This window comes from Panthera pardus, unplaced genomic scaffold (genome assembly GCF_024362965.1).
Source record: "Panthera pardus isolate Hobbes unplaced genomic scaffold, ASM2436296v1 HiC_scaffold_22, whole genome shotgun sequence".
NCBI lineage: Eukaryota > Metazoa > Chordata > Mammalia > Carnivora > Felidae > Panthera > Panthera pardus.
The window spans coordinates 11,061,045-11,172,356 of NW_026526788.1; the positions used below are offsets into that span (position 1 = coordinate 11,061,045).

At 46.9% G+C, this 111,312-nt stretch overlaps 2 protein-coding genes and 1 long non-coding RNA gene across 4 annotated transcripts; 1 reads left to right on the forward strand and 2 right to left on the reverse strand.

Moving 5' to 3' along the window:
- Positions 1-28,442: 28,442 nt before the first annotated feature.
- On the reverse strand, positions 28,443-30,246 carry LOC109255404 (uncharacterized). Its single transcript, XR_002075223.2, has 2 exons — positions 29,976-30,246; positions 28,443-28,981 (listed from the first exon to the last, which is right to left on the reverse strand). It is a non-coding gene; the product is annotated as an uncharacterized LOC109255404 (long non-coding RNA).
- A 126-nt stretch (positions 30,247-30,372) lies between these two features.
- Positions 30,373-48,484, forward strand: ACTA2 (actin alpha 2, smooth muscle). Its single transcript, XM_053910233.1, has 9 exons — positions 30,373-30,476; positions 34,255-34,409; positions 36,106-36,234; positions 38,999-39,109; positions 41,146-41,230; positions 42,032-42,193; positions 43,639-43,830; positions 45,177-45,358; positions 48,190-48,484. Exons 2-9 carry the CDS (start codon positions 34,281-34,283, stop codon positions 48,331-48,333), a joined length of 1,134 nt encoding a protein of 377 aa, XP_053766208.1. The 5' UTR covers positions 30,373-30,476; positions 34,255-34,280; the 3' UTR covers positions 48,334-48,484.
- A 9,121-nt stretch (positions 48,485-57,605) lies between these two features.
- Positions 57,606-104,776, reverse strand: STAMBPL1 (STAM binding protein like 1). 2 transcript variants are annotated; one of them, XM_019430053.2, is made up of 11 exons: positions 104,499-104,776; positions 81,346-81,428; positions 77,478-77,695; positions 74,199-74,274; positions 72,329-72,424; positions 69,454-69,811; positions 67,287-67,411; positions 64,929-65,066; positions 60,076-60,188; positions 59,086-59,185; positions 57,606-57,929 (listed from the first exon to the last, which is right to left on the reverse strand). In XM_019430053.2, the coding sequence occupies exons 2-11, from the start codon at positions 81,373-81,375 to the stop codon at positions 57,873-57,875; spliced, it is 1,311 nt and encodes a 436-aa protein (XP_019285598.1). In that variant the 5' UTR covers positions 81,376-81,428; positions 104,499-104,776; the 3' UTR covers positions 57,606-57,872. The 2 variants fall into 2 exon arrangements, with proteins under 2 accessions (XP_019285598.1, XP_019285601.1); XM_019430056.2 differs by lacking the exon at positions 104,499-104,776 and adding an exon at positions 86,321-86,432.
- Positions 104,777-111,312: the final 6,536 nt, after the last annotated feature.

Consider the following 111,312-nt stretch of genomic DNA (forward strand, 5'->3'; position numbering starts at 1 on the left):
ATGCATTGTGACTGTCTACAGGGGGTATGATATACACTGTGGCCCACGCTTGTGTGTCTTCTTTATGGGATCCTTTCAAGACCACGTATGGAGTGAACACCTCATGAATACGTTGGCGTCCTAAGGAAAACAGTTTGGACGTTTCTACAAGTTATTTTTGTTTTTAACAACACGTTCCTAAGGGCCTCCAAGCCTTCAAGGGAAAATAACAATCTCAATAATAGAAATTCAGGCACTCTACCAGATAAACCTTGTGTCGAAGGTCATAAACCTTGTGACCTTTGCTGGAAACAGTAGGACACACTTTCTCTTTTCCACTGGATTTGAAGTGGGAAGACGTGAAATGCAGAACAGATGTGGCTGTTAAGAGAGCTTGTGGACCCGCCAGGGCTGAAGGAACAGTCAGCTCCTGCTGAGCAGAAACCACGCTGAGAGGCAGAGACTGGTAGTGTCGCTGAATCCTGGATTGATTTGGTCCCGATCCGGAACCTTGCACCACCCAGTTACCAAACTCGGTACATTCTCAGTGTTTGCTTAAGCCAGATTCTTGCAACCAAAAGAATCCTGAATGATAGCTCGTCAGGGCTTCTCATCAGCCTCAAAAGTCCTCTGGTACCAAAATTAATTGTTACAAATTAACTGTTACATTTTCAGCTTCACGCAAGGGATGTTTGCCTGAGCAAGCCTGTCGAGATGGCTCAAGATCGGGAGACATTACGTAAGACGGAAGCGTTTCCTACCACTAGAGGGCGCCAAATACCACACCAGTCAAGTGATGAAGTTGAATGTTGTTTCTATCAATTAACGGAAATATATTTCGGTTCTTGGGAGAGGGAAGAGGGAGGAGAGAGAGCTTCGGTTTAGATAGGCAGTCTGCGAGCCTCATCACCTAGACATTTCATCTCCCTGACAACGTATTAGGTCTTACAGGGTTAAAGAAAAGACAATCGCCGAGCACCAGGCGCATTCCAAGAATACCAGTGAATGCTTTCTCACTGCTCCCTTGCTCTTCGTGAATGTGGGGCTTTCCGGAGGCGGGTTGCTGATTTGGGGTCAAAGTTCAGATGGGAAGCCAGACAAGTTACAGGGCTTGCAGCTCCTTTCCTCCACCACTTCCTGTATGAACGCGTTCACGTGCCTGAAGGTGCTGCCCAGGGCAAGGCGCTAGGAGCCCGGCAGCCCGGAGCTGGAAAGCTCGGCCACGGAGACGTGGAGCTCGTTATTCAAGCTCCCAGGTTCCCCCAGTGTGAAAAGTGCTTTACTAGCCTACTTCCTGGGCAAGAACCTGAAGACAGTGGATTAAGGAACATTAAGAGTGTGCTGGCCAGATTGCAGGGAACACGTGGGCAACCAGTGATGGGAGAAACAGGTCCTCCATAGGCCTGGGATCATGATGCCATCGAGTGGCCCTTCCCTGCTGCGTCCGGCCGCCTGTGGTGCGCCCTCCAAGCACGCATGAGAAGTGTGATCACCTCCTGCTGTCCCAAACTGGCCCATGGGAAAATAGGGGCTGCTTCCCAAGAGGTGTCCATTGGGGGTGGGGGCGGGGGCGGGGGTGGGGGGATGGGGGGTGGGGAGGTGGGGGTGGGGGGAGGAGATCTAAGGCTTAGATTAAGACAAAGCTCCTCCAGCCTCAGTCCCCCTTTTGCCATTTGTGTGGCTCACTTGTACTTTTATTTAACTTTCTATATTTTTAAATCAACTTACTTGGTTCTTAAGATGACTTTATTTTTAAAACAAAAAATTATATTGTCATATAGCCATAAATGGAAAATCAACATTCCTTACCAAACACAGAGGGCATCCATAAAAATAAATATACAACTATTGAAACAAAATATTCGCCTGCATACCACTAGGGATTGTTTCCCAGCCCGCGGGTGGAAAGGCCAACAGGCTTCTGGAGAAGCTGACTTACTGTGCAGAGGTGACTTCTGTCCAATTTGGCCTTCCTGCCAGCCCTCAGGTGACTGCCGGAGAAAGACCAGTCTTTCTGGTCTGACGCCCAGACGCTCCCCAGGAGACCGGAAGGGGTGCTGTCTTTACGGGGGGGGGGGGGGGGGGGGGGGGGGACCCTCTGCCAGGCACCTGCCTTTCCCTGTTAGAACAGGCTGAGGCAGGGGCACCTGGGTGGCTCAGTGGGTTAAGCGTCCGACTTCGGCTCAGGTCGTGATCTCACAGTTGGTGAGTTCGAGCCCCACATCTGGCTCTATGCTGACAGCTCCGAGCCTGGAGCCTCCTTCGGATTCTGTCTCCGTCTGTCTCCGTCTGTCTCTGCCCCTCCCCCTGTCTCTCTCTGTCCGTCTGTCTCTCTCAAATACAAAGAAACATTAAAAAATAATAATGATAAAAAAGAACAGGCTGAGTCAGCTTAAGGGAGAAAATGGTTGGGGGAGGAGGAAAGTGAGTCCCACAGAGCCAAAGTTGGGGGGGGGGGGTTGGAGGCGGGTCCAGAGCACAGGTCTCTTCCACAGAAGGGATAAGTGGAAGGTTTTCCGCAGAAGGCAGCCCTAGTTCACTAATAGACTCGTGACAAGGTTGGGCCCGTGGATTTAAATCCTCATTACCTCGCTAGCTACAAGAAGCTTTGCATAATATTTAACCCCTCTCTCTCTCCGTCTCACTTTAAACATAAGCCCTTTGAATCGTGATGATTTGCCTGGGAGTTGGACTCGCATTGTATAATTTAATTTAATTTAATTTTTGCAATTTGCAAATGGTCCACTTCAGACCCTACGGGGTCACCAACGTGTTTTATAGGTGACAACACATGGGGTCCCCACCCACGGTGCCCAGCACCGGTGCCTTTCATTTCCTGAACTGCCTGCCTTCTCACGAGGTGAGAGAACACAGCATCGCCCGCAGCCTGTCAGCTCAGCCTCTCCACAGGGAAAATAGCTCGGTTGCATTTTTCTGGAAAAGAACTAAAATGGAATCATGGGATCAGACTCTTAGTTCCCATGACCGTCCGTTGTTGTCTCTGGTCAGGTGTGGCCTGAAGGAGAGGAGGTGCCGATCTTTCTCTGCCTCTCTTCATACAAATGTGATCGTTCAGACACACCCAGGGTTTTCTCCAGAGGCTCCACTGCAAGCCACATGCCCCCAGTCTGTGCTCTCTGGGTTGTTTACTGGCTCGAGTCCACCAGATAGGTACTGGTGAAGAAAAGAACGAATATCTTTGTGACGTGCCTAGATGATCATTATAAAATAGTTCAAAATGGTAAGGAGAAACACCCCAAAAAGGGGGTGAGGCATGGCTATATGATTTAAAATAGTTTTAAATTTCTCAGCATCTCCTTCCCCCCTATACACAGCGCCCTCTAGGAAGGATGGTTCTCTGGGAGACTTGGGACTTTGTGTGAGTCTGCTGGTTTGGGGGGCTGGCCTTGCACAAGAGAGGGGTGGGAGATTGCCAGGGAAGGTGAGGATCTTTGGGGGAAGTAGAGGTGGGTCAAGGCAGCAGTCAGGGAGGTAATGTCAACACGGGATCAGGAGGACTGACTTGGGGAAAGACCTGTCTGGTGAGGTTTCTTTTTTCCCCCAAAAAATGTTCTGTGTTGGGCCCTGTTTGATGGGTCCTCTCTTTGTGGACCATCACAGTATATTTGGTTGGATTGGATTTCTTATTAAAGGCTGTAGGGCCAAGCAGAAGTGCGGATCGAGGGGACAATGGACCCCAGAGACTTAATGTCCACTTAGAAAAAGACCTATCGGGGCGCCTGGGTGGCTCAGCTGGTTAGGCGTCTGACTTCAGCTCAGGTCTCGATCTCACAGTCTGTGAGTTCGAGCCCTGCATCGGGGTCTGTGCTGACAGCCCTGAGCCTGGAGCCTGCTTTGGATTCTGTGCTCTGTCTCTTTCTCTCAAAAAATAAACATTAAAAAAAATTAAAAAAAAAAGGGGGGGGGGGAACAACACCTGTCAGAGTTCAGGAGAGGTCCGGCTCATAGAAGTTGGGCCACATCTGCACTTCCTTTGGAAGTTCTCCTGGTGCATTCAAGCTGGGAGAAAATCAGCACAAATATCAACGTGGGTTGGCAAAAACTGTGCAGTCTCTTAAGTGCTTCCATTCAGCAGACTGATACTTTTAACACTTAAAACTGCAATGTAGAGTCTCATGTGGGGCTAGTGTCAAGAATCTAAACTTGAGGCCCTCGGCGGGGCATTCCTGATAGCTTCTGACCTGCGGTCACAGAGTCTCAAAGCGGGAGAGATCTTTGGGACCCCAGCTTGGCCCTTCCCGCTTGAATCCCACTAGGACAGCCTGGGGAGTGAAACCCCGGCCTGGGCTGCAGTCCTTCCCGCCCTGCCTCTCACTGCCTCCCGAGGTGGCTCATTCCAGTTCAGAACTTTCCAGCGGTCAGAAATGCTCCCTGATGCCCCATGAAACACAGGTGATAGTAACCGTCCTTGAACTCGAGGTTAGAAGAGGTGTTTTTACCACCCAAACCCTCCTCACCAGCCCTTCACAGACCCACGTCTTGAGACGCTTCTTTCCAGATGCTTCCAGCCAGTCAGCCCGGCTCCCTGATCGCAGCACATGGAGCGAGACGGATTTTTCTAGCGTCCACGCTGAGGAAGGATATGAAACAGATATTCCCCACCGCGCTGGCTTTGAAATCCCCTTGGAGTCTCCAGTTCATTCCAGGAGGTTACCAAAATTCTTTACGATCTTTCTTCAAAGCTATTTTTACTTAAGCCAGGAAAATGTAAGGGGAGGAATTATTTAAGGAGCTAGGAATTGTGCAATCAAACAAAAATAAGGAATCGCGACTAGCAGCATCTAATACTTATATAGTGCTAGGGACCTTGGCGTGTTTCTTGCGTACCTGTTAACTCATCCAAACCTCCCAGCTGCCGCCACGAACAGGGTCCTGTTACCGTCCCATTTCAGGTGAGCAACTTGTAGCAACTTGCCCAGACTCGCGTGGCTCTAGGTGGCAGAGAACTAACTTCTGAAGTCCCTGCTGAATCTACTTCCTTTTCAAAACAGATACATCAATGGCCTTATGACTGAGACATAAACTCCCTAAGGAAGTACGAAACCTGATCGTGTTGCTGTTCTGTCGAACGCGTGGTTTCCTGTTGATTCATGCCACACACATAGCGTTTTATTTTCTTCAATTGCAGGTTTTATTCACTCGGGCCGTAATGCCGTGAGCTAACAATTCTATCCAGCAAGACGGTTTGCTGGGCTTGTATCCGTTTTCCCTTCTAAAAATTATAGCTCTTGGCTTCTGCAGATCGGGTTGAAATAAAGGACAGCACGACTAAGCCTGTGTGGACGTAACTCCACGCTCTAACTCGGAGCCTTTCCAAACGTGCGTATGGATGTGACTCACCTGCTGATACGATTGAATTTGGACTCTGATTCAGTAGGGCTGAAGAGGCGTGTGAAATTCTGTATTTCTCCCGAGCTCCCGTGTGAGGTCAACGGCACCATTCGGAAGGGGCGAAGGACCAGCCAGCTCAGAGCACCATCCATCAGTCCGGGGGTTTGATCTCATACAGATAAAAACTAGCTGAGTCTAGCATTTTGGCCAGTTGCATTATTATTCAGGTGCCCCTTTTACGGAATTAGGTGGGGAATCTAGGAAGATCAACAAACTAACTCATGTCATAAAAAATTAATGCATGCATTTCTACCCAGTTTCCATTTACCTTAATGTTATACAGCTGAGGCCCAATTTTTACTTAGCAGAGACAAGTCTGCCTTGACTATATAAATAAGCTCTTCCTATCAAGAAAAAGAACAAACAAACTTGGTTCATTTTCAAACAGGCTGAGCTTTTATTTCCGTGAACAGTAAGAACCCTGGCCAGAAGCCTGCTGATTCGCTCAGCCAATCAGAATAATGTGACCATAAATGTCCATAAATTCCCCCCTCAGTGAATCTCTGCCTTCCTTATTTCTGTCGTGGGGACATGTGTCTTACAGCTCTGTGCTGCATAGTCTGCCTTTTATGTCTTTCCTCTCCTGTCCTAAAAAAAGAAAGAAAGAGAGAAGGAAAGAAAGAAAGAAAGAAAGAAAGAAAGAAAGAAAGAAAGAAGAAAGAAAAACCCCAAACAAAAAACTAAGCTCTGAAGAATCTCTCATCTAAAAGCCCATTGTCTTTTATGTTAAAAGGTATTAATACACACACAGCTCTTGATTACCTTTTAACAATATCTGACACATTTAGGGCACTTAAAAAGTGTTATTCTAAGGGCTTTATAAACATGTTTTCGCTTAATGCTCGTCCAAAGGCCGGAGGCAAGTCTTCTTACACCTGTTACAGAAGGGTAGTGAGTGAGGCCTTGAGCAGCTAAGGATCTGGTCACACAGCAAGTAAGTTGCAGAGCTGGGGTTCGACCCAGGACAAGGAATCGTTTCTTGCCCTTACCAATGGGCCCCCTTGTTCCTGAGCCAGCACGTGCCAACTAATTGAGCATTCACTGTGTCCCAAACCCTTTTCCATGTATGACCTCATTGAACCCTTGGATCCACACCTATGAGAGAAGGATCGCTTTATCTTATTCACGTGGACAGGTACCTGGATCAAGTTCCCGGGGCAAGTGGGGACTCAGGTCTGTCCGTCTCTGACCCTGTGTTCTTTGAACAATGTTTTGGTGTCTTCCACTTTCTTAGTGATTGAGAGTTGGCCTCGTGCTTTTTTTTTTTTTTTAATTTATTAAAAAAAATTTTTTTTTAATGTTTACTTAATTTTGAAAGAGAGAGACAGAGTGCGAGCGGGGGAGGCACAGAGAGAGAGAGGGAGACGCAGAATCCGAAGCAGGCTTCAGGCTCCGAGCTGTCAGCACAGAGCCTGATGTGGGGCTCGAACCCACGAACCGCGGGATCATGACCTGAGCCGAAGTCAGACGCCCAACCGACCGAGCCACCCAGGTGCCCCCCCCACCCTTTTTTTTAATAGAGGGCCAATCTGAAACCTTTGCATACACCAAAGCACAACCTAGAATATTGCATATCCTATTGTCACTGGGACACTGTCTGGAAGCATCTAAAATGCCTTGCCTAGGGGCGCCTGGGTGGCGCAGTCGGTTAAGCGTCCGACTTCAGCCAGGTCACGATCTCGCGGTCCGTGAGTTCGAGCCCCGCGTCAGGCTCTGGGCTGACAGCTCGGAGCCTGGAGCCTCTTTCCGATTCTGTGTCTCCTTCTCTCTCTGCCCCTCCCCTGTTCATGCTCTGTCTCTCTCTGTCCCAAAAATAAATAAAAAAACGTTGAAAAAAAAATTAAAAAAAAAAAAATGCCTTGCCTAACCGATTCTCCACTCTTTTCCCCAGCTTGCTTCCCTCGCCTGCCCCCAGTTCCCTCTTCCTATGACATCATGTCTCCCACCTGGGCCCATCTACCTCTTTGTGGTGCTATTTACAAAGCAGACATTGAATCAAATTGGAAAATGTCCCTTTCTTGCCTTCCCGTGGTGCTGTATCATGCCCTAGGATCTCATCCCTTGATTTTGCCTTTTCCCCCCGCTTAGATCCCAGTCTAGACCTCACCTCAGAATAGAATGTACTATCTTCTTTTCCTGTTGTGAATATAGCATAGGTTCATAAGACGCGATGATGAAGGATAAAGCATTGGCCAATTCCTTAAAAAAAAAAAAAAAGCCATCTTGCAACCCAGTGATGAACCCATTGCTACCATTTGCCAGGGGGTCACTTGCACTAGAAAATGCTTCATGCACATACAATCGTACTGGATCCGCACATTATCTTAATATTCACTGTTATCCTCACTTTACAGATTAAGGATCTTGAGTAACTTGCCTGAGACTATGTGCCAGGACATGGTAAAGCTGGGCTTGGAACACAGGTCTCCCGGCTCCTAATTTGCCCCTCTGTCAACAGAGTCCCCTTCCTCTTTGATGGTGTCTCGTCTTACCCTTTGCTTCAGCTGACTTCCTTATATTCTACCTCCCCGCACCCTGTTCCCGTGCTGTCATCCAAACTGCCCCTCTGGAAGGACCTGCTTCCTCCACTTTGACCATCCAACCCCCACTTTTCATATGAAGCAAAATGAAACACTTGGAGCCTTCCCTGACTTGCTACCCCTCCCTCCCCCCCCCGCCCCCACCATTGCAACCCTTCCAGACTTAGAACTTTCTCTGCACTTTTGAGGAGTGAGGAGACCAATTTTCATATTTTGAGTCTCCAAAAGGTATCTCTCTTTTTAAAAACGGACACTTCAGATAAATCCATATGGGCTTGGAAATGAACTACCCCGGTCTGACCGAGGTAGTTCACTGCTCCACAACTATACGTGACTTTAGATGGCGCGAGACACATTACTGATCAGGAAGCAAGTCGCTTGAAAAGAAGGCATTATTTGCCACAGTCTTTGAATGGAGGCTTTGAGCTTAAGTCTGGATCTCAACAGTTTTCCTGAATTAAGTAAAACATTATGAGTCCCTACTTCATGGCACGGACTCAGCCAGGCTCTAGGAACAGTAGTGAGCAAGACGGGGATGGCCCCTGCCTTCAGGGCTTTACAGACCAGTGCAGACAACACAGCAGAGGGTTAACAATAGTCAGCCCTGGCCTCTCCCCACCTTGAGGAATGTTTCTCTTCTTTGGTTCCCCAGACACTAGCTTTGAGTTCTCTCCTCCCCTGCGCCTTCCCTCCACACCCTTAACTCTTCCTGATTGAATGAGGTTGGAGTTTTGTCCTGATTTCTGATAGAAAGATCAAAACAGTTCTATCCACCCAGGCCGTCCTTCCCCACCTCTCAGGGATTGTAGACGTGTTCAGAAAAGCGATGGTGTCATCGTCAATAATAGAAAGGCAGAGAGAGAGGGAGAGAGAGACGCAGAGACACAGAGACAGGGAGAGATTAGCTTCAGCTTGAGACCATCATATTCTCTTTCTCATGTTTTTATTAGGGTTACTGCCACCTACACTAATCAGAGTTTTTTAGTATCATCCTAACATGAGTAGCCTACGTTGTAAGGGTTCTTGACAATTATTTAGCTAGCCTGTCAACCTTTCGGAGCGCTGGAATGTTGTAGTGAATTTCTGTCTTTGAAGTCCGCAGGCATCTGGTCCGCGATGAATCACAAGGCCTGGCTTCCTTAGGAGATGGGGCTGCCAGAGTCCTCTGCTCTGTGGAGCCTGGAAACTCGCTGACCCCATTTTTCCTCCCCTTCATCACAGCTCTTGCCTCCCTCCCTCCCTCCCTCCTCCACACCAGCGTAGCTCAGTAGAAGCGACTTAGTAGCAGCTAAAGACGCTAGAGTTTGGCCGGTGCTTGGCTTTTCAGTGTTTTGGACAGTGGACCACGTTCCTAAGCATAGAACGACATGGTGTTGATGCTTCTCACCAATGCCCATGTTTTGACAACCATCAGTTCTGAACTTGTTCTTTCTCTCTGCCTCTTGTCATCCTCCTTATTCCTTCAGTAAACAGAGGTCGCAGGGGACAGTGTCCTTAGTGTGGGCCTAGATCAGGACAGGGAAGCACAGTGTGCTCACGTCTGCTCGCGGAGATCGTCAGCTGCCAGATCCTCACGGGACTGGACCTTCTGTCCGTGGGAGCCACGTTTCCCCCCACCGACCGCTTTCAAGGGTCCCTTCTGTTAAAGTCTTTGTCCACTGTTACCTTAGGATTCTGGGTGTAGACAGTGGGCTGGCCAGGTGAACGCTCAGTTGGCTTATTAAACAGGGTAAAGGAGAAGGGTTTTCCAGGTCACCCTGAAAATCAACCACAGTTGGATTCTCACTTGGTTTATAACTCTGAAGGTGTATGGTATATGGAGACAGCTTTTTCAATTTTAATTCTGTCCCCAAGTGGTTCACCCTGCCACATTCATATTCCTCAGTGAGGGAGCCAGGATAAGCCAGTCTGTCCCGGTCCAGGCCTGGTTCAACCTGAAGACCGATTCACTTCTGCACTTTCATTCCAACAAGATTTATTGACTTTTTGAAAAAATTGTTTATTTATTTTTGAGAGAGCGATTATGGGGGAAGGGGCAGAGAAAGAGGGAGGCACAGAATCCGAAGCTGGCTCCAGGCTCCGAGCCGTCAGCACAGAGCCCGACGCAGGGCTGGAACTCATGGGCTGCAAGATGGTGACCTGAGCCAGAAGTCAGATGCTTAACCGGCTGAGCCACCCAGGCGCCCCACTGTATTTACTGACTTTTGGACAAGGCGCTATCTCTGCAGTGGCAGGAGAGAAGAAAGATTTAGGCCACAGAGATGAAGGGGATATGAGTCTCGTCGCCTAGAAGAGTGCAGGCAGGCCAGTAGGAGCTAGAGGCTCACGGCTTGGACTCTGGAATCAACTTCTGGCCCCACACGCGTTAGGTGAGCACGGGGCCGTTATTTAGTTTTTCTGAGCTTTGGCTTTCTGTCTGGAAAAAGGTGGTAACAACAGGATGTACTTTATATTCTTGTGTGAGTGGACAGGTAATTCATGAAGAAGATGTCCCGTAGTGTCAGATGCATGGTTCCTACTCTGAGAGGCGGTATTGCTATTTAAGATTTTTACAGACATGTTAGTCGTTTCCAAGTCATTGAAGAAGTGAATTTTCTCTATAGAATTACAGAAGTTGAGAGCCAAAAAGCTTGAATTAAAGCCAGCACAACGGAACAGATATTTAAATGTGAATAATATACTATGTTTCTCCATTTTGCATGACTCTCAATAAATGAACCAATACGTTGACCTCAACCCCATCAACCCCTTTAAGACTCAATATTGCCTTCCTGTCTTTACTCTAGCATACTAATAATATCACGAAGTAATATATTAATTATCTATTACCTATAATAAGTATATGATTAGCATCGTTAATGTATAATGATACCTAATAATAATCCGTGATAGAGTGTTAATGTAGAAAGGACGTAAGATTCTGTGGCTGGGCCATTTGGCCCTGGCCTCAAGCTTGAGAGAGATCTCAGGTCTCAGCCACAGTTAATTTGAGAAGCTAATGAACAGGAGCCAGATGAAGCTTCTGTCATCAATACCGACTCCAAACTAAAGTCACTGAATTATGCTTGTTTCTCCTGTGGAGTAGTACCCAGTGTTGGTATTCTCGTGTTAGTACTGTGTGTTAATACCACAATAAACACTCCCCAAATCAAAGGGGAGAAGACACATCCAAGGACAGTGAGCCTCAACAGCTGTCGGTTGCCAAACTTACCGAGGCTCCGACTACCTTAACATTTTAGTACCTCTTAGTGTGTGGCCTTGCTTTTATTCTAGAATATTTCCTGAGAGCCCACCAGGTGCCAGGCACTGTTTTAGGTCCTGGAGTGATGAAGAAAATTGGAGGCGGGGGGGGGGAAGGCCTACTCTCACGCAGTTTACAATCCAAGGGACAAGCAGAACTGGCCCCCGGTTCGCGGAGCCTGGAACCCCCAGGCTGGGTCCCCGAAGGCTGCCTTCACTCTCTCCACGTCCTTTCACAGTCTCCTCCCTCTTTATGAACTTTAGCGACCTTCTTCACAGACCTTCCATACCCAGTGTTCAAAGATTTAGGAAATGTAGAGGCATGGTTTTTTGCTGTTGCTTGATAGCTGTCTCTTTTTTTAAACTGATGACTCAAAACATGGTTTTACTTTCACTTCAGTCGGTAATTTAATGTGATACTAACACAGTCCATAATAATAGTTAAATGCACTGAATACTAATCGCGTGCTACACATTGCACCAAGCAATTCGCATTATCTCATTTAATTGCAAAATAACCTTATTTTCCCCATTTTAAAGATGCAATTTTGAGAGGTGAATTGCCCAGGTTAACAAAGCCAGCAGATCACCGATCTGCTTTTTTTTTTTTTTTAATTTAATTTCTTTAATGTTTGATTTATTTTTGAAACAGAGAGAGAGTGCGAGCAGGGGAGAAGCAGAGAGACAGGGAGATACAGAGTCCGAAGCAGGCTCCTGGCTCTGAGCTGTCAGCACAGAGCCCGACGCGGGGCTTGAACCTGTGAAGTGAGCCAAAGTCAGATGCTTAACTGACTGAGCCACCCAGGCGTTCTGCCGATCTGGGGTTTGAAATGAGCTCGGCTAACTCCAGAGACTGAGCCCTAGACAACTCTAACCCTTTGCTGTCTGTCCCAGAAAGTTACCCTGTTCATGACACTGACTGAGAACATCATTTCAAAGGGGAGCAACATTCCTCATATTTTTTGACCCGACAACATTAGAGCATTGGTCAGCTTCCCCCACATGCTTCCTAATTAGAAGGAGAGAGATTCATTTTAGCAAACAGAGTCTTAAGTGAGCTGTGAATGCCAAGGTCAATGGTCAGGTGGAATTCACAAAAACATTTTTATTACTTAATTACCTTTAGCTGATGTATCTGGCCTACTAGAGGAATTCATTTTGAAAATAGACCACCAACATCTAATAAGTTGCAGGCTATGTATTGGTTGCATAGTTTTCAGTTCACTTTTAACACATAAAGCATAAAGCAAGCGTCAGGTTCAAAGGGCAAATTCTTGGGGCTTCTATTTTGGGGGAAATGCCAGGAACATCTTTCTATTTGCAGAGGGTTTCCTAAATAGGGGCCTTGAGAATCTATTTCTTCAGCAAAGATTCGAGTCAAATGAAATATCACTTTAGTCAGGCTGTATTTCCAGTTCATCTTGAGGCCTGGTTTAGTCCCCCTTGTAAAGTTTAACGAAAATCTGTAGCTCAGAAGGTCCCAGTTTATGGTAATATGCAAAACATACCGGTGATTACGCATGTACGTGCAAATGTAATTGCTTACGTGCAGCCTGACAAAATCTAGGCTGTCAGATGACTTTGGTTCAGTTGCAAAAATGAATACAGGTTTTATTGAAATGTCTACAAATCAATAGGGGCCATTTCAGGTTCTTTCAGGCGAAGCGCTTTGTACCCGGAGAGAGAGTAGCCCCTGTTAGGGAGGCTTTTGGGGGGCAGAGGGAGTGGAGGTTAAGCCCAGCAAGGTGCCCAGATCTGGCTTACAGAGCTTACAGAGTACTTGGTAATTTGATGAGCCAGGATGAAACCATCGATTTTTCTTTAATTTTTTAAATTTTTATTTATTAAATTTTTTAAAAAACATTTATTTATTTTTTGAGAGACAGAGAGAGACAGAGCATGAGTAGGGGAGGGGCAGAAAGAGGGAGACACAAGAATCCGAAGCAGGCTCCAGGCTCCGAGATGTCAGCACAGAGCCCAATGTGGGGCTTGAACCCATGAACTGTGGGATCGTGACCTGAGCTGAAGTCGGACACTTAACTGACTGAGCTACCCAGGTGCCCCCATCGATTTTTCTTTAGAAAGCAGGAAGAAGACACAATTTCTAATAAGAAAGTGTTCTTTTTCTTGTGAACTCTGAAAGGATTTCACAATTCCCCCCTCCTCCCCACTCCTCTCTGGGGCTGCCTTGTCTCTCCCCATTAAGACATTTCACTTCCTGTTTCCCTTGAACCTGCTCAGAGGGTGACCGCCTGGAGGTTCCCCGGGAGTGAGAATCTGGTAGATCCAGGCGGGAATCTCAAGGGTCACTCTTCACGGACTCTGTCTCCAAAGCAGTGCCAGGAATTATCCAGATAAGGAAATTCTGACTCAATGGGTCACGGGGAGCAAAGGGGGTGGGGGTGCGGAGAATGGAGGGGAAGGTCCCAGCAAGATGCAAGTGGAAAAAAGAAACTTAGAAGTTAAAATTGATTTTTGGAAAAACTAAGGACTTACATATTTAGCTATTAGAATAAAGCAACCAGAAGGGGCACCTGGGTCGTTCAGTCGGTTAAGTGCCCAGCTCTTGGTTTCCACTCAGGTCGTGATGTCAGGGTCATGGAATGGAGCCCCACATCCCATCGGACTCTGTGCTGACAGAGCAAAGCCTGCTTGGGACTCTCTCTCTCCCTCTCTCTTTGCCCTGCCCCTGCTCATGCTCTCTGTCTCTCTCAAAAGAAGTAAACGTTAAAAAATAAAATAAAATAAACAACCACAAAGTCCGTACGGGTTCAATCTGCTTTAGTAGTCTGCAGTGGCACTTTTTAATAGCTCAGCCCTCACGCACACGCACCAAAACACTTGTACACACATGCACATACACACGCACACCACAAACACACTCACACACACACACGTACACACACATACGTACCACAAACACATACGCACTCACACACACACAATCTTTGTACCTGCCACCTGCAATACCTAGAATGCTACAAAATTGCCTCTGAGGCTCTCGGTTAAAATGGATTTGGGGCCGATAGATCAGAAATAGATCAAAAAAAAAAAAAAAGAAATAGATCGAAAGATACATAGGATGTTCACTTTGACAGCACATATGCTAACATAGAAATAATGCAGAGACTATAAAAGCAGAGATTATACCCCTGTGTGTATCGTATGTGCATTGTAACAGGCTGCGGAGGTAAATGTGCTTAGACACTTGTAAGGTTTCAACATTTCCCATGAAGTGGGACAGGATTAACTCTAAGTGGCTTGTGAGTGTTTAGGGATGTACATTTTAAACCCTGAAGCAACTGCTTCAACATAATGCAAAAAGATATGGTTCAAGCAAAATAGATAAATTAAACTGACATTTAGAAAAAAAATCAAATGATACGAAAGAAGGCAGGAGAGAAGAAATAGAACAACAACAACAACAAAAAAAAACAGAGGAAAGAAACAGAAAGAAGTCATAAAATAGTAGATCGAAACCCACCCATATCAAATATGGCATTAAATGTTAATGGCCTAAGGGCCCTGGGTGGCTCAGTCGGTTGGGCGTCCCACTTTGGCTCAGGTCATGATCTCGCGGTTCGTGAGTTCGAGCCCCGCGTCAGGCTCTGGGCTGATGGCTCAGAGCCTGGAGCCTGTTTCAGATTCTGTGTCTCCCTCTCTCTCTGCCCCTCCCCTGCTCACACTCTGTCTCTCTCTCTCTCAAAAATACATAAACATTAAACAAAATGTTAATGGCCTAAAAAAATAAATGGGGATTGATTGTTTTCCTAAGTGTTCTGTTCCTCAAACTCCTTTTGTGACATCAGTCACCGTTAAAAATAATAGTAGTCAATCTCCTGTTTTACTGCTGCCTGAAAATTGGCTGAATTTAAAGTCTTCCCCACTTAGTTATTAGCAATTGATGACTGTGTTTCATTTCATTAGAAATGGATAATTATCAGGTGGTTGCACTGGGCACCAGACACTTCATTTCTCCAGAAACTATAAATCTGGCTGAAATACGCTATTGGAAAAGCTCCAGATCTCTATGTCAGCTCCACATCAGGGAGCCCCTGCCCCGCCCCCCCCGAACACCCATTCTTGGCTGTTTTCAATTAAAAAAATTTTTTTAATGTTTACTTTTGAGAGAAAGAAAGACAGAGCACGAGTGGCAAGCTCCATGCCTTGAGCTGTCAGCACAGAGCCTGACACGGGGCTCGAACCCACAAACCGCGAGATCATGACCTGAGCCTAAGCCGGACGCTTCACTGACTGAGCCACCCAGGTGCCCCACTGGCCGTTTTCTAAGGTAAAATGCAGCAAGAGCAAGAAGAAAGATACTTCACAAATGGCCAAAGCCGGGACATGCTGTGGCTCCCGTTTGCAATTATGGTCCTAATTTTAAAACGTCAAAAACAAAATCAAAATGAACCACAAACAACTCTTCAAGCGGTTAGCATTGCTGCTTCCTTCTGCATCTGGCAAACCCATCAGGAAAAAAAAAAAAAAAAAAATCAAATCCAAATGGTCTAGAGAGGAAGGAGTTAGTCAGATAATGAGATTTGGAACTAAAACCTTTAGCAGATGGAACATAAGGAAATACGTCTCCCACTCGTTCTGCGTTTATTCTGTTTACCCAAACACTCGGATCCTAACTTAAATTTTAATGCGCTGCCTTGACAAAATTGAAACAAAATCGTATGGTGCCGTCCCACCGACGCCCTCTACAAAACACTCCACGTAAAGTTTGCTCATTTTGTGTTTGTATTTTTGTCCTTAGCTGGACTTGTTTCCTCCAGTGAGCAAGATGAAAAACAAATACGCCGTCCGTTATTCTGCACACTTGGAGGGACACCCACCCATTCAGACAGCTGACATTTTAAACTGTAGGACAAGTAAGGGTAGGAAAAATGTCTGCCCTCCCCAGCTACATAAGAGTGAAGAGTTTTCTTAAACATCCTAGCTGACGTCTGAACACTGAACTTGAGGGATTTGTGGATCGCCTGAATATTAGCAACAATGATCTGTCTCTGAAAACTCACCCACGTTACCGTTCTTTCCAGTTGTCAGCTCAGTGGCAGCTCGGGTCTGTCATCAGCTTACTTTTCAAAATACGTGTATTTTCTGAAGGATCGGAAGCATTCGTTCATCGTAAAAGCCCAGGTGGAGTTTATAATTTACCAACACCCACACGAGAAGCGTTTACTGAGCACCTGCTTGAGGCCAGGCGTGGTAATCGACGCTGAAGACATGATGGTGAACAGTCAGAGTCCCTGCCCTGGCCCCGTGAGAAAGATGGATAGGAATGAAACAATCGTACACAATCGTCACGGCTATAAACACCGAGAAGTACTACCAGGGGAAGGCCGGGTGCTATTACAGTATCCAACAAGATCTAGTTAGGAGGGTGTGAGGTGTTCAGGGAAGGCTTCCTGGAGAAATCCATCATCCCCGAGCCCTGAAAAATCTGAGTAGGAGTAATCCCTCCCCCCACAGACGAAGCCCAAACCTCTGAAAGTCTCTTGCCCAAGAGACGATGTGCCATCCTGGGTATGTTTTCTTCCTTCCAAAAGCACGCTGGGGCAGAGTGACTCCTTAGTTTACAACATAGGTTTAGGCCCCGCCGATGCCCCAAACATACTAGAATGTAGAAATATTCATTTCTTCCACAGCGGAGTGTGTGTGTGTGTGTGTGTGTGTGTGCGCGCATGTGCGTGTTTGAGATGGAGTATTAACACTTCAGTCAGTGAAGTTTTGTGGGAGATGAGAGAAAAGGAAGGCCAACAGAGCATCAAAAAAAATCTATTTTAATCTTACGGAAACAACACTGTATTCTGACTTCGCCCACTCCTACCACTTAGGATTATACTTTTTGATTCAACAATCAAAATCCTACTTATCGAGTTGCCTTGAGTACTCTTCGGTGTGGGGGAACAAAAACCTAACTAAATAAATAAAGTCCTACTACGATACAGAGAATAGCTTCCCAAAACCTTAATGCTTTCTTTTACGGGGATGTTTGTTTCTCCTCGTCCAGAAGTATCCTTTACCCAGACACATTTTCCATCTGTGTGCCGTCTGGGAAAAAATAAAATACTGCAATGCTTTGCCCATGCCACACCCGTACAGAGGTCTGACGGACGGAAAGATTTCCTTCTCAAAGTCTGAGAAGTCTCCCTTCCATATGCCCCTCTCCCAGAAGAAGGCTTTCAAAGGCATGAGCAAGGTACAGGGACCTGCAGAACTTTGTACCGTGTACACATTCTGTTACTAGAAAAGAGGACAGGAATTCCCAAATCAACAGTTGCCCGAAACATTTTTAGCAGAGCCTCACTCCGGGCCAGCCCGTGAGAAGGAAGCAGGAAGAGACTTTCTGTGACTCAGAAGCTGCCTTCCCTTATAAAGTCAAGGTTCTCTGGAGTGGTATTTTGACTACTTTGGGAGGAGGAGTTCTCCGAAGAAGCCAGAGGTTTCTGTCCCTCTCTACCAAAAAAGCACTCCATCGACAAATATGCGTGTGAAACGCCTACAATTCCTTCAGGTCAGTGGAGTGCCCGCGTTACTAATATCCACGGCGGGTTTTTGGATAAAGTTCTCACCATGGATTCAGGAAGACAAACATGTTTTCAATTGTTCTATTGGCAATTTTAAAACTAAGGTGAGCAATTGTAAAACTAAGGTGAGACGGTGCCTACGGATTTGGCGGGTTCCTTCCCCGAAAGAAGTCACCTAAATCATATATTCTTGCTGCGAAATAAGAAAATCCAGCAAGTGCACGGATCCGACCACACCAATATATAATTAGATACTGGGCTTGTCCGATATTCTGCATAAATGAGAGTTGCCAACTCTCATGGATGCGAATTAACCGTATTCAAAGACTTAAAATACAAGCTTTGCATACAATACGCAAGTTAAATACAAATAATTATATCTACAAAACGATTGAAGTGGCCATTTGACTTCGGAGACGCTGTCGGACCGTGCTATGCCTTAATTAAGGTCACAAGCGGAAAATCCCACTTATTGTTATATATACAGCAAAAAAGCAGATGTTATCTGACATTATGGTTGTGCGAATTCTGGGAAAAATGTAAGCTTGCAGCGGGGAGAGGCGCCTGGGTGGCTCCGTGGGTTAAGCGTCGGACTCTTGATTTCGGCTCAGGTCATGATCTCACAGTTTGTGGGTTCGAGCCCCACATCGGGCTCTTTGCTGACAGAGCGGAGCCTGCTTGGGATTCTCTCTCTCTCTCTCTCTCTCTCTCCCTCTCTCTCCGCCCCTCCCCTGCCCATGCACTCTCTTTCTGAAAATAAACAAACTTAAAAAATAAAAAAACAAACCCAAACTCCAATTTATGTATATTGCAAGTAGTGTCCCAAAGAAGGGGATGGGGGGAGAAGAGAACCTTATCAACCATCTTCTGTTTTGTGACACCGAAAACGTGCTCAGCTGTGTGAACCTTCATTACTTCTGGGCTGAAGAGATTCACAGAGATTCAGCCCGCTTCCTTTTCTTGGCCTTTGACCCGGCGTGGCTTCAAGTAAGAAAATCATGAAATAAAATGGGCTACTCGACATGTTCCTCCCCCAGCTCTGAAGGCTGACGAGACAAGGGCTCTTATGCTTGCTTTTGCTTGTGTTCGACACCGCCAGGATGTGCCGCGTTTAGGCAGCGTGGGCTGCGGGAAGAGGCAGGGGGGGACAGAGCGAGGCCGAGGGCCAGAAGACCGAAAGTCGCCAGAGTCTGCCGTTCCTCACGACAACCCCGATGGAGTGATGGCATGTCATCCCTGTTTTTCAGATGAGGAAACTGGGCTGCTAGATGGTTTGCCCAAAGACTTGAGATGAGTTACACAGCTGGTCTTTGAAGCCAACCGCGTTTCAAAGCCCGGGGGCTGGCCCCTATTTCATGATGCCTTTCATCATAGAGAACAAGAGTCCCGGCCTGTTCCGACAATCTCAAATTCCAGCCAGCCTTTAAAGAAGAAGTGGGAGCTCGGCGGCATGAGATTACCCTATAGGGTCTCAATTTTGTTAGAAGAGGAAGTGGATGCCTCGAATTCCAAGTTGCAACTCTTGGAATTCTTGAAGCATCCAAAGATATCTCACAGGGTCCTTCCGGTTGGCTTTCTTTTCTAGGAGCTAAAGTATGTCTGATGCTAAAAACGGTGTTGGGTACGCTCCGGGGCCACCTTGGCACAGAGCCTGCCCTCCCTCAGCACTACCCGGGGCCACTGTCCTCCTGCTAGGTCTTCTCACATCAAGCCTCAGGATCTTCTAGTGGACACCCGAGTTCCCAGTGCTCAATGGACAGTGACCCTTTGAGCACTTCCTGTCGCCTGATACTCACCTGAATCAATCCTAATTTAGGTGACAGCGGACGCTGTGCCCCTTGATTGCTACTTTATAGTTTTCGAAATACCGGAGGAGTGTATTTCTTTCTAGAAGAGCTCTCAGCTCAGGAGCCCCGTGAGATGGCTGAGCCGGAGTCACTGTCATTTTGCAAATGAGGAAACAGAGGTACAAGTCACGTGGACCGCCCACTGATGATAAGCCTCTGGCTCCTGGGGCAGAATTTCACCCGCTGTCTCTGAGTCACATTGTCCTTTTGCGAAAACGGTCGACCTCTCTGGCCTATTACCCCATGGGTGCCATCAGGAGAGTTTATATTTCTGTTTTAGAATTGAAGAAGGCTAGTTGAGGTAGAAACGGTCGTTAAAATATATAGGTCCACATCCTTATGGTTATGGGGGGACGAAGCCAAGGCTAGAAGCCACACGGACAATCAGTGGCAGCACCTAAAATAGAACACAGGTCTCCAGTCCTGCCCAGAGCTTACCTTCTCCAGTCTGTGCGCCTACCGTCCACGCTTCTGTCTGAGGACATATGTCTGGGACCTGTAATCCAAGGAGAGGTGATAGCGATGGTGACGACAAACGGATCCTCATTATTTTCCTGCACTTTTGAGAGTTCAGTTCCAATTATCTCCTCCCACCCCTTCCCCCCCTCCCCCCCAGCCTCTGTGCCAGGGCTTCTGGGTGGCTCTCGACTCAATGCACATTTCAGGCCCCACACCAGGAAATCTGAGTCGGGGAAGCCCCGGGAGTGTACATTCTGACAAATTGCCCAAGTGATTCTGATGATAGTAGCTCTAGAAGATCAGGCCATGCTTTAAGAAAGTCTGTTCTGGGGGAATCTGGGTGGCTCAGTCAGTTGAGCATCTGACTTTGGCTCGGGTCATGATCTCATGGTTCGTTGGTTTGAGCCCCGAGTCGGGCTCACTGCTCTCAGCACAGAGCCTACTTTGGATCCTCTGTCTCCCTCTCTCTCTGCCCCTCCTCTGCTCATGCTCACTCACTTTCTCTCTCTCTCTCTCTCTCTCTCTCTAACTTCCCGGGGCGGGAAAGTCACTGGTCAGCCACGCTGAAGGAACGATGTACTTTTTACAGGGCTCACTCAGAGACCAACCACAATGGTGATGGATAAGTGGTTAGCTGCAAATCAGCCCAACCAGTGGCATATCATAAAACAGAGACTAATTCAAGGAGTCTGCTGCTCCCTTCCTAAGGGGTTCCTCCACCCAGCTGTCCCCAGGAAACACTGCCCTCTGTGCAAACACAAAGAGAAGCCTGACGGCTTCTTGCCTGTTTGACTAATGACCCGAGCTCCCAAACTGGTCCAGTTTGCTTGGCCAAGGGCTCTGTTCTGTGCCTTGTTAGGCAGTTGATGTACATGGATTTGCCCAATGTGTTTGTTCTCCTAAGGTCGGGATCCTAGGCAGCCACCCTCTGTTTAAGGAAAAGAAGGCAAAGCTGTCATATGGCAATGACCCTGAAATGTGCTAAAGAAAACCTGGGGCCAGAGAACTGCCCTATCTGATGCGTCTTATCGCTTCTTTTCTTCAACTAAATTAGGAAAACTTTCTGAAAATAACAATGTCTGAGATGATCGTTGTGACTCTTTTAAGGTTTGGAGGAAACAGGCTGTTGCTTAACCGCATTCCTGAGATCCCACTCCGTGGGAAGGGCAGCGTGCCCTAAGGGAGTAACAGTAAGGGAGGCGGGCTGCCCCCAAACTCTAGCAGCCCAATGGTGAGGGCGCCCGTGAGAAAATACAAGAGCCGACAACAAGGAAGTACGATGACGGGATCCCTGGAACGACAGAGCGTCCCCCACGTGGAAACATTTAATCTAAGAAAGCTTTTGAAAAAAGGCAGGACCATGACTTGGCAGGATAAGAAGTGAGAAGGTATCTCAGGCTCTGGAAATGGAAGGCCATGAAGGCTCCAAGGCTGGACTCTGAATCTGGGTGCTGTGGGGAAAGGGGAGAGTCAGGACATTCAGAGTGGCTTCCACTGGTGACAGATGAGTTTCTGAAGTAGGTCTGACACCACAAACTCAGCAGTTCGCGTGCCCACACTCTGGCTGATGGTTTCCGCCTTGGGCCCGCCTCTCCTATATTGTGTCTCTGAAGTCAGTGACGCGAATAAGGGGACTTCCTTCTTCCGCCTTAAGTGGGAACGTGGCTGCTTCCCTCCTTCCTTTACCTCCTCCGCATACCTTTGGGAATGTCCTGTGCCTCTAAGAATGCAGAGTCCTTCGCTTCCACAGACCCGAGTTTGAATCCTAAACCCATCGCTCAGTAAAGGTTACCCAAGTGAGCTTGGGTAAGTTACTGAAACTCAACTCCAGTGCCTTAAAGAATGGATAGGCTATTAGCACAATTGATGCCTAGAACGTTCTAATGGCTGTAGGCACCTTTGTTATTGTTGCTCCTCACGCTACAGTAGCTCTGAAGTGCTTGAGATCACTCGTGTGCCACGGGACCCTCTTCCCACAGCCTCCTATATCCCAGGATCCTTTGCTCCTCCACAGCACCGATTGTCCAGTTGAGTCCGATACTTTTTCTTTAGCTCCGCAATGTGTTTGACTCCGGCCCCAAGCGCCGTATGTATATCCTCCCCGGTATGGCTTTCTTTCTCCTCCCAGCATGCTGGGTTCCAATTCCAAAACACTCCGTGGTGGTAATATCAACAACTCTATATTTATTCACTGTTTTGTGTCTAGAGGATCTGCGACTTGGTTTCTAGACTAAATAAGTGACTATCAGTCTCCCCTGGAGTCCAGCAAATCTACCCATTTGCATGCCATCCACGCTCAGAGAATCCAAGAGTTACCAAGTTGGACGGAACCCCGGGACGTCATATGATTCCGCCCCTTTGGCCCAGTGATTCCCAATCACTGGATTGGAATGAGAATCACTGAGAATCACTAGGAATCACTCACATGGATCCTCATCCATCACTATGGATGAGAATCACTGAGATCCCTATCAAAAATACATTCCATCCTGGAAGATTCATGTAGATCCTCAGCTCTCAAGGAGGCGGAGTGTGGGTCCCCCATTAAGTGTGGGCTGTGCTTAGCGACTTCCTTCCAGAAGGTGTAGCACGGGAGGGGTTGGGAGGAGAGTGACTTGACAGCAGAGAAACCTGACAAACTCAGCCCCGTGATTATGACTAACAGCAGGGGGACCCGGGTGGTCCAGTCAGTGAAGCGTCGGACTCTTGATTTCGGCTCAGGTCACGATCTCATGGTTTGGGAGTTTGAGCCCCACGTTGGGCTCTGTGCTGACAGTGTGGAGGCTGCTTGGGAATCTCTCTCTCCACCTCTCTCTCTCCCCCTTCCCTCCACCCCACCCCCTGCAAATAAATAAATAAACTTTTTTTTAAAAAGTAAGGGAAATCTAAGAAACAGCCAAGTGGTCTCCTGGCGTGGAAAGAGGGCATTAGATGAAAACTAAGGAAATCTGAATAAAGCATTGACTTTAGTTAATAACAAGGGGTCCCTAATGGTTCATTAACTGTGACAAATGTTCCATACTCCTGTAAGATGTGAATAATAGGGGAAACTGGGTGTGGGCTATATGGGAACTCTCTGTACTACCCTCACAACTTTTCTGTAAACCTAAATGTACTCTAATGTGGAAAGCTTTTTTTTTTTTTTTTTTTTAAGTTTTATTCTGGGATCTTCCCTAGGGATTTTGACTTAGAAGATGTGTGTGAGCAGGAGGGGTGTCAGGTCTCTGTATTATTAACACACTGCCTGGATGATTTGGATGCAAGCAAATCATCCATCATTTGGATGCTCTGAGAACCCTGGGCTCTTCTGAAGGTTCTCATGTTGGTGGCACCCTGGATGCCGGTGTCCCTTCCCAGATACTCTGATTTCGTCGATCTGGGGTGTGGCCTGGGCATTTGAGATTTTTGAAAGCCCCTTAGGTGATTTTAGTTAAAAGTCAAGTTTAAAAATCACCTCCTAGGAGACACCTGGGTGGCTTGGTTCGTTCAGCATCTGACTCTTGATTTCGGGTCAGGTCATGATCCTAGGGTCACGGGATGGAGCCCCTCATGGGGCCCTGTCCTGAGCATAGAGCCTGCTTGGGAGTCTGTCTCTCTCCTCTAAATAAATAAATAAATAAATAAATAAATAAATAAATAAATAAGATTTACTATCCGTGTGCTGTCTACTATGGTAGCCACATGTGGTTATTTAAAGTTAATTAAAATTTTTTTTTACACTTATTTATTTTTGAGAGACAGAGTGAGACGAAGCGCGAGTGGGGGGTGGGGCAGAGAGAAGGAGACACAGAATCCGAAGCAGGCTCCAGGCTCTGAGCAAGAGGTCAGCACGGAGCCCGAGGCAGGGCTCGAACCCGTGAACTGCGAGGTCATGACCTGAGCCAAAGTCGGACGCTCAACCGACTGAGCCACCCGGGTGCCCCTAATTTAATGAAAAGAAAAGAAAAGAAGTTGAGATCTTCTCCAAGAGCCTCTGAGAGGAGGAAAGAGTCCCTCAAGACTTCCTGAGTCATACATGGGAAAGGCCACACTTATCGTTAGTGAGGATCAGAATACCCGAGCTGTCCCGCTTCGCTCAGGACTTTCACAAGCACTGATAAAGTCCCACTTCCATGGCAAACCACGACAGTCACCTTAGCGATCCAAGCCTTCTGCGAAGAAAAGCTTCAGCCGGGAGGACGCTGGGGAGTTCGAGCCTGGTGAGGACAGGAGGCACGAGCTGGTGTCGAGACGTTGTCTCTCACTCGAGCCAGCTGGTCCCCGCTTTGTCCCCCGTGTGCCCGGGGTTTCGCGAGGCAGGGATAGTGACGGGTGCAGTCGCCTGGTCGCCTGCCTTCGCATGATAATTCCACCTCTCGGTCCCCGCTGCCGTCTAGATGCTGACCCCAGGCCACCACCCACACCTCTGTGTATGTGCTTGAACTCCAGCTCTGGTCAGACTCAGGTGTGTCCCTGGTCCAGCACTCGCTAGCAATGAAGGCTTTTGCAAGACATTTAGCTTCCCTGAGCCTCTGTGTCCCACCTACAAAGGGGGACGATGGCATCCCTATGGCTGCTATGTGCTTAGATGAACTCCGGTATGTAGAGAAAATAGCTCTTAGTTCTATCTGATAACAGCGCCATTCACCCTCTCAGAATACTCTTGACGCTTATTGTTTGATTTTTTTTTTTTTTAATTTTTAATTTTTTTTTTTTCAACGTTTTTTATTTATTTTTGGGACAGAGAGAGACAGAGCATGAACGGGGGAGGGGCAGAGAGAGAGGGAGACACAGAATCGGAAACAGGCTCCAGGCTCCGAGCCATCAGCCCAGAGCCTGACGCGGGGCTCGAACTCACGGACCGCGAGATCGTGACCTGGCTGAAGTCGGACGCTTAACCGACTGCGCCACCCAGGCGCCCCGACGCTTATTGTTTGAAAGTCAGTCGTTAAGCATTTTCTGTGCCTGATTCAGTTCCATGCCAGAAACACTGAGTGTTTCAGGCTCTAGGAATGCAAAGACGAGATCGGTTTAGTCTTTGCCCTCAGACACGTTACATCTAGCCCGGAAATGAAGTGTGTTATTATAGAACAGTGTGATGAGTCCGGCAAGGGAGGTGAGCAGAGTGTGGTATAGGCAGCCAGAGGAGGGACCCCTACCCCAAATGGGGGGGTGGAGGTGGCCAGGGGAGGCCTACAGGGCCGGGACACCTACCTGAGCTGGGGAGGGTGCGTAGAACGGCAGAAGAAGATCCGCAGTTGGAGGCAGAGGTAGAGAGGTGAACGGGTAAAGGTTGCTGCAGGCAGAGAGCAGCATGTGCAAAGGTCCTGAGCTGTGAGCTGGCCTGCTTTCTTACTGGAAAAGTCTTCTGTTCAGCATTACTGGGGCAATGTTGGAGTGCACTACTTCTAAAGGGATAGATAAGGTGGAAGAAGCAGGAAAAATGTAAGGGCAGCTGACAAAGAAACAATGGAGAGTGTCTTTCTCTGCCAGGGATTTAACTCAGCTTTCAATGCTCTCTGTTCTTCACGGTGAAGCCTCATCTCCCAAGCCATCTTTTGGTGACAACGGGAACGTTAAAGTTGTTCTGTGTCCAAAATCCAAAAGGGTGCCATTCTACAACCCAACCTGCATTTTGTTCTTTAACAAATGCGAAGCCATGAAATGAAATAAAATAAAATAAAGCGCTTGAGGGTGGTCTCTCAATCTTGAAACACATCCCATATTCTAGACACTCTGAAAAGCTCATGGGCATATACAGGCTTCCTCTGCTTTCGTTGTTGGCCTTTATGGGATCATGGAGACACAGCTTTACAGTGTTCCGGTCCTCTCCTCAGGCAGGACTTGTGCACCGTCTCTTAAGTGTCTATTAAGTGTTCGTAAGTGTATTTAATGTCAACACCGTTGGTAGAAATCTCCTCTTTTAAACTGAGAAACTGTTCCAAATGCCTTGACATGCGACAGGAAATATGTCGTGTGTGTGTGTGTGTGTGTGTGTGTGTGATGGGATGGGCCCCACCCTACTTGTTCCCATCCGGATCCCCAAAGCCTACAGACATGTTACCTGAGAAGGACAAAAAAAAAGTGAATGATCTTAAAATGGGGAGACGATCCGGTGCCAACCAGCAGGGCCCAAGGTAATCGTAGGAGTCCTTCGAGGAAGGAGGCAGGTGGTTAGAGTTAGAAAACGAGATCTGAAGATGCTTTATTGCCAGCTTTGAAGACGGAGGGGCCACGGGCCGAGGAATGCAGGCTGCCTCTAGAAACTAGGAAAGGCAAGGAAACAGATTCTGCCCCAGAGCTTCCAGAAGATGCACAGCCACCCTGACGTTAGCCCGCCGAAACCTCGTTTGGACTTCTGACCTCACGAACCGTAAGGTAATAAATTCTGTTGTTGGAAGTCAGTTTGTTGTAGATCCTTGAGCAGCAACAGGAAACAAACACAGGGCGTCACATTCTTCCGATTAGGTTTTCCTCTCTGCCTTGGTTGTCTGAGAAAGTGCCTTTTACACCTCTACATCCAAGTTCCTCTTTTTTTTTCTTTAATTTTTATTTTTTAATGTTTATTTATTTTTGAGACAGAGAGAGACAGAGCACGAGCAGGGGAAGAGCAGAGAGAGAGGGACACGGAATCCGAAGCGGGCTCCAGGCTCTGAGCTGTCAGCACAGAGCCCGCCAGGGGGCTCGAACCCACAAACCGTGAGATCATGACCTGAGCCGAAGCCAGACATTCAACCGACTGAGCCACCCCAGCGCCCCCCAAGTTCCTCTTACAGAGCGTCCAAGGGTGAGGTCGTGTCCCAGGCTCTGCTTTTTTATTAACTCTTCACATCTCATTACCACCTTGTAATAATGTTTTATTCACCAAATTTTTCATATAAGAAAGCTAAGGCAGGGGCGCCCAGGTGGCTCAGTCAGTTAAGTGTCTGACTCTTGGTTGCAGCTCAGGTCATGTCTCACGGATCATGGGTTTGAGGCCCGCGTGGGGCTCTGTGCTGACAGCCTGGAGCCTGCTTGAGGTTCTCTGTCTAATCTCTCTCCCTCTGCCCCTCTCCCACTCACTCTCTGCCTCTCTCAAAAAAAATAAATAAACTTAAAAAAAAACCCAGGGGCCCCTGGGCGGCTCAGTCGGTTTAACGTCCGACTTCGTCTCAGGTCATGATCTCATGGTTCGTGGGTTCCAGCCTCGAGTCGGGCTCTGTGCTGACAGCTTGGAGCCTGGAGCCTGCTTCGGATTCTGTGTCTCCCTCTCTCTCTGCCCCTCCCCTGCTTGTGCTCTGTCTCTCAAAAAACAAAGTAAAAACATTAAACAAACAAAACAAAACCAAAGCTAACTAAGGCAGAGAGAGGACACAGGACTGCTAGGCAGTAGGTCCAGAACTCGAACCCCGAGCCAAAATCCCTAGTGCTCCAAAAATGTTTGCCTTTGCACAAAGACAAGGTCACTGAATTCCTTCCTGATGTTGCATGTTATTTCTCTCACGTGCTAAGCGTCTTCTCTCATGGGAGAGTCGTTGGGTTTCTCAGATTTCGAATTAATGGGAAGACTATGAACATTAAAACCATCTGCTGAGCATCAGCCTAGCCCCCAAATACCAGCCCTTACACCTCGAGAGGATGCGTCACGTCAAATTTGCCACGAAGGGCCTGGAAATGTTGAGGGACAGAGCAGAGCAGAACCAGGCCAAGCCCTGCCGGTGTGGTTAGAGGGGCGTGTGCAGTGGGGGCTGGGGGAGTTTGTCCACTTGGGCCGTCTTAGGACAACTCAGCCTTTGGATCTGAGAATTCCAGGACCCGGAGAATTTCAAGAACGGGAGAGGAGGGGTGCCTTGCTCTCACTGTGTCTTCTCAGACAAAATGAATTTTATGAGCTGAATAAAATAGCTAATGAGTGCGATCCGTCCAGAGGAAATAATTCATATGGCCTAAAGTTTTGACAGTGGCCAAAAAGTCACTTTCCTACCAGAATCCAGATTGTATGGATGGTCGCCAGCATTGACGTGGCCCAATTTAAACCTACCAGGTGATGGGGACAGAGAATAAGCAAGACATTGGTAGGCAATTATTGAATACTCACTGCTGACTCAGCTCTGGACTGGGCCCCAGAGAGCATTACACTTGTCCCAGATCTTAAGGGATTTACACTAAATCATCACTGGATAAGGTTACCAAGATGGTGTGTGTGATGTTTGTAGAACAGCACGTCTGAAGAGGATTCTTGACTATGTGCTTATAGTTTGGAATTTATTTTATAGTTTTCCTGAATTGCAATCAAGTCATCAGGCACTTCTGTTTTCCTAATTGGCCCGTAACTCCTTGGATACGGAAGGTATCTGGCCGCTTGGCTGGAGATTTCTTCGTGCACACACGCACTCATCCGATGCTGTTTTCTCTCAGTGGGGAGACTTGGATGGGGCACAACAGTATAAATCTCAAACCCAGACAGCGAGACCATTTAATCACTTGCTCGGAAGTTTATTTTAAGTTATAGGTCCTCCCTGGTTAGTATCATAGATGAAGAAAAGAGAGAAAGAGACGGGGGAGGGAGAGAGGGAAGGAGGGAAGGAGAAAGAAAAAAAGGGGGGAAAAACATGGAGGAAAGACCAAATCTTGAGTCTCCTTGCGTATCTGTTTATATCACAGTCTGGTTATTGCCAGAGCGGTGGATGTCCACGAGGAAGAAAATGACGTACGAATCATAAAGGTGAATACCCAGGCTCTTGTCCTTGGCGTTTAGAGGACCATTCACTTTACAAAGTTACCGAGCATGACACAGATTGTGTTTGAGACAGGAACATGACCTCTATACTCAGATTGGCCTCCTAACCAGGACAATAAGGAGTTTTTGCTTCACATGATCTCTGTGATTAAAAACCATTGGCTTCGTCTCCCAAGCCCAATTTTACATTATATTGTGTAGTCTTCATAGTTGAACGTTCAGACGGTTGTGTTTTCTGGTTGTTAAAAACTAGACACAGTTGAGAAAGTCCTGAAAAACAGAGAGAAATCTATTACTATTTAGTCTTTAGCCGTTTGAACTTTTCTCTTAAAAAATTTTTTTTAAGTTTATTTATTTTCAGAGAGAGAGAGAGAGAGAGAGAGCAGGGAGAGAGAGAATCCCAAGCAGGCTCCACACTGTCAGCGCAGAGCCCGATGAGGGGCTCAAACGCGCAAACCGTGGGATCACGACTTGAGTCGAAACCAAGGGTCGGAAGCTTAACGGACTGAGCCACTCAGGTGCCCCTGCCATTTGAAATCTTCTAACATTCAACAGTGCAATTTCTCAGAGATGAATATATGTGTATGCGTGTGCGTCCCACACGTCTAACATGCTAGACACAGTCACTGCACAGCTGGCCACAGCTGTAAAATAAAGCCATTGGTTCTGGGATTTTTCTCATGTATCGGCGGTCCAGAAATACCCGTGATATCCATCACAAATATTTCTATTATGGATTTAGTTAGAACCCTGGCTTGGAGGAGGGGAGCGGACAAACGAAAAGCCATGGAAGCTTATCCACTGACACTTGGGAACGAGAGCTTAAAGCCAGATTCCTGCCTCAACGACACTACCTGTCTTTGAGAAATGAGTGGGCCACCTGATCTCTCTCTCTCTCACCTGTCAAACGGGTCAGCAGGTAGAGAGCAGGGTCAGACAGACCCCTCAACTTGAACACGCCCCTTTCTCTCCCAAACTGCATCTACTGTTACTGCATGTTACTGTCCCTGAGTAACGTAGCCGAATGATTACGGCTGTTCCTTTGCTGCAGCGCCACGTCGATAGGCCTAGCTGATGTCCCCAAGTGGTGGAGGCCATGCAGACCCCCAAGGTCCTCTGTGAAGAACGTGGGCCCGTCAACCCTGCCTGCGTGTCAATTCCTGCTCCCACGAATACCATGCTTGGGCTCCATTTATCAACATAGCGTGACTACCATTAAATCATGGCACGCTCTCTCTCTATTTATGAACAGTTGAAACAATACCTTTCTTCATTGCAGGCCTCCTTTGTGGGAGAATGTTTTAAAAGTCCCTACTTCTCGAGGCCGCTCCTCTCTGTGCTCGGCTCTATTAGGAAATGCCCTGGAATGCCAGTGAGACCGTGGGCTGGCTTCTTCTGCGGAATGTGTAGACGGGGCGTGCACCTGCCCCACTGCTCGAGCCCAGGGCGTCCGGGCATCTCAGCAGTTGCTCTGAAGGCCCCGGGTGTTTATCTCCCCTCAGGCAGCTGACCTGCCTCCCTTTTCTTGAGCAGAGCAGTGGAATTTGGTGGAAGAGACCCAGACCTCCGGCCACCCAGATTAGAGAGTTTTGTGCTGAGGTCCCTATATGGTTGTGTTAGCCTGAACGCCAGGCCCAAGTCTATCTTTGTTCCTTGTTTGGGAAGCAAAGGGGAGGGAAGCAGGCCAAGGGGCTATATAACCCTTCAGCGTTCAGCTTCCCTGAACACCACCCAGAGCGGAGAAGCCCAGCTGAGCGCTGTCAGGGTAAGTGGCTCGGACCCAGGGCTGTGACTTCCCCATCCCGGCGCCTTGACATTACTCAGTGCACTCAGACGTCATCTGCAGAGATTTACTTGGGCTTGTGCCCTCTGCAATTTCTGAATGAACATTGTAGTACTAAGATGATTGTAGCTTTTAGCTTCCCATTATATCTAATATTAAGAACAAAGTTAAGATGCGGTTTGGCGTGGGGGGAGGAGGAAAGGAAGACAGAACAGAATCTGTGTGTCCCCTGCACCATCTGTTTATACTACATCCACAGCCCAGGTCTGGCTGTGCTCTTTCAGAGATGCAACCTAGCAATTTCCAGTAAGTTACGCATTTATTTCTACTTAGGCACCAGGGATCCTAGTACTTTTTGTGGTTCCCTTTGGCGTGGGGATTTTTCATCGGATGGTATTTTCAGGGCCGCTGGAGGCGCCTGGAAATGCATTTGAGAAGTGAACAGAGTCTAGTGGCCTCGTGTTTGGTATTGGCTGTTTACGTGCTCGCATCAGGGTTCCTGTGGCTGCAGTTGGTAGTGTCTTCTGTAGCAAAGGCATGTCTGTGAACTTACACTCCAGGCTGTGGCTCGCACGCTCCACTGGTCATTTGCAGCAGGAAACAGGCTGTATCTTTCTCTGTGAATAAAGAGGGAGGGAGCGGCTGACAACTGCTTGTGTGTCAGCCTAAGGGACGTCTGGTTTGCATTTCTCTCTCCCCGCAGCGAGGCGGCAGTCCCCGGGCTGAACCTGGAAATCGGGGCTTGGCTGCTTCAGCCCGGACTAGAGTTTCCACACTGAGATATGCCTTCATTCTGTGATCCATGACTAAATATGGTTTGCATTTCAAGACGGATGAGCTGGGAACTGTAGTGTCCTTCCTCCCCCACTACCCCCCCCCCCCCGCCTTCCCCACACTAACTACTCATTTTTGGCACAAGATGCAGGCAAAAGCAGTTGGAACAACCCCCCGACCAGGGTGCAGTTCCAAACGCAGACGCTCGTGTGTGTTTTACCTAATTAGGAAATGCTTTGCTCCAAACCCGGCTGCTCATTCAGGTCAGATAAGGCTTGGACATCACTGAGTCGGCTTCTTTCCGGGGACACAGAGACTTCTCCAATGACAGTGCTCATCCGAGAGATTAGAAAATCCCTCCTGGGCTTTTTTGTCTGTTTGTTTTGTTTTATACCAAATAAGAACACGTTTACCGACTTTTGAGATTTTTTAAATTTTCCGCATGTTTGCTGATGCTCTGGGGCAGCCTGCTTTTTCTGCAGTATATTCAAGCCCCAAGCCCTCCCGGCCAACAAAAGAGTTAGGGAAGGGGACGTGCGCTCCTGGTGACCGTCCTGTCACATTCTCAGAGCGTCCTATATCCAAGTATGTCGTCCTGTTTTCAGCTCTTTGGGTTTGGAAAGTCTGCTTAGTGCATCCACAGAGAGCCCGCCGCTGGTGCTGGCCGCCTCTGACACACGCCTCCGACTCTCACTTCTTGCCCTGTCTTGTCTCCTCTACGTATCTCACTTCTCCACTCCCCTCGTCCTTCTGTAGGACGGAAGCCAATCACAGGAATGCCGAGCGGTATCCAGCATCTGGAAAGGGCAGGGAGGGGTGGGGAAGGAAAGAGCAAGCCATTGGCAAGTCTTGTTTTCCATTCTTAGGAGTGGAATCCACAGGTCAAGGATCCCCATGCTACACCTGGAGGCAGTGTGGAAAGAAAGCAAAAACTAGAAATAAAGAGGACGGGATAATGATCATAGTGCTATCATGCTATCAATGATCATCCCTTTAAAACTAACATTTATGGGCATCCGTAATGTGTTTGCCACTACAAAGCATTTCAAATGCTTTTTAAAAATCTAACCCCCCATTGTAAGAGCTCTGTATAGCACATACTGATATTATTGCTGTTTTACAGGGAAGGAATCTGTGATTTAGAGATGTTAAATACCTTACTAGGTCGCAGCCTATAATCATCATACTCTGCCATCTCCGTGGTCCTAACTTTACCAGCTTTGGGATCTTGCATAAGTCACTTCAATGCCTTGAGTCTTGATTTCCTTGTTTGTCAATGGGAGAGAATAGTACCCGTCCTGGATTTTAAAATGCATCGCCTCAGTTGAGATTCATGCTTTTGCGAAGGGTTACACAGCATTCCGAAAGAAACAGCACTGATTTCATGGGAATGATCTGGCAGAGCTCCAGAACAAAAGCAAAAGTTGTTTGTTTTTTTTTTCTTCTTCTCCTACATCCCAGAAATTTCCTTTAAAGAATTGCATTTCATATCTGGGTCAGGGTGTGCAATGGGTTCACCAACTTAGAAGAATCTTCCTCAGCTTGAAATCCTAAGCTCTCAAAGTCGGGCAGACAACGGTGGGTGTCCCTCTTTTTATGGGATAATTCTGCTTGGAAAGATGGAAGGGAATCTGAATTGAAAGTCCAGGGGGTAGCCAAGGACATTTGGTCTCTGGTTCAACTCTGCCTCCAGTGCCCTGTGTGCCCTTGAGCAAAACACTTCCTCTGGGTTTTCTCATTAGTAGAAATGAGGGCATTGCATGCAAATGGTCTCTCTAATGGACCTGTTCTCCAAAGCTGCTGCTTTGTTCCCACTTTTCAGATTTTGTTATAGGCTTGGAGCTTAAGAGTTGGATATTCAAAATATTGAATACAAGCCCAATTTAGAAAATATTACAAAACCCAGGGTAGATCATTAAAAACACCTACAAAACCCACTGTCTCAAAATAATACTCATCAACATCTTGGCAAATACAATTGACCTGTTTTCAATGCATAAATGTACATTTTTAAATAGGATCATACAATGTTACTTTCTCTAATCTATTATTCTTACATAGAATATACCTTTTCCCTATCTCTTAATTTATCTTTCCTAATGACAGCAAAATATTATACTATGGTATGTGTAACTTATTAGACTCTCCCTCGCTTGGATTTTAGGTTAGCTGTTATTTTTATTAATGGAGAATAACTATGGCCCCTAAAATTTCAAGCACCTTGTTAGAAAGTTTCAATTGTTTTTAATGTTTCTCCAAAGGTAAAATAAAAGTTCTCAGGACCAAAAGAGATTTTTCTTTTTTTTTAATGTTTATTTATTTTTGAGTGAGAGACAGAGTGTAAGTAGGGGAGGGGCAGAGATAGAGGGGGACACAGAATCCGAAGCAGGCTCCAGGTTCTGAGCTGTCAGCACAGAGCCTGATGTGGGGCTCAAACCCACAAACCATGAGATCATGACTTGAGCCGAAGTCAGACACTTAACCAACCCAGACGCCCGGAGATTTTTCTTTTAAACACCTTCCATTCAACATTTCCAAATATTCACATGCAGCCTGGCCCTCAAAACCTACCTTTTAAAGAAAATAGTTAAAAGTTATAACATATCTAGAAAAATGTGTTCGGGCCAATGCAGACAGCATATTCCAGAAACTTCTCTCCCACATGACACGTTAATCGGATCTTCCTGTCTGCGCTCTGCGGTTGTTCATTTATTCACCTGCTTGGTTATTCTTTAAAGTGCCCACGAGCACCTGTGATGTGCTGGCCACCGTGCTAGAGGTCAGTTGTATGAATGTGGAAGTCTGAGTTCTGGCGTCAGTCTGATTACGGTACGTTGAGATAAATGCTGTGTCGTATAAGGGTCAGTGGAGTGCGCTCCGGGAGTACAGAGAAGGACCCCACATCCCTTCTGGAAGGTGGGAGTGGTCAGTGAAATGACATGGCTGCTGGATGACAGCGGGGGCGGCTTCCTTCCTGTTCCCCTAGGACCCTGTGAAGCAGCTCCAGCCGAGATGTGCGAAGAAGAGGACAGCACTGCCCTCGTGTGTGACAACGGTTCTGGGCTCTGTAAGGCCGGCTTTGCTGGGGACGATGCTCCCCGTGCCGTTTTCCCATCCATTGTGGGGCGCCCCAGGCATCAGGTGAGCAATATTGTACTGCAATTATGTAACGTGATGAATATCGCCACATCGACCATCGCGTGACAAGACACAAATGCATCCAGAGAACAACCGTATACCTTAAAACCACACGATGTCGCACACCAGATTTATTCAAGAAAAGGAAGGTTGGATTGCAGTAGAGCGAAACAGGGCCACACATCAGGCCCCTCTGTGACGGGGTGCCCATGAGTACCCACAGTCTGTCTATTGCTTTCTGCCCAGAAATTATGTGACCTTGTTAAAAATACACCTCTGGTGATGGATGTGTAGGAGTAAGTGTGAATTTCACATATGATATAGACAGATTGTCTGGTGGGTGCCTATCAGATGTAAAGTTCACCTATCAGATATAAGTTCACCTTTTTGTCTCATGATCATTATCATCATCATCAGAAATACTATGAGGTACCTAATAATGTGTACCTCAGCTACTCTTTGGAAAGAAACTAAATTAAAGGCCGAGGGCACTCACTCTCAAAGGTCTTGATATTAGATGAAAGTGAGCGTTGTTACTGAAGGTAATTTTACATACTTTAGGTGTCAATGAAATATATGTAGACAGCCACATGTTAATTTTATAGAACATTACATATAAACAAAATATTGGGGGCAACCATATGGTAAAAAACTGAGCCATATGGTAAAAAAAAAACCTCTCAGTTTTAGAAATTCTTCATGTCAGAAATATAGCTGCTCGTTGACCCTATCTGACTGATATTCGTGGCTCTCAGTTTGGCATACGGTCGCAAGAATGAATAATAGCCCCTTCCACTGAATGAAACCTGAGATGTTTCTTTGTTGAACTGTATGCATGGAGATATTTTGCACAAGCCACTATTTATGGATCTCTAGCAGCCATGCTGTTCTGCAATTCTAAAACAATCACCCCAGTGCAATTTAAAATCCCAGTAATGAGAATTCCCTTTCTTTTGTTTTTGTTTTTGGGGAGTTTTTTGTTTGTTTTTTAAGCTTCTCTTTATTGCGTTAAAGGGCACTTGTTGGTAGGAGCACTGGGTGTTATATGTAAGTGATGAATCATGGGACTCTATCCCCAAAACTAAGAGCACACCGTCCACACTGTATGTTAGCCAACTTGGCAATAAATTATATTAAAAAAAAAAAAAAAAACTTCTGCCTAGTTTAGGCAAATGTCTTACTGTTGACTGGTATGGATTTATCCATTAGAAACGAAGCACTGAGTGGTCATTTGTAGATATGATGCTTGTTCACATACTCTTGGGTGGGTGACAATTTTAATAGCTTAAGGGATTTATAAGAGCACAGTGCCATTTAACTAATATGTAAAATTTCATACATTCATTTAGCAAGTAATTGTTGAGTGACACATAAGTCCCTGGCAATTTGTTGTCGTGGTGAACAAGCCAACACAGCTTCTGTCCTAATAGAGCTTGCTAAGAAATACGGCAGACAAAAAAAACGCAACGTAAAGTTGCTTCCCCCGCAGGGCCCTCTGCTATTTGGAGACTGCTTCAGGCCTGTTGCCAATCAACTGAGGGATGTTGCTTCAGAGCATAGTGACCCTAAGACAGAATGTCATGTTCCTGATACCAAAAGGGGAACTTTCTACCGCAATGACTTAACCCTTTGTGACTGGATTGTCATCAGTCCACGAGTCCTGGGGGAGGCTGACTTGTGCTGTGTTGAATCTTTGCAGGGAGTAATGGTGGGCATGGGACAAAAGGACAGCTACGTGGGGGACGAAGCACAGAGCAAAAGAGGAATCCTGACCTTGAAGTACCCGATAGAACATGGCATCATCACCAACTGGGACGATATGGAAAAGGTACTGGAGGTTCTCTGTGTGCGGAGCCCTCAGGATGCCTGGTTTCTGTGGCTCCTGGCTCAAAGCATCTTGTTACTGTTGAAAAAAAAAATCCTGAAATACGTCTTTAAAAACACGCACACACAAATCTCTTGCCTAACAGGGTTTCTACACTAATCAGAGGGATACTGTTCTGTGGATTCGAACAGTAGCCATTTGCCAGTGGTGGGAATTAAGAGCCTGTTGCACTGGATTACCTTCCTAAGGCCAGCAGGTGGGGGGGTGGGCAGGGAGGGGGGAACAACACTCCCACTCCCGCCCCCTCACCGCCTACTGGAGGCAGGGAGGCAAGGACTCCCAGTGGAGGAGAGCTGGGTGAAGCCCCGCCCGGCCCATGCTCTTTTGGAAGCTTTCCATTAACTCACCCTGAACGTTTTTTTGAAGTATTTTAGTTTTCACTCTAGAAGGGAGAGCCGTGGCATTGTGGATTTGGGACATTCCTGAAAGTTCCCCAGTGCACTGAAGCGCAAGGAGCGGACAAACATTTTTCAATAAGTATTTGAGAAAGTGCCTCTCTGTGTTCTATGAAGAGGGTGCTTTAAAACCTCCCAGATTCATATAAAAGAGCTTCCGAGAAGAGTTAAATCCTAGGATTTTGATGTTTGGTATTAGGCATCATAGACACGCAAGCGATCGGAGAAAAAACAGAAAGACCAATGAGAACAAGACACTAGTTCTCTTAAGGTAGCAAAATATATTAGAACCACAATATCTGGACTTTTGTAAGCTCCCTACACACAGGCGCACACACAACTCACACATGCTCACACACATGCACATACAGGCACGCACACGCATACCCACGTGCACGCTCATTCACACACACGCACGCACGCTCACACAGACACACAGACTCACACACACACACAGGCACACGCATGTACACACGCTCTCAGAAAGTGGTATTGCCAGAATTGATCAGCAATAATGCCGAAGCCTCTAGCTGTCTGTAAAAATTGCGTTTCCTTAGGTTTGCTTAGTCTGAGAGGCTGGGTTTGGTTAAGGCTGCAGTTGGTGCTGAGAGACGCTATTAACGGCAGCAGGAAATGCTCTTAAGAGCTTCCCCGTGCGGGGGCGCCTGGGTGGCTCAGTCGGTTAAGCGTCCGACTTCAGCTCAGGTCACGATCTCGTGGTCCGTGAGTTCGAGCCCCGCGTCGGGCTCTGGGCTGATGGCTCAGAGCCTGGAGCCTGCTTCCGATTCTGTGTCTCCCTCTCTCTCTGCCCCTCCCCCGTTCATGCTCTGTCTCTCTCTGTCCCCAAAATAAATAAACGTTAAAAAAAAAAAAAATTAAAAAAAAAAAAAGAGCTTCCCCGTGGAGCTGGCAGCATCTCAGACCGCAGGCAGAACACTGGGATGAATAAAGTCATCATTTCTAAAATCTGAATTTAAAGCGTCTTCGGGAGAGAGAGAGAGAGAGGCGAGGGGGGTGGGCAGAGAGGTTTGTGGACGGGGCCGGGGGGGATAAGCTGTATCGTCAGTGCTGTTCCAGAATAACCACAGTATATAATATGACTGGCGGGATTTCTTGAGCTCTCTGCCATTTCTGCTCCCCCAGAGGGGTATAACTTTCAAGCTCCCTAGTTCTTTTCTAGAAACCGCAAATTCAACACCGGAGAGACTGGGACAAGATCAATCTAGCTTTCGTCAATTTGTCAATTTTCACAAGCTGTTCCTGTTTTGTTTTCATTCTGGATGAATCTAATACTCCTGGTGCCAGGGGAGAATTTCCAGGCCTTTAGAAATCATTAATTTAGACTTCTTTGCAATGGTTTGTTCTCTTTGGCATCTGATGATTAAAGAGGATGCTCAACCATGAAGCAAACTCACGACCAGAGTACATCACACAAACACGCTATGAATAGGAGCAGGCTTTTTGGGAAGCACCTGAAGGTCAAGCACCTGACCACCAATGGGAGGTCCTGAGGGCACCACGGAAGGCAGTCTTCAGCCAGCCCTGGAGAGCAAGGAGGGGAGAGAGGAGGCGGGGAGACCTGTCCTCTTAGCATATATCGCAGAGGGAAATTTCCTGAAGTGTATTAAAAAGGGCAACTAGATTTTTTTAGGTCAGCTTCATTCTCCCATTCCCACATTCACTCATTTGTCCTCTTGCTTGCTAAACTAAACCATTTTGCTGTGAATATTCACTAAAGTGGAAGGAGGAGGAAAGACACGGTTTGCGCCTGGCTGGCTCAGTCGGTAGAGCATGAGACACCTGATCTCAGGGTTGTGAGTTCCAACTCCACATTGGGCACAGAGATTACTTTAAAAAAAGATATAGTTGAATAATAAGAATATTCATTCTGGGTCAGACCCTGGACTCAATAGTAACTGTAGGGCTCTTGCAAAGACATACTAGTTATTTTGATATTACCCATGGTGAGGTGAGCCGAGAAGGGTTAAAATTTGCCTAAGCTCACACAACCAAGAAATGGGGGATTAGAACCCGTTTTGACTTCAGATTCTGTGCTGTGAGCCACCATGCCATCCTGGCCCATAGTCCTGGGTTTGGGATTTTGCTCAGTCGCTTACGAGCTGTGAACCCTTGGGTAAGTTACGCACAATCTCTGGGCTGCGGTGCCCACGTCAGTAAAGTTGTAGACATCTGATGAGTGCTTGTAACATTCTGCTTGATCCTGGTTTCATTTAGCTCATTCCGGCCCCTCTCTGGGGTCTGCAGCCTTCCGTGACGTTGCATCATTGTGTTTCTCCTCCGTCCCCCGCTAGATATGGCACCACTCTTTCTACAATGAGCTTCGTGTCGCCCCCGAAGAGCATCCAACTCTGCTCACCGAGGCGCCCCTGAACCCCAAGGCCAACCGGGAGAAAATGACCCAGGTGAGCATCCACTCCAGGATCCAGCATTTGGGGTTAGGGGACAGTCCTGTTGGAAAGGGGCGGGGCAGGACAGCAGAGAGATAGTGCGCCCAGCGGCCCCCTCACAGACCAACAGCTTTCCAGGGACTCCGGGGAGGCCAGAGACAGTAGCGTGGCCGTGGTAACTCACATCCTTACTGCAGAAACTGCCCCGTGACTCCAAAAGCAATAGGAAATGAAAATATTTCATTGTCAAAGGTGTTACGTTAGCTTAAAAACTTCCAAGGAGAAATCGTTTCAAAGTACGGCAGGAAGTTGGTTCTTAGGTCAGAGAGAGGTTTGCAAACTGGATCTGTCACTCATCAGCTACGTGAGTTTAATGAAGCCACTTCATTTCTTTGAGTTTTAGTTTCCTTGTCCATCTATACATGGGGAATAATATTAGTGCTATCACTTTTCAGAGGGCTGACGTGAAGATCAACGAGGCAAAATGTTAAATGTGTTTCATGGTGCCTCATATAGTAAACATTCAACAAAGGATAGTTCATTTATTTATTTTTTTTAATTTGTTTTTGAGAGAGAAAGAGACAGAGTGTGAGCAGGGGAGGGGCAAAGAGAGGGAGACACAGAATCCAAAGCAGGCTCCAGGCTCTGAGCTGTCAGCACAGAGCCGGATGCGGGGCTTGAACTTGTGAGCCACGAGATCATGACCTGAGCCGAAGTCGGATGCTTCACCGAATGGTTTTTATTGGCACTCTTGTGACTAGGCTGAAACTCAAAGACCTTATAGCAGGAGACCATCCATTCCACCAGCCAGACAAGGTTTCCAGTTTGGATGAGCTATCGAATAAAAAATCTGATGTCAATTTAACACTTGTTATAGTTAAGCTCTGGGTTAAGAATTTTACATGCATGGTCTCTTTAAATCTTAGCAATGCGAAGCATGTTATATTATATAAATGACTATATAATTATATATCTGATTATATAAATGAATCATTCAAGGATCCAATACATAAGACTGTCCCAAGGTCACACAGCTAGACGTGCCAGAGCCTGGAACTGACCTAGGATCTTTTGGCCTTGGAGAACAATCCATAGACATCATAGAAATACTGTATGGCTTCTTCCCCAGAAGAGCTCTTGCTGATTACCCCAACACATGCATGGTCATTCTCTCCAGGGGACATCTGTGTGCCTGGGAGTCACTCCGTGAGGCAAGCGATGTCATTTCTGATGGGCGTGATCGTCCTTGTGAATGGTGCGGAGGCAGAAAAATATTTGGGAAGCATGGCTCTCTAGCAAACAATGTCAGACATTCTGGGGGATGGCCCAGGGGGGGCTTCGCCGATGGAGAAATGGAGGCCCGTGCCCACGTTTGTGGGCACACACTTCTCATGAGTGACCTGGAGGGGCTCCCATTCTGATCTTGTCCCCACACCACATGAGTTGAGGCCCTGCCATTCACACGTGGTCCTCTGCTATCAGTGGGCAGATCTTGTCTTCCAGGAATCAAGGTCTCGACCACAGCAGCCAAAGTGGCCTCAGAGTCTAGGGCTGGCATTGACTCAGCAGCTCCCTGGAAAGTGGAAGAGGTTAAAAGGAACTTCAGACAAATCACAGAACCGGGCTAATCCAAACCCATCTGAGCTTCTGGTTTAAAAGGTCTTCTCCTGTAGACTAGAGACGTCAAAACCGGAATGCTGTCTTTCCTTGGTCTTTTGGCTTTGATATCATGCGTGCGTCCTCGACTGTCCACACTCAAGCTCCCCTAGACCAAACTCCTCCGTTCACAGTTGAGACACCAGAAAGGAAGGCCACAGAAGTCAGCTGTTAGTCTGGCGAGCCCTCCTGGGTCACACTGGAGCCAGGGCCAAGGCCAGAGCCCGCACAGCCCCTGCCAGTCACATGTGCACCTCCCCCTTGCCCCAGTCTCCTCTGCCCAGAGCCAGGTGGGCCCATCTGTATTCTGAGCCCACCCGCAAGAGGTGCTCCCCTGAACATTCTTGCTGAGACTGGAGACATCACTAACTTAAGCTCTTTCGGTTGCTTTGCAGATTATGTTTGAGACGTTCAATGTCCCGGCCATGTATGTGGCTATTCAGGCGGTGCTGTCCCTCTACGCCTCTGGACGTACGACCGGTAGGTGGACGCGGTATTGGGAGCCCCGACTGGAAGCACCATCCGTTGTGGGCTTTGATGGTTATCAACATGGGGTTTGGATGGCCTGGGGTGGGGGGTAGTTAGAACTGACAGGGCCAATCCCAGCCCTGAAAGGTCTTCTTTCCACCTTTAAAAACAAGCCCTGGAGGGGTGCCTGGGTGGCTCAGTTGGTTGAGTGGCTGGCTCTCGATTTCGGCTCAGGTCATGATCTCACGGTTGGTGAGATCGAGCCCCAAGTCAGGTTCTGTGCGGAAAGCGTGGAGCCTGCTTGGGATTCTCTCTCTGTCTTCTCTCTCTGCCTCTGCTCGTGCTCTCTCTCAAAATAAATAGGGGTGCCCGGCTGGCTAAGTCGGGAAGTGCCCCACTTCGACTCAGGTCATGATCTCATGGTCCGTGGGTTTGAGCCTCACGTCGGACTCTGTGCTGACAGCTCAGACCCTGGAGCCTGCTTCGGATTCTGTGTCTCTCTCTCTGCCCCTCCCCTGCTTGTGCTCTATCTCTGTCTCTCAAAACTGAATAAATGTTCAATAAACAAACAAATAAGTAAATAAGCTTAAAAGAAATAATGAAAATAAGCCCTCAAGCTCCTATTTCCAGCAGGACTTTTTCTCTCTTCCTGTTCTTTCTTTATGTTCCCCAAGCCTGTCCTGCCTCGCCTATCCTACCACATGCTTTCTCTCTTTTTCAAGTCAGAGGCTCAGAAACTCCCCTTCTCCTGGGCCAGCCAGGGACCACGCACCAGGGGCCGTGGTGACTTTTGTCGTGCGATTTGTCCCCCAGGCATTGTGCTGGACTCGGGAGACGGGGTCACCCACAACGTGCCCATCTACGAGGGCTACGCCCTGCCCCACGCCATCATGCGTCTGGACCTGGCCGGCCGCGACCTCACCGACTACCTCATGAAGATCCTGACCGAGCGCGGCTACTCCTTCGTGACCACCGGTGAGTGAGGCCCGTGGGAGTGAGGGGCGGGGGTGCAGGGGCCGCGTCTTCTTCACGGGAACCTCGAGGACCCTGGCCACCATCCAGGGACATGACGCGAGGGGACCGTGCAGCTGGCAAGGCCTGCCTCGGACGCTCAGAGCAAAGCACGGCCTTCTTTCTTGAGAAGAATGGTGAGAACCTCCAGCGTAAGCTCGTCAGGGGCCTGTTACTTGGACACTTTTTAACCTCCTCTGTTCACAAATGGGAAGCTGAGAGTGCAGAGATGGAACGCAATGAATGTGGCACACTGGTTGGCGGGCTTGGTGACATCTAGGTAGGGCGTGGGTCCCAGTTCTGCCACGCACTAGTGGGGGTGACCCAACTCACCAGCCTGCGGCCTCCTCATCCGTGAATAAGGTTTCACCCCCGACGTGATTGCCGGATTAAGTGATACCGACACTAATTCAGTGTTTGTAAGTCAGTAATTCAGTGATTGTTCGCTGGCATGAAGGCCAACCTGGCAGGAAGCTATCCATGTGTCTTTGGCCTCTGTGTTGGTGGCCCCCAGTGCGAACTTACAAGGCAGAGTCCCACGGTGCTAGACATGTTGGGATGTCCTCCACTAACCGCCTTCCCTCCACTCGTCAGCCCTAACCGCCTTCCCTCCACTCACCGGTCAGGTGCTGTCCAAATATCTCAGTTTCTGGACATGCCTCAGGTTTATTATAGACTCTGAGCTTGAGCCCTGTGGATGTTCAGGCTTCCTTCTGGGGTAGGGAGGTGAATTAATTCCTACATTCCTCTTCTCCCCGCAAAGAACCCCAGAATATCTCCCAAAGGTTCCAGGGGCCTGGATGGAACCCATAGCTTAGAAGTTCCAAGTGTAGGAATCTGGAAGGGACTGGCCGCCCGCTTCCTCCACACCTCCTTCAATATGCATCACTGAGCCTTCTGGTCTAGGACTGGTCCTGAGCCAGGGCCTGCCTCCTTCTGGAAGGTAATGGATACACCAGTGGTATAGCTACTGGGCCAAGCACTGTGGATCTGTGGAGCTTTTTGAAAACCGTGGGGCCCCAAAGCATAAGATTTCAGCATAAGACTTCCTGGTCAACCAAAAATCCAATATGACAAACTAGTATAAAACAGTTATAACAGAGAGTGAACCGTTGCTCCCGAAAAAAAGAAAACATAAGGTACAGAAGGCTGCCCTCCTCTGCGCCTTTCCCTGGCTCGCTCCTTTCACTCCTGCCCTGCATTTCCCAGACAATCTTTTCCACGAGTCCACCATTCTGCCAGGGACAGAGTGGTTCCCTCAGGGACTCTCTATAGTTTCATTACCATTGCGGATGTGGGGCTCTAGAAGGGTGAACTTACACCCCGTGAACCCACACCGTGGGAGAGACTGATGTGAGGCAGGTGGGTTTTTAGCACAGGTACAAACCCTCGTGTCTGTATCTTGACAGCCGAGCGTGAGATTGTCCGGGACATCAAGGAGAAGCTGTGCTATGTAGCTCTAGACTTTGAAAATGAGATGGCCACAGCCGCGTCCTCCTCCTCCCTTGAGAAGAGCTACGAGCTGCCCGACGGGCAGGTGATCACCATCGGGAACGAGCGCTTCCGCTGCCCGGAGACCCTGTTCCAGCCGTCCTTCATCGGTGGGTCCCAGCGTCCCGTCCCTGGGAAGGGGAAGGCACCCTAGCCCCTTGCATCCCCCTAGCCCCTGGCCATCAGCATCCTTCTACACGGGGGGGGGACATGTGACAGGGGCCACAGGACCAAATGCATTTCTAAACCAGGGCAAGGGAAAGAGTGTCCCAGTTTTAGAGAGAGAAGGAGGCCAGGAAAGGAGTGTTTTTTCCTTATTTATTTTGAGAGAGAGACAGGAAGAGAAAGTGCAAGCAGGGGAGGGGCAGAGAGAGGGAGAGAGAGAATCCCAAGCAGGCTGTGCTGTCAGTGCAGAGCCCAACGCAGGGCTTGAACTCATGCACCGTGAGATCATGACCTGAGCTGAAACCAAAAGTCAGACACTCAACTGACTGAGCCACGCAGGTGCCCCAGGAATTTTCTTTCTAAGCAAACACTGTCCGTGTGTCTGGAGAATGGTGAACAAATCAGATCTTGCCTGTGCCGAGGACACAGTGGAGCCATGGACAGATGGGGAGGATAACATTGAATGCTGGGACTGGGGGAGGAGTGGGGCGGGAGAGAGAAAAATGGAAGAGCCTGTTCCCACATGAGCACTGACCTCGGACAAAGGTTAGCGCTGTTGTTTACAGAGGGTGGGCTCTGGGACGGGGGAGCCCGGGCTCAGTCTCAGTTCTACTTTCATGATCTTGGGAAGGAAGGCCACTTAACGTCCCCAAGCCTCTGTGTCTTCATGTGTAGAATGAGGATTGTGGGGCCCCTGGGTGGCTCAGTCAATTAAACATAGGACTCTTGATTTCCGCTCGGGTCATGATCTCACGGTTCTTGGGTTTAAGCCCCGCGTCCGGCTCTGTGCCGACAGCTCGAAGCCTGCTTCAGATCCTCTGTCCCCCTCTCTCTGGCCCTCCCCCCTCTCAAAAATGAAGAAACATAAAAAAAGAAGAGAAAGGAGCCTTGTCCAAATCGGATGAAGCACCTCCCCGGGGAGTCAGTGCCCTGAGCTATGGCAGGGGCGCTGGCTCTGCACGGGACCCTCTGTGGGGGGCCTGAAGGCTCTGCCCTTCCTTGCACCCCACCTAGAAGTGAGTCTGTTAAAGATCAGCGATGTGATGTTGTAACCCTCCGCCCCTACGGTGCCCCATCAGGGCCTCCTCGCTAGATCAGACATGGGAGCACAGGGAGCATTACCAGAGCCTTCTGGTCGCTCGGATGGGCGGTTCTTACACTGTGGTTCCTGCCGAGCTTCAGCCCACTGTGAGACCCCCCCCCCCCCGCCCCAGAGGCTCATACGGGTCTTCTGCGTCCGACCTGGGTGTCGCCCACCACCCGAGGGTCATGGCTTGTGTCTCCTTTGCAGGGATGGAGTCTGCCGGCATCCATGAAACCACCTACAACAGCATCATGAAGTGCGACATTGACATCAGGAAGGACCTGTATGCCAACAACGTCCTCTCCGGGGGCACCACCATGTACCCGGGCATCGCCGACCGCATGCAGAAGGAGATCACCGCCCTGGCGCCCAGCACCATGAAGATCAAGGTACGGTTCGGGGTCAGATGCTACGGTTCTGCTGCTGGAGGTACCGACCCCGTCACCAGACGTGACGGGCTCTTCAGAGCAACACGTGTTACTTACGTGTGCTCATGGGTTCCAGGACTAGGTGGTGGGTCCACGTCCACACGTTCCACTCTTTATTTTTATTATTATTGATGTTTATTTTACTTTGAGAGACACAGAGAGAGAGCATGAGCAAGGGAGAGGCAGAGAGAGAGAGAGAGAGAGAGAGGAGAGAGAGCGCGCATCCCAAGCAGGCTTTGTGCTGTCACTGCAGAGCCTGACGTGCAGAGCCATCTCACAAACCATGAGATCAGGACCTGAGCAGAAATCAAGGGTTGGACACTTAGCCAATGGAGCCACCCAGCCGCCCCCACAAATTCCACTCTTTATTGGCTATAAGTCAGTCCAGTTCATAAGAGAAGCTAAGTTATTCCATACAAAATTTAATCTACAATTATCTTGTCTATCAACTACTTTCAGGTAAAGGTCACCAAAGCTCCCGTGCGTGCGTATCCCTTTATTTGTTTTATGGAGATATAACTCACGTATAACATTGGATTCGTTTCAGGTGTACAACCTAATTCAGTATTTGTATATATTGTGAAGCGATCACCATAAGTCTAGACGATTTCCGTCATTGCTCTTAGAAATACACGCGTGTCGTTTCTCCCCATCACAAAAATAGTGCATCCACGTCTCACCGAGACATTTAAAAAAAGTCAGAGGAGCCACACATATTTCTGAAGAGGCTGAAAAGCCGTGGGTTCAATAGCATCCGCTCCTCCTTCCACTACTAAAAGTGATCACCTGTCGGTGGCCGGGATTAGCGTTGGGTCGTCATCTCTGTCTGGGGCGCCTTTTGATCCGGGCGCTCAGAAGCGCAGAATCACTCCAGAATGAGCCAGCTCAGTCCCCGAGCCACCAAAGACCCTTCTATTGTGTTCCGAGTCCCAGCGAAGCGAACTCAGAGATTAAACAGACACCGTTCTTTGGAGGCGAACTTACATGTGCCCGGTGATTCCCGAAAGCTGTTATCACTCTCTGAAATCAGAAGGCCCTGCTGGGACTCTCTGACCCCTGTCACAGGGAGCGGGGGAAAGGGCATTCCACGTGCAGATCACACACACGAGAAGTGTTCGGGCACCTTCTCTGTGATTTGCACTCCCTTCTCTTTCTCGGGAAGAGGGTCTGCAGATCACGTACAGAGTTCCAGACCAGAGCTCTCGGCCTGCGTCCCGGGCTCTGAAAGACTGCATGGTGACAGGAGAGACAGGTTCCTGAGGCTGGTGTTTCTTGGATGCTCCTCTGATCGGCTGTCTCCCCCCCCAACCCCACCCCACCCTGGAGGGAGAGACAGGAAACCAGCTCCTGGCTCACGGACAAAGCCAGCCTAGGTGGGGGTGCGTTACAGCAGCTGCAGCCAGAACTGGCTGGCTCCTGCTCCTCCAGACTCAGCTTCTGGAATAAAATGAATATGGAACTTTGGGCTCCGGTGCGGTGAGAGAACACCGTTAAAAACCTGGGGCAGTAAAGGTTACGACATTAGGCGAAACTGAAACTGGAAGGGGGCTATAGAAACCCTGCACTGGCTTTAACCACTTTTCCGTAAATCTAAAATTACCCCCAACTGGAAAAGTTACTTCTAAAATGAAACGAAATGAAACAAACAAACAGACAGACAAAAAACCACCTGGGAGAGGTCCGGGTTTGAATACTGGGTCTGACAGGCATACAGCCAGTGGGACCTACGCCTGTGCTCCAACGTCTCTCGGGGCCACCTGGCTGGCTTAGTCGGTAGAGCACGTGACTCTTGATCTTGGGGTTGTGAGTTTGAGCTCCCCATCGGGCGTGGAGTCTGCTTAAAGACGACAACAACAACAGCAGCAACAACTCTCTCAGCCTCAGTTTCCCCACGTGTGGCAGGGCACTACTCAATACTCTTTAAAGTGGTTATGAGAATAATTCATGTAAAACGTTGAGCATAGTAGGCACGTGGTAAGCACGCAGTGAAAAGCAGCTACTTGTATTCAAAAATAAATGTTCAAACGGAGCTTGGGGGGTAAACAGAAATGAAACCTTTCCGCCAGGGTTTCAGAAATACCTTGTCTTTTTTGCCCAAATGTCCACCTTTGTTTCTACCCAAGAATCTAAGTCTGGAGTGGATTTGGGACTGGCTTAACTGTAGCTATCTGTGTTTTGGGCGATGGCAGGTGGAGGGGGCCCCTGGACCCCGATTCACTGCTCTCTGCGTCCAAACCATTCATTTAAGAAACGTGAGCATGGCCTGCGTGTCAGGCCTGTGCAGCGGGAAAGCCAGTCAGGGCAGCTCAACTGGGAGCCACCCCCAGGGAAGTGGTCATCCATCCGGGGGACCCCACGGTCTCAGTAGACATAATCAGGTGGAGCAAGACTTGTCTCGTAAGTTCTGGCACAATCAAAGCTTCTCGTTGAGGATGCTGGTGTCGTGCTGAGTTCTGAGACACAGCGTCTGAGACGTCATCAGTGTTCTTGAGCAGAGGCCGTGCAGGATTTGGGGCCCACATTTAGTTTCTCATTTCATAGACCAACCCCCTTAGAGTTGTTACAGGTGCTTTGGAATAGATTGTGTAAAAGAAACCAGAGGAACAAATGCGCACATTGGAGAGTCTCTAACTTCACAGCCTAGTCACATCCCTTGGGTTGGGGTTGGGGTTGGGGTTGGGGTTGGGCATCTGACAGCCAAGACTGTCCCTGGAACCTGAGCTGTGTGGACCATGGTGGCATGGTCCTACCCTAATTCGCTAACAGTCCTTCTTTCTCCTCCCGGCCAACAGATCATTGCCCCTCCGGAGCGCAAATACTCTGTCTGGATCGGGGGCTCCATCCTGGCCTCTCTGTCCACCTTCCAGCAGATGTGGATCAGCAAACAGGAATACGACGAGGCCGGGCCATCCATTGTCCACCGCAAATGCTTCTAAAACACTTCCTTGCTCTCTTGTCTGTCTCTGGCACACAACTGTGAATGTTTTGTGGAGTAACGCCTTCGATTCTTTTCCAAATCATTCCTAGCCAAAGCTCTGACTTGTTACCTACGTGTTTTTTAATAAATCTGAAATATGTTACTGGTAACCTGCGGCCTTGGCCTCTGCCCCTCTCAGGTTTCTGTAGGGGGACCTTACCCGTTACATCGTGGCTCCCTCTGGTGGCACATCCCGGGACATGACAGGGCTGTGGACGTGCTTCCCAGGAAAAGGTACACTCACACTAACCTGGGAAGTTCCAACTAAATGCTCGAAGTGGAAAGAATTTGAAAATACACAGGTACATGGAAACATGGATGAAAGTATATCAATAGGATAACCCACAGTGACTTCACAACCTGCCGGGCCATTATATCACTTTGCTGTCTTATGACCTCAGTACCGGTAGCCTTATATGCGAATACAGAATAGTAACTTCGTGTATTACACACGCACAGATGTCTGATTATAATATATATTAAACACATACGAAACATAATAAATATACAGATTTTCCTTGACCTACAACAAGGTTACAGCCCAACAAATTCAACCCGAGTTGAAAACATCGTAAGTTGAAATGCTTTTTCCGTACTTAAACCTACCGAACGTTGGAAATTACCCCAGGCGACCTTAAACTTACACTTACAGTAACCTCCAGTTGGGCAGGATCATCTACCACAAAGCCTATTTCATATATTAAAAAGGTGTTGGGTGTCTCATATAATTTATGAAGTACTGTAAAGTGAAAGACAGGATATGGGTACAGAGTGGCGGGAAGGGGTCTGTCGTTGACCCCACGAGCTGTATTCTCTGCTCCCGCCCAGCCTCGGGAGAGAGGGAACCACACAGAGCACTAGCCCCGGGGAAAGATCGAAATTCAAAGTACAGTTTCTACTGAATGCCTTTTGCTTTCACACCATCCTCAAGTCGAACCATTGTGAGCTGGGACCATCCGTATATTAGAAGAAAGTGTGACTTTTAAGTCTTTCAGAGGAAACAGATTTTTTTTTCAAAAACAAGAAACAGCGCTCTAAACTCTCATTACACAACTGGATCATCGGTTCCCCTCCCCTCGGTCAATATCTGTGCCTGAAAAGGAGGCTCTGGATCTATTCACACGAGAAGGGAGGGGGCGTTAGCAATACCAGCCGAGGACCACTGTGTCCGTCATCATACAGGGGATTTTATAAACATCCTCCCTCGTGTGTTCTTCAGAACGATGTGGGCACAATCTTGTGATCGCGTCCATTTCACAGATGAAGAAACAGACGTTCCCTTAACATCATCATTAGGAAGAGCTGCCAACTTCCACTTCTCTTTTACCGATTTGGCCTGGGAGGTGCCAAGGTGCACAGAGACATCTTCCCTACCCGTAAGGCCCTTCCTCTCAAGTGCTTTTCTGCCCAGGCTGCTTGGCGTCCTCGGCGGATAATCCAGCTGGGGGCCGCTCATCCTGTGTGTGAAAGTCCGAGTGGGATCAGTCACCACTGGTGGTCCTTCGAGTGAGGGGTCTCTGTCCATCGCGGCATCTTACCGCAGAGATTTACGCACGATTTGCTATCTGTTTGGCCCAGAAAGTCCACGCTTCTCTGGCCCTGTCGCTTGAACTAATGAAGACGAATAGCACAAATAAAAAGAGCTGACGTGTGCTGGGAACTGTCCTGAGCAGATTCTATACCAAACCTTTACACTAGGACCTCATTTTATCCCACAAGAGCCCTGTGCACTTGGTATTCCTCCTGCCCTTTAACAGATGAAGCAACTGAAGCTGTGAGTGGTCCTGCCCCTGGCAGAGGGGCAACTTGACCTTGGTTCCAAGCCCGGTTCTTAGCTACTAGGCTGCTGTGTCTCAAGGAGTAAGCCATACAGGTCAACGTCATCGGGGGCTCCTTTTAAACGGGCACATTCTTGGGTCATAACCAAAGCGTACTGAGCTAGAATCTCTGGAACCACGGCTAGGGGCTTGAGTTTTTGTCCGATTTCTCTGGTGAGAGGCCCCCGGGGGGCTCACTCAGTTGAGCATCTAAATCTTGATTTCATCTCAGGTCATGATCTCACCGTCGTGGGTTTGAGCCCCACATCAAGCTCTGCGCTGACAGTGTGGAGCCTGCTTGGGATTCCCTCTCTCTCTTTCTCTGCCTTTCCCAGTTTCTCTCTCTCTCTTTCTCTCTCAAAATATTTAAAAAAGATTTCTCTGATGCCTCTTTTGCACAGCAAAATTTGAGAAGCACTGTAACATGCTGTGACGGAAGGAAATTTCCCAGTTGCAGGATTACACTTACCAGGCAAGGGCGCTCCCCTACGTCCTACACTTGAACTTAGGCATTAGTGCAGACACCCTGCAGCCAGATCGCTTTGGTAACTGAGGCAGAAATCACCAACCGTTCCCGTCATCACTGCAGAGTTTACATAAAGTAAAACAAATCCCCCCACTGTCCTACTCGTATCCACCACCAGAGGACGCGGGCTCTCTGGTCAGCGAATGAGGGCTTGGAATAGTCCCAGGATCTGAAGGAGCCATGGCCAGAGGGCGCGACCAGGAGAGCCAGAACCACTCACTAAATGAGCCTAAGTGAGTCGCCCCTTCCTTGTGAGCACCCAGCTTCAGTGTCTCCGCACCGTGCACAGTCCTAGAGCAACACCTCCTCCCCTTGATTCCATAAGATGCCCCGTGATTCGAAGGGCTGGACAGAGTCTCGTGGATGAGCCCGAGATGAATCTCGAGGAGATAAAACCAGCAACATAAGTCTTTGTCGTCAGCGTGGCATCATTCCTGCAGCCAGGCTGAGCTCGAGGCTCTCCAGTAGGATTTCGGACACAGAACGGCCTGGAGAAGAGTTCCTGAGTGCGGTGAGGGAGGAGGCTGTCTGAGCCAATGCACACAGCTCCACCAGGAGCCATGGCTACGACTAAGCCTATTCAAAAAGATTTGGAGGGAAAAAAAGAGATGGAGAAGAGGAGGCGGGGGAGGAGGAGGAGGAGGAGGGCAGCCCTAGGTGTGGCTGTTCCTCATCAGCTCACGAAAACCAGAGTGCAAGCACTGTTCATCCCTGGGAGACCCAGGTTAACTCAGGTACCGTCTCCAGAGCACCTGCTGTCAGCGAGGACTGGGGCAGGTGCGAGCGCCATGAAGACAAGAGGCAAGGTTCTGCCCACATGGAACTTTCGGTCTACGAGGAAGATGGACGTTGAACAGGTGGCTGGGTGCTCTGTGAGGATTACAAAAGTGGACACGTGCATGTGGGGTATCTTACAGCCAGGGGCTCAGGGGAGGCCTCCCTGGGGAGGTAATGCTTGAGAGAAGGCATAAAGAATAAGTGTTAACTGGGAAAAAAGGGTGGGGGAGGGAGGGGTATTGAGGCTCGGGAAGGGGAAGTGGGGTGTCCGTGGCGTGGGTCCCCGGCAGAGGCCCAGAGAAGGGACAGTGTGCACCTGTGTGGAACAGAAAAGAGATCTCCTAAGAACTGAACCACGCACACACTCTAGAAGTTTGACTACGACCTGATTGTAATTTTCCAAAGCAGAGTTCACCACATTTTGCCCGTGAAATGTCTGGCCCGAAGTCAGACAGCAATTGTAAGAAATGAAGACCATTTTGAGTGAGAAAGTTGGTATCTGATTCATTTGCCATTCACAACCACCTCATCTGGAGGGGTAAATTCTTCTTCTCCTTTCCAGAAATGCACCTCGGAAATGAAGACCCCAGCACTGCCACCTCTCTAATTTGTTTCCGATGGTGACAGCCATTCTAGAATGTTCTTGTGATAACTTCATGGCCCCTTTGAAGACCGAAGGGAATACGAATGATTACAGCTTGCCTGGTTGCCTTTGTGACATAGGCTACCTTTAAGCAAAACTGATGACGACAGAGGCTCTTACGTAGCGTAGGTAAGGGCAGTTTTTCGGAAGCCTGAAGTTCAGAAATCCTCAAGCAGATTTCCCATCCTTGGAGAAAAATATAGGGCACTGTAGACACACCAGTCAAAAGATGGTATTTTCATATTCTTCTTAGGTCACGTCTCTTTCTTTGCCTCCACATTTCGTTTTGAAGTTTATTCCTCTGTCTTGTCATTGGATTGATTCTTGCCTCCCCTTTTAGATCTCTCTGCATATGCCACAACCTGAAACACCTTAAGAAATGCCCTAAAATTGTTTAACATCAGACCTTCCTCTACAAAATGGCATCACCTGCCCTGGGGCGCCCGGGTGGCTCGGTCAGTTGAGCGTCCGACTTTGGTCATGATCAAAGGGTTCATGAGTTCGAGCCCCGCATCGGGCTCTGTGCTGACAGCTCGGAGCCTGGAGCCTGCTTCAGATTCTGTGTCTCCCTCTCTCTGCTCCTCCCCTGCTCACGTTCTTTCTCTCTCTCTCTCACAGAATAAACATTAATTTTTTTTTTTTTTAAAAGGAAAAGTTTGTGATTTCAGACGGACGTCCCCAGGGAGCCCTCTTCCATGCAAAGGCATAAACCACTGACTCACGCAAAGCCAAAGCAGGATTTAGATGCCATTAGTATGGCTGTTGTTGGTTGATCTCTCTTCTGTATTTCTAATCCTACCCACCCCAGAAGAGTTGACCATCTTTGATAAGATAAAATTCTTCTTCTGAACATGTTCTAGTGAACTTGACGAATGCCTGGGCCTGGGTGCCCCACAATAATAAGCATGTGATGACAGAAGGTTCTGGGAGCCTCAGGCATCTTCATCATTGGCTCTGATTTTATTATTAAAATTTGACTTTAACAGAATAAGTCAATAATGTACCGCTCTGTCAAAACCACTATGGGATACCACAAAACACACCTACCAGGATAGCGATCATAAGACAAAGTGTTGGCAAAGATGTGGAGAAATTGGAACCCTTGTACATTGCCGGTGGGCACGTAAAATAGTTCGGCTTCTGTTTTCTGTGGAATACAGTTTGGTGGTCCCTCAAAAAGGTAAACATAGAATTACCATATGACCCTGCAATTCTACTGCTATGTATAGACCCTCCAAAATGCAAACAGATACTCAAAAAGTACATGTTCATGGGAGCACTATTCACAATAGTCAAAAGGTGAAAACATGCCAATCATCCACCATTGGATGAATGGACAGTTGAACTGTGGCATACCCATACGATGGAATATCAGCCATAAAAAGGGAGAAAGCGCTGATACATGGTATGATGTGGACAGACCTTCAAAACTCATGTAAGGTGAAAGAAACCAGACGCAAAAGTTCACGTATTGTATGATTCCAAGGATATGAAACACCCAGAGTAGATAAATTTATAGAGACCGCGGGCATCAACGGTTGCCAGAAGCTAGAGGGAAGGAAGTAGGAGGAACAGCTTAATGGGTCAGGGGTTTTACTTGGAGTGATGGGAATGTTTTGGAACTAGACAGAGGTAGGGTTGCACTATATACTGCACACGTTCTAAATGTCCCTGAATTAGTCACTTTAAAATGATTAATATGGGGGTGGCTGGGTGGCTCTTGATTTCAGCTCCGGTCATGATCCCGGAGTTGTGGGATTGACCCCCGTCGGGGAGTCTGCTTGGGATTCTCTCTCCCTCCCTCTCCCACTTGTGCTCTCTCTCTCTCAGAAATAAATAACAATACATAAGTAAATTTAAAAATGATTAATTTTATGTTGCATGAATTTTACCGCCACAAATAGTTTTTCACAAAGAAAAAAATAAAAATAACGTGTGGCCCTGCAAAAAAACTTCAGTAAGTGTAAAATTTTATTGCTGAAAGGAACCTGCTAAATCAGTAATTCATACACTTCATTTCCAGACCAAACTGAACCAAACATATACTTTATTTCTGTAGGTAAGAAAACCTGGCTTGAAGACAGGAATACAGCAATGTCTTCTACTTGTTTTGTTATGTTTTCCTGGTGCATCAGCCTCTTATTGAGAGAAAACGTTATGAAACTTTTTTTTTCCGAACATCTGTCAACGCTTTTCTCTCTTGGAATAACTGCACAGGAGAATTTTAAACATCCTCTTCAGATTCGAGAGTATAGTGTCATCACTCAATCCCCTGGTACATCCAGGACCCACGAGGACCGTGAGAACTGGAATAAACCATTTTTCATTTTCACAGTCACTGCAGGGGTATAGGTAATCTCCCTTGATGGAGGAGAAAAAGTATCTCCATGGTTTTAGACAGTCTTTTGGTCTAGATAATGCCCACGGTATTTGCTTCAAACAATTCAGCACAGCCAGTCTACAACACTCAGCCCGTCCCCATTCCCCTTCCCCAGGCCCTTCTCTGTTATTCTGTTTTCTGTCCCTCATCGTCTGTACTGTCCCAAACAACTTCACCCTGAATTCTGGCTCGTTTCCTTTCTCAATAATGTTCTCTCCCCTAGATTTTTATCCCTTCCATTTCTCTAGCTCCCCTTTGATTATTCAAACTTGTACACGCATATGGATTTTATTAAATTCTTTTAAATATAAAAATATTATAAAATTATGGGGTGGCTCAGTTGTTAAGCATCTGACTTCAGCTTGGGTCATGATCAGGTTGGTGAGTCTGAGCCCCGTGTCGGGCTCTGTGCTGACAGCTCAGAGCCTGGAGCCTGCTTTGGATTCTCTGTCTCCCTCTCTCTCTGTCCCTCCCCAGCTCATGCTCTGTATCTCTCTCTCTCTCTCTCCTTCAAAAATAAGTAAACATTAAAATTTTTTTTAATTGTTACAAAATTAAAAGCATAATTATAAATCATTATTAGTATAAAATATATTGCTTTAATTTAAAAAAACCCCTTTCTTTCAAGAAGTCTGTTCTTGAAATCTGAGACCTAGTATGACTTAATCACCTGGCCATTCTTTTTGAAAACTATCTTCATAATGAGTAATTCTGTAAAACTATTCGAAGGCATTTTAACACCAGATCACAGGGAATAGAATAACAGCGATTCATACTCGTGAATGCTGCTATTTAATGTAATTATGGGATTTCGGGAGGTGGACAGGACAGCTTCCATAACACATGGCAAATGGATAAACTATCAGCTATTTGGCACTTTCCTTGCTACAGACTGAAGGTTTGTACTCCCCTCCCCCCAAATCCATACGTCTAATCCCTGGGGGGATGGTGTCTGGAGGTGGAGCCTTTGGGACGTGATTAAATCATGAGGGTAGAACCCTCATGATGAGCCCTTATAAGAAGAGGCTCTAGAGGAGAGAGATGAGGTCTCTCCACCATGTGAGGACATGGCAAGAAGGCAGCGGTCTGTAAACCTGCAAGAGAGCCCTCACTGAGAACCCAACTGCGCTGGCTTTCTCTCAGACTTCCGGCCGCCAGGGCTGTGAGAAATAAACGTTGGTTAAGCCACCCACTTATGGTATTTCCACGAGAGCAACCCAGACGAAGACATGCCTTTCGATAATTAAAAAAAACGAGTCTTCTCGGACATCCGTATGATGAATCTCTAAAAGCCACTAACCAATGTTTTTGTCAGCTGTCCCCAAGGAAAACACCTTCTTGCCTCATGAAGAGCCAAGACTTCAAGACTCAAAAAGGAAACACGTCGCTTACAGGAACAGAGAAGAGTGTTTCGTCTATTTGTTCTCTCAACAAATAACCAGCTAAATTCTTCTAAGAAGAACAAGGAGCTGAATGCCTGCCTCTCTTCCTTGATCTGTGCCAAACCCATCACATGTCTCAAGCATCTTCTTCACAGAAGACATTCGCTTGCTACCTAATTCTGTAAGATGTGTCGGGTGAGAAACACCTGTTTCACCATGTTTTGAGGCCATGGTGGCTGGTTTCCCAATGAAAACCTCAGTCCCGGTCCAAGTGGTTGTGACAATGTATCCTCCAGTGTGACCTGTGTGGCGGCAGCATGGAATGGAGTGGGGAGAGACACGGACCACCCCTATGATACAACCTTAACTGACACCGCACCTCAAATAGCATGCCAGTCGCTCCTCAAACAAAATACTTCTCGAGAGAATCCAGGAGCAATCTCAGGAGCGGAGAATAACCCACAGACATCCTGCCTTGCTTGTCTATAATTGACAAGGTCTAGGGACAAGAGTCATTTCTGCATGACAACAAAGAAAGTCATTTTCAATTCCGTCTGTGAGGAAAAAAAAACCAAACAACTTCAGTAAACATTTATCGAGTGCTGTATTAGTTTGCTTGACTGCCATAATAAAATACGACAGGTTGAGTAGTGTAAGGGACAGAAATTCATTTTCTCACAGCTCTGGAGGCTGGAAGTTTAAGATCAGGGCATTGGCACTTTCGGTTTCTTCGGAAGCATCCTTCCCTGTGGGGGGCTGTCTGGTCCCTGTGTCCTCCCCTGGTCTTCCCTCTGGGTCCCTGCCCTAATCTCTTCTTCACATCAGGACACCAGCCATATCGGATTAGGACCCTCTAGTGGCCTCAACTCACCTTAATTACCTCTTCAAATGTTCTACCTCTCAATAAGGTTACACTCTGTCTCCACAATTGTTTCCATTCTTAGGTTTTTCCCACTAATTCAATTTGCCTACATAGCACACAAGCCTCCTATTCCTTGTATTTCATCCCTATCTTTTGATCCAGGTAAATGTTTTTATTATCTAGGTACCAGTCACAAATCCCAATCCAAGCCTGATTACACCATAACATCGTAGTTATTACCTTATTCAGTTTAAAGAGATTTTTCTTCCAATTTCCCATGCCTTGATTTATATACAGATACTTTTCATTGCAAGCGTGCTTTCCAAATTATTCTCTTATTTATTCTTTTCGGCTGAAAATTATCAGGTATTTCCTACACTTCATTTCTCCTCCCCATCACCCCCGTTGACTTTCACGGTAACAAGCCGTCCACTTTAATCTGATTCTTTTTTTCTATTCTTCTCTCAAGCGTTTCTGCGTTCAGTCACCTAAATCAAGTTAATGAATCGTCTGCTACCTCAAGCCCTCGGACACCTGCTCCCTGAGCTCACCGTTCTGGTCTCGTCCGTTAGGACCCCCGCAGACGGATCTCTGAGCCGGACTTGCTGACATTGAACGAAAGACGGCTCTACCGCCTGCGGGCATGTTTCTTCTCGCACGTGAAAACTGCTCATCTTTTTCCGCCGGGGGGAATGACTGCAGAACCAGATGGCCTGCCTTCGGACCGCCTGGCACTCAGAATTTCTTGTTTGGAACCACATGTTTCAGGAGCGAGTTAAAGAATACAGCGAAACAGCTAAAGATCTGAAAACATGCGCAGAGACCTCTACAAATACTGGACATGTTGTTGTTTGCAGCACGATTTATTATCTGGTCATGGTATTTGAGTACATTCACAGGTACCGACGTAAAAGCACTGTGACCTCTCCGGAGACAGGGCAACTCAAAAAGAGAACTTCAAAATGTGCAGGAGCAATAAATATCAAACTTTCTGATCTAAAACGTATAAATATAAAATATCAGTCACTTCAGGAAACATCTTAAGAAAATTCGGCAACCACACGTCCACGGGTAGATGTCTGGTGTTGACGGTACTAATCTTCAGAACACGTCACCTTAGATCCAGCATGGTTATTTTTATGTCTTTTACCAACACATGTTTGCATATCTAGGTAAGAAGAAATTGGTTTTACGTCATAAGGTTTAATTAACACGGTTCTCGTCAGAGAGGGGATAGGAGTTCCCTGATATAAAAATGTTCCCAACTTTGAAAACGTTCCCGATCAGAACGGACAGAATCGTGTTCATTCATTTCTGGCACGAACAGATTTACAGAGGTTGCCAAGTAGTTTTCATTTTAAGTAGATTCTAACTTCAAAATAATGTTTCTCTGACGTTCCAGCCAGGGAACCAGCCCGCAAGCAGTTAGGAGGAAAGATGGAGTCAAATAATATTTCTTTTGGGCTAAATCCAAGCCAATCAGCAGGTATGATTACGGGGGCCCCTGGGTGGCACGGTCGGTTAAGCGTCTGACTTGGGTTCCGGTCATGATCTCACAGTTCGTAGGTTCGAGCCCCGCACTGGGCTCTGTGCTGACAGCTGAAAGACTGGAGCCTGCTTCAGAATCTGTCTCCCTCTCTCTCTGCCCCTCCCCTGCTCGTGCTCTCTCTCTCTCTCTCTCTCAAAAGTAAACCAACATTAAAAAATTTTTTTAAAAAGAATTACGATTACAGTTTTCATCGAACCATTATGGAAAAATTAATGTGGCCACATCGAGCAGAAATAATTCATAAGACATTTAGCATCATTTTCTTTAATTGTAAGGAGTCTGAGGAAAACTCTATTTCCATGCACAAATGGAAAAGTAACTTTAGGCATATCAACTCTGCTATAGAAATACTGGCATTCTCTCGTAAATAAATTAATAGTGCAAAGAAACCAGAAGTACCTACAAAGATTAATTTTCGGGATAAGAAAACAACAAACTAAGCAGTACGGTGTTTTATCCATATCATACTCCTACTGTTTCTCTCCTTAAAAAAAGAAAGGAAAAGGTGAAAAACAAGTATCTGTAAAAAATAGTCAACACAGGGGCGCCCGAGTGGCTCAGTTGGTTGAGCGTCTGACTTTGGCACAGGTCATGATCACACGGTTCGTGAATTTGAGCCCCACGTCGGGCTCTGTGCTGACAGCTCGGAGCCTGGAGCCTGCTTCAGATTCTGTGTCTCCTTCCCTCTCTGCCCCTCCCCTGCTCACAGTTTCTCTCCCTCCCTCCCTCTCTCAAAAATAAAACATGAAAAAAATAGTCAACACAGCCTACTCACACTGAACAGCCTGGGGTCCTTGGTGTGTGGATGAAAGCCCTTCTTTTTACAGGCGGAAACCTCGAGCATGCCGGCGTTGGTCAGCCTGAAGATGCCCGTGCTGTTCCAGGGTGGGAACAAATGTACAAAAGTTAAGGATCATTTGGCTTTCCGGGGGCTTTGTTTGAATGGCCCAAGGATACATTTTCCTCAAAACGGGACGGAGACAGAAACCACAAAACCAGGAAGTCCACAGAGATAGTTTGAGCCGATTTTGCAATAACTGGCCCAGAGAGAAACCCCCAGGGGGCCAACGCCAACTCCATGCACCTGCTGGGCTAGAATGGGGAACAGGCAGCTGAACTGTCGTGTGAGACCAGAGTGGAAAACTGACACCCCATGGGAGGAAATTACAGGTGGCGGATATTTCTACTTTTTCTAATAACGTGAATACTGTTTATAGAAAACAGCAAATATTTGTCGAGCGCTAGCTACGGTGCCAGTCACTGTGCCAAGCCCTTTACGCCGACTGCCACGTAGCCACTTCTTCACGTCAGTCCCGCTGGGCAGGTGTCAAGGATAAACAGACCAAGGCTCAGAGCGGTCACGTATCCGGCGAGACACACACCACATGAGTGTGGAGCCGGGATTCCACTCGAAGTCTGTCTGACTCCTCTGCTCATAATCATTCGACAATAACCACTGTCTCCCAAACCTAGAAAGGCTTTGAAGGTAATTCAGCTAAGGCTGGAAATTGTTCTTCAACAGGAGACGATACAGTGGAAGTAAGATCTCACAAGGCGACCCGGAATAATGTCGTCACTAAATAGAGCCAGTGATTCTACTACGGAAAGGACCTTAGAAAGGAAGAGACAGCAGAGCTACAGGTATAAAGGGAGCTGGCTGGCACCAATCTCTTCTTCCCAAAGGCACGGTGCGTCTGCCTATCTAAGCGCCACCAACAGCCCCAGGCAAAAGCCTTACTTGGACCCCATGGATCGGCGCACTTACTCTTTATGCTTCGGTGAGCAAACAATGGCGATGGCCTCTGGCAACATGAGCTGATAGGAACAGTGAGTGTGAAGGTCAACACTGGACAAGAACGCAGTTTGGGTCGGATGTGTCTATAAAAAGAAAAGAGGACAATCACACTGGAGGAGTGGAGTCTTAGCCAAGACCATAGCCCGTGCTCAGAGAAAACTCCAGTGAGTAATCCATCATTAATTAAATAAGGATTTTAGAAAATGGGTCACTGACATCACCCTTCCTTTTGTGCATCTTTGGGATGACCAAGACTTGCAGAAGAGGCTTTTGGAAGTGTTCATGTACTTTCTGCTTATTGGAAAAGACAGAACCGGAAATTAACGCGTATAATATATACACACACACAACTCCACGCACCTGCTGGGCTAGAATGAGGAACAGGCAGCTGAACTGTCGTGTCAGACCAGGGTGGAAAACGGAGGCCCCATGGGAGGAAATTACAGGTGGCAGATATTTCTACTTTTATGGAAGTATATATATATATATAGTATATATAATACATATATATACTATATATATATAGTAGTCTCTCTCTATATATGGTATATACACCCACTCAGACACACACACACACACACACACACACACACACACACACACACACAATGGAATACTACTCGGTGATGAAAAAGAATGAAGTCTTGCCATTTGCAACAACATGGAAGGAACTAGAATGTATTATGCTAAGTGAAATAAGACAGAAAGATAAATATCACATGACTTCACTCATATGTGGAATTTGAGAAACACGACAGATGAACAAAAGGTAAGGGAAGGAAAAATAAGATAAAAACAGAGAGGGAGGCAAACCATAAGAGACTCACATGGAACAAACTGAGGGTTGATGGTTGATGGGGGATGGGGGTTGGGGAGGGGGGGAAAGTGGGTGATGGGCATTGAGGAGGGCACTTGTTGGGATGAGCACTGGGAGTTTTATGTAAGTGATGAATCACGGGAATCTACTCCTGAAGCCAAGACTACAGTGTATGTTAGCTAATACAGTATGTATAAAAACTAAAAAAGAGAGAGAGAGAGAGAGATTCTCATTAAATCATGACAATGAAGCTAGGGATAGTTTTATTATTATCTCAATTTTACACACAGGGATCCCAAGTCTCCTTTAAGTAACTTGCCCGTGGTCACACAGCTGGTCAGGAACAGAGCTGTGATTGGAAACTCACAGATACTTTATGCAAAACTATGGACACAAAAGCAATGTTTCAATGAATTTCCCACATTTTGCTGTGTATCTTTCCGTGGATGCATCATTCCCTACAAATGGGAGAATGGAACTCTGCAAGTTGTTGAAGGGGTTTGGAACTAATCTTTCACAGCAAGTAAATACCCCATATGATAAGAAGGAAGGGGAGGTTATAAACCCAAAGAAGTATCTTGCAGGTTTGGGGCTCTATACAAACGTGTGTTTAGGAGAGACAAATCAGAGGTTCACACTTGAGTATGAAAATACATGCACCTGTATTGATGTGGGCTCAGGCCATGGCTGATGCACAGTCAACCCCAATTCCCCTTGAGAAAGGAAAGTGACCATTTTAATCAGGAAACCGAGGTCCCTGGCATGGACCGCCTGGGTCCTGGTCCCAACCCTCACTGCCTATATGACACTGAGAAGATTACTTAACCCCCCGTGCCCACTTCGCCAGCTGTAAAATGAGAACAATAATCATTTTCTTCATGGGGTTGCTACATTAAAATTAAATGGGACAATCCATGTGAAGTTCTTAGAACAGTGCCTACCGCATGGAAAGGAATCAAAATCATTAGCTGTTTTTGTTGCCGTATTATTGCTGTTGTTGTTTCTTTTAATATTGTCATTGTTAACTGAAGGCCATGGGCCGATAAAAATCGCTTCATGGCCTTTCCACGTAACTACGGTCCGCTAAAGAAATGCAAAATTTTACAACTCATTTCCACTTCACTTTATAGAATTAATAGAATGAAGGTAGAATCCATCGAAATCTATTTACAGAAGATATGTGTTCTGCGAGGAAAAAGTTACCCTTGGTTTTAGTCTATAAAGACGTAGGTCAACAGAAGACTGGCAATTATCCTGGTTTTTAAAACCCAAATCTTTAGAGAGGGTCTGAGTAGAGGGGGTCTAACTGCCTGTTAATCTGATTCAGTGCAAACCTCCTGTCACTACGCAGAACCGTCCATGCCTTGGCGAGGAAGCAAGAGTCACTCAGAGGGACTCTAGTGCTGCAGAGAAGCAAACAGACTGTCAAACAGACAAATCACGCAGCCTGTCCATTTATTTGCACACTCAACGCACACCACGAGTGTCCTGAGCCCCTCATTTCTGCCAAGAGAATCACTTCTACTCTGATAATAGCAGCTCTCCCACGGGAGAATGGTGCTCCCACCCTACCCCCTCTATGGAAATCAAAATGACCATGACCATGACCATGACCGTGACCATAAACCATGACCGTGACAATGGCTGCCGATGCCATTCACTGCAACTCGACAACGTGCCAGGCACTGAACGAGCCACTTCCCACATATTATCTCCTTCGACTCTTACAACAACATGGGACAAGTGCTGTTATTATCCCCATTTTACAGATGAGGAGACTTAGCTAAGAAGAAGAGTAAATAACGTGCAGAAGTTCACAGAGCCAGTCAAGGTGGGAAGGCTACATCTGAATCCAGCCCTATCTGATTCTGATTCAGGCCTTCTTTCCCATGACTAGCTCTGGAACCTGTTGCCACCATTAGGTCAATAAAAATCACAAAACGTCATTTCCAGCCACTACAATTTAGGAATAGGTTTTAAACACGTTTTCATGGAACTTCAATGACTTGACATGGAGAAATAAATAAACAAAAAGCAAAATCCTGGATTTCTAAAATTTGGCCAAATCCATAATCTAAATGATGTAACTTCCTTATTGCCTACACTATATACACAGGTCATACGGGGAAAACCGGTTTTTTAATTTGGCAAATGTTTTGTAAGAGTAACTAACATTGACTCTTCAATGTAAGTATAATATAATGGACTGTCATTCCTTCTCAGTTTATGTTAGAATTTCTTTGCTACAATTTATTTTGCTTTAAAATGCATTCCTGTCGCAGAAAATCACATTAAACTGAACAGCGCCTTGAAAATTCAGCAATTTCTAGGGGCACCTGGAAGACTCAGTCAATTAAGTGTCTGACTTTGGCTCAGGTCATGGTCTCATGGTTAGTGAGTTTGAGCCCCCCCCCCCCCATCGGGCTCTGTGCTGACAGTGGGGACCCCGCTTCGGATCCTTTGTCCCCCTCTCTCTCTGCCCCTTCTCCCCTCTCAAAGATAAATAAACATTTTTTTAAAATTCAGCAATTTCTAAGCACACAGGAAGGCACACTACTTACTGTTAAATCAATCAAATAGACATATTTGGGATAGTTTTGCAAACTCTTCATTAGAAATAATTTCTTTCATTTGGGAGGCGGTTGTATTTTTCAAAGGGCTCTCACACTTGGTGTCTTACTTATGGCTCACACGAATCCAGTGAGGGAGACAGGGCACTCACTAGCCCTGCCTGGTCATTGAGGGTCCCTAGAAACAAGGAGGAGACTAAGAGAACGTAGTAACCTCTAGGCAGAGCTGGGACTAAAGTCTCCTGCACCCTCTGAAATTACATAGCACCAAGTGCTTGGTGATTTTGTGTGTGTGTGTGTGGTGAGGGATCTAAGTATGTGTCCTGCCCCTACTCAGTGCATCCTTGAAAGTCAAGTAAAATAAAAAATGGTCACTAATTGGGGCGCCTGGGTGGCTCACTCGGTTAAGCGTCCGACTTCAGTTCGGGTCATGATCTCATGGTTGGTGGGTTCGAGCCCCGAGTTGGGCTCTGAGCCTGTTTCAGATTCTGCGTCTCCCTCTCTCTGCCCCTCCCCCCTCCTCTCTCTCTCTCTCTCTCTCTCTCTCTCTCTCTGCCTCTTAAAAATAAATAAAAATGTTAAAAAATCTGTACAAAGAGGTCATTAATATCTCTTTCAGGGCTCTTGGATGTGCCCTGAAAATCTTGGCCATATCTCATTCCCACTATCACGGGATGAGTTGTCCTTACCCCAGGTCCAAATGTATAAGACTGAAGAGAAAAGTGTCCCCCCAGACAGATTAAACCATGGAGAGGAAAAGTAGAGCACTGTCACCAAAACCAACGGCTACAATTATCTGAGTTCCTAGAAACATGTGCTTCAAAATTCACTGACGTTATCTCATTCTAACACAGACAATTATCATGGAGTCAATTATTATGACATCTGTTCTATGGATGATAAAAGCTGATGTCCAGATTGCTTCATTTGCCAACATTTCTGTAAAGAATTCTTAGCAGAGCCGAGATTTACACTCAAATCTTTTCATTCGTAAGCCCTTTCTTGATTCTATGATGGCCTGGTGGAGGTTCGAACCCAATATATTCGGCCCCACCATGGCTGTTTATGCAGCGATAAATTCATCCTTGGCCTGTAAGGGAGATGCGGAAGAATGTACGGTCCCTATCGGACGTTTACGAACATCTGTTTGAAAGAACTATTTTTGAGGAATCTTCTTAAAATCATCTACTTTTGACCCATGGCACAGGCAGAGAGAACAGTAACGGCATAGTCAAGATTAATGAAAACTCTGACTAGGTCTCCATTAGGCCATACAAAAGTCATCAAAGCAAGTCATTTATTACAGGACATTTGTTACACTTGAAAAAAATTACAAATAAGAAGCTATTTGAAGGAAGCTACATGTCCTCAAGGAGGCAAGCAGCACCCCACAGAAAACTAAGCAGAAACTGCAGCTGAAAAAAGGTCGCACGTACGTGGATCCATCCGAGCGTGAGGAGGCCGTGCTGGTCCTGAACGCTGAATAACTCTTCCACATTTTCCACGTCACAGTAGTCCGGCCCCGCAGACTGCTTTGGCACAATCACATGGGTGATAGTAAATTCATTATGCGTCTAGAAAACAATTGGCAAAAAGGATATCGAGCATCTGAAAGGGAAAAAACCGAAAAAACAAAAAACAAAAACCCACAACCTGAAATGGAAATACAGTGATTTGCTGTAAGACTAGAGAGCGTCCGGGCCACCCGGTTGGCTCAGTCGGTTAAGCGTCCGACTTTGGCTCAGGTCATGATCTCACGGCTCATGACTTCAAGCCCCATGTCGGCCTGTGTGCTGACAGCTCAGAGCCTGGAGCCTGCTTTGGATTCTGTGTCTCCCTCTCTCTCTGCCCCTCTCCCGTTCACACTCGGTCTCTCTCAAAAATAAATAAAAATATTTAAAAAAAAAGAAAAAGACTAGAGAGCATCCGTCCCACCACCTGCAACCTCCCAACCCATCGACACTCAAAATCAAAGCCTCCCTCTTAAAAATGGGTTCTTTGCCAAAAACTTGAGAATCAGCTCTCTGGAATTCAAAACCTATGTTCACAATGGAAGATGTATAATAAATAGGAGTTCTTAGCATCCCAGGCTGGTCCACGATGGCTTAGTTAATAAATAATGCCTTGATGTATTACATTTGCCGTGGAAAAAATGCAGAACAAAACAGCAGCAGGTTGATGCGGGAGACTAAGTGCTTTTGTGGTTTTACCGAAGGACGTTTCTAAGGCGTGTGGAGGTTGATGGTCTTGTTTTTATTTTATTAATTATGTTTAATTTCACTTCCAGACCTAATTTTCTTCTGCTACTGGGGCTACTCACGGGGATTGCCCATAATTAAGGTACTGTTCTGGATTTGCATTCAGAAAAAGAAAAAGGCAAAACAAACCACTCCCTTCAGGTAAAAGGTAAGAGTCGAAGGAAAAAGGCTGAGAAGAGCGGGTACGATCCTCAGGCGGGAGATGTCATGCTGACAGTGGGTGCCCACTCCTCCCTGAGGACCCCTTTCTCTCTGCTCTGACGGGGCTCTGTTCCTTCGGCCTGGATCGTAACTCCTCCCTCCATCCCCCCTCCCGCCTTTCATGGCTAACTTTATGTATTATCTTCAGGCCTGGCGTAAACGTCACTTCTCAGGGAAACCCTTCTTGACCTTCCCAGACAAGGTCAGTTTCCCAGTCACACACGGCCATGATGCCCTGAACTTCCAGGGAGAGCACCGGCCCCACCGATAACTAGTCACCTGTCTGATTCTTCATAGACACCATGTGAGAGTCACAGGCAAAGACTGTGGCTGCTCTAGGCTGCAAATGCCAACACCAAGCCCAGCGTCTGCCAAACGCAGGTACTCAGCACATGTCTCCCGATGAAGAATGAATGAAAAATCAGTCAATCCATCAAACTAGGTACAGCATATGGTCTTGAAGAGGAAGCGTCCACAGTCCCCGCCCCCCACCCCAAGGGCAAACAAGGTGGCTGTGGGGAGACCGCGGCAGGCCGTGCTCTTGTGCTTGTTGTCTGTGCTTCGTCTCTCCCGGAGGAAAAGTGAAGATGTAGAACTGGAATATGGTAGGAGAACGCGTGTCGACTAAAGCGTATTATTCAAGTAAGCAGCAGTTCCCAAGCTGAATGCGCAGGACAGAAAATGTGCCTGGACCCAGAATTGAAAACTGGTATCCAAATGACTCTACGAAGGGCACTTTCAACGAAACATTATTCAGCCTTCTTGCAAGTAGGCAAGTGAGGCTTATGCACATTCTCTCTTCTGTCCTCCTTGTTTTGACATTGTCGTTTCATCGCATATTTCGGATGAAATCTTCCGTATGTAAATGGGACCTGTGCTGTAACATTTCAGCTTCCTGAGACTACCGTCTGAAACCCTCATTTTATTCCACATGTGTCTGAAAAGGGTGGCAAGATGTCACCCACCAAACCCGCTAGAGTTAATTACATAAATACATGTGAAACTAACCGTTGCAATGGAACTCTGGTTTAGAAAACTAGATGGTTTTGGAAATTGTAAGACCTGTAATCCATCATTTTTCTAAACAAAGGTTTAATATGTGGTTTCATTCATTCTTCACGACCAGCTTGTACGGTATCCCTGAAATTTTGCAATCCATTTCCCAGGATTCATTGCATTCATAATGACAGTAGTCTTGTGTCATTAATCCAGGTAAAGATAATTTCATAATTTTTGCAGCTCTTAGGATGCTTTTATTCTGTTCTGCTTATCGCAAGAAAGCCATTACTACTGAACGTGTATCTTGGGCAGAAAGATATGAAACAAAGACCATACCAGTTTTCCACAGAGTATTCCACACGTTTCTACTCCTCTCACTGTATTAGATTCTGCCAGCAGCAGAAATTTGTGGCAGAGGTCTCTGGATAAAACTACACAGCGCAGTCCTTCAACCACTAAATCTAAGAAACAGAAAAGGCAGAAAAAGCTAAAAAAAACCAGATCTTCCATCCCATCCATCAGAGCTATTTTTGGCAAGCAACTACCGGGCGATATAAATATAAAAAATGAGGGGTGCCTTGAGAGGCTCAGTCAGTTAAGCATTCGACTCTTGATTTCGGCTCGGGTCGTGAGCTCACGGTTCACGAGTTCGAGCCCCGCATGGGGCTCTGCGCTGACAGTACAGAGCCTGATTGGGATTCTCTCTCTCCCTCTCCCCAACTCACTCTGTCTCTCTCAAAATAAACTATATATATATATATATATATATATATGTATATATACATATATATATATATATATATAATTGCACCATATATATAAAGCGTGTGTGTATGTATATATATAGTGAAATTATCAGGTGTTCCACTTCCTATATTTTATTTTTAAACTCTTAAAAGTACACATTGACCAGAAGGAAGGTAAAATTCCACTTTGCATATAAATTATTTTGTGAACAAGTGGGAAGGTGCAAGCATTTTTCCATCTTTGTGCCCCAGATCAACTGTCTGCATAGATGTGTGAGGCTTTTGGAGGTACCAAGCAAATATACCTTCACCTGCACAGGCTGCAGCGAATGGATCTCACGGACCATCAGGCATAGGATAGATACTCTTTCCTGTGTCTTCCGTATGTTTCTGAGAGCTTCGTGAAAGTTGGTGATCGTTAAGTAAAAGCACTGTTTTCAGAATTAGTGATAGGGTAACTTATTAAATAGTTGCCTATCGTAACTCTTTTAAAATAAATGGAAACGCAGACTGCAGTCCGACAGTGTCTGTGGGGAAAATCTACCCCATTTGGTTTGGGAGCTTGCCAGTGCCGACGGAGGGGCACCAAGCAGAAGCAACTGTTGGCAGAAGCTTATAATCCATCTGGAGGGTAACGACCTGTGTGCCGGAGAGCCTCCTGGGCAGGGACATGCTAAACATGTACATTTACATTTGTATTTGTATTTTTTAATGCTTTTATTTATTTTTGAGAGAGACAGAGACAGAGAGAGAGAGAGAGAGACAGAGCACAAGCAGGGGAGGGGCAGAGAGAGAGGAAGACACAAAATCCAAAGCAGGCTCCAGGGTCTAAGCTATAGCACTGATGTGGGGCACAAACCTGTGGACCACGAGATCATGACCTGAGCTAAAGTCAGACGCTTCACTACTGAGCCACCCATGTGCCCCTACATTTTTTAAAATGCAGGGTTTTTTAAAGTTTATTTTTATTTATTTTGAGAGATAGAGAGCAAGCAGGGGAGGGGTAGAGAGAGAGAGAGAGAGAGAGAGAGAGAGAGAATCCTAAGCAGGCTCTGTGCCATCAGCACAGAGTCCGATGTGGGGCTTGATCTCACAAATGCAAGATCACAACCTGAGTTGAAGTCGAGAGTCAGACGCTTAACCGACTGAGCCACCCAGGCGCCCCATAACATTTATGTTTACATTTTTAAGCAAACGATTTTCTTAGCATCTTCTTCCCTCTCCGGTGTAAGTATTTACCTTTAACATTCATGTGTTTCTTGGCTAAAATGCATGAAAGAAAAATAAATGCTTGGAATTCTTCTCATTTCAAATCTCTATACCATGACCAGATACAGTCCTGTTGATTACAGCGTGCTGTTCTATCCGGGCGGGCAAATTTTAAGGTTACGGACAGGAAGAGCCAGGTGGCACCCTTCATACCGCATCGTGTGGGGGCCCTATCCCACTGGATGATGAAAAGAGGGGGGCGCCTGGGTGGCTCGGTCGGTTAAGTGTCCGACTTCAGCTCAGGTCACGATCTCACGGTTCGTGGGTTCGAGCCCCGCGTCGGGCTCTGTGCTGACGGCTCGGAGCCTGGAGCCTGCTTGGGACTCCGTGTCTCCCTGCTCACGCTCTGTCTCTCTCTCACTCCAAAATAAATAAACATTTTAAACAATTTAAAAAAGAGAGAAAGGAGGAGCACCTCCCAGCGGTTAGGGGCCGCGGCTCCAGCGGAAGAGAAGCCGTGTCTCGCGGGGATGCGTTTCATCACTTACTCTGCACGGCGCTCAGAGTGGCCGCGGGCTTCAGAGCCCTGTTGACGGGGGGCGAGTGGCTGGCGGAATTGGCCGCGTCGCTTTTGCCAGGCTGGTCCGCGGAGACGTGCAGCAGGGAAGGGCTGTGGCGCGGGCACAGGCAGGACGCGGCGCTGCCGTCGATCTGCTCGGACAGCGCGGGGGGCTCCGGGCTGCGCATCTGCCCGCGGGCCAGTTCCTGCTTCTTGAGCTGGTCTTCGAAAAACAGGAACTGCTCCGACTCCAGCTGCTGCTGGCGCATCCGAGCCACCCGCTTCCTCTCGGCCTCGATCAGGCTCTGATGCTCCAGTCGTTTGAGAATCTCGGCGTCGTACTTGTTCTGAAAAAAAAACGTGGCGGCCGCAAGAAGAGGTTAGTTTCCAAGGCAGCCACCTCGAAGCGGGACTGGACACTTGCAGGCTTCTAGCAGACGCAGAGACACAGAGGCCGCGGTCCGCCCACGGGGACACTCACGCGACAGTGAGGAAAATGTCAACCATCACGGCCGAGGCCCCTTACGTTGGCCAAGGGGGCAGTCCCAAAGCCACCCGCGTTTTACCAGAGGCGGGCTATGGCAGTCAAGTTCCCTCCATACCCCGCGCTTTTAAAAAGAATTAGGAAATCAAGGGCAGGATGGTCGGGGTGGCCCGACGGACCAAAGCAAAATATCTCAGAAATGGTCACATCACCCAAGACCGCACCGTCCAAAATCACAGCCACTGGCCACATGGACTACTTAAATCTAAATTAAGTTATATGCAATGAAATTGGAAATTTAGTTCCTCGGTCACACCGGCCACCTTTTCAGCACCACGTGGCTAGAGGCTCCCATAACAGCGCCACACAGAACGTGTCTATCATCAGAGGAAGTTCTACTGGACAGTCCCTGCCGTAGAAGTTTTTGCCTCTGACTCGAGAACTCTTCCCACTGGGGCTTTTTGGAGAAAGGGGAGTCACTAGGAAACGGTCCAGCCATCTCTATCAGAACGAATGGGGAATTTTGTTAAGATGATGAATCCTAGGTTCCCTAGTCTCAAAAAAACAAAACAAAACAACAACAAAAAAAAAATCCAGGCATTATTAGGTCAGAGAATACAAATCTTTAATAAGTTCCTCAAATGATTTTGATAAAAACTAACTTTGGGGATGCTTGGGTGGCTCAGTTGATTAAACGTCCGATTTCAGCTCAGGTCATGATCTCACGGTTCGTGGGCTCGAGCCCCGCGTCGGGCTCTGTGCTGATGGCTCAGAGCCTGGAGCCCGCTTCGGATTCTGCGTCTCCCTCTCTCTCTGCCCCTCCCCTGCTCACACTGGATCTCTCTCTCAAAAATAAATAAACCTAAAAAAAAATTAACTTTGCTGGCTGCCTGGCTGGCTCAGTCAGTAGAGCACACGACTTTTGATCTCAGTGGTGAGCTCCAGCCCCACACTGGGGGTAGAGATTACTTTTAAAAAATTATGTATATAAAAAAAACAAAAACAAAAAGAAAACCAACTAACTTTGGTAGGGGTGGGGTGGGGCACACAGCTTCCAATAGCACTTGGGGTACACACGAATCACCCGGGGTTTTGTTATGAGGGCTGATTCCAATTTGGCAGCTGTGGGCTAGGGGCCGAGATTCCCATTTCTAACAAGCTTCTGGATGATTCCAGGGCTGCCTACAGTGAGGGTTTACTGATGGGTAAACCCATCTCTCTCTCCTCCTCTTTCCTCCTCTCTCTCTCTCTCTCTCTCCTAGGCATAAAGGCGGCCCTTCTGTCTCCACAGAGATTGCCACATGACATCTACTTTGGGACACTGTTGTGGCCTGTGATATAACTGCTATCATCAGAGGCAGACCAGGCCTTTCCTCCCTGGGAGATCCTGAGGGGGCAACCACATGCATCGTTGACGTGAAGGAAGACCGGATTGGGCTTTTCTCTCCTTTGCTGTTGCTTTGTCTGGGTCCCCCAAATCATTCTTATCTTTCATAGTTCCAGTCAAATCATCAATATGCACACTTGAGGAGTTTCAACATTTCAGATTTCAACATTCCCGCTGTCATTTAATGGAAGCTCAGCACTCAAACCTGGCTATGCCCCCAGGAAGCAGAGACATTCTGCGACCATGTGCCGAGTTCGTGACATTGAACTGAAGCGGAAGTCAGTACAAGCGACAATCCCAAAGCACATAAACACACAATCCAACAAAAAAAAAGCAACGCCACCTTTATAACAACGTTAAAAACAGGAAGAATTCAAGCTTTGAACTTGAGGCCCTACGGACTGGTCAATTTCTTCTTCCAGTGCCTTTCAACCTCTTAGACATCATTATCATGATCTCTCTTTACGTAATAATGATCCAGAAGCCACCGTCCATTGGTGATACGACTACATTTCGTTCATATGGTTAGCTATTCATCTATCTTAGTGCAATATTGACTGTAATATTCAAGAATCGAATTTACATTTCCAAGGCCTACATAATTAGATCAGAATAATCTAGATCAGAATAATCAGAAACTGTACACTGTTTTCCCTACCTCCTACTGGCTCCGTTCATCACCAAAAAGTGGTCATCTGCCTCCAGGTTCCACTGGCAAGAGTTGGTCAAAAAGCTGTATTTAAATCACCATAAGAAATCCATATTCTAAGTCATTCTCAACGTTATTAGAGTTGTAAGGAAATAAAAATACCACATCTTTGGTGCAAATGCTTAACCTGCATATCAACATGAATTTGTTATTGGCTTTACAGCCCTGTATCTTTAATTTTTAATTGAAAGGCACATGACATTTGAAACACCCACATGAAAATGAAATTCAAAAAATAGTTGCACAGAAAACAGTCGCGAAATAAATGTACCAATTGAACTTACTTTGCTTTGCAAATATTCTTGGTATTCTACGTTATATTTCTTTAAAAGGTCCTTTTTCAATTCATCTGTCCTTGGGAATGCAATCTCCTTCAGTTTCTTTTAAAAATATATATATACATATTGATTAGTGGGATTCTCAGTACAGTCTTTCAGATCATCAGCTGAGAAAGAAAAACAGCTGGTATGCGTATTAGAAATCAAGACACAAGTAACCAAAGACGATGGCGGAAATAGAAACTTCTCTTTGCCGTGGCTCCAAAACACAACTTTTCAGTAGGAAATGGAAAGGCTTATCCCTTTTGTAAGAGCCTCTGTTGACTCGACTAGGTGGACAAGGGTTCTGTGGAGTTAGGTACCCCGTGTTTACGTGGTGGGTTTGTGACTGCACACCGCACAGCAGGCAAACAGTGCGGCATCAGGATTAAGACACTGGACAGCATGGTAGGGAGGGGCCGCTGGGCTTGACAGACCGTAACAGGCAACTGGGGCGCTTCGTGTACAAATACAGATTCCCAGGCCTACGCCCGGTTTCCCCGAATCAACATGTTTCGGGGCAGGGTTGGGGAGTCTGGACCTCAAACAACTTCTCAGTGATTCTTAGTGGTCAGAAAATCTGGGAAATCTGATTTAGCCCAAGCACCACCCTCCTTTTCAGAGATGAGGGAACAAAGGCCTACAGAGACAAGAAGTCTTCTTCAGTATCATGCAGCTAGCTGGTGGCCCCATTATTACTAGAATCCGAATCTAACTCTGGCCAGGCTGTCCCACTAAAATGTCTTTTCTTTTAATTTCCTGTCATCCATCCATCCATCCATCCATCCATCCATTTATTCAAAAAGCATACACAAAGAAAACGTATGTGCTTTTGGAGAATTTTTTCCTATAAGCAAAAATAAGAATAACACTAAATTAGAGCAAAAGGCTCAGCTTGGTGGCTGGGCCCTTGGGTCCCCTGTAGAATCGTCTGAGGTTGAAAGAGGAAGAGGATTGAGAGAAATGCTACATAAGGTATGGCAATGAGGGCCCCTTCGGAGAAGTGTGTATAGAGATTTTTAAAAATGTAGATGGTCGTTTGACAAAATCTGGGTTCTTACAGGCCACCTCAGGCCAGATGTAACTGGTAAGAGAGCCTTTCTTCTATTATATGGTCAAGTATATTCTGAGAGTTATTTAAAATTCCAGGCTGTGATTGGCTTTGTATATACGGTTTCATCTTTCTCCATGTAAGTTCAACCAAACTACTTAAGGCAAAGGAGAAACATTAAAAACGTGTTATTTAAAAGGATATATTCTCCAGCTAAAATTGTTTGAAGCTTGATATATCAGTTGCAAATGTTGATGGTAAATAAATAACTTTTCAACAACTCTCTACTTCTCCTTGAGAATATTTCAGGCTATCCACAAACACTTTATTATGCCCTTAGGCTAATCCTACAAGAAGAAAATAGATAGAACTTTGTGGCCGCCTTAACAATCGGCACTGATTTTCAAACAGTTTTGGGGTTCGGGACTATATGGGATAATCAAAACCAGTCAAGATGACGCTGAAACAAATCTGGGGAATTGGACACACTTTCCGACAGTCTCTGGGAAGAACAGTGAATAATTCCTCCTCACGCCACAGGGCAAATTGAACACATTCTTGATCTTCTTTTCTCCCCCCGCCTCCCAGTTTCAATTAGACATCCCACACTGGCTCAGTAACGATGATTAAAGGTCCAAGAAGAAATCGAAACATCTTGGCTAATGGAATTTTCTGTGCTCAAGCTCTCAAGAGGATGCGACGAAGGAGGAAAGGAGGTAGGGGCAGATCAATAACGGAGACTCGGGGAGCATTTGATCCCTCAGGGGAGAATCGACCCCACGATACCTTCATAATATCCTGTTTTTCAGGTACCGCACACTGCTGGTAATCTCGATGGCTGGGAAGCTTTTCTACAAACAAGCTAGAAAAAGACAAAGCACATCCTTAGCATGATATAACAGAAGAAGCAGGTGGGCAGTGGTTTCTAGTATGAGAAAGAAACTCCTTTTCCAAATGGACATGTTTATTACATTATTATTACCCAACATCCTTTCCATCAGCCTTTTCACCAAAGGCGGACACGAACCTATGATTTTGGCATTACAGGGCGGTAAGCTCAGCGGACGGAGCACTGAGGTTACGAGGGTGAGGTTGCTCCCTGACGGACCGTGTCACATTGGTCCTTCTCGAGGTGCGGGGTGTTCAATCCCGCCACAGCGCCACCTTACTCACTTGTGGGGCTGGCAATACAGAGGGTCGTGGAAGAACGTTAAGAGTCTGAAAAGATCAATGTAATCTCTTCTCAGCCCTGAAAAAGACTCAAAGGACCACTGATGAATCCGTAGTGCCGTGGTGTCTGCTGAGCAAAAATTCTTCGCTGAAAAGTCACAACTAAGAGAAATAACAGCCAGAATCCCTAGTGGATTAGGAGGTGCTCACTAGGAGTTCATTATTCATCACCTTCTTGAGGAACAAGGGACAGTGGACGTAAAGGGAAATCCCAAGAGCAAACCAGATGCATCACTTTCAGGGTAAACGAACATTTTGTTTCACAAGGGCAGGGAATTTTGGGTGTGTGTTTTTTTTTTTCTTACTGATGTATCCCTACTGGTAGAATAGGGTCCAGCTCATAATGTGTGCTCAATAAATATTTGTTAAATAAAGAAATAGTCCTTCCTTGATGGATCATGGTGGGCTATAAACACTATTTTTTTTTTTTTTAATTTTTTTTTTCAACGTTTTTTATTTATTTTTGGGACAGAGAGAGACAGAGCATGAACGGGGGAGGGGCAGAGAGAGAGGGAGACACAGAATCGGAAACAGGCTCCAGGCTCCGAGCCATCAGCCCAGAGCCTGATGCGGGGCTCGAACTCACGGACCACGAGATCGTGACCTGGCTGAAGTCGGACGCTTAACCGACTGCGCCACCCAGGCGCCCCTATAAACACTATTTTTGATCAGCTAATATATGATACCTTATCATTATTGGCGTTCTCCTCCTTACAGATCACAGCTGCTTGCCTTCGTCATGCTGCCTACAGGCGACAGTGGAATGGTAAAATAACTCTCATTTCTTTTTTTTTTTTTTAATGTTTATTTTTCAGAGAGAGAGAGAGAGACAGAGAAAGGGGCAGACAGGGAGACAGAATCCGAAGCAGGCTCTAGGCTCCGAGCTGTCAGCACAGAGCCAGATGCAGGGCTCGACTGCAAGATCATGACCTGAGCCGAAGTCGGACGCTTAACCAACTGAGCCACCCGGGTGCCCATAACTCTCATCTCTTTGAATAAGAAAATTACGGCTTAAAGAGGCTATGTAAAGTGTTAGTTGCCTAAAGCTTTATAAACAGAATAAAGTCACAAACGTTTAGAGTTGAAGAGAGCTTAGAGATTTCTGCCCGTAAGTCTTCCATTTGTAGATAAGGAACTGAGGCCCGCACAGGACAACTGAATTACAGGTTGTCTCGTGGTTAATAACAGAAGGGAATTCACACACTCTGATGACTCAGTATAGTGGCTTTTTGGTTTTACCACACTTAACGTTTCCACAGAAATGTGTACAAACACGCAAGGAGAAGGCAAAACAAGAAATATTACCGATCGGTAACTTAGAGTTCAGAAATTAAGACTTTTGGAACACGTGCACTATCCATGATGCCTGGTGGCCTCCAATTTCACATTCATTGGTTGGCTCTCTAGAAACTAACGGTCTTCCCCAGTAGGCTGAGTGTTGCGAACCACCAACTTCTCAGAGGTCCTCGGGTTAAGTCCCCAATGGAACTAGTGAAATCAACCAACATGTGAGTTTCAGTTAAAATAAAAGTACGAGTTTCAGCTTAGATTGAACAGTTACTGGTAACAGATCCTCCCACCAGTAAACGGGCAAATGAGGGAGGAAACTCCAGACCTCACTTCTGTTAATTCTTAAGCCGGGACACATTACTAAAAAGTGTCTAACGGGAACGATGCTGTTTTCTACACGGCTGTTCCGAGGCGGCCACTCCCACTCAACGTTCTGGAAGCTCTTTTATCCAGAACGTTATTACACAGCTAAATAAATTGCTTTTGTAAAAAAATATTCACGCTAGAGGCGCCTGGGTGGCTCAGTCGGTTAAGCCTCTGACTTGATTGTGGCTCTGGTCGTGATGTCGAGATCCATGAACTGAGCCCCACATTAGGCTTCGCACTAGCAGCGAGGAGTCTGGTTGGGATTTGGGATTCTCTCTCTCCCTCTCTCTGCTCCTCCCCTGTTCGTGCACATGCTCCCTCTCTCAAAATAAATAAACTTAAAAAAAAAAAAAAAAAAGAATAGCTCTGCTCTGAGCCAGGTAGGCTCCATATTTGCTGAAGCTCTCTCCATTGCTTAAAAAAACAAAACAAAACAAAACAAAACAAACTACAATGTGAAACTGACTGTTCCTTTCTATCCCTGAATCAGATCCTTCATATAACTGCCAACTTATCCCCCAGTCGCAACCCATCCAATCAAACTTTAAAACTGTTAACGGCAGGGCGCCTGGGTGGCTCAGTGGATTAAGCGTGCGACTTCGGCTCAGGTCACGATCTCACGGTTCGTGGGTTCGAGCCCCACGTCGGGCTCTGGGCTGACGGCTCGGAGCCTGGAGCCTGCTTCCGATTCTGCGTCTCCCTCTCTGTCTGCTTCTCCCCTGCTCATGCATTCTTTCTGTCTCTCAAAAATAAATAAACGTTAAAAAATAAAAAAAAAAAACCTGTTAATGGCATGTTCTAGGCACCGTAGACAGAGCTACAATCTGGCTCCTACTCGCGCAAAACACTTACATCCCTGTGGGGGAGAATGGCATAAAACAAGACATTTCCTTTGTGAGAAGTGTCAAAGAGAAAGATACGCAGGTCACTGCACTGGCCTGTAGAGAAGGTATCTCCTGTCCCCGAACCTCACTCCATCCCGAGCCTCAGAAATGGTGTGGGGACGCGTTTGAATACATTCCTTCCTGACTTAAAAGCCTGGACACGTAACGCTTTTAGAGATTGCAAAACTGGTCTGAATGGGAAAATATTCCTGGCGTCCAAACCGTCTCACCAAAACAGCTTGTGAGCATGTCCCCACTTTTCTCATGTTGAAGGCCTCCGAGACTAAAGACTTACGTTATAAATTTATTATAAAGGACAAAGGCATTTTCCAAATTTCCTTCCTCCATATACACCGAAGCCATCCTTTCCAACTCCACTCCGGATCTAAAGTAGCGGCGGGGGGTGATATCCTCCGTGATGGTGATATTACAGCCAAGCTTGCTCAGGGCACGGACTCGCTCTTCCGGGCTGAGGGAAACATCCGTGTGGTCAGGCATGGCAGCTAGCTTTCTCTGCAAAGCAAAATTTGAATCTCTGGTTATGGTAAGAAATGAATAGGACTGCGATTCTGGATGTATCTTCTGTACTAAGTACCTGACGTCAGTACCCAAGGAGAACGTTCCGTAAGAGTTAACGATACGACGGGGTGCCTGGGTGGCTCAGTCGGTTAAGCGTCCGACTTCGGCTCAGGTCATGATCTCACGGTTCGTGAGATCATGTCGGGCTCTGTGCTGACGGCTCAGAGCCTGGAGTCCGCTTCGGATTCTGTGTCTCCCTCTTTCTCTCTCCTCCCCCCCTCATGCTCTGTCTCTCTCTTCTCAAAAATAAATAAACATTAAAAAAATTTTTTTTAAAAAGAGTTAACGATACAACAAAAGCGAAGCCTTTGTGCGACAAGTGTATGTGACAAATTCTTAAAAACGCAATGATCGTAAGCCTTGTTCCAATGCTACTTATATGCAGTTCCCAACCTCTGTGTCATGAATAGTGCCTTATGCAATAAAATTTGTCTGCAGGTCTTTAAAAATCATTTTAGGAAAGGATGGTCAAGATAATGCATCCGGCGGGACAGTAAAAGCAAACCACAAAAAAATAGTTCAGGAAAGAATTGAAAGAAAGAATGGAAAGAATCTAATGACATGCCTGTATGAAAATCATAGCCTATAAATGAATTTATGGCCGTTGCAGATTTTTGTATTAGTTACTTTGGAAAGAAAGTATTGTACTGCTGTCCTTGAAGGACACAGTTGAAGAGAGGTTTGGTTTTTTTTTAATGGAATTAGCCCAGAGCAGAATTAGGTCTCCAAGTCTGCCTCCGTCAGTCGAGGGTCGGTGGACTACAGTCTGGGCAGAGCACGTGATGAAAAGGTATGTGGACAGCTAAACGAGTAATCGAGGTAGACACGGTTTCCGTCTGGCTGTGCGTTACGGAGCCAAGGTTCAAGGACAGGGTGCAATGAATCGGACGTTTGCAGGTCTTGCAATGGCCTGAGGTCTGTTTTGGTGGCAGTTTTGAAGGGACCTGGAATCATTCTTCTAGAAAGTATGCTCTATAACCAGCCTGAGAAGCACAAACACGTTCTCTCTGTTTCCTTCTCCCTGAGAGAACTCTCAGGGCCTGGGCGTCTCTGCCCTGAAGGTCTCCCGGGACTGGGTGCCCAGGTCAATTTAGAACAGAAGGGACAGGGGCGCCTGGGTGGCTCATTCGGCTTAGTGTCCGACTCTTGATTTCAGCTCAGGTCATGATCTCACAGTTTGTGAGCTTGAGCTGTGCGTCAGACTTCGGGCCGATAGTGCAGAGCCTGCTTGGGACTGTCTCTCTCCCTCCTTCTCTCTCTCTCTCTCTGCCCCACCTCCCTCAAGATAAATAAATAGACATTAAAAAAAAAAGAACAGAAGAAATAAGACTTATCAGCCTCCCACAGCCTGTCTTTGGGTCCAAGTTATGAAGAAAACCTGGGACACCAGATTTGTGACAATGGCACCTTAAATCTACTCTCAAGTGGCCCAGGATTCTGAGATCAGACAGGTGTGAGTGAACTCAGCCCTTCCTAAGAGACTTCACCTTAAATTAAGGCACACTTCCTTCTAGCCAAACCCTGCGGTGCCATTCTCATTTCTGAAAAGACTTTCTAATTTCAGGGGCATCTGGGTGGCTCAGTCGGTTAAGCGTCCGACTTCGGCTTGGGTCATGATCTCGTGGTCCGTGGGTTCGAACCCCGCGTCGGGCTCTGTGCTGACCGCTCAGAGCCTGGAGCCTGCTTCGGATTCTGTGTCTCCCTCTCTCTCTCTGCCCCTCCCCCGCTCATGCTCTGTCTCTCTCTCAAAAAATAAAAAAACATTAAAAAAAAAAAAAGACTTTCTAATTTCAGAGAAGCTGTCAGAGGCTTCCGCTCCTCAGAGGCAGGAATGGAAGCCTGTGGAGGCCGAGCCTCAGGTGCCTGACTAGGGTGCCATCTTGTCACTAGGTGAGAAGTCCAGCAGCACAGCCACCACGCTCAGTGCAGTGCTCAGCAGCACTAAAGGAAAATGTCACCATTCGACCACAGATAAAGGCTTCGGTGACGTCAGAACATGATGGGGAGAAAGAAAAATCTGTGGAAATTAGCGCGCTTTCCAAAGGGGGTTTCCAGCCTCTTGTACGTGCAAAAGTAATTTGTCCACTTTTTATTACTATAGAGTCCACGCTGAATTATAATTATTTGTGGATACTGTTTTCAGTTCCTTGGGAACTCCTGGAGGGGCAAGAATCATTGTCCATCCAGCCTCGCTGCCTAGGATGGAGCGTATTCCTTGCGGCACAGACGATAATCAATAAATGTACAAAGAAAGGAGAAACAGAGAAAAAGCTGCAATGTGATTATACCTAGATTATCTTTTCCCCTGAAAGTAAAAATACGATTTACTTTTCCTCTACTGAATGGTCCTGTTCTTCCCGAATGCAAAACTGATTTCGGAAGTAAACCGGGAAGAGCCCGGCACCTTCGTCAATCTGTAACGTTGGTTGGGTTTGCGTGTGGGGTTCTTGCATGAAAACGCAAAATCCCCAGCTGGAAAAGCGCCTCACTGTTCATTTTTACATTGAGACGTCCACTAACATTTTAATCATTTCTACACAATGTTCTAGAAAACACACAAGACCCTCGAAAAGGATGAGGGGGGCCGCCTCGATTCCCCCACGGTGCCCGGACCACACGGGGTCGGAAAGTGAAGAAGTTCCTACAGTTCTCTGCTCCTCGCCCTGTCCGAGCAGCTGAGCACCTGTGAGGGCGATCTTGGCCAAGAGGACTTGGGTCCCAACCTGTTTTGGAGCAAGAACCAGGCCCTGCCTTTCTCTGTGTTCTGGGGCTAAAGCTTTGCAGATGTCAGGCGCTCGGGCCACTGTGGCTGTTAGTGCTGTCCACGGGGCCACAGGGCTGCGGTGAGCGGGGTGGGAGGCTCGTCAGGAGAAGGGGGACGGTCCTAACGGCTCCCCTTTATCAAGCCCTCGTGACAGGCTGGGAACGTTAAAAATATTGTTCCCAATTGTCGAAAGGCACAAAGTACAAAAACGGGGCCATGGAGATTATATAATGTGCCTACATTCTCACCCAGAGAACGATCTGGGACACAGACTATGCCTCTGTGATCCCAGGGCCCCTGTTACTTCCTCTCCGCCATCTTGTTCTTTCCAAGATGCACCTGGAGAAGGTGCCTACGGTGTTGGGTTGTGAGGGGAAACGTGAGAAGAAGGAAGTTCCAAGTACGCGGCCATTTACGCAGGATTCCAAAGCAGTGTCTACGTGTTACACACAGAATGTTTCCCTGGGTCCCTACCACACAAGGTAAGCTTCCCATTTTTATCTGGAAAGAAGCTGAGGTCCCTCCTACAAAGTCAACTCTGTAGTTCTCCTTCCCCGGTGTTCTGCTGAAGGACCACGCTCTTGGAGTCTAACCAGAGAAATTAAAATTTCACAGTTTTGTGGACCAAGGCATTATTTTTAGTTCCAGCAAAGATGGCTTTATTAGTCACTTCCTCAAAGGCGAGGACCACACAGATGGATGAAAAGCGACAAGTACAAAACTTCTTGAAGTAATGGTGACTCATTTCACATTCGCTATGTTTCTGTTCTTCTTTTTGGGTTTTCAGACCATCTGTAAGCTACCGGTGGGCATTACCTACCAGAGAATTCACAGTAAATGGCTGATCCATGCTGTCCGGTCTATAGAAGGCAGGTGCTGACGGTTTCTTCTCAATCACTTCGTCTGTTTCAAAGACAAAAAGCAGAGCCCCGGTTATTTTTTGAGAATTCGAGTCTCAAATCTCAAACCCCAGGGTTATTTCTGGCTCAGAATATAAACAAATCGAAATGACTTATATAACCTGAGTGTTTGGAGAGACTTTGGAAGTCTCTTCCTGAACTTACAAACTGCAGGTGGTTATGGTTTCTCTTAAAACAGACCTCTAAAAGTGGGGGTGTGAAGAGAGTTATTGCGGAGTACCCGGCGTGTCTTCTGAGTGTTTTCTTTTCTTTTTTCTTTTAACGTTTATTTATTTTTGAGAGAAAGAGAGAGAGAACGCACGTGCACGCAGGGGAGGGGCAAAGAGAGAGAGAGGGAGAGAGGATCCCAAGCAGTTTCCGCTCTCTCGGCACAGAGCCCAACACAGAGCTCGAACTCATGAACCGTGAGATCGTGACCTGAGCTGAAGTCAAGAGTTGAACTTAGCTGACTGAGCCACCCAGGCGCCCCTGGGTGTTTTCTTACTTTCTTCAAGGGGAGAAAGGTCATAAGAGTTAACAGCATGGACCCTGGAGCCATGGACTTCTACACCTGGAGTCAGTCTGGGCCTAAGCTTAGCTTTACTAGCTCTGGAAGGGGAACTGTGACAGCCCTGTGGCCCCTGCGGTTGGGTATCCATGGGTTTGTGTAACCCTTGAGTGTGGATGGACCTGTAACTGACTTCTAATCAAAGGTACATAGCAAAGGTGATGGAATACTACTCCCATGTTGATGTTATGTCACATGGCAAGGATGAGGTGGTTTTCCAGATATAGTAAGAGATCTAACCAGTCGGCATTGAATTAATCCAAAGAACGTTTCTCCAGGGTGGGCCTGACCTAATCAGGCGACACCTTTCAAAGAGTGAGATCTTCCCCTGCTGATCTTGGAAGACTCAGTCGCCCTAAGTACCACAGCCCCAGGGACATGGATTCTGCCAGTAGTCACGTAAGTCTGGAAGAGCACCTGGAGCCTCATGAGATTCTTACCTGGTCGGCAATGCCATTCCTGCCATGTGATACCCTGAACACAGGACCCAGTTCTGCTGTGCCCAGGCTCCAGACCCACAAAACTCTGAGGCAATGAATGTACGTTGTCTCAAGCCACGAAGCCTGTGGTGATGTGTAAAGCAGGAACAGAAAACGAATACGCCAGCTACGTGCCTGCACATGAGTTTTACAGCCTTTTTGTGCAAACCGACGGGGGGGGGGGGGGGTGGCGGGATCTCACTGTTGGTGGGTTCGAGCCCTGCATCAGTCTCTGTGCTCAGCACAGAGCCTGGAGCCTGCTTCAGATCCTGTCTCTCTCTCTCTCTCTCTTCCCCTCCCTGGCTCATGCTTTGTCTCTCTCTCTCTCAAAAAATGAATAAACATTAAAAAAAATGGGGGGGGGGCACCTGGGTGGCTCAGTTGGTTGGGTGTTCAGCTTCGGCTCAGGTCATGATCTCATGGTTTGTGAGTTCGAGCCCCACATCGGGCTCTGTGCTGACAGCTCAGAGCCTGGAGCCTGTTTCAGATTCTGTCTCTCTCTCTCTCTCTCTCTCTCTCTCTCTCTGCCCCTCCCTGGCTCATGCTTTGTCTCCCTCTCTCTCTCTCTCAAAAAATGAATAAACATTAAAAAAAAATGGGGGGGGGCGCCTGGGTGGCTCAGTTGGTTGGGTGTTCAGCTTCGGCTTAGGTCATGATCTCATGGTTTGTGAGTTCGAGCCCCACATCGGGCTCTGTGCTGACAGCTCAGAGCCTGGAGCCTGTTTCATATTGTGTCTCCCTCTCTCCCTCTCTCTCTTTCTCTCTCTCTCTGCCCCTCCCTGGCTTGCACTGTCTCTCTCTCAAAAATAAATAAACATTAAAAATTTTTAAAAATAAATAAACATTAAAAAAATTTTAAAAATTTTAATGCAGATTCCTAGGATTTACCCACAAGGACTCTGAATCCATCAGTTTTAAGCCCATGAACAGGCATTGATTGTTAAGATGTGGCCCAGGTATATTTGATTCATGAGGTTTCCAGCCTGGCACCAGAAAGTGCAGATATCTGGCACGTTACATTTCCAAAGGAGTGAGAAAGGTAGATTCCACTGGGAGAAAAGGTAGATTCAGCGGGTAAAGAAGATGTGGTTTATATATACAATGGAATACTCCTTGGCAACGAGGAAGAATAAAATCATGCCATTTGCAGCAACGTGGATGGAACTGGAGGCTATTATGCTAAGTGAAATAAGTCAGTCAGAGAAAGACAGGTATCATATGTTTTCATATATGATAAACTTGTTTCACGTATGAGAAACTTAATGGAAGACCACGGGGGAAGAGAAGGGGAAAAATAGTTACAGAGTGGGGGGAGGCAAGCCACAAGAGACTCTTAAATACAGAGAGCAAACTGAGGGCTTATGGGGGATGGGGGAAAGGGGAACATGGGTGATGGGCATCGAGGAGGGCACTTGTTGGGATGAGCACTGGGTGTTGTATGTAAGCGATGAACCAAGGGAATCTACCCCCAAAACCAAGAGCACACTATACCCACTGTATGTTAGCCAATTTGACAATAAATTATATTTAAAAAAAAAGAAAAAGAAAAGGTAAATTCAGGGCTGGGCGGCCAAAAACAATGCTCAGCGCGCACAAAACTCACACCAACCTCTCTGTAACGAGCTTCTGAATGTCTCCGATGTTTAATGCAGTATATCTTAAACACCAGAATCTAGTCACCTCTCATAGATGCAAACCGATCACTGTTAAGTCCCACATGAAAAGTTATTTCTAGTTGATAAATAGAAACCAACTCCCCTCAATCTAAGATGAAAGACGTTTATAGATTGTTCGGTCAACATATTTTTTTTTCTTTTTTTTTGCACCATTAACTACTCAGTGGCAGCGTTCCTGTCTTAATATGCTTTTTAATCTCTAACCCTAGCTCTCATCAGTTTCAATACAATTACCCAAGTCCACATAACCAGGCTGTGTTCTCTAGACCAGTAGCTGTCAAAGTGTAGGGTCCCCAACATCCTTGTAAGGGATGTGCTAGGTCAGCGTTATTTTCATAATACCGTGAAAACATTGTTTGCTCCGTTACCATCGCTCCCTCACAACTCTGCAGTGGAGACTTCCAGACGGCGTAAGTGAATGGAATACTTCTTTGCATATTCCTGTAAATGTCTGTTTTAATTTTTAATACGGTAAACCCAAATCAATATGGCCCAGGTAAGCAAAGCTTTTCGGTATCCTTGGTAACTTTCGAGAGTGCAGCGGGGTCCCGAGACCAAGAAGTTTGGAGACTGTCGCTCTAGACCAGCCATGAGAACAAACAAGACAAAACCAAAGCTCGCCAGGCTCCTTGAATCTAACCAGAAACGCGGTGGGCCAGAAGAATCTGAAAGAGAGAAACTACATGTCGAGTATCACCTTCCACTTGTGCTGCTGGGGTCCTGCTAAAATAATTAAAAAGCTGAGGGCACGGGGCCACCTGGGTGACTCAGTGGGTTAAGCATCCGGCTCTTGATTTCGACTCAGGTCATGATCCCGAGGTCAGGGGATCGAGCCCCACGGGATCGGGCTCCACGCTGGGCGTGATTCTCTCTCTCTCTCTCTCTCTCTCTCTCTCTCTCTCTCTCTCTGTCTCTCTCTCAAGATTCTCTCTCCCTCTGCGCCACTTCCCCATCCTCTCGCTCTCTCAAGTGAAAAATAAAATAAAATAATAAATAAATAAACAAACAAACAAACCGAGGGCACAGTGAGAGGTGCCTGACCTCACAGAACCCGAGACCCAGAAGAACAGATGCCACAGACTGCTTGATATTTGTGAGACCCATTCTCTTTCCCTCACAGAAAAATATAATGTTTAGCTGATATATAGCCACCCGGGTAGAATCTACATTTTTCCAGCCTGTCTTGGCCTTCAGTGTGGCCATGTCCCCAAGCCCTGCCAAGGGGGTGTGACCAGAAGTACTGGGATCACAGTCTGGATCCCGCCCTTGGAGGAAGGGCCGCCTCCTCCTGCCCCTCCTGCCGGCTGGAATGTGGCTGCACAGGGGCAGGTGAGCCAGCACGGCCAGGAGCGAGAGCCAGGGCAAAGCCAGAAGAGAAGGAACCTTGCAGCTTGCTGACCCTCAGACCATGACGACAGAGACGCGTCTCTGTCTTGTGTAACCCTGTTTCTTTGTTTAGGCAGCTGGGCCTGCATCCTGACAGATGCAACGTGTTTCACCTGGAAAGGATGATTCAGCATAGCCCAGGGGAGACTGTGACGAGTGCGGATGTGGAAACACACACCCTCCGTCATCGCCCCCTACTCACTCGGCCTGTCCTGCCTCCACCCCTCCGCCCTGGCTACAGGGAGTAGCAGAAACATCCCCCCTTCCTCCTCTTGTCCTCACAGCTCACCCAAATCCTGCCCAGCCTGTGAGATCCCACGTACCTAGAAGGTTCTAGAAGGTCCGAACCTTCTGTTAGCTAACAGATAGCACAAGCTACAGCCCCAAAGGCAACATTCGATTGTTATGAATGTTTCATTTGGTTGTTAGGGTAAATTAAGCAATTTTTAAGTTAGTTAACGATATTTACAAGTTGGGAGATTTCATGTACAAATTCAGGTTTCAGCTTCTCTTAAAAATAAAATATCAGAGGATCTGGCATCATTAGGCCCAGTACCTGGGACATTTATTTGTTTGTATCTTCTATCCTGAGTTTAGAACAGCACCTGCTACAAATGCATATTTGCTGAGTGAATGAAGAAACAAAGTTTACAGTATTCGCCCCATCACATTCCCAGACGTACAGCAAAAGTAAATACTCGGCTCAAATAAGGTCTAAAATACGTCCCCCAAATGCACCAGCCTTCAAGAACATGCGGGCAGCTCATTTAATTCTCTTAATACACACCTGTTCATTAATTCAGTCATATATTCATTCAACAAACATCCACTGACCATCTAGGATGCACGGAGGCAATGTTCTAGGCACGCGGGACATGACCAAAACTGGCAAAGATTCCTGCCCTTCGTGGCGTTTACAATCTAGCCGGGAGAGACAGATAAGTAATAATCCTCTTACATAAATTGTACGGTAAGTTAAGATAACACATGCTTTTGGAGAAAGAAAAAGAGCAAACCAGGAGCCCTGGGGAGGGGTCGACTGGGCAGCAGAGGGCAGGGGAGGGGGTCTCACTCTGAATCCAAAAATGAAGCAAGGGCTTGAAGGAGGGGAGGGAGAGGAAAGAGAGAGATGGTGCAAAGGCCCTGGGGTAGACGCATCAGCAGGCTTGAGAGAAAGCAAGAAGGCTGCTGGCTGCAGCAGAGAGGAGGCTGAGGAAATGAAGCCAGAGGGGCGAGGAAGGTGAGGAGGCATACAGGTCTCCATATCCACCTCTGCTCTTGCTTGGACTGAAACGGGGGACTTTTCAGGGGGTTCAGCGAAGAAGTGATGCAAACGGCATTATAATTTTATTTTTTTTTTAGAAGAGTGGGTTTTTTTTTTTTTAATTTGTAGTATTTATTTATTTTTTTGAGAGAGAGAGTGAGACAGCATGAGCGGGGAAGGGGCAGAGAGGGAGCGAGACGCAGAATCCGAAGCAGGCTCCAGGCTCCGAGCTGTCAGCACAGAGCCCGACGTGGGGCTCGAACTCACGAACCGTGTGGGATCATGCCCTGAGCCGAAGTCGGACATGAACCGACTGAGCCCCCCAGGCGCCCCGGCATGATAATTTTAAAAAGCCCCTCGGGCGTGCCAGGGAAGAAGCCGGCGGTCGGTGAGGGGGCCACCGCAGGGATCCAGGGCAGAGGTGATGGTGTCTTGGTGACACGGGGAGGTGGTGACAGCGCATGAAGCCAGGAGAATGTGGAGTCCCCGCAGAGGACACTGAAGCCACGAGGACGGGCAGACAACAGAAGCGTCATCGCTGGAAGCAAATGGCACTTGGGGGAAGGCAGCGACCCGTGTGACGACGGCACGGCAGGCTGGCAGGACGCTGGCCACACCGTGCGGTCCAGCTCCTCGCCCTCCGGCCGCCACGGAGGGAAGCCGGGCAAAGATGACCGCGGGCGCTAAAGAGAAGTCAGCGCTGCGGCTGGAGGGCCGGACATCAGCGGAGCGAGGCGCAGGCGGTGGTCACCTTCACGCACCAGCGACACGGAGGCTCCCTTCGCGGGTGGAGGGCCCTGGGGGAGGGGCGGCCTTTGGGGCCGGCCTCGCTGCATCATCCGTTTGCCTGGCGTCCTTCCTGGACACCTCCCCCCCCCCAAGGGTCACCTCCCTCGCCCACAGCCGCGCTCGTCGTGGCCCCACTCCCTCACTTCACGGCGGCCCCCAGCCGACGGCAAACACCCCTCGGGAAAGCCGGCTTCCATCCCAGCCACCCCCAAGGGGACCCCGCCTTCCCGCCACCTGACGACCTCGAATCCGCAGCCCAGAGATACACTTGACCTGCGCCGCAGCTCTCGAGAGTTCTGTTTGCTTTAGAGCCCCCGTCTGTTTGCCTGCACCCCCCCACCCCCTTTCCTGGCGGCCGCCTCCCAACACACACCGTCTTCTCTTCCAAAGACCTTTTCAAAGAGGAGTCAGGGGAGGGTCCGCTTTCCGGGAAGCCTGGCACACAAGGGCTTGGGGAGCTGGTCAGAACCACGTCTATTCACACGGAACAGCTTAAGGCCAACTCCCGTCCCAGCAGCCCCAGCCGACGAGGACCTCGTGGAACCGACGAACGGCTCCCAACCTCGCCCAGGGAGGAGGGGACGGAAAGAGGGTGGCCTGCGAGAGGCAGGAGCCCTCCCCATAGTGACACTGCACAGCTCCGAGGTGACGCGAGTTGACTCTCCCTGCGTCCCCAGTTTTACAGCCCAGTAGCAGAGTCCTGTGGAATTGGGGGTCCCCATGTGATGTCACCAAGTCCCAACTCTCCCCGACACGGTGCGGAAGCAGCTCTACAATTCTGCCTTTGAATTAAAAGCCAGCAGCAGGGGCGCCTGGGGGGCTCAGCCGGGTAAGCATCTGACTCTTGGTTTCAGCTCAGGTCACGATCTCACCGTTCGTGGGACCGAGCCCCGTGTCAGGCTCCGTGCCGACAGTGCGGAGCCTGCTTGGGATTCTCTCTCCCTCTTTCTCTCTCTGCCCCTCCCCTGCTCGTTCTCTCTCTCTCAAAATAAATAAATAAACGGTGCCTGGGTGGTTCAGGCAGTTAAGCATCTGACTCTTGGTTTCAGCTCAGGTCACGATCTCACCGTTCGTGGGACCGAGCCCCGTGTCAGGCTCCGTGCCGACAGTGTGGAGCCTGCTTGGGATTCTCTCTCCCTCTCTCTCTCTGCCCCTCCCCTGCTCGTTTTCTCTCTCTCAAAATAAATAAATAAACAGTGCCTGGGTGGCACTCTCTTCCTCTCTCTCTCAAAATGAGTAAATTTTAAAAATTAAAAATAAATAAACATTAAAAAAGAGAAAACCAGCAGCAAGTAATGCCAAGAATGAAGAAGAAAATATTTGACCTAGCGCAGTGTGTATTTTGTGACATGTCCCATCCCTTAACTTTCCTTTCTTTTCTTTCTTTTTTTTTTAATACCTTTTTAGGCGGCTAAGCTCAGAACTCTGACCCACTTTCACACACAAAACCATATTTTCCAGAACACAGAGGAGTCGACCAGGCACTGAGCAGTCTCCTTAGAGACCCAGCAGGCACAGGAGCCAGTGAGGCGAGTTCCCAAGCGGGCCATTTTCTCCAGGGCACAGCAGGCGACCAGAGGGCTGTGGTATGAACTGGAAAAGCAGGGGTGTCCTGCCCGCAGGTGAGGGAGGCCGGAGCAGCCCCATGCCACGGCCACCTCCTGGACTCCCATTCCCAGTTGGCCAGCCGGCAGCCTTTCTTGTCCCCACTGGGTTAGAGTTCACGTGCCGTGTCTCCCTCTTTCCCTGCCCCTCCCCTGCAGGAAGAACATGGCGCCATTGACTTTGCTGGAGATAAATAAAGGAAACGACCATAACCTAGGCTTTGAGCGGCAGGGTCATAACCTGATTCAGATAAAAGGGGGTAAGTTGTCATTTGCATGCCTCAAATGACAGAGACGGAAGGATGCCTCCCCCGCGTCAGTCACTCTCTTACAGATTGGGACCTGCTTTAGGAACAAAAGGACCGAGGCCCACACTTGCTGTCCTTTTCAAAAGCTATACAAATTCCAGACCTGAAAACCAAAGATTACTATGAGTCTTTCATACTCATCGTAGGTATCTGCACATCAGAAATGCGCTGGTCCAGATAAACATGTCTTTGCAAATAAGAGGGCACTTTATTTGTACTGCAGCACCGATGAGGTGAATATGAGACTTGAGGAGAAAATCAGAAACAGCTTTGGTTGCATTTTCCCCCTCTACTCGTGAGTACCACCTATGAGTACCTACGAGGCATTCATCTCCAGTCCCTGGAGGGAGGGATATTCTGGGTTAGACACACCACAACACTGGGCTTTAGACCAGATCCATCAGCAAGAATGCGGTTGCTGCAGGAAAGGTTATTAAATAAATCACCACTCCCGACGCATGTTTGAAATTACTCCGAGGTAAGTCTGGGCTACCTTGAAAGCTATCGAGTCTCCCGTGGGCCGTAAAGTAATGATTTCTCATAGCGTGACATCGTTTTTATCCCGCCACCAGAATGGAGTGCTTGCAGCCCTTCAGCACCAACAGCTTAGGCTTTGGGGCCAAATACACCTGTAGGAGAATCCAGCTTCGACCACTCATGAGTTGGGAGGGCTGTGACATCTTTTTTGTGCATTTTATCTCCCTCTATGAAATGGAAGGGAGGAACACCTTTCCAGAGGAAGCTTAAACATAAAAGGCATACCTCACAGATATGTGAGGTAATACATAAGGTAATAAATAAAAGTTCCATTATAGTTCCTGGCGTGCAGGAGAAACATCAGAGAAAAGCAGTCCCTTCTCACACTGAGTTCTCAGAGAAGTCAGGTTAATTGCTTCTGTCCTCCAGTCTTGATGTCTATCACATTTCAGAAATAAACATTTAAAAAAATTCAAAAGTAATAGTAACAGTAGAAATTTGTGAGATTTAACCATTTTTGAAGGAAAGATCGCCACGATATTACCTTCTTCTTTGATTAAAATATAAATATTATTTAACTGTTGATGATTCCACTCTATTTCAACGTACCAACAGCAACGCCTCACTCCATTTCTAATTGGCACCTGTGTAGAAAATCAATTTAAAAAGAACTTCTTTATGAAACATCTCTGACCTCAGTATTTCTGTGCTTTTATTTTTTTTCAATGTTTGTTTACTTTTGAGAGAGAAAGAAAGAGACAGAGAGATCACAAGCAGGGGAGGGATAGAGAGAGAGGGAGAGAGAGAATCCCAAGCAGGCTCCCCACTGCCAGCGCAGAGCCCAACGCGGGGCTCGAACTCGCGAAATTCGAGATCGTGACGTGGACCCCGAAACCAAGAGTCAGACGCTTCACCGACTGGGCCACTCAGGCGCCCCAGTCTTTCTGTCCTTTTAGTCTTAGATCACTGATAAAATAATTTAAACTCACTTGTAACATTAAAGTGTAGACTGGACACAGATCTCAAGGAGTCTCCCTGTGAGTAAACTATGTGCTGATCACAGTGAATGTGCTCCGTGATTTCCAAACAGGCTGTGCAAAGAGCATTTTCTTACTTTTCTTTTTTTTTCCTCCGCTGTCTTCTAGATAAGAGCAAGCCAAGTTCTGGGCAGGTGAGGTATGACTGTAGGACGACACATCACCTTCAATACAGTAAAGGAGCTATCTATCATCATCAGAGTAAGTCGTAGTAACAGAAAGCTTTCCTTCCCTGGTTAACTGTTAGAATGGGCTAACACACAGGATCTCGAGCCTCTCCAGAGCCTTCTCGGCAGCTGAACCGAGAGGAGACGGGCAACCTCCAGGGTCAGACCACTTGGGTTCAAGTTCTGACTCCAACCACTCGCTACAGGATCACGGCTTCTTGGACGGCGAAGTGGGCCTGGGAACAGTAACCAGGAAAAAGCTGTTGAGAAGCGAAGATGAGATGATGCCTGTAGAACACAGAGCATGACTCTTGGTGTCAACAAAGGACCACCATCAGCTCCGTGCGACAGAGGAGGAAACAAGAGCCCAGGACAGGTAAGCACCGTGAGCCAATGGTAGAGCAGGATCTCAGAACCAGGTGCACAGGGTCCCTGAGTTCAGGCTCAAATAGCATCTGACGGTCGGTCAATGGTGAAATCGGGAGAAGGTCAAACCCTTGGGGCATGGATAAGGACGATAGGCTTTACTTCGGAAATGAAATGTCAAGCCTTGAAAATCAACTGATCCGGGAATAAAAATGGAGGAGGTTGGTGGTGCGGTAGGAGTTGGGGCATCTGGGGAGAAACTTCTAACTGCCGATTGGATTTTTTTAATGGTTATTGGGAATATTCAGGTTTCCTCCTTTCTCCTGCAGTCGATGTTAGTAGTCTTTCTAATTTTTTTCCATTTTATCCAAATGCAGATGGTGTTCTCTTCAGAGGTTTTAAGTTACTAATGGTTCTGTGGTTAGGGATCCCTTTTCATTCCTAATGTTAATTATTGGAGGGTTTTCTCCTTTCTCTCTGGGTTAATATTGTCAGAAATGAGGTTTTCATTGATGTTTCCCAAGAATCAGCTTTGGGCTTGGTTTATCCTTGCAACCTTATTTTATTAATTTCTTATCTGGACCACTTTATCCCTTTCACCATGTTTAGAATTAAGCCACCATTTTCAACTTCTTGAGGACGGTTCCTTGTTTTCTGTGATTTATGATTTTTTAATAAATGTATTTAAGCATTGAAAATAAAAAAGAAATGAAATTTCAGTTCAGCATCACAGAGCTCTGATTCACAATCTTCTCTCTGCCAAATACATAAAAGGGCATTCATTCCCTCGCTTATTTTTTAGGCAGAATGATTGGGTGTCTGTGGACCAACCAACTGGAAGACGTAGTCGAGAAATTCAAATACATAATTATTCTACCAATTCAAAATATTTGCTGGTTTTCAGTGTAAGTTCTAAATCGTGGTATTCAAAAGGCATTTCATATGCTCATACATGTGCTAATTTAGGATTCTGTATGTTTTCTTGTTAATGAGATGATCCAATTAATATGCATCATAAAACATTTTGTATTCATTTAGAAAATGAATTGGAGGGTCAGGGGGAAATTCCTATCTGTACCCAATTATTTCGTCATCTTAAATCCATATGAGCATGTTAATTTTGTTTTTCTGCTGTTGAGATACTCAGATTTCCTGGAAATAGTTGCATTCTAAATATAGGCCATCCGTAAGCCACTAAACTTTAATGTACATTTTCACATACTTCCTTTTTTTGCTGCCATAAGCTTGGAATGGAATACTACCCAGGAGTTATCTAATTCAATGAAGCATAATGAGTCAGAATACATTACAAAAATAACATCATTTTCTTGCCCGCCAGTTGCCTGAAGCTCAGAGGTAAGGTCAGTCCTGGGGCATCATTAATCAGTTTTATTTAATTTTCATCAATTTCCTAAGGACAGGACTTGACCAAGACGAATGGAGCCCAGCACTACTACTCAAAAGCCGTGCTGGCTGGAATACTTCTCAGCGCGCCTCTCCCTACGGCCCCTGACCACAGGAATTGTAACTGTTCAACATGTCCCTGCAAAGAGCTGCGCTCACATGTTTTGGTTTGCAATGCGGCGAACGCGAGCAAAACAGGCGAGTCCCTCCCCTCCATAGCTTTCCGTTTCCTCCATCGCAGTCCGTTTAAAAATGCTTCGAGAGCTGCCCCCCTACCCAGTGCTGCCAGAGTCGTCGGCACGGGCCCCGTTTGCTCACCAGTCACTCCCTTCCTATTTTCCTGCCCGGTAGCTGACATCCTCCTACCTTGGCATAAAGTCACCTCCGAGTGTGGTGCCCGGCCCACCTGCACCGCAGTTATTCGGTAGAGGAGGAGTGTCGTTGTCACAAGAAACAGATTTCTAGATGCCACCGAGTCAGAATTCCTGAGAAAAGGGCCCCACAGATCTCTATTCTCACCAAGCAGCCCAGCAGCCCTCGATGCACATCAAAAACAGACAAAACTGCCCCAAGACAGTTACAAAGACCCTTGTGGAAGTCTGGCCTTCGTCAGCCAGACACTCCCTACTGCAGAACCAGCCCCGGCCTTGGCCTCCGGAAAGTTCCCCTACGTCTTCCCTCACCGTGCCTCTCAACTATTAACCTTCCGTCTTTTCTGTGAACGTGCTTTCCTTCCATAGGACGTATTTTTTTTCGTGACTCGAACTGAAGCTTAACGTGAGTGTTAGCAACACGGTTCAAATGCTCTCCATCCATTTCCACCGGGACCTCCAACTGGGATTTGTCACTACGTTCCAAGGCTAAAGGCATCTTTCCCACAAATACCACTGGCTCCAAGTAAACTCCCTCATTCGTTTGTACAGTATTATTTATAAGCCGATAGTCTGTGCTAAGAATCAGTGATACAACGGTAACCAAAGAGATAACACCCGATCTTATGACACTGACATTCTGCTGGGGCAGGGGTGAGGCGGAGAGGTGTGGTCACCGTGGTAACTGCTACCAAGACAAAATACAGGAAACACAGAGAGTTGTGCATTTTTGGGGGCAAAAACGACCTCAGAAATGACAGCGTGTCTTCCTCAATGCATCAGGAGGCGTTGATTTGCCCCCTTATCGGTGATGCGAACTTTGATCTCTTGGTTAAGTGCCAGGCTTCTCCCCTGTGAAGATACCATTTTTCCCTTTGTAGTTACAAAGTATCTTGTAGTGTGGGAGGGGAGATGGGCTAAATGGGTAAGGGGCATTAAGGAACCTACTCCTGAAATCATTGTTGCACCGTAACTTGGTGCAAACCCTAACTTGGATGTGAATTAAAAAATAAATTTTAAAAAATAAATAAAGTGTCTTGTAGGGAGTTCGGTAGTATACAAACATGTGTCTGCCCACTAATTTCAGCATCCACAGATGATTCTTGCCTGGAACAGCTGTTACTGCGGTGTTTGAAAATGGTGACTCTTCTATTTCCATCCTCCCTTCTACATTTATCAGTTTAGGTGGCGTTTAATTTTTGTGCGAAAAACTTTCAACTTTACTCTGTTAAGGGGTTCTATCTCTTCTTTATGGTATCTGGGTTTTTCATCATCTTTTAGAAAGTCTTCAAACTCACTGATGACAAAAAAATTTTTTTAAATATGTCCACCCATCTTTTCTTCCAGTACTTTCCTGACTGGGTATTTCTGAATAAATACCTTTGATCTGTGTGGAATTCATTTTTTGTAAGGAGTAAGTCCAGGCTATGGTTGCTTTTCACCACTAGGCAAAATGGCCCTGAAACCCTTCGATTATGCATAATTTCTTATTTAACTCGCAACTCTGCCCCATAAGGTGATCTGCCCCAACTGGGCACTCAGGACGTAGTTATTAAATGAAAGTAATTTCTACCAGTTACACTTCCATAGAGCTGAAAGAAGAAAGTCTGGCAGCAATGGATAAATTTCCAGAGGAGAGGAAAAGGCACCCCCTAGGATGATATACGACTGTGGATGAGGTACCCCCAAGTCTGGGCTGAGTGGTAAGAAGACTGGAGAACAAATAGCTCTTGGGAGAAATTCTGAGGAAAAGCTATAGACCTTAGGAGTTAAGTGGACTTAGTGAAGCACGGGAACAAAAGTACGCAAAGATACTGTACATGTGACATTTCCAGGAACCGGAAAACTTGGTGCTTTCGACTTGCACAGAGTAAACCTCTCCCCCACCTCAATGAATGGTACCCACATCTCGTCAATTGCACAAAACCTGGTGAAACGTGGAAATGGCCACCCTGAGTCTTCCTGGTTCCTGAACTCCACAGCCAATCTGCCACTGTGCACCCACACGCGCGCACACACACACACACACACTCTCTCTCTCTCTCTCTCTCTCTCTCATGAAGAAACATCACACCCACCCAAATGGAGGGATTTTCCATAAAACAACCAGCTATCGCTCTTAAGAAAGGGTCACAATGATTAAAGACAGAGCAACTGTTTCAGACTGAAAGAGAATACAGTTCTGCAGGGGCTCCCGGGCCAGAAGGCTGCTAAAGAAACGTGCATTGAGATCTGTGCATTAGACAGAGCAACGTGAGAGTATTACTTTCCAGATGTGACAACTACTGTGATAATGAAACGGGTTCACATTTGGGAAAACGGGCTACAGGACGTACAAAAATTCCATGTATTATATTGCTGCAATTTTTTGGAAGTCTGACATTACTTTAAACTATTGTTTTTCAGGTCCAATTAGTACCTTAACAATCCCTCTGAAAGGAAACGAACAGAAGGACAAGAGTTTGCGTCCCTTGCGACCCTATAACATCTATTACCTCTTACTGTTTGCAGAACAGTAAGAAAGAGGTAGAGAGTTGAATAAAAACAGGAAAATGGAATGAACGCGTCATAAGAGAAACATGAATACCAAGTAATGTGAATAATGCTTCATTTCACTAATAGTTACGAAACTGCAGATTTGAGCAGGACAACTTCAGTTATTTGATTAATAACATTTTCATGATTGATCAGAATAAATATTGATGAGGATGGGAGGAAAACTTGGCAGTTTTTTATACTATGCATTCCTGTTTATAATATGCAATTCCAATTCTAAGATTTCCCCTTAGACCAAGTAACATAACACACACACACACACACACACACACGCACGCACACCCCTTCCTCCCTCTCTCTCTCATCGCAGCATGGTTTAAAAATATGAAAATTTAGGAAGTAAAAATAGCCATCAAAAGGCTGTTACTTAAAATAAAGAATCTGTAGAATGGAGGATGCCATTAGAAAGGACTTACATCTATATGCACGGAACCAGGAAGATGTCCCAGTTATAGCATTAAGTGGGGGGGAGGGGGGGCAGCAAGTTGTAGAGTAACAGAAAGTAGGACTCCATCCTTGCAATACTCATCAGTGGGTAGTTGATATATACGGGCATTTGCAAGAAAAAAAGTCTGACCAACATACGCTGAACGTTTCTCAGGCTGTTCTCTCAACGATGGGATCCTGAAGGACTTTTCACATTCAATTCATTCATGTCTGTACAGTTTGTCACAAGTAGGTATCACTTCATAATCAGACAACTTATACTTCTGTTAAGTCGATCAATTTAGTAGGTAAATTAAATTAAATTAAATTTAGTAGGTAGCTCCAGATGCTAATCCTGGCCCTGCCGGTTCCCAGATGCGTGGATTTTGGTAAATTACTCTCCGAGCCAAGTTTCTCCAGAATGAAGTCAGAGTTTACTTGTGCCTTTCTTCCTCCACGGTATTGTTAAGGCAGTGGTGGTTATTCAGAGGCTTTCTAAATGCAGAGAAGCTGGTCCGGCCTGATGGCCGAGCTGGGTGGCCTTACTGTCACACAGGAAAACGAAATATGTAGTTGCTGGAAAGAAGATTTCTTTGAAAACCCATACTTCAGGGGCGCCTGGAGTGGCTCAGTCGGCTGAGCCTCCAACTCTTGACTTTGGCTCAGGTCATGATCTCACGGTTCACGAGTTCGAGCCTGCGTCAGGCTCTGTGCTGACAGTGCGGAGACAGCTTGCAATTCTCTCCCTCTCTCTCAGTCTCTCTCTCTCTCTCTCTCTCTCTCTCTCTGCCCCTCCCCTACTCATGCTCTGTTTCTCTCAAAATAAGTAAACATTAAAAGACTTTTTCTAAAAACATATATTTTAACTTCTTGGATGTTTCATGAATCAGAAAAACAAAACTTCACACCAAGGATTCCAAATAATTTCCATCTTTTCCTTTTTGTTTTGTTTGCTTGCAATTCAATATAGATTCAGTGAGCAGTTTCTCTGCCCCATTTTTACAAGAAACGGCTTATTTCAGGCCTCTCTTTTCTAACTTCGTTCCACCCATCGTGTCTATCTGCTTCTCCTGTTAAAGACGACTGGACTGAGGAACAGCTCATCAACCGGCCTTTCACAGACAGACTCAAAAAAAAATTTGAAGGCTGAAGCATGAACCCACAGCCATGAAGACCTGTCTCCATGCCTTCTTGGTGGCTGAAATGCACCTTTCTGGCGTTAAAATCTACAGTTCTAGCAACAGGACGAATAAAATCACATGGTCCTTAGAGGAGCTGCATTTAACCATAACTGCTATTACTCATTACAGTTTTCTTTCTGCCTTTGACTAACAGGTGCACAGCCAGTCAGTGCCTCAGCCATTCACATCTGAAGTGCTACACTCCCATAAGGCCCCCACACTACAGTGACTTTCTGAGCACGGGTAAAGGCAAAAGAGGCAGGCAGTGTTCACCCCGAGCCAGGAAGGGTTCATGATGAGTCATCGCTGGCCTCCTGTTTCCAAATTACCCAGAAAGTCATCAAGTCCATCAAAATGAGTCATTCCTGGCAGGTCCCTGTAGAGTTTTCTCTTGCATGAGCCTGAGTGGGATCTTTGGTTCAGCTTCTGTGATACCATTGCAACAAAAGCATAGCAAAGGTTTACACAGTAAAACACCAAATCCACCGAAACTCAAACTCTTTCATCCTTAACGAGGTTTTCTTTTTTAATTCAGAAGACGTGTTTCTCGCGTGCCCTGACTCTCTCTTGGGAACAGGGCCACGAGGCATCTCGTTCAGCCTCCTGCCTTGCTTGGCATCCTGGGGGCCGTGGGCTGCGTAGAGGAACCGATGGGCTGCGTAGGCCCATCCAACCTAGAGATGCTAGACGCAGGAGGGTGGGAGGCGTGGCCAGAAACAGAGTACCAGTGAGCAGGTTCCTCCTTCCAACCCCAGGCGGGCTCCCGGGGGTGGATCCAGGGTATGAAGCCTCCAGGGCCCATCACGACCACAGGTGGTGGCCTGTGGCAAATACCATCTTGCTCTTTCAAGATCGGGTTTAAATTCTCAAAATCTGAAAATAGTTGCTTCATGGGCCCCTGGGTGGCTCAGTCAGTTAAGTGTCCCATTTCGGCACAGGTCATGATCTCGCAGTCTGTGGGTTCGAGCCCTGTGTCGGGCTCTGTGCTGACAGCTCTGAGCCTGGAGCCTGCTTCGAATTCTGTGTCTTCCTCTCTCTGCCCCTCGCCCACTCACGCTCTCTCTCTCTCTCTCTCAACGATAAGCAAACATTAAAGAAATTTAAAAACAGTCGCTTTAAAAGGAATTGAACTTGAGTTAAATAATAATGTGCAATTTATACAAAAAATTAAGTCAAAGGACACAGATGATATCTTTTAAGATGAGATTTAAAACTTTTCCTCAACAAAATAGTACCTGTTAACTTTATACAAGACTAAGGAAAGTTTTTGCCTCCCTAGGAAAAAAAATACCAGTTACAGATTTCTGAAAGTTATTTATCAGAACAAAGAATTACAAGGACTAATGTAATGGTAAAATATTGACATCGGTGATGACATATTCCATTCTAAAGTAGCTCTGGGGAAATTAAGGATTTTTTATTCTTTGTTGCTATGGCAGTCTTCCCACCTATAATTAAAATCTGGCCTCTTCTAATTAAACATAATAACTTCAACAAGTGAAAAAAAAACACCTAAAATTATTTGGCTGTTATTCTATAAAATATTCTGAATAAAAATGGTTATGAAATGTCATTATAAACTCACTGTGGCTCACAAATGGGAGACAAGACTCTGGGAGTGTAGAGAGAGGTGAAGGGCATAGACGTGGTCCAGAATGCTGGTATCTGCCCAACTATATAATGTACACATACTCATTTGTAATGTCTCTCCTTTTTTTTAAGTTTATTTATTTATTTTGAGAGAGTGAGAGAGTTCAAGTGGGGGGAAGGCAGAGAGAGAGAGAGTGAGAGAGAATCCCAAGCAGGTTCGCCAGCATGGAGACTGATGCGGGACTCGATTCCACAAACCACGAGACCATGACCTGAGCTGAAACCAAGAGTTTCAGACGCTCAACCAACCGAACCACCCAAGCGCCCCTGTAACATCTCTCCTTGTACCCAGTGATTCCTTGTATACAATGTGTCTCCTTAATATAATGTATTACATAGTATATATTATATAACATATACAGATGTATATAATACATGCTATATGATGTATATACTATATACATTGCATAAAGCTTATATACCTTATATTATACAAACACACAGTATCACATTATGCATTATGTAAATAATAGATCATGTATACATTATAGTATATATTAAGGAGACCTATCCTCTCTACCTCCAGCAAAGAATCACTGAATATAAGGAGATGTAACAAATGAATATACACTGCATATGTTAACTGTTAGAAACAAAAATAACCAGTATTTCAAGCACAGGTGAAAACACACATTGGAACCATGCTTAATAAAGAACTTAAGGGGCACCTGGATGGCTCGGTCTGTCTGTTGAGCGTCCAACTTCGGCTCAGGCCATGGTTTCGCAGTTCTTGAGTTCAAGCCCCACGTCGGGCTCTGTGCTGACAGCTCGGAGCTCAGAGCCTGGAGCCTGCTTCGGATTCTGTGTCCTCCCTCTCTCTCTAAACCTCTCCTGCTCTGTCTCTCTCTGTCTCTCAAAACTAAATAAACATTTAAAAAATTAAAAAAATATACATTTTAAATAAAGAACTTAATGAAACACAGGATTTACAAAATACCAAAATATCAAGGAAAACCAGCAAAAATTTTGTGCAACAATCTGGGTATGTATTCTCTTTTGGAGATGGCAAATTCCACAGTGGAAATGACTGGAGCCCTCAGTCTCCATCGACAAGCCCCCACTTTCCACGCTCCCTGCAGTGTTCCCAGCACCTGGTATGGGTTACAGGAGACAGACAGACGCACACACACACACACACACACACACACACACACACACGTTCGGAAAGCAGGCACCAGAGTCTCTGCCTGGGTTTCACTCCCAACTCTACCACTTAGCAGCCTATGACCCTGAGCAATTCCCTCGCCTCTTTGTACCCCCGTTTTTTAATCTGCAAAATGATACCTATTCCATAAGGTTGTTTTATGAATTAATAATAACAACAGCAACACATAAAGCACTTAACTTGGTGCCAGAAACTTCTAAACACTTTCATTTACATCTACTCAACCCTGCCCCAAAGCCTATGAGACAGAAATTAATATCCCAATTGAAAAATGAAGAAATAGAGGCTCAGAGAAGTTAGTGACTTGACCAAGGACACACAGCTGGTAAATGGCAAAAAGAATCCATGCTTCTAACTACTCCATTGTCCCTGCGAAAACACACGTAAGGTTTTGCCCAGTGTCTGGCATATTGCACATGTTAAATATTTATTAATAACTATTAATAAATATTTGCCAGATGTTTGCAAGATTCCGAGGTTACACCAGGGCTCAAGGATGCTGTGACCGACCAGATATGGAACAAATGGGTGGTCACACTCGTGCCCAGGTTCACTGTCCCTCTTGCACATGAGGTCTGACTGCCTGGCATTTTCCCTTCTCCACTCAGTGTCACCGGGAGGCTATGCCATCAGGCCGTCATTACTGACACTTGATTCCACCCCCTCCCCTTCTACAAATCCACTCAAGTGCCAAACACTCTTCTGAAAGAATGCCTTCATCACTTACTGCTTTCAAGGAACCTACCTTGAATTGGCTACCTCATCCAATCAAAATTGCACACCCTGGCTTTCAAGGGCCTTACTAAGACATGGCAGGAACATGCTTTCAACTCTTGTTCAAGTGCTCAAGTGCCTGCTTCCCAAACAACTACTTAATGAGAATGGCCATGTTTCGGTACGCAGAGAATAGCAGTGTTTATGTCACTGCAGAACAGTGATGAGCTATTTTTTAATTTTACATATTTATTTTCAACACCACCCAACAGAAAAAAAAATTTCAGCGATTAAGGATCTCATCTGATTTTTGTTCAGAATGAAACAAGCTTGACTGAAACACATAAAAGGAAGGCTAGGCAAGAGAAAAGTTCCATTATTAATATGCACTATAATGTTAATATCCGGGCAAATTTCAGACAGCTTTCTAATCTTTCATCCTGAAATTAGATCATGAGCCACAGGGTAAACCTCTAGTGATTGGGGATGGAAAGTCAGAATAATTAAAAAAAGAAGAAGAAGAAGAAGAAGGTATAACACTCTAAGTCATATAATGCACCCATTTCCAAGAGTACCTTGAAAGGCTAACTAGAGCAAATCAAAACATATGAATTATTGGTACTTAGATCAAGGGGCTGCTTTTAATAAATACAAGTTACTAAGTGGGGCACCTGGGTGGCTCAGTCGGTTAAGTGTCCGACTTCAGCTCAGGTCATAATCCCACAGTTCGTGGGTTCGAGCCCCGCGTCGGGCTCTGTGCCGACCGCTCAGAGCCTGGAGCCTGCTTCAGAGTCTGTGTCTCCCTTTCTCTCTGCCCCTCGCCTGCTCACACTCTGTCTCTCTCTCTCTCTCAAAAATAAATAAACATAAAAAAAAATTAAAAAAAAATACAAGTTACTAAGTAACCAGCAGTCTGAATTAATGTGTCTAAGGCAACCACATCAATGGGCAAACATAACATGGGTTTAATTTAAAATGTAAAAAAATCAAACAACATGTGCTTTGAAGAGTTAGCAACTTGCCAAATGTCTAACCGGCTTTTCCACTTAGCATGAGGAGATACAGGACTGTACTAGAAGTTCATCTGATTTGCTTAGAGGTGCAAATAATTTCTGACAAAAGCCACATCTAGATGTGGCTACATCCAGATCATTCCTGAGTCGAGCATTCTGATGTCAACTCAGGACTTCTGAATGTACACTCACATGTCCGACCGGACAATTGACATGTTTGGACAGCTGGAATGAGCAGGTCAACGGGTACAAACACAGTGCTGTGTGTTTATGTTTTGTTTGGAGGGTTTCTTACAGTCCCTTTGAGGAAGTCAGTCTTCTTACATGAATGTATCAACTGGGCTTCAGTTGGATGGAATGATTAGTAATCCATGCCAAGGGATGGCTCAAAAGAATCCATACTAGAAGAGGTGATGATGCAGTTAAATTGGGAAGATACACATTTTAGAATTGGTACTCATGTAACAAATCTTTATGGAGCAGCTGTAATCCATTAGCCTTAGGGACCAAAAGCTGATTCAAATATTCTCCAGGATGACCGTGAGTCATTTCTCCTGGTCTCAACCGAAGTTATTTACACACCTCTCACAGGGTTGACAAAAAATGCTAGTGTTGGGCAGAATCACGAACCCAGTGGATTAAAATGGATCTAATTTATAAATGCATCCTTCCAGGTAGGCAGCTGGGATTTGGGGGCACCTCTCACATTCCTCCTACTCCCTCATAGTTTGTGCAAGAATCACCAGGCTTTGCTTCCCTGTAAAAATCAACCTCACTTCCCGGATTGCAGCTGTAAATTGGCTTGGGAAGAGTCCTTAACGGAGGAACACGACGACCAAGCTGTGTCGGTTACATCCTCTGTGCTGAGAGTAAAAAGAGGCAGCTAGCATGAACAACTCTCTAATTATTTTTATCAGTCTTCTCAGGAACCAACCCCAGAGACCTTTTTCTCTCCAGGAGAAGCCTCTCTGCGGAACATACCCTGGGGCCATGGTTCTGTGCTCTCTCCCTCCAAGCCTCCTGTGAAACAGGCACAAAAGCAGGCAAGAAACTAGCCCCAAAGTTGTCAATATGAATAACGGACTAGAATCATCTGCCTGGTAACTTAAATGGTGCATTTTTAGCAAGGAGTATAAGAAAACGCAGCTCTTAAAATTCCCAAGAACCAGCTGATACATAAATCACAGCTCAAGTATATCCCAAGAGGCCAACAATTTGCCATATATGTACTTGGACAGACGCAAGCAGCCAAGTCGTCTTCTAGGTTTGCAACAACATTTTGTGTCTTTGAATGAAGACGCTGTAATGAAGCAAATGGTAAGAGGAACCTCTTTCTCAAAGACACTGACTTGTATGAAAAATATAGATTTTTCTAGTGCACCTACACAATGCCTACTACAGTGCAATGCCAGAGCACACTTTTGAAGTTTAATTGAACATCCACCCCACAAATGTAAGACTGCCAACCAAAACAAGGTCTGGAAAGAAACAGAACACAGTGGTTTAATCTCTGTTGTAAAACCACCATAGAAAAAGGAAGCACCCCCGCCCCCTTGGAACAGGAACTCAAACATCCAGGTGTAATTTAACTGTTAGAACAAATCTGCCATATTGACCTTGACGGGCCTTGACTCATGAGATCCTAAAACGGCACCCTAGTGATATCCAGGATCATTCCCGACACGCCTTAAAACCTAGGACTTCGTTTAGCAGGATGTTTGCAAAGCAGGGTGCTCACTGGAGCTTACGTTGAAAGATGTCTGTTTTACTCACATCAGACACTGATTTCCAGAAAGCCGTCCCCAACCCACCCCCAGTGCCAACCAGATAGAAGACTTTTTTCGATCCTCTCGATGAGGTTCTGTTTCCTAAGTTACTCATTACTTATACAACTTAAATACACCCCCCCCCACCCCCCAGTGATTGTGGCACCTTAGGCTCTTAGATCGGGACTGTGGGTTGTTTCAGAGAGTTTTGGAACATGACGTTTCAGCTGACTATCCACTTCTTTGTGCTTTCGGTTAAGGCTTGAATTATTCAGGGGAGGGGAAAATGGCATAAAAGTCAACCTCATCTAGGAAGGCGCCCCACTCGCCCTGCAGGGGCGGGTCACGGTCTGCTTTTCCAGCCCCCACGCCGAGCACCCCAGAAGCAGCGCGGTGGTCCTCCGGCACGCCGGCACCCTCCCCAAGGCTGCACCCCGAGTCGGAACGAGAAGCACACGCGCACAGGTCACCGCCAGAGTCCCGCCCCGCCACCGGCAGCCACCGCTTCCTGCCTCCCCGGTCAAGGTGAAAGCAACCCCCAGGGAGCCGCGCACAGGACCGGCAGGAAGGAAGTGAGCCGCGGCAGAGCGCGCCTGCTCCCCGCCGAGCGAGCCCCGCAGAGGGGCCCGCGGGCACCTGCCCCCCGCCTGCGCCCCCGCCCATGCCGGGGCGCGCTCACACTCACACGCGCGCGCGCGGCCACTCACCCGCAGCCCCCCGAGGTCCGGAGCCCGCGTGGGACGGCGGCTGCGGCGGCTGTCCCCGCGCCTGCCGTGTGGCCTTGGCATCCGTCTGGCCGCTGCAGCCCGGGCCGCGGTGGCTTTTGCTAGAAGGCCCTGCGGCCGGGTGACGCGGCCCCCAGCGTGGAGCGCCCGCTCGCCGGCCTCGGCCGCGCCGGCCCCGCTCCTCGTGCGCGCAGCGCGCGGCTCTGCTCCTTGCACTCGCGCCGGCCCGCGCCTCGCTCCCCCTCTCCCCTCCTCCCCTCCCCCTCCTCCTCCCGCTTCTCCCCCTTCTCCCCCTCCTCCTCCTCCTGTGCCCCTCGGCGGTCGCGCTCCGCAGAACCCGCGCCGACCAGGCCCCTGGGGAAGCCACGCGCAGGCCGGCCGTCCCCGCCGCCGCCACCGCAGGAAAGAAACTGTCACTGCGATGGTCCCGGCCTCCCCGGCCGCGGCCCCTGGGTGCCGCCTCCGCCGCTGCCTCCGCCCCTCCCCCGCGCGCACGCTGCAGAGAAAGCTCGCAGGTGGCCTCGGGTCCCCACGGCGGGCCTAGCGCGACTGGGAAACCGCCGGCTGCCACTCTGCCATCTGAGACCCCGCGCGTCCCCTTCCCAGCCCGGAACCGCCGGGACCCGCGTTAGCTGCGCCGTCGGTCTCCCCACCCCCACCCCAGGTGGCCCCGGGGGGTGCCTTTGAAGGCTGCGGGGTACAGACGGCCTGAGGCGGCTGGACGCGACCGCCAAACTCGAAAATCGCGCCGGAGTCAGAGAGGGACGGGGTGTGGGTGAGAACCCCACTTATGCCTCGTGTGCGGAATTCTGCCTTGGGGTTTATGCGCAACACCCCGACTCCCCCCGCTCTCTGCTTCTGGCTTTGTGCACCCCGAAGATACCTCCTGGGCATTGTTTAGTATCTTGGGCAGTGTTTTAAGTGTGGTCCTGGCACTCCGCCAGATACTCTAACTATGGCATCTCATTTTGTCGTCGCCCCGGCCTATGGAAAGGCCTTCTAACTTTTCCCATGCCTGGGACACAGGTAATTTGTCCCCGGTTACCCACTTAGGAAGTAGCAGAAGTGAAGGTGTGAATTCTCATCCGAGACACTAAAAAGGTATTTCTGCAGGCTGGGCAGATTCTGTTCATTTACAAACGTTTTGCAAACGCGGCTACTGCTGGAAGAAACACAGACACTGTTCCACTTCTCCGGAATTTGGGTAGGAGGTGATTTCCGAGACAGAGATGTGACTGCCGAGACAAGGCAGTAGAATATGAAATGTAAAGATTTGACTTTGGAGGCAGCCTTGATTTTTATTTTTTTAAAAACAAATTTTTTTTTTTAACGTTTATTTATTTTTGAGACAGAGAGAGACAGAGCATGAACGGGGGAGGGGCAGAGAGCGAGGGAGACACAGAATCGGAAGCAGGCTCCAGGCTCTGAGCTGTCAGCACAGAGCCCGTCGCAGGGCTCGAACTCACGGACCGCGAGATCATGACCTGAGCTGAAGCCGGAGGCTTAACCCACTGAGCCACCCAAGCGCCCTGTCAGCCTTGATTTTTAAAAAGTGATGGCTGTCATTGTTTTTCTACTTTTGAATTTGGTTCCAAATTTTAAAATCAGGAAATTTCACAAAAAACCCTCAGACCTTGGGCGTATTATGAAAAGTTGAAGAACTGGCAATCTTTGGTTCATGGTAGGTTCTAGCAACCATCAGCTGGGGCCAAGAGGTTCCCTTCACACAGGGGGATAGTGCCCTCCAGTCCTCCAGGGTCCCGACCACTCTTGTGTGCCCTACCCTGCTGACATTTGAAGATCTGATATTTGAGTTTGCAGTTCTGGACTAGATAATCTCATGGCCTACTAGGCAATCTAAAAATTCAGTCATGATTAAGAAGATGAACCAGATTCCTAAGAAAAAATATGAAACAAAGAATTTTATGTAAATATTTATAGTGGCCGTTGATCAAGGTCTTGCTACCTACAACCCAAACTCTCACCAAAACCAAAATGGCCCAGGGGCACCTCCGTGGCTCAGTGGGTTGAGTGGCCAACTCTTGGTTTCCGCTCAGGTTATGATTTTAACGGTTCGCGTGTTCGAGCCCCTTGTCATCCAATCCCTGCTTGGGATTCTCTCTCCCTCTCTCTCTGCCCCTCCCCCCCTTCAAAATAAATAAATAAATAAATAAATAAATAAATAAATAAATAAACTTGTGGGGGCGGGGAGCCAAAATGGCCTAATACTCACTGTCTCCATCATGTGACCTAAGTTCAGCCCATGAGAAGTTCCTATCTAGGTCTTTGAATCTGGAGTTGGTGACTCAAAAAGGAGACATTTTAGAAATAATGGCGTTATTTGTGCCCGCAGATAGCAGTGCCAGAGGTGAGAGGTGGGCATGTCCAATGGCAATACCAATGGTGTCCTAAATGGCCTGTCCTAAGTGGTCTGACATGTTTTGACTCCAACAACCAAGCTACCCTGTCTGTTTGATGGAACCAAGTCTCCAGTCTTCCTCTCTATGGCATGCTGCCTGCTGGCCTTCCAAGGCATTTCTCTTCTGATTAAGTAATCAGAATCGGTTTTGGTGTTTGTCACCAAAACCTCGATCCAATGGCTTTTTGGATGATCCAAGCTCTGCCTCCCTTTCACTCACCGAATTAATGAAAACTGGGCACAAGTGTGTTCATTCAACTTTTATGTTACAATTTTGAAGTGTTCTAGGGGTGCCTGGGTGGCTCAGTCGGTTAAGCATCGACTTCGGCTCAGGCTCAGGTCATGATCTCACGGTTTGTGGGTTCGAGCCCCACGTCAGGCTCTGTGCTGTCAGCTCAGGGCCTGGAGCCTGCTTCGGGTTCTGTGTCTCCCTCTCTTTGCCCCACCCCCGCTCGCACTCTGTCTCTCTCTCTCTCAAAAATAAATGAAACATTAAAAAAAAATTTTAGGGGTACCTGGGTAAATCAGTCAGTTGAGCATCTGACTTCGGCTCAGGTCATGATCTCACGGTTTGTGGGTTCGAGCCCTGCGTCGGGCTCTGTGCCGACAGCTCAGGGCGGGGAGCCTGCTTCGGATTCCGTGTGTCCTTCTCTCTCTGCTCCTTCCCTGCTCACACTCTGTCTCTCTCTCAAAAATAAATAAAGATTAAAAAAAATTTTTTTTTTAATTTAGAAATTTAAAGTGTTCTATAATTTTACTTGCACTTTTAAAGATTTTATTTTGCTATTAATCTAACATGCAATGTTTTTTTTAAGATAGCATTTTCGTTTGTTTATTTTTTTGCTGTTACTGATCATGTTAGCAAAGATCTTGTGTTAATGAACGTTGTCCTCAATACTGGTGAGGGTACAATGAAGTGAGCCCTCTCATCGGGTGGCATAATCTTGACACACTGTCAGGGAAAGTAATTTGCCAGCATGTTAACACAAGCTGTGAAGTGTAACTTTTCCATGGGTAATTCCATGTCCAGGAAGGAAATGATCCTAAGGAGATCTGAAATGAGAAATAAGGTTTCTCCACTGAGATATTTACCACCAATTTTAGTCATTAAAGTTAGGCTTATGATGAGTCTTCTTTTCTCTTTCATTTTACTTTATTTTAGAGAGGTTGGGGGGGAGAGGAGCAGAGAGAGAAAGAGAGAGAGAATCGTAAGCAGGCTTCACATTCAGCATGGAACTCGACGTGGGGCTCGATCTCACGACTGTGAGATCATGACCTGAGCTGAAATCAAGAGCCAGACGCTCAATGTCCTGAGCCACCCAGACGCCCCATATGATGAGTTTTAAACAATATTGAAGCTGCTTATCATCCAACGTTAAATAAGGAAACAAAATGGCACACACATACCATCTCAAATAGGTAAAACCACAGGAAAAGGATCTAGGAGAATTTATTAAAATTACCCCCTAGAGATTAGTTATGGGCAATTATAATTGCCTTCCTTATACTTTACTGTATTTAACATTTTCTACGATGGGCATGCTTTTCCTCTCATTTAGGAAAAAAGAATATTTACGAATTAAAAATACACAAAATTGGTAGCCAGAAAAATATGAGGGCCTGTTTATGACAACGCCTCATTTATAGTGGGTATATAATTAATATTTGGGGAAGAAAGGAGGGAGGGAGGGAGGTCATGGTGTTTCACGAGGAATGATGAATTGAGGGACTGTGACATCTCTATCATTTGCTTAGCTGATGATGTAAATAAAAACAAGACAGTACATTCTAAATTGCTCTATTAAGTAATGGTGCATTTGAGTGTTTCCCAGTTGTGGCATGTGGCAAAACATTGAATGCCTTTCTCACTGGATGGGTGATACGGAGCCAGCGCTCAGAGCTTTCCCTGCCCCACATCGTCAGAGATAGATCTGAGAAGGTGGAAGAACCAGGGTGTTGGCGTTCTAGACAAAGAGGCCCTCTCTTGCCTCTGATTGGCCACCATATGGAGGTCTGCCCCTCTCTTTGGGGCACCCAAAGTCCGAGAGTTGGGGACAGCCTCTCGTCTCCACATCTGTTGACGTCCTAATTGAATCTTACTTGTTAGAACTCACAGTACAAAGATTAAGTGTGCCTGGTTGAATTCACATTAATCGGGGAACCCACTCTTGCATTCGTGTACTCCTGTAATTGTGTGGTGTTTGCACAAAAAGCAATAGTCCCTGGGGTAATCACGGCCCTCACCGGGGGATCCTCACTGAGACTCTATGGGTTGGAGTCCTTGTTCATTGTTTAGAATTTCCTGGCTCTGGATTATCTGTAAAGCCAAGGGAAAGACAAGAACTAGAATACTCAGCTGATCCTATTAGAAGGGATATATCCAATATAGTATCGTCTAGTTTATTGTATATATAAAGGAAAGTAAATATCATATTCTTAAAAACATGTGTTTTTAAAATTAAGGGGTTTGCTGTTGTTCATTCTACTGGTTCTCAACGTATAGCCCAGTGACCCTGGAAATCCTTTCAGACAGACTTGAAGATCAAAGACTATTTTTATAAAAAACCATGAATACATTAGGTGTTCGGCCAGGTGGTGGGTGAGCCACCTGGGTGGCTCAGTCAGTTGAGCATCTTGATTTCGGCTCAGGTCATGATCTCGAGGTTGGTGGGATTGAGCCCCACGCTGGGCTCCGCGCTGAGAGCTCAGAGCCTGCTTGGGATTCTCTTTCCCCCTTGTCTCTGCCCCTCTCCCCTGGCATTTCAAAATAAATAAAATAAACATTAAAAATATGAACCCATCATTTGACTTTTTCACTCTCATTCTCTCAGGGCTTGCAGTTTCCCAGAGCTATGTGAGTGATATCACCACAGCTAGAAGGCAGAAGCCTTCTAGGAGAATACAGCCATCTCTGAAGCCAGATGTGCAAGAGATTTCTAAAGCTATAAAACAATGCCAATGTTCTCTCCAAGTTTTGTTTTGTTTGGGAAAACATAGTTATGTTGTAATGACAATGAGATATTAGTTTAAAAAAATTTTTTTAACGTTTATTTATTTTTGAGAGAGAGACAGAGGGTGAGGAAGGGGCAGAGAAAGAGGGAGACACAGAATCCGAAGCAGGCTCCAGGCTTTGAGCTGTCAGCACAGAGCCCGCCCAATGAGGGACTCAAACCCACAAACCGTGAGATCATGACCTGAGCTGAAGTCGGACACTGAACCACCCAGGCGCCCTGAGATGTTTAGTTTAACGTGAGACCAGTATGTTATTTTTTGATAAATTGATAAAATACTTAAAATTTTTTCAATCTTATTTTCTAATGTAGCAAAAATGGACAGATAGAAGTCGCATCAACAAAAGCTCTCCAGAGCCCTCAACAGTTTTTAAGATCATTTTAAGAGGGTCAAGGAGTCCTGAGGCCAAAAAAGTTTGCAAACCACTAGTCTATGCTATTACAAAGCTAGTAAGTTTTAAATGACCTATTCTTCGTTTGAGGAATTGCACAATAACTATGGCAACTAGTCTGTGTCACTGAATGCAGGAAGTAAGAGCTCCAAAAACAGAAACGGCAGGCACATTTGACTTTTTCCATTTGTGAGATTTATTTTGGTGCTCTCTTCCTGTTAGCTACTCTAGGCTCGGGGAATTTTGTGTCTGTTATGTTCCCGTAGCCAGTACACTCGACGAGGCTTGGCGTTCCTGGAACCCTGTCTTCCTGCCGCTTATTTTCCTGAGCCTAGTTTTCAGACAGCTTCAGACAGCTCTTAAGGTTTAAGTCCTGAAGCTAACGAGTATGCTAGCATTTTGAAAACCGTCCTGCGCTTTGTGGATGGAAGACTTACTACTTTCAAACATGTCAACACCCAGGCAGACATTTGGTGAACATGTAAATTCCCTTGGCTTTAGGTACGTAAGACATGGGTAAATGTGAAACAAATATTATTAATAGGAGCCCCTGGCTGGCTCAGTCAGTACAGCACATGACTCTTGATCTCGGGGTTGTGAGTTCGACCCCCACGCTGGACACAGAGCTTACTTAAAAAAATATTAGTAGTGTTTGGGTGCTGTTAGACTTTTTTCTTTTTTATTTCTTTTCCTTTTTTTTTTTTTTTTTAATTTTTGTAAGTTTATTTTTGAGAGAGAGACAGACAGAGTGTGAGCAGGGGAGGGGCAGAGAGAGAGGGAGACAGAATCTGAAGCAGGCTCCAGGCTCTGAGCTGTCAGCACGGAGCCCAACCCAGGGCTCGAACTCACAAACCCTAACCCTAACCTGAGCCAAAGATGGACGCTTAACTGACTGAGCCACCCAGGCGCCCCTGTTAGAGTTTTTTTCTAAAGACCTTTTTTTGCAGGATGTGTGTGGAAGGTAGAAAGGTGAA

Bases quoted from the DNA above. Each gene is read 5' to 3' on its own strand.
- STAMBPL1 (XM_019430053.2), bottom strand. From the start codon at position 81,375: ATGGATCAGCCATTTACTGTGAATTCTCTG. The intron at 74,275-77,477 runs GTAAGTCTTTAG...GTCTTTTTCTAG, and splicing joins CTTTATAATAAATTTATAAC to CTTGTTTGTAGAAAAGCTTC. The intron at 59,186-60,075 runs GTAAGTGCGCCG...ACCCTGGAACAG, and splicing joins TGCTCACCGAAGCATAAAGA to CACGGGCATCTTCAGGCTGA.
- ACTA2 (XM_053910233.1), top strand. From the start codon at position 34,281: ATGTGCGAAGAAGAGGACAGCACTGCCCTCGTGTGTGACAACGGTTCT. The intron at 43,831-45,176 runs GTGGGTCCCAGC...TCTCCTTTGCAG, and splicing joins GTTCCAGCCGTCCTTCATCG to GGATGGAGTCTGCCGGCATC. The intron at 45,359-48,189 runs GTACGGTTCGGG...CCCGGCCAACAG, and splicing joins CCAGCACCATGAAGATCAAG to ATCATTGCCCCTCCGGAGCG.